Source organism: Hordeum vulgare, chromosome 1H (assembly GCF_904849725.1).
Source record: "Hordeum vulgare subsp. vulgare chromosome 1H, MorexV3_pseudomolecules_assembly, whole genome shotgun sequence".
Classification (NCBI taxonomy): Eukaryota; Viridiplantae; Streptophyta; class Magnoliopsida; order Poales; family Poaceae; genus Hordeum; species Hordeum vulgare.
Window position 1 is genome coordinate 321,559,341 of NC_058518.1, and position 144,179 is coordinate 321,703,519.

The 144,179-nt window shown below is 43.8% G+C and overlaps 1 pseudogene; it reads left to right on the forward strand.

Annotated features, from left to right (window-relative positions):
* Window positions 1–57,607: 57,607 nt before the first annotated feature.
* On the forward strand, window positions 57,608–58,847 carry LOC123398904 (annotated as a pseudogene).
* The last annotated feature ends 85,332 nt before the right edge of the window (window positions 58,848–144,179 follow it).

The window sequence follows — 144,179 nt, forward strand, 5'->3', positions numbered from 1 at the left end:
ACCACTACAACAATCGCGTTCTTTAACGCTTGCGCTTAGCGATCTACAAGGGTATGTAGATACAATCTCTCCTATCGTTGATGGTCATCACCATGGATAGATCTTATGTGCGCGTAGGAATTTTTTTGTTTCCCATGCGATGTTCCCCAACAGTTCATACTAGAAGGAATCCACGGGCCATCCCAAATGTTGATGTGTGAGCCAGAACCCACACGCCTTATGCAACCCCTATTAAAAGTTCGAATCCCAGCTACAATAATCTGCCAAGTGTACGAAGAACCTTTCTTAGGGCGAGATTTCAGAATATCTCCACTGGGATAATATCCCTCAAAACTCGTGCACACAAAGAGTTAGGATACTGGAGTGGGCGCCAACAGTGCTTTGCTAACATAGCAAGAGTAAATATGTGAAGGTCTCTAAACCCCATGCCTCCTTTTTTTTCTTTGGTACATACATTTTCCACCACGCAAACCAATGCATTTTTTTCTTCTCCTCTCTATCACCCCACCAAAACCCGGAAATTTCATCGATGATCGATTTACATATCCCTTTCGTTAACTTGAACACAAACATAGCATATGATGGAATCGCCTATGCTACTAATTTTAGAAGATTTTATTTACCTTGTATTGAGAGAATTATTTTTCTTTCCACCCCTTGAGCCTCTGCATACCCTGTCGGCTAAGTGCTGAAAACAGTCAGTACGGTCAACACCAACCATAGTTGGTAGCCCGAGGTACTTGTCTGACAGGGCCTCTATTAATATATCCAGAATTTCACAGACCATCTCTTTGTCGTTAACTATCATATTTGGACTGGAAAGATACTCGACTTTGGAACACCCACACGCTGTCCTGAGCTAGCACAATACGTGTCAAGAACCCTCTTAAGAGTGTTTGCATTATGGTTAGAGACTTTCATCAAAACCAAGGAATCATCTCCAAATAAAAGATGAGAGATAGACGGGGAATCTCTGCATACCTTTATAACTTCAATTCCTCCCGTTTCCACATTAAAAGATAGCATGCTCGATAAACCCTTAGAACAAATTAAGAACAAATATGGGGACAGAGGGTCCCCCTGTCTCAAGCCCCTGGTCGGTATTAATTCCTCGATTTCAGTGTCATTGAATCTGATTCTATAGCTTACCAAGGAAATACGCTCCATGATAAGGTCAATCAATTGGGTATGGAATCCCAACTTAATCATCATATGTTGTAGAAAACCCCATTCTACCCTGTCATAAGCTTTTAGCATATCCAACTTAAATGCATAGATTCCATTAGTGCCATGGGTTTTATTTTTTATCGAATGGAAACACTCGTACGCTACTAGCACATTATCATTGATTAACCTGCGTGGTACAAAAGCACCATGAGTGGGGGAAATTACCTCAGCCAGGATTTTCTTCAGTCTGTTGGCTAGCATCTTCGGAATTATTTTGTAAACCACGGTACATAAACTGATGGGTCTGAACTGGGTTCTTACCTCTGGGTTGTCCACTTTTGGGATTAGCATCACATTTGTGAAATTCCATCCATCCGGGATCTTCTTATTGTTGATTGCATCAAGTACTTCCTTTGCAAGTTCATCCCCTACAACGAGAAAGTCCTGTATGTTTGGGTGTACCTTTTCCGCCCGAGGTGTTCTATTGTAATTGTTGTAATAAGTGCTCCGTAAATAATATAAAGAAGTCCACATACCCCCTCAGGTTTCAGGAATAGGCCACTTAACCCGCTAAACTACAAAACCGGGTATTTAACCCCTTGATGTTTACAAAACCGGACAAAGAACCCCCACACTCTATTTTAAGAGGTTTTAGTAGGTGCTTCTGCAATGTGGGATAAGTCAACAAGATGAGTTGAACATAGGGCATATATGTCAGACTAAACTCTCTGCCCCCTAGTACGACGCGACTCGTGCTGCATAGCGTTGTTGCTTCTGCCCATGGCGACATCAATGAGCAGGAGTGGTCCAAGGCAACAGTACAGAACCAGGGAGGAGAAGGGGGATGGGGCTCGATCCACGCCGAAGATGTGTGCCGGTGTTCTAGCATGACTGCATCGAGGTATATGGCAACACAATGTCCTTGTCGCAAATTGGCGAGCTCCGCGAGCTCTTCATGTCTATTGAATATATAGTTTGCATGTATATGTGTATAGCCCGGCCCATCTCCTAGCCTTTGTATAGTTGAGGTTGAGGACCATCTTGTACTCTATATATGTGCACATGAACCCAATCAATTCATTGTGTGTTGCATTGCCAAACAAATCTCTTTACATGGTATCATACCTAACGTTCCTACCTTAACCCTACAGCCGTCGTCATCGCCGCCGCCGCCACGCGCCTCTCCTCAGCCTCCGCCACCGCCGCCGCTCCTTACCACAACCACCCCACGTCGCCGCCGCGCCGTTCCTCCCTATCGATGTTGTCGCCTCGTATCTCCATTGCTTCCGCACCGCGACCCTAACCCAAAGCCGCTGTTGCCGCGATCTCTAACCGCCGCTGCCGCCGCTCGACGCCTCTCCCTTGCAGCCGGTCTCATGGACTCGCCGGCTTCCTCTAGCACCAACCCCTTCGCCAGCCATGTGCCCTCTGCCGAAGCCATCCGCGACCTCAACATCGACGCTCGTGTTCCCATCCGCCTCGACTCCTCCACCTCCTCATACTACGCGTGGAAGACCTACTTCAACCTTGTCTTCCGCGAGTACTACCTCACGAACATATTGGTGGCTACATCGATGCCGAGTACATGAAGAGCGACCCGGAGTGGTCCGACATCAAGGCCAGTCTTATCCGGTGGTTCTACTAAATCATCTCGAACCACAGCTTCCACACGGTCGTCACCGGCAACGATGACGCTTGCACCATGTGGACAAAAATCAACACGTTCTTCACCGACAACAAACTCCAGCGCCTTGTTTTCTTGCAACAAGAGTTCTTCGGCTGCCACCAGGACAACTCCACCATCGATGGTTATTGCATGCGGCTCAACATGCTCGTCGACGAGCTTCGCGACATCGGCACCAAAGTCTCTGACGAGCTCATGCTTAACACTCTCGCCGCCAGCCTCAACAAGGACTTCGGCAATGCCGCTTCCAATCTCACGTTGATGACGGAGCCCTCCTTTCAAGCTTTCATCGCCTACTTGCATCTTGAAGAGCGTCGGATGCTGAAGGTGAAATAGCGGGTGCAACACACCACCCTTGTGGCCGGCACCACCCACGCCGGACCCACCCCTCCCGCACCTGGACCCGCTGCACGGCCCCTGCCGCCACCTGGGTTCTACCTGCTGCCCCGCGGCCTGTGACTCCCTCCCTTGAGGTCGAGTCGTCTCAGGACGCAACTCCATCGCCCAACGACCGAGTCGCAAGCATCCCAGCGATGGGCTAGTCGCCCTCCTCGCCCGTCGACACGCCTGGCCCCACCGCTGTTCCGCCCCTCGGCGTGACGACCCGCTGTAATGACCAAGATGCAAAACTTTCCTTATTCGGGGGTGAGGCATCAAAAGGGGAAAGGGTCGCATCTAAGTGTTTAGCAAGTAGGATAACAATGCCATTACATAAATAGAGAGATGAGTATAAGATTCGTCTTACACTCGCCACATGCTAAATTACAATCCACACAAGCATTCATTATTCATACATAAAGCAGTGTCCGACTATGGACAAGACAAATGGCAAAATCATGCTATCCCATCTTGCTAGTCCCACGATCATGACCATGCGCCTCTAGTCCTCGGGATAAGTCACATACACCCTGCCACTGTCTTCGTCGAACTCCCACCTTAGCTGGTTATCATCGGGAACTCCTTCATTTGGGGTACATGTACCTGTGGGTGTTTGTAGTAAACTGTGAGCCACGAAGACTCAGCAATCTCATGACCTTGGTATCAAGTCTAACTAAGTTATATAGGCGATGTAGGTTAAGTGTTTGAGTTTCCAGCATCCTAAGCATATATGGTGGCTATCTTACGATGAACAGCAATTAAATATGATGGTCTACACAAGACGGTCGAAGACTAGATTGATCACTAAGTGATCCTCAACACCTACATACGTCATTCATAACCCCACCGTGTTCTAATCAGAGAAGAGCTCTAAAAGAAACAGTCACGGTTACACACTCAGTTGGCAAGTTTTATTTGAATTACTTTAAGTTATCAAGAACCGCATGTTAACAAAATATCCATGTTTGCCACATAACCGCGGGCACGGCTTTCCGAAAGATTTAACCCTGCAGGGGTGCTCCAACTAGTCCATCACAAATTACCACAGGACGTATAGTAATCCTCTACCACGAAACTCGTGATCTCGTCTGATTCCTTAGTGAAAAACCTCAACTCTGAGAAGACCCAAAGTCTCACCGGAATCCCAATACGTAAGATATATCGCTAAGGTAAGACAAGCCCAGCAAAACCGCCCGACGTGTTGACGACCCTGATAAGAGCCGCGTATCTCAGTCTCAGGACACAGCGGATGAGTCACACTACGAGTTAAACCAACCTTCGAGTTTCCCCGTCGTGGCCCCATAGTCTGCTCATTTTGGACCAACACTCATGAGAAGCACTTGCCCGGGTTGTTGATTAAATCCTTGGGGTAGTTATTCCCTATGCCTTTTATTATTAAGTTATTAGCAAATTAACACCAAAGTTGGGTCCTGCCAGACAAGTTTTAACACTATATGATTTATCGAGGGGGTCTCCATAACAACCCCGAACGTGTTAGGAGCGCTCAGTTATGGAATAAAACACAGGTAGCCGAAACTAAGGTGGCCACAATGGAACAGATCACCCGGCAAAAGGCTAGGCCTTCCGTTATTTACCAAGTATATAGGTGCATTAATTAAATAGCAATTAAAGATGATGATATCAAATGCCCATGTTATCACATGGACCATCTTGCACCTCCATCTAGCAATGCTAACAATTAGTGGTTGAGAAAGCCTAACTTAGCCAAACAATATTTGCTAGGAGGGGAAGGTGTTTGAGGTTTCATGGCAATCTTTGATGGCCTATATATCATGTGGTAGGCAACGGAGATGTAACGAAAGAAGCGTATCACTAAGCATAACAAAGCTAGAAACGGAGTCAAGGGCACGATCATCTTTTGTGTGATTTCTTCAAAGTGGAACTGATCCTAATATTCCTGCACGAACTCACCGGACTCTTCGAACTCGTTTCCGGTCCTAGTAGCTACCCGAAAATAAACAAGCAGGAAATAAATACCGGCAAGAAGATGATGCCACAGACATAATGATGCATGCATGCACTACGTCTAACCATGCACATGAACCACCCTACACGGATGAAACTATTTCCACCTCACCACAAGGGGACTTTCTACAGAAATGCTCAAAATCAGAAACCAGTACCACCATTGGATTCCTTGGGATTTTCTACCCCAAATCCATATATCATATTGCCCATGTGGCATTCAGAAAAACACCACAAACAATGAAAGAAAAACTAGCACAGATCAAACTACAACAATATTCAGAACAGGGTTGTTCTTGAGCCTGCCTAATTTGGCAAGTCCATATTTGGACATTTCCATAAATGGAAATATTCCTATTTAACACAAAAAAATAACACAAACAATAAAAATAACAGGAAAAAAATAATAAGGAGGGGGACCCACCTTGCAGTGGCTAGGGCCCCCTCACTGGATGACATTTGGGCCCGTGTGGCCCACTGTCAGCCACACACTCACACACAACACTCAACAAAAATAAAAAATAGGTGCACGGGGGGATTCGAACCCTACACCTCACACACACGCGCACACACCCACTACCACTAGGCCACTCAGGTCTAGCTGAACTATTTTGGGCTTCAAGTAAGTTGAGCTGCTACTCTACACGCACAAGAATACAACCGAAATAAAAAGGGGCCCAAGGGGGTTGAAACCCACGACGTGCTAGATCTACCACAAGCCCCTGACCACTATGCTATGCTCCGAAGGTTGGCAGACAGGGGTTCTATCTCCTTTTGAGCAGCCCCTCTACCACAATGGTGGCCAGAACAGGGGAAGACGGCGACGAGTCTACAGGTGCTCATCGATGGGGGTGGCTATCGGCGAGGGATGCGGGGCCGTAGGGAACTTGTTCCCGTGGCTAACTCGGTGAGAGGGACGCTGCAACGGTGGCGCAAGGAGCTAATTCTCCTGGCCATGGCAGAGCACGACGGCGGCGACGAGCGGCTCAGCTCCCGCTGCTACGCGCGCTGCGCCGAGGCAGTTTCTGCTCTGCTACGCGCCGAGGCTGCTGCTACGCTACCTGCTGCTACACTAAGCTGCTATTGCAGCGTCGTGCTACTACTTCACTACCTCTACCGAAAGTGATGCTGCTGCCAAACTGTTGTTGTTGCGCCATGCGACCGAGCAAAGCCAACGAACTACCGACGCAAGGGGAGCTGCAGAGGGAAGGGGAAGCGGAGGAGAGGGGGCGCACACTCACCTAGAGGTCTGGAGAATCGCTCGGCTCGAGGGAGAGGAACAACGACGCAGAGGTTCTGTCGATGATCGCCGGAGTGGAGGAAGAAGGGGCCGTTGGGGGGCGTCGACGTTTGTCGTACTCATTGCACGCCCGCCATGGGAATGGATCTCCCATGACCCCCGCGTGCTCCTGGCATTGTAGGAGAGGAAGAAGGCGTCGACTTCATGCTGGCGTCGAGCTCACCTGAGCCCTCCCATGGCGATGGCGTCTCTGGAACCCATCTGACGGCGCGAGGGGAAGAGGAGGAAGGAAATGGAGAGGATAGGGTTGAGAGGAGAAATGGGGCGACTAAATAACCTCTGGGGTCGCGCTTGGAGCCACTGGATCGAGGGGGAGAAGGGATCGGTGGCTCTGGTCTGGTCGTACTGATGCAAAAAGCCGGAGGAAGGAGACGATCGTGCTGCGGGCCTACTTGCTGAGGGAGATGTGCCACAGGAGAGGTAAGTTGTCCCAAGCCCTGTCTCTCTGCTTAAAACCGAAAGGAAAAAACAAATCCTACTCTTTTAATAAAACAAGCCCCACCAAATAATTCCCACATAGATATAAAAGGTTTTTTAATAAGATAAAATACCTTGGCTAAGCAGAAAAATATACCCTATTTAAAGAAATAGGTCTAACTAATTTTGGCCAAGGTAAAAATAAATACTTTTATTAATAAACCTAAGATGTTTTGCAATAAAAAATGCCAAGAGCTTAGAAAAAAATGAGAGAGCTTCACTAATCCACTCACAAAAATTGAGACGAGAAGTAGAACATTTTTTATTGGGGCAAAACAGAAACTTAGAATACGCCTCAAAAGAAAATAAGAGGAGAGAAGGGTTTTTGTACTATGGTGCAACTAGTGGGTTTGAAATGCACTTCTTGCACCCACACATAAACAAACACAAAACATATCACTAAGCACTTGCACAGCACATCAAGGTGCACCCACAACACAAGATCAAACAAGAAGCAAAAGGAATATGACATGCATGATGCATGATGCACATGAAATGACAACATCACCAAGTCTCTCATCCATTCACATTGCATCACAAGGTTGCCAAACATGGAAAGGAGTTACAAAGGGGGAAGGAAAAGCATTGGGGCTGTCACACCCGCGCCCGCATCGGCGTGTCTTGGCCCAGCACTCTCTATCCTTCGGACGAGTATGCGTGTATAACCTCGATGACAGCGCCATCACCCATCCCCTCGTCTGCCCGTGAGGCCCTTCGGGACCCTAACTGGCTCACAGCGATGCACGAGGAGTTCGCTACCTTGCAGCGGAACTACACATGGCACCTTGTTCCGCGACCCCCTAATGTCAATGTCATCACTGGCAAATGGGTGTTCTGTCACAAGACTCGCCCTGACGGTTCTCTCGACGGCTACAAAGATCGATGGATGGTTCGTGGCTTCCGGAAACGTGCCGGTGTGGACTTCACCGACACCTTTTCCCCGGTTGTGAAACCAGGTACGATCCGCACGGTCCTTCAGCTGGCGGTCTCTCGCACGTGGCATGTGCATCAGCTAGATGTCTCCAATGCCTTCCTACACAAACACCTCATCGAGCGGGTCTTCTGTCAGCAGCCTACTGGTTTCGTCGATGCTGATCATCTTGATCACGTGTGTCTGCTCTCTCGATCTCTCTATAGGCTGAAGGAGGCGCCCTATTCTTGGTACCAACGGATTACTGCCTTCTTGCACTCTCTTGGCTTCCGGTCCACGCGCTCCGATGCGTCACCTTTTATGTATCATTAGGGAGCTGCCACTTCATACCTGTTGTTCTACGCCGACGACATCATCCTGACAGCGTCGACCTATGAGCTTCTTCAGCGTGTCACCGCTCGTCTTCGTGATGAGTTCGCGCTTAAGGACTTGGGCCTCTGCATTATTTCCTTGGCATTGAGGTTGTTCGACAGCTGGATCGGTTTTTCTTGCATCGGCAGCGGTATGTGCATGAGCTTCTCGAGCATGTCGGCATGGTGAGAAAAGTCCCATAAGGAAAAGGTGAGAACCCTTCTTCGAATAAGACCGGTAAAAACTCCCAACATCGAAAACATCATAGAAGATGCATATGGACTCCGTTTTTGTTGAACTCGTGCTTGTCATGAAGATGAACATAAGCTCTAAAACTCACAAATAGAAACACCAAACAAGAACCAAGAAGTATGATGCAGGGATGCAAATGGTTTGAGCTCTCAACGAATGATACGATCAAGCTACTCACTTGAGAGCCCCCCTTGAAAGTACGACAATCTACCCTAAAAGGGAAAACCTATCAAGGGCAAACCTATACCTTGCACCTCATCCTCTTGAGCTAGATGACGATGATCTTGGCTTCCTCAAGATGGACCACCTTTCTTGATTGCGTTGGCTTGATGAAGCCTAGTTGATTGCTCCCCCATACACACTATGGATGAGCCGCTCTTCAGCATATCTTCACAAGTCCATTGCCACCACAATGGACGGCAAGCATCAAGCATGATATATTCGTGCTGATCCACTTGAACTTGCACACCACAATCTTGATGACGATCACCACTTGACGTCATTTTTCATGGGTTGTATGAGATCTTCATTTTGACGCAAGCCCATTGAATCACACCTAACCCCCACATAGAACTCTCACAAAGACCATGGGTTAGTATACAAACACGTAATGGACAATGCTTACCATACCATGGGATCACTTGATCCCTCTCGGTACATCTTGTATGCTTTGTGTGTTGATCATCTTGATTTACTCTTTTTCTAAGATCTTGATCAACCTTCTGTCTCTATGAAAATTCTTTGGATAATACCTTGAATACCATCTTGGTCATCATATAAACTCCTTTAACCCAACAGATGGACTTCAAGAAGTGCCTATGGACAAATCCTATAAATATAACTTAAGGCAACCATTAGTCCATAGGAATTGTCATCAATTACCAAAACCACATATGGAGATATATGCTCTAACAACCGGGAATTCCAATTACCGGCCCCTTTCTCGTGAATGATACTGAATAAACACATATCGAGGATAACACGCCTAGCATGAAAGATACCAATAGCCCCCTGTCACCACATGAGCGCTTCGGGCATGCAAAATAGATTATTTCTTGAAGGTTTAGAGAATGGCACATGCAAATTTACTTGGAACGGCGGATAGATACCGCACATATGTAGGTATGGTGGACACATATGGAACAACTTTGGGTTTATGGAGGTGGATGCACAAGCAGTATTCCCGCTTAGTACAAGTGAAGGCTAGCAAAAGGCTGGGAAGCGACCAACTAGAGACCAACAGTCATCAAAATGCATTGAGATTAACTAACATTGAGTGCAAGCATGAGTAGGACATAAATCACCATGAACATGAATATCATAGAGGATATGTTGATTTTGTTTCAACTACATGTGTGAACATGCGCCATGTCAATCCACTTGAATCATTCAAAGGAGGATACCATCCTATCATACTACATCATAGTCATCTCAACATTCATGTGGGCAACCAAGACAGACCATTATAAGCTCCTAGCTAAGTAAGCATGGCATAAGCAACTATGATCTCTAAGTTGTCATTGCAAACATGTTTCTCTCACAACAAAGCTGAATCAGGCATGATGAGCTAGTCATATTTACAAAAACAAAATAGATCGAGTTCATACCAGCTTTTCCAGGCTCATTCACTTCATCATATATCGTCATTATTGCCTTTCACTTGCACGACCGAACGATGTGAACAATAATAAGCGTGCTCGTGCATTGGACTAAAGCTGGAATCTGCAGGCAAACACAAAGGAGAAGACAAAGTAATATGGACCTTTGAAATCTAAACAGGTATGCATGCAAGAGCCACTAAACATTGTAACCATTATCTTCAACCTTGACCCAAAGAAAAAGAAAACTATCTACACGGGAAAGCTCCCAACAAACAAAAGAAGAAAAGAAAATATTTTTGGGTTTTCTCAAACTAGACAAACACACGAAAAGAAAACAAGAAAAAGAAGAAAATAAACTAGCATGGATGATAAAGTGGCAAAGTGTGAACACCGGCTAACAAAGTGAAAGCATAAGCAAGAATGTAAAGTCGGTGCGAACACGTACTCCCCCAAGCTTAGGCTTTTGGCCTAACTTGGTCTACTCCCAAGGAGGGAAATAACCAGCTCTGGGGTACTCCGGAGTGGACTGAGGATGCCAATGCTGTGTGAGCTCCTCCGGCTCCCACTGATAAACTGGCGTCTGGTACTCGACTGGCGGCTCGGGCACGGGCACCTGTGGTTGGGCCAAGCCCCAATATGCGTAGATGTCCGAGGGCATAATAGTGTACCTGCTTGCATGAAGATTGAACAAAGAAGGAGCAGGCAAAGTAATAGTCTCACGAGTACCCTGACTAAAGACCAGGTTATAAATCATCCTTCTCCTTATATCTCTATCAAGAAAGTCATGGCGAACCATGCTATCGTAATCAAGATATCTCTCGGGAAGAACCTCTTCTTCGTCCTCTAGTCTAATGGGTATCTCAAAGTGTCTAGCAAGACGAGTAGCATAGATACCTCCGTAGACAACACCCTTAGAACGGTTCAGGTTCAACCGTTGAGCTACTATACCGCCCAAGCTATAAGTTTTATTGTTATAAAGGGCTTCACGCAAGACCGCAAGATCTGGGGAACTAAGTGTCCCAGCTTTCCCACGGCCAATCAAACATTTTCCCACGAAAAATGAGAAGTACCGAAGCACGGGAAAATGAATGCTAGCAGCTCTAGCGCAAGACACTCCTCTCTCCTCCCCTACGGCAATTGTATCGATGAAAGCTTCCAAGTCCCATGGACGAGGTTCATGAATATCCCCAACGATAGGTAGTTTGCAAACATTGCAAAAATCATGAAGTGACATGCGTTGGGGGATATCATAAAGTTTAAACTCAACCATAGGAGGATTCTTCCTCGAATCGAAGTTAAAGCTTTGTACGAAGACATTCGTGAGGAGGAGGTATTGCGGACACTTATCTTCAACGAAGGCGGTGAGGCATGCGTTCTCCACCAAGTGGTAAAAGTCCTCATAAATTCCAGCGGCGCGTAAGAACACGTCGCTTGGCCACTCGCACGCTCGAACTTCTGCGACTCGAGGGACCGGATACTTGGGCTACTTCTCACTCCCATCATCCTTGGGGTCACGGCTTGACGAGCCTCTCAAGAACCTCCTCATCTTTTCCCTTTTCTATCTCTCAAAATTTCTGAAATTTTTAGTGATTCTAAGGAAAAGTGAATGAGGCTCAACAAAACTTGTAGCAACTATTCCAACAAGTGCCTAGAGGCCATATTACGCATCAAAACTACTTGGGACCAACTAGAATCAGCATACAAAGCTGAGGAACATGGTCACCAAGGCAGCAAATATACGCGGAGTATAAGGCACTAGAGAAAAAACTAATTGGAACAATGGAGGAGTCACTTACCAAGGAGTAATTTCCCCAAAACAGTTCAGAGAACGGTGATTTGAGCAAAGAGATCAAAAATCCCAGCAAGAGGAGCAAGAACACAGGTTTGAGCTGCGAAACAATTTTTTTTGGAGGTAGGAGAAGCGGATGAGAGCAAGAATGAGTGGAGGGGGTGCCTGTGGGCCCCCACAAGCCTGGGTGGCGCGGCCAGGGGGGTGCCCGCGCCCCTAGGGCTTGTGGCCCAGTGGTGTGGACCCGAGACAGACTCTTTGTCCTAGTATTTTTCAAAAATTCCAGAAAAATCATACTTAATTTTCAGGACGTTCGGAGAACTTTTATTTTCGGGATACTTTTCTACCCGATGCTAAAACAAAAACAGGGAAAACCAAACTAAATCTATCATTTTTCTTTTAAGAAACCTAAAGTGATAGCTTGGAACAGAGGTTTGTGACTCCTCGATTTATCCATCTCATGGTCATCGAAACAAATCCGTCTATGGGGTTGATCAAATCCCCTCGACAAACTTTTTTGAATCGCAAAAGAGAATGGAGAATTTTCGAATAGTCACTAGGTTACCTCAATGGGGATGTGTATCTCCCCAACAAGAAAATCATACTTCATCTTGACACGAGGAATAGGGCATTCAAAGCTCCCAATAAGAATCGATGAAGTCTTTTCGATAGCATTGATGCAATGCACTCGATATTGTTTCTTCGGAAAGTGCACCGTATGCTCATTACCGTTGACATGGAAAGTGACATTGCCTTTGTTGCAATCTATAACAGCCCATGCGTTGTTTAAAAAGGGTCTTCCGAGGATGACAACCATGGCATCGTCCTCGGGAATATCCAAGATAACAAAGTATGTTAAGATAGTGGTGTTAGGAACCACACCAGGCACATCCTCGCAAATGCCGATAGGGAAAGCAGTTCAATTGTTAGCCATTTGTAGAGAGATTTCAGTGGGTGTCAACTTATCCAGCTCAAGTCTATGATAAAGAGAGAGAGGCATAACACTAACACCGGCTCCAAGGTCGCATAACGCAGTTTTAACGTAGTTGCCTTTAATGGAGCAAGATATAGTGGGCACTCCGGGATCACCTAGTTTCTTAGGAGTTCCACCCTTGAATGTATAATTAGCTAGCATGGTGGAAATCTCAACCTCAGGTATCCTCCTCTTATTAGTCAAAATATCCTTCATGTTCTTAGCATACGGAGACATTTTGAGCATATCTGTCAAACGCATTTGCACAAAGACGGGCCTAATCATTTCAACAAATCGCTCAAAATCCTGATCATCCTTTTTCTTGGATGGTTTGGGAGGAAAGGGCATGGGTTTCTGAACCCATGGTTCCCTTTCTTTACCATGCTTCCTAGCAGCAAAGTCATTCTTATCGTATCTTCTATTCTTAGGCTGTGGGTTATCAAGATCAATCTCCACATCCTTTTCATTGCTAGGTTGAGCATCTTCATGAACATCATCATTGATATTATCATTAGGCTCATGTTCATCACCAGATTGTGTTTCAGCATCCGAGCGAGAGACATCGTTTAGACTCTCAGGGGCAGCAGCAACAGGGTTGCTAGCGTGCAGGTTCCTATCATCTTTCTTCTTCTTTCTAGGATGACTAGGTGCATCAGTGCTAACTCCTTGAGAATCTGTTCAATTCTCTTCGGATGACCCTCAGGATACAGAGGTTCCTGGGTCGTTCTACCGCCTCTAGTGACGACTCTGACGGAATTGTCATTCAACTCATTGAGCAAGTCATTATGAGCTTTAAGTACTTGTTCTACTTGAGTAGTAACCATGGAAGCATGTTTACTCGGAAGCTTAAGATCATTGACGTTTCTGTCCACACAAGAACTTAAATGACTAAGCATACGAGCATTCTTTTCCAATTGTCTGCTAACATAGTCATTGAAACTCTGTTGTTTGGCAACGAAGTTATCAAATTCATCCATGCATAAGCTAGCAGGTTTATCAAAAGGAATATCACTCTCATCAAACCTACGCAGAGAATTTACTTCTACTACCTGTATCTGGTTATCGAGACCATGGATCTCTTTGATAGGTGGTAGATTTTTGACATCTTCAGATTTAATGCCTTCCTCTCGCATAGATTTCTTGGCTTCTTTCATACCTTCAGGACTGAGGAATAGATTACCTCTTTTCTTCGGAGTTGGCTTAGGAGGTGGTTTGGGAATAGTCCAAGCATTCTCATTGCACAAGATGTTGTTCAACAGAATCTCATCTTGTTCTACAGTTCGTTCCCTAAAAACACTACCGGCACAACTATCTAAGTGGTCTTTGGAAGCATCGGTAAGTCCATTATAAAAGATATCAAGTATTTCATTCTTCTCAAGAGGGTGATCAGGCAAAACATTCAGTACCTGGATAAGCCTCCCCCAAGCTTGTGGGAGACTCTCTTCTTCAGCTTGAGCAAAGTTGTATATTTCCTACAAGGTAGCTTGCTTCTTATGGGCAGGGAAATATTTTTCAGAGAAGTAGTATACCATATCCTGGGGGATACGCACACAACCAGGAGCAAGAGAAGTGAACCAAGCATCATCCTTTAGCGAGAAAGGAAACAGCTTCAGCATGTTGTAGTGGCGGATCTTTTCCTCACAAGTGAATAGGGTGGCTATATCGTGCGGTTTGGTAAGATGGGCTACAACCGTTTCAGACTCGTAACCATGAAAAGGATCAGATTCGACCAGAGTAATTAGCTCAGGGTCAACAGAGAATTCATAATCCTTATCGGTCACAAAGATAGGCGAAGTGGCAAACTTTGGGTCGTATTTCATCCTAGCGTTCGGAGATTTTTCTTTCCACTTGCGCAGAAGTTCCTCAACATCATAGCTATCCTTACACGCAAGAAAATCCTCAGCTATCTCTCCCTCCATAACATAGCGTGTATCCGGCATAACAGGCAATTCAGGCATAGTAGCAGGTTCTACTTCAATAGTATCAGCAGTTTCAGAAGTATCATCACATCTAGCAGCATTCTCGCAAGTTTTTCATCAAGGAATGCACCTAGTGGCAAAGCAGTATCAGGAATAACATCATCAGGCATAGTATCAAGCATAGCATCATCAATCATAGTATCAAGCATAGCATCATCAATCATAGTATCAAGCATAGCATCATCATCATTATCAAGCATAGGCGACATATCAAGATTTCTAGCAGGAGGCGAAGTCGCAAACTTACTCAGAACTAAAGGTGAATCAAGTGCAGAGCTAGATGGAAATTCCTTACCTCTCCTTGTAGTGGAAGGCAGGATTTTAGTTCTTGGATGTTTCGGATTCCTCATAGTGATCAGCAGACGTCAATACCAAGTGACTCAGAGAATATAGATGTGCTTCCCCGGTAACGGCGCCACAAAAAGCCTTGATAACCCACATGCGTATGGGATCGCAGCAGTTTTCGAGGGTAGAGTATTCAACCCAAATTTGTTGGTTCACACAAGGGAAGCGAAAGAATATTCTCTGGTATTAGTAGCTGAGTTCGTGAGATTCAACCACACCTGAAAGATTAGTGTCTGCAAGAAAAGTATCAGTAGCAAAGTAGTATGATAACAACGGTGCCAGAAATGATCTGTTGACGACAGACTATTCCTAACTGTTGTACTAATGGAGCCAGTAAAGAGCACATGGACGGGGAAATATTCTTCCCAGGCAACGGCTCCAGAAAAGTCTTGCAACAAGTAGCAGAAAAGTAGCAAGGAATAGCAGTAGCAACAGAAGTAGCAAAGGGGCCCAATCCATTTTGTAGCAAGGGACAAGCCTAGACAAAGTAACGTAGCGAGGACTAGTAGTAAAAGACCCGTAGGCAATGGATCGGTGATGGATGAGTGTGATGGATATGATTAATCATGTAACAGCTATAACACGGAGAGATATGTAACTAGCTCCCGTTCGTCAATCTAATGTAGGCATGTATTTCGTATGTAGTCATACGTGCTTAGGGAAAAGAACTTGCATGACATCTATTGTCCATCCCTCCCATGGCAGCGGGGTCCTAATGGAAACTACGGGATATTAAGGTTCTCCTTTTAATAAAGAACCGGACCAACGCATTAACACGCGGTGAATACATGAACTCCTCATACTATGGCCATCTCCGGGAGTGGTTCCGGCTATTGTCACTCCGGGGTTGCCGGGTCATAACACATAGTAGGTGACTACAACTTGCAAGATAGGGTCTAAAACACACATATATTGGCAACAACATAATAGGTTCAGATCTGAAATCATGGCACTCGGGCCCTAGTGACAAGCTTTAAGCATAGCCAAGTAGTAGCAACAACAATCTAGAACATAGTGGATACTAGGGATCAATCCCCGTCAAGAACTAACTCGATTACATGAAAGATCTCATCCAACTCATCACCGTCCAGCAAGCCTACGATGAGATTACTCACGAACGATGAAGAGTATCATGGAATTGTCAATGGAGAAAGGTTGATGATGACGATGGCGACGATTTCCCCTTTCCGAAGCCCGAAACGGAATCCAGATCTCCCCTCCAGATGAAGAACAGGATGTGGCGGCGCCTCCGTATCTCAAAACGCGATGAAACCTTCTCTCTGATTTTTTTCCGGGTGAGACGGAAGATATAGAGCTGAGTTTGGGGGCAGTGGAGCCACGTGGGCCCCACAAGCCCTCACGGCGCGACCAGGGGGGGTGGACGCGGCCTGTGGGCTTGTGGCCCACTCGTCCACCTCCTGTGGTGGATCTTTGCGCAGGAATTTTTCTTTTATTCCATAAAAAATCTCCGTAAATTTTCAGGACGTTCCGAGAACTTTTATTTCTGCACAAAAACAACACCATGGCAATTCTGTTGAAAACAGCGTCAGTCCAGGTTAGTTTCATTCAAATCATGCAAATTAGAGTCCAAAACAAGGGCAAAAGAGTTCGGAAAAGTAGATACGACGGAGACGTATCAGGCCCCGTGTGGCTCGTCTGCCCTACTTCTTCTGCCTATAAATCCCCGAAAAATCCAAAACCACGGGAGAGATCCACGAAAATACTTTTCCGCCGCCGCGAGATTCTGTCTCCGCAAGATCCCATCTGGGGCACGTTCTGATGCCGTGCCGGTGGGGGAATTCCGATACGGAGTGCTTCTTCATCAACACCATTGCCTCTCCGATAATGTGTGAGTAGTGCACCATAGTCCTTCGGGTCCATAGCTAGTAGCTAGATGACTTCTTCACTCTCTTGGATCTTCAATACAAAGTTCTCCATGATCTTCATGGAGATCTATCCGATGTAATCTTCTTTTGCGGTGTGTTTGTCGAGATCCAATGAATTGTGGATTTATGATCAGATTATCTATGAATCTTATTTGAGTTTCTTCTGGTCTCTTTTATGCATGATTTCATATCCTTGTAATTCTCTTCGAGTTGTGGGTTTTGTTTGGCCAACTTGATCTATGATTCTTGCAACGGAAGAAGTGCTTGGTTTTGGGTTCATACCATGCGGTGACCTCACCCAGTGACAGAAGGGGTAGCGAGGCACGCATCGTGTTCTTGCCATCAAGGGTAAAAAGATGGGGTTTATATCTATTGCATGAATTTATCCCTCTACATCATGTCATCTTGCTTAAGGCGTTACTCTGTTCGTCATGAACTCAATAGACTAGTTGCATGCTGGATAGCGGTCGATGTGTGGAGTAATAGTAGTAGATGCAGAAAGTATCAGTCTACTTGTCTCGGACGTGATGCCTATATGTATGATCATTGCCTTAGATATCGTCATGACTTTGCGCGGTTCTATCAATTTCTTGACAGTAATTCGTTCACCCACCGTAATATTTGCTATCTTGAGAGAAGCCTCTAGTGAACACTATGGCCCCCTGGTCTACTTCACATCATATTTTCAGCCTTGCACTTTTACTTTGTTGCACTTTCCGCCTTCAGATCTCACTTTGCAATCAATCTTGAAGGGATTGACAACCCCTTTATAGCGTTGGGTGCAAGCTCGTTTGTGTTTGCGCAGGTACAACGGTGCTTCGTCTTGATACTCCTATTGGGTTGATACCTTGGTTCTCAAACTGAGGGAAATACTTACTACTACTGTGTTGCATCACACTTTCCTCTTCAAGGGAAAAAACCAACGCAAGATCAAGAGGTAGCATCCACCACTAGGAACGTGAAGCGTGACAGAGCTGCCGCAACTAAATCGGCAGAAAAAGTCACCACACAACCCAACCTCACGCTCCTAAGCCTCGGAAGGCTCTGTCGCGAATGAGGATTGTTGTGCCAGTCGCTTCAACGTGAGTGTCTATCTCTTTATTTCTTTTGTCATTTTAAATTTTCATGCCTTTGACGGCCGAGTGGAATTTACTTGCCAGAGCTGCTACCTCAATGACGTCACCTGCTGGAGATGAAGAAGATCCCATGGACTTGGATGTCGTGGACATGCCTGATGACGAGATGATGTATATACTTCCCGCTCCTCATTGGTTACCCCAAGTGGGAGGTTGAGATGTAGTCAGCAGCAAGTTTTCCCTCACACGGAAACTGTAAGGTTTATAGAACCAGGAGGACTCCTAGGATCAACAAGTAGGTGTCCGTTGCCCCTGTCTAGCAAGAGACGTGGACCTGCACACACAACAAACAACTTTGCTCCCAACGAGTACAGATAGGTTGTCAATCTCTCCGGCCTTGTAGTTTGCAAAGGATCAAAACACAAGCGGGAATAGTAATAGTGATTGCAACGGAAAAGTAAATGAAAACAGTAAACGATGGAGGAGTAAACAATGGTGGTGATATGGACCGGAGTGACATGATGTTCACTAGTGATGTCTCTCTCCCAAAAGACGATAAACAAATATGCTTGGGTAAACAAATTACAGCTGGGCAATTGACAGAATTATGAATGCACCACAATGCTAATTATGCTACTTGAAAGTTAGAGGCTCAATAGTAATGGGCAGTACGCCAAGACAAGTAGACCGTTTATTCATCAGCATCTACTTACTAATCATCCACATTGAGATATCTATCCAGAACATCTCACTGGTACTAAGTTGGGAGCCCCATCCAAAGTGTAAACTCAAAGCAACGGACAACTGCATTAACGAACTATGCGTAAGGTAAACAATCCTTGCAACCGTGGTCACAAGCACCATTATTTTCTCCCTGGTGGCAACAACACATCCCCTAGTCTCATGTTTCTGTCACTCAAGCTAGACATCGAGGGGCATGAACCCACAATCATGCATAACGCTCCCTCTTGGAGTTATGATTTACTACTCGGCAAAAACAATAAATAGCAACGGAGAACATGCATGAATCACTAAGCAACATAATATAAAAGGATAATCCAATATATAACTCATAACAATCTGAATATAACCTCATAATACATCGGATCCCAACAAACCGAGCATAGCAATAGCAAGAGAATTACATAGATGCCTTGGTCATGTAGGGCAGCTCACAAGGACTAATCATGTAACCACAAGATCGGAGAGGAGACATCACATAGCTACTAGTCATGGACTCATGGTCCAAGGAGGACTACTCACAGCACGTCCGGGAAGCGTCCATGGCAGTGGAGAAGCTCTCGGAGGTCAATCCTCCCTCCGGCAGGGTGCCGGGAAGAGGTCTCCTGACGCTCCCAATCTCGGAAGCGCTGCGGCGGCGGAATGATGGAGAAATTCACAATTCTGGATGTGATGGAAGGGTTTCCTCACGGAGGAGTAAATATAGGCCAAAGGAGGGCACCGGAGGAGGTTGGACCCACCCAGGCCGCCTGTGGGCGCGTCATGGGGGTAGGCCGCACCAGGAGGTCGCCTAGACGGCCCCTGGCCCCCTCTCGCCCATCTTCGGTGATCTGGAAGCTTCCGTTACGCTGATTTTTATATATTTTTCTCGGGATTTTTCGGGCTTCGATCCCTAGGAAATCAACAAGTTTGATTGGCTAGGGAGAGAGATCGGGCACTTATGAGCTTCGGGAGCAACAAATGGAGCTTAGGAGGGTCAAAGGTAGGGTTCTTGAGAAAGAAGAACCCTTTATATAGTGAGGGAACGGATCCAACCGTTATCCTCACTCACAGCACGAGCCCAGCGGTACTACCGCTGGCAGCAACGGTACTACCGCTGACCCTCCAGCGGTATTACCGCTAGCTCCAGCGTAGTAGCACTGGCTCAGCGGTACTACCGCTGGGGCCAGAGCGGTACTACCGCCATGCCCATGGTAGCGCAAAGATACTACCGAGTCAACCACCGCCAAGAATGTCTTTGCAAAAAGTCCGACGTAGTACAACCGCAAGGATGGCGGTACTAAAGTCCTAGAGCGGTACTACCGCTGACCAGGGGCGGTACTACCGCTCGGCCAGCGGTACTACCTCCAGCTCCAGCGGTACTACCGCCAGAGGACATATTGCAAGAAGAGAAAGACCGGAGAGGGGAAAAGCTGCATAGTTGCAAGGAAAATGAGATGAAGAAAAAGTGTGCGCGTGCAAGATTGATTCCACCCAAACCTTTCCAATACGGATTCCCTCGTAATTGTACGGCATTCCTACGACTCAAACCACCAAAGAGAATAGTAGAAGACACCGTGCTTCTATTCCATGGAGGGTGCCGAATCGTGTTGTGCCTTTGTCATGTAGTATCTGAAATGCTCAATGCACACGATTAGTCCACTAAGGTACTATAACGACTAAGATGCGGCCCTTTCCTTATTTGGGGGCGAGGCCTCAAAAGGGGAAAGGGGCGCATCCACGCGTTTCGCAAATGGGATAATCATCACAATACATAATTAAAGATTAACAAGTAGGGCATACACTTGCCATCTGTTAGGAATATATCATATAGCTTACAGACACACATTATTCGGAGTAGCAGCAAGTCCATCTATGGACTTAAACATAAAAAAAGATGATCTAACAAATCCCGTATGCTAGCCCACGATCACGACCACGGCCTCAGTCTTCTGGATAGTTCACATACAGACAGCCAGAGTCCTCATCGAACTCCCACTTCAGATGGTTGTCATCAGGATCTCCCGCGTCGGGCGTACCTGTACCTATTTGGGGTTTGTAGGAATCTGTGAGCCACGGGGACTCAGCAATCTAATGACCTTGTAGAGTAGGTTAGTCGGAGATGAGAGGGAAAACGGCACCTGGCAACGTAATTTTAAAACACCGAAAAACGTCCGACGATACACCGAATACGGTGCCGCTACGATCGATCGTTCTGGTACCAGACGGACTCCGATTGCGACGAAATTTGGCAGGCGGACTACCTGTATTAAATTAAGACCGCACACAAAGTTTCAATCCAATACGAGTAAGTTTTACACACACTTTTAAAAACAAGGTTTTGACGATGCCGCGGGCGCGTGCGTGTGTGGTCGGGCTCAAGATGGTCAACGACGAACACGGAGGGAACCGACAACTAATAACGGATGCAAGTTTGCAAACTGGCGGCAATGGAGATGCCGATGCAATGCGGATGATGCGCATGATGCGATGATGATGCGACAAGTAAAATAATCACACGAAGAAAACGGAATAAATGGGGAATCTTCTGGAACGTTGGTCTGTGGCTGTCACAACTCTCCTACACTACAAGAGGTTCTCAACCCGAGATCCAAGAATGAAAGGGGGGAAGAGGATGAGAAAGCAAGAGGTAAAAACAAAGTCACTTCTTTGACAAAAAAGTGAATTCAACGATCCTTGAAGGTTGCAAAGAGATGGAGAATGACATGAGGAACAAGCAAGAATTCACAGAAAATTTCGGCAGCACTTCGATAGGAAAAGGGGAACCAAAAATTCGATAAGATAGGGGAACTGGACAAGATACACAACAAACAACTAAATTGAACAAGGGAACAACATGATCTTGAAAGAACAACATGATTGACACAAATGAGCAACATCACCACAATTCTGGAACAAGAGAATATTCTGGGTTGGCAAGCGGTGATGGCTTGTAACGCCCAAGATGCGACCCTATCCTTAATTACAATTTTGAGTGCTTGCCAAGCCTCTGATACCAACTTGTAACGACTAAGATGTGGCCCTTTCCTTATTTGGGGGCGAGGCCTCCAAAGGGGAAAGGGGTGCATCTACGTGTTTCGCAAACGGGATAATCATCACAATATATAACTAAAGATTAACAAGTAGGGCATACACTTGCCATCTGTTAAGAATATATCATATAGCTTACAGACACACATTATTCAGAGTAGCAGCAAGTCCAGCTACGGACTTCAACAGAAAAACAGATGATCTAACACATCATGTATGCTAGCCCACGATCACGACCACGGCCTCAGTCTTCGGGATAGTTCACATACAGACGGCGAGAGTCCTCATCGAACTCCCACTTCAGTTGGTTGTCATCAGGATCTCTCGCGTCGGGCGTACCTGTACCTGTTGGGGTTTGTAGTAATCTGTGAGCCACAGGGACTCAGCAATCTAATGACCTTGGTATTGAATCTAGTCAAGTTATTAGGTGAGGAAGGTTTAGTGTATGGGTTTGCAGCAACCTAAGCATATGTGGTAGCTAACTTACAATGATCAGAGTAATCGTATGGTGGTCTACACGAGCGATCGAAGACTAGATGATCACTAAGTGATCCTGAACACCTACTTACGTCAAACATAACCCCAACGTGTTCCTTTAAGTTGTCTAGAACCGGGTGGTTACAGAGTGGTCTTCGAAGGAGACAGTCATGGTTACACACTCAATTGGCAGTTTTATTAGAGTTACTTTAAGTTGTCTAGAACCGGGTGTTAACAAAATATCCTTGTTTGCCACATAACCGCGGGCATGGCTTTCCGAAAGATTAAACCCTGCAGGGGTGCTCCAACTAGTCCATCACAAACTGCCATGGGCCGCAAAGTAATCCTCTATCACGAAACTCGTGATCTCGTTGGATTCCTTAGAGGAAAACCTCAACTTTGAGGACACCCAAAGTTTCACCGGGATTCCTATACGCAAGATATATCGCTAAGGTAAGACAAATCTGGCAGGACCTGCCGACGTGTCGACGACCCCGATAAGAGCCGTGTATCTCAGTTTCACGACACGCCGGATAAGCGAAGTGTACGGTGACCTGATAGAAATCACCCGAGTTGCCCCAGATTGGCCCCGCACGGTGCTCTAGTTTGGACCAACACTCATGAGGAGCAGTGGCCCGGGTTTTTGATTAAATCCTCGGGGTAGCTATTCCCTATGCAAATTATTATTAGGTGATTAGCAGATTAAAACCAATGTTGGGTCCTGCCGAACGAGGCTTAACACTACACAATTTATCAAGGGGTTCCCCATAATAACCCCGAACGTGTTAGGAGCGATCAGTTATGGAAACAAACAACGGTAACCAAAATTAAGGCGGCAACAACGGAACAAATCACCCGACAAAACACTAGGCCTTCCATCATTTACCAAGTATATAGTTGCATTAATTAAATAGCATTTTAAACATAGTGATATCAAAATACTCATGTTAACACATGAGACAGCTGGCACCTACAACTAGCAAAGCTACTCATTAGAAGTTGAGCAAGCCTACTTAGCCAAACAACATTTGCTAGGAGAGGGAGGTGTTTGGGGTTCATGGCAAAGACAGGTGGCATATATTGCAAGTGGTAGGCAGCGAGCATGTATCGAAGGAAACATGATTCTAAGCATAACAAAGCTAGATACGATATCAAGGTCACGGTCATCTTGCCTGTGATGTCTTCAGCTTGGAACTGCTCTTGATCTTCCTGCACGTACTCTCCAGAATCCACGTACTCGCTCTCCGATCCCGATGCTACCCAAGATAATATAACATCCAATGAACACCAACACAACATAATGCAACAAGCAATATGATCCATGAGTGAATAAGGAAGCATGCATCACTATTCTAGTCACTTTCATATGCATTAGTTGACTTAATTGAATTCTGGACAGAACCTCATATTAAGTTATCTTGACATGCATGAAGATGTCATGAACATGTGCATCACGAGAAAACGATGCAAAAGCATATAAAGAACATAGAGAACGGAGCTACAGATCAACCGGACACTACGAAACAAGTTATGGAGACCTACGGTTCAAATCAACCACAAACACACTCCAATGGCACTCTCCTGGTGTTACCAGGTTGCCACATGATCAAGCAACCAAATATAAGTGGGGTGGTGCATGGGAACACACCACACCATCAACAATGCCCACACAAGCTTCAAACCAACAAAAACATGCAATCTGTTTTTCAACAGCATCATAGCAGTTTGTCTACAATATTTAAAGTAGCTACAACCATCTAAATGAGCCAAACAAGATATGAGGCAAAAGCCATCCAAAAGCTCTACAACCCTGAACAAGAAGTTAATACAAAGGAGTCACCCATGAGCAGATCTATGGACACAAACTTGGACAAAATATTACAGATTCTGGGACTTAGTGAAAATCACAGATTTTCACCACCTGCTTATGCTCGGAAGCATTTTGGCAGCCTCCAAAACGATATCTACAGGAAGTGAATAAGCATGAAATTTAATAGGGGCCTAGACAAGCACAAAAGCTCACAAACTTTAGTTTGTTACATGGGTTGATTCCCAACACAGGAGCTAATTCATCCAAGACAACGGGGGAAGACAATAACATCAGGTTCCCAGACTTAGTGAAAATCACAAGGTATCACAATCTGTCAGTTTCAGCCAAGTGTCAACTTTGACAAGGCACAATAGGTGCATACAAATTCCTAAGAACAAAACAAAGACCCCATGCTATAGACGGGTTCACCCACTACCACTACATCAGGGATTTATCCTCAAAGGGTCAAGGCACCATCTCATACAAAGCACTAAACATGGCATCATGACAGAAAATGACAGTTTTATGAAGTTACTCTAAAGTGAAATCGGATTGCACCAATGGCTTTCTAGGATGATTCTACCCCAAAATCATATATAATACATGGGTACTTGCATGTAACATGAAGGCACAAAACTAGCTCGAAAATACCACCTAGAATCACATGAGCTACAATTGCCTATTAGACACATGTAAAAGTTGTCATATGCATCACCTACACATGCACTTGCACTAGGACAAGATCAAACTAGCTAGGCATAGCATCACATACATAAATAACCTCGAGTGTGATGTGTTCATCCACACACACACTCATGTGCTCATACATACACATGCATTTGAGCACACACACTTATGAGCACATCAACCTACTCCTACACACACACACATGAGCACACACACACATAAGTGAAACACCCACTATATGTGGAGATGCACACTCATGTGTTTGTGCATACTTGCACAAGTGTGTGTGTAACACATACACAGATACACACACATCTCCAACCTACACACACAAACTCATGCACACATACACACATACACACATGCACATGCATGGAACAAATCTCCTAAGCATCACTAAAATAGTAAACAACACCCTGGTAGGATTTAAAAGCAAAAAACAAAACAAATCAGCAAAAGGAAAGGAAAAATAAAACAAGGGGAAGATGTTGGGATCGAACCCAGGACCTCCCTGGTACAAAATCACACCCCTGCCACTCTGCTACGCTTACGGTTCTTAACAGAGAGGGGGAGTTGCTCTTTTGAGCATCCCCCTCCGCTCCTACTGCAAACCAGTGGCAGCCGGAGCAGGGGAGTCTCCCCGGCAACGCTACGGCGATGAATCGGCTACATGGCGCTTGCGGGGGGAAGAGGGAACCCCAGGGGTTCCATTCCCGCCTCGAACTCACCGGGAGGTGAACCACGACGGCGGCGCGATGGACATCCTATCTACTGCACTGAAGCTATTGCTGCTCTGCGCGAAAGAGCAACGTTGGTGACGACGCGGCGCGAGCGGGTATAGAGGGAAGGAGAAGGCGGAGGGGAGCGGGGCGCTGCTCACCTAGGGGTCAGAGAGGTAACCCGTCGCTGGAGATGAAGCAGAGCGATGAGTCGGACTGGAGGTGCTCGCCGGAGAGAAGAGGAAGGAGCCGGTCGTCGTGGACATCAGGGAAGGAGGTATCGATGTCGGATCTTCGCAAAAATGGAACGCCTAGACCCTCCGCTACCTCCTGGTCCGATCAGGGAAGAAGGCGAGGCGGCGATCCGCCGGCGACGACCTCAACAGGAGCAACCAATGGCGGTGGAGAGCTCGGGAATGCCTTCTGACGGCGCCAGGGGAGAGAGGAGGAGGGAAGTGGAGCTAGGGTTGCGAGGGGGGCGCCTGGCTGCTTAAATGCTTCAGGATGCGTGCTTCGAGCCGCTGGATCGAAGAGGGAAATGATCGGTGGTGGAGGTGGAGTCGTACAGGGTGACGACAGCGAGGAGCAATAAGGAGAGGCAAGCGGACTTGCGTGGGGGAAAGGAGGAGATTGGCCAGGGAAAGAGAGCTCGCCCACTTGCTATCTAGCGCGTGCCGAAGAAAATAAAACGAGGGGGTGTTCCTTTTCAAAATAACCAACACCCAAACTTAAATGCACAGTGCCACATAGGGGTTTGAAGAAAATAATATAATAATACTTAGGGCATAAGGGAATTATGCCCTATTTAAATAAACTACAAAACTGATTTTTGGAGCAACTAAATTAAAATCAAAACATGATTTAATTAGTTGTTTTGTAAAAAAAGAACCCCATATGACTTAAGTTTTAAAACCCCAAGACAATACCCCTCAATCACAAGATAAAACACTAAATGATCAACATTTTTAGAACAGGTTTAAACAAAGTTGATTCATAAGTTCAAATATTAATAGAGAAGGGGTTTTTGAAACCTTGTTGGAAACCCACTGTTTTTTAAAACACCACAACATCAACACAAGCACACTAGCATTCAAAATCACATGAGACTCATGATGATCAAGCAATATCAACACAATGGGATTGCCATGAATGCAATGAATGCCATGATGCAAGATGAAGACACAAATTAAAGCCACATGAAATGATAACTCTATAACATCACAACATGGTTTTCAAAATAGGAAAGGTTCCCAAAATGGCAAGGGTTACATCTGGGGCATTACAGGTACTGTCATCAATCACCAAAATTACTTAGGCATAAATATGCCCTAACAATCTCCCCCTTTTTGGTGGATTGATGACAATACCGGATTTGCACAGTAGAAAGTACGAGATCATAAAGATAATTTAATAGAGATAAATGAAGAGCATATGACTCACAGCATATGACTAAAATAGCTCTCACAATAAAAACAAGTCTCACATCACGCCTAGTAAAGATAGCAAACACAATCAAACCAAGTTCAAATCAAACACGATAAAGCAAGCAAATCCAACTCCTAGAATCTCTCCCCCTTTGGCACCAAGACACCAAAAAGGGGCACACCTAAGACACAGGTGGTCACTCCTCATCATCAGACTCATACGTGGCATCTGGATCCTGCTCGTCCTGCTCCTCCTCAATATCCTCGTCAGAAACCTCCTCCTCGGCATCAGACCCATTCCACTAGTAACTTTGAGCCCTCAGCCAGTCAGTCTCCGGAGTGATGTCGTCCTCTGAGCCGCTCGAGATCGCCACATCAAGTGTCCTTAAGACACGCTTGTGCCTATGACGGTTCTCCTTCTGGGCCACATGAGACTGATACTGTCCCTTGGCCTGCATACAAAAGAGAGTCTTCATCTGATCCTTGATCTTCAGAGCCCATGATGGCATAGCAGAAGAGCGGGTATGCGAAGCAGGTCCTCCTCCAGCAGTAGTCTCTGTCTCACTCTCCATGGGCTGAGAAGAAGTCGAGGTGTTGGCCCATTTGTCCTTTTGACACAGCTTGATAGGATCATGCACAAAGTAGTCAGATTTAACAGGGAGGACCTCGTCTGCATAGGTATCTTTCCAATTGTTCTGAATAAAAGCGAACAGGTAAGGCCCGTAGATGGGGACCTTACGGTTCATGATGCAGTTCCAGAGCTCACAGAACATCACATCAGATATGTCGAGAGGCACAGTGTCCTTAGTCATTGCCTTGTCACACAGCAGAAGTATCTCAGCCACATATCCATGCACCTCATCCTTGTTGCCAATACGAGGGAACAGGGTGTTGTGGAAGATCCGATGCATGACATGCAGATGCATGGGGAGCACACCCTTTTTTATGTAAAGATGTTGCAGCTTGTCCTTGGGATGGAAGTGGACTTAGTTGGAGCATGAGGACGCAGCCCAAGAACAGTTTCTTGCCCCTGGTAGTCGACCTTCAGGAGTTGCATGAACTCCACTCAGGTACCAATCAATTTCCGAGCACACGTCATCCAGGTCATGGTACGCTCGTCATCTGGGTGAAAGTGAACGGTGACATAAAACTGGGCCACAAGATCTGGATCGAAGTCATTTTTGAAGGTGATGACTTCCTTAATGCCATGTTTCTCAACCAAGGTGAGGGCCTCGCCAAAGTATTCATGATGCCGCTGAAGGTGAGCGATGTCGATCCACTGCACTGGGACATAGATCTTCTTGAAGGGCACGATGATGTCACGAAAGATCATTGCCTATTCCTGTGACCAAACATGATCGCAGCCCTTGCATTGAGCCTTTTCATTAACATAGGGGTCACGGCTACGGAGTGCTAGGAAGTCCTTAGGAGTCATAGTGCGGACGTTGGGCCCTTTGGACTTTGTGGCAACCTTCTTGAATGACTTCTTTGTAGGGTTCAGACTGGAAGTAGCGGAACCTTCTGGAGCATCTGGATTGTGGTACTTCTTTGATTGAGTGTCTTGTACAGGATTCGAGCGACGAGAACCACCTGTGACACACAAGACACACACGAAAAAAGAGCGACAAAAGGAGTCATGGCAATGTTCAAAAAATCATAAGAAGTAACACACATTGCCAAGGGAAATCAAAAAATAAATTGGCGAGTGGCGGTAGTACCGCTCGCCCTAGCGGTAGTACCGCTGGAGTCATAGTGGTAGTATCGCGGGGCTAGCGGTAGTACCGCTGCCCCTCAGCGGTAGTACCGCGAGGATGGCGGTAGTACCGCTGCCTCCTTAGCGGTATTACCGCCCGAGTGGACCAGTAGTACCGCTAGGGGTTGACTTTCAAATATAGTTAGATTTGAAGCAACTAAAAATACTAGATTCATATCAAGAGAGCCACGACTAATAGATAAACTTATCATAAGAACCACCATAGGTCTAAAACATTTGGAACTCTATATCATCTAGATGGAGACAAGCCTAGTCAATGGGATCCAAGTCTAGATCAAATCCATGAGATGTATGATAAGAGCTACCAGATCTAAAACATGGAGAACTAGGGCATGTCAAAATATTCGCAATGAAGAACATTAGACCAAAAATCTCCTAAGATTTCTCCCCCGTTCCATCCAAAAACTAAGCATAAAGCATATCCATGGATCCAATGCAACAAGCTCCTAACCCTAGAAACAAACACACCAACCAAGAGAGGAAGAGGAGGAGTTGTACCGGACTCCATGGCACTTGAAGGAGGAAGGGGGAGGGGAGCAAGCCCTCCAACTGGAAACAGAGGGGAGGCTCCGCGGAAGGAGATCCAAGCAAGGAGATTTCAGGTACAGGGAGAGAGCACCACGAAGAAGATGAAATAGGGGCAAGAAAAACGGCCCCCTCTCCCTTTATATAGCCCTCAAGACACGGGCGGAGCGGTAGTACCGCTCCCCTGGCGGTAGTACCGCTGGGGTCATAGCGGTAGTACCGCCCCCCTGGCGGTAGTACCGCTCCCCCTTGAGACAGCCCTAAAAATCCCTAACAAGCCAAGATAGGCTGGGATCCTGGCGGTAGTACCGCTGGGGTCCTGGCGGTAGTACCGCTCCCCCTGGCGGTAGTACCATTGGGGTCCTGGCGGTAGTACTGCTCCCCCTGGTGGTAGTACCGCTGGAGTCCTGGCGGTAGTACCGCTCTACAAAATCACAAAGAGACTTAGGACTTCGTGGAAATGATGTGGGCAACGACTAGTTAGTGTAGAGAAAAGAGTAACACCAGCAAGATATACTGACTAGTCATTTTGTATCCTTTCTACAACAAGAGAGAAAGGTGGGCAGTGGCCGGAGCCACCTATGTTTGAGACAAAGGTATGACACCGCAAGGAATTATCCTTGGGTTCATGACCAACGCTCGTCTTTGAAGCACAAGTGCCATTTAATAATGGCCAAAGTGAAAGACTTGATCGATTTATGCATAATGGGGGGAGGGAAAGTTCATTGAGAGAACAACACTCCCCCTATGTCCATGCCTACACCTAGAACAAGATATAATGCAGAGTGAGGTGCAAAGTGCCTAGTTTCAATCCACATTACTTGAATTAATGATATTTAGCTCATGCCTTAACTCCCGGAACCTTGCTTCATCTAGGGGCTTAGTGAAAATATCTGCAAGTTGCTCTTCAGTGTTGATGAAGTGAACCTCAATATCACCTCGCTTGATACGTTCACGAATGAAGTGATGGCGAATATCAATGTGCTTGATCTTGCTATGTTGCACCGTATTGAGGGAAATCTTGATAGCACTTTGATTGTCACATAGAAGAGGCACTTTCTCACAAGTGACACCGTAATCCTTTAAAGTTTGCCTCATCCATAGCAACTGTGCACAACAACTCGCAACTGCCACATACTCAGCTTTGGTGGAAGATAGTGAGACACAATTCTGCTTCTTTGAAGACCACCTTAGCAGTGAACTACCAAGGAATTGACATCCTCCAGAAGTTCACTTCCTCTCCACACAGTCTCCCGCCCAATCTGAGTCAGAATAGCCCACTAGGTTGAAGTTTGCTCCTTTGGGATACCATAGGCTAAAGTTTGGGGCATGAGCCAAATATCGAAAGATTCGCTTAACAGCCATATAATGGCTTTCTTTTGGTGCAGATTGAAACCGTGCAACAGATCCCTACACTCAACATGATATCCGGTCTAGATGCACAAAGGTAAAGAAGGGATCCAATCATGGAGCGATATACCTTTTGATCCACTACTTTACCATTGGCATCACTGTCAAGCTTGCATCTGGTTGGCATGGGAAACTTGACCGGCTTGACATCCTCTAGCTCGAATCTCTTGAGCATGTCTTGAGTGTACTTGGATTGTTTGATGAAGGTCCATTCTAAGCCTTGTTTAATCTCAAACCCGAGGAAGAACTTAAACTCACCCATCATTGACATCTCAAATTTCTCGGTCATTAGTGCAGCAAATTCTTTATTGAAAGATTCGTTAGGGGAACCAAAAATGATATCATCAACATATAGTTGGCATATGAACAAATCCCCTTTGACCTTCTTGGTAAAAAGACTGGGATCTATCTTCCCAATTTCAAACCCACGATCTTGTAACAACTCAGTAAGGTACTCATACCACGCACGTGGGGCTTGTTTAAGGCCATAGAGTGCCTTATTAAGTTTGTACACATGATTGGGGAGCTTGGGATGTTCGAACCCCGGGGGTTGTTGGACATAGACCAATCCATTTGTTGTAATTTTAAATTATGATGAGAAGCAAATGCAAGCAGCATGCGAATAGATTCTAGACGAGCAACAGGGGCAAAGGTTTCACCGTAGTCGATACCCTCGACTTGGGAGTAGCCTTGAGCCACCAATATTGCCTTGTTTCGAACCACAATCCCATTAGCATCTTGCTTGTTTTTGAAGATCCATTTGGTCCGGATTACATTATGTTCCGCCTTTGGTCTTGGCACTAATTTCCAGACTTGATTACATTCGAAGTTGTTGAGTTCTTCATGCATGGCCATAAGCCAATCCTCATCATTGAGTGCTTCCTGTACCTCTTGAGGTTCACAATATGAAACAAACGCGTGATGCTCAGAATAATTCGAAATTTGTTGTCGAGTGGATAATCCCCTTTTCAAACTACTAAGCACGTTCTTCATAAGATGTGACTTGACTCTCAGCTTGTTTGCAATCTAGGTTGCGCAACGCTCCAAGAGTTCTGCATTTGATAACTGGGGAGCATCGACTTGATTTCTTTGCTTGGCCTTGCTTTTTGATCCTCCCGTGGCACCAGTATCCCTCTTAGGTGCTGCAGAAGTAAATTGAGAGACAACATCTTGATCAACTTGATTTTCTACTTGGGCAGGCTCACTGGTTTGTTCTTGATCTTGTGGTTGCTCTTGATCTTGATCTTGTGCCTCCATTTGGTCTCGATCTTGTAGTTGCACTTGATCTTGATCTTGAGCAGATTCAGAACCTTGTGTAAGCACTTGGACATCATGGGGCACATCACCATCTTTGAGCAATTGATGTTGTCCTTGAACTTGTTCAACTGGTTGAGGGTTTTCTCTTTGTTCTTCGGAATCGTGTGGGGCTTGTGAGGATGATGGCTCCACTTGAGTAGAGCATTGTCCTTCTCCTTCAGACACTAGGGGTTCCTCAATGGGGAGTATTTGACCAATCGCCATTCTTCTTATGGCTTGGAGAGGAATTTCATCACCTACATCACAGAGACCACTTTGCTCCACTTGGGAGCCATTATTTTCATCAAATTCCACGTTACATGTTTCCTCAATGAGCCCGATGGACTTGTTGAGGACACGGTAAGCATGAGAGTTTGTAGCATAACCAACAAAGATGCCCGCTTGAGCTCTAGAATCAAATTTAGCTAAACGTGCACCTTTCTTGAGAATGAAACACTTACAACCAAATACCCGAAAGTACTTGAGATTGGGTTTGTTTCTGGTGAGAATCTCATATGGGGTCTTGATCAAGCCTTTGTGGATATAAAGCCGATTGGATGCATGACATGGTGTGTTGATGGCTTCGGCCCAAAAGTTATACGGAGATTTGAATTCCGCCATCATTGTTCTTGTCGCGTCCATCAACGTCCGGTTCTTCCTTTCCGCCACACCATTTTGTTGAGGGGTGTATGGTGCTGAATATTGATGTTTGATTCCCTCATCACCTAGAAACTTATCCAAGGTGTAGTTCTTGAACTCGGTGCCGCTCTCACTTCTAATCATCAAAATCTTTGATTCATGTTGTCGTTGAGCTTCATTAGCAAAGTTGATGACGGTTTGTTGAGTCTCACTCTTCCTCTTGAAGAAATATACCCATGTGTATCTTGAGTAGTCATCAACAATCACCAAGCAGTACTTTCTGCCCCCAAGACTATCAAATGATGGAGGACCGAAGAGATCCATATGAGGGAGCTCCAACGGCCTCTTAGTGTAAATGAGAGTCGTTGGACGATGAGCAGTTCCATGAATCTTCCCTTCAATGCAGGCACTGCAAGCATGATCTTTGGCAAAACTCACATTTGTTAGTCCACGAACCTGGTCCCCTTTGAGGAGACTTTGCAAAGATCTCATATTAACATGAGCTAGTCGGCAATGCCAAAGCCAGCCCACATCAACTTTAGCCATTAGAAAAGTCGCAATCTTAGTGGGTCGCTTTGAAAAGTTCACCACATAGAGACCATTTTCGACATATCCCAACATAGGCTACTTTAAGAGTCTTGCTCCACAAAAGGACCACAATATCAAGATTAAAGAATGTGGAAAATCCCATAATTGCAAGTTGACAAACCAAAAGTAAATTGTAAGCAAGGGACTCAACAAGCATGACCTTCTCAATAGATAACTCTTGAGAGATGACCACCTTACCAAATTCCAATACCTTTGACGTTGATGCATCGGTGAATTGGACATGGCTGGGCATAGATGGGGAAGGATGCACATCCACCACTAAGTCCTTGCTTCCGGTCATATGATTTGTTGCTCCACTATCGAGCAACCATGACACCCCACCGGAAGCAAATTCCTGCAATAGATCAAGGCTTGGTTTTAGGTACCCATTTTTGAATGGGTCCTTTAATGTTAGAGACAAGGGTGTTAGGAACCCAAATAGCCCATTCAATGGACTCATAGTAAGAACCAACAAATCTGGCATAAACATGCCCATCACCAACATGACATAAAACATAGGATGGATTGAGTTTGCCGGCTGTGTTGGTAGGAATGGTTTTGCCCTTCTTGATGATACCATTCTCCACCTTGTACCTGTTCTCCTTCTGAGTCCCTTCGCCCTATTTGACAAAGATGTCCATGAGGATAGGTGATTGTTTGTTCCTGTTCTTCCTTTTTTCGACTTGGATGTAAGTCCAAGTCCCTCCTTTCCTACAACACCCTTTTGATTGCTCAAGAGGTCGTTTAGGTTCTTCTCGCCTTGGATGCATGACACAAGGCCCTTCTCAAGTTGATCCTTCAACTTGGCATTTTCCTCCACAAGATGTTCATGCTCACAACAAGGGTTAGTTGTACAAGCATTATCAATTATAACGAAAGGAGGACAAGTAGAGATCTCCTTGGTAAGCATTGCTTGGAGTTGATCATGAGACTCTTTCAGGGAGAAATGAGCACTTTTCAAGACCTTGTGAGCCTTGTCAAGTGTGTCAAACTCCACTTTGAGTCTGTCATGGCCAATCCCAAGTGTAGCCTTTTCAGACTTAAGCACACGAGTAAGAACAATAGCATGATCTAGTTCCATTTGCAATTTAGCGCAGTCATCGTTGTATGACTCCTAAAGAGCCAAACAAAGAGTGCGCTCCTTTTCTAGTGCAATAGATAATTCAGCAATCTCATCGGCATAGTCAAAACTATCTCCTTGCAGCTCGGAGATACTCTCCTCATGAGACTCAATGAGGTCATTAGCCTCCCCAGTTGTTCCAAAAGAGCAACAAAGTGCTTCTTGGGTTCTCCTTTGATCGTACACAGAAATTTGTCAAGATCATGCTCATTAAGTTCCACAACATCACTACCATCAGCACAATTCAACAACGAAGGAGCAGTAGTGATGGTGGTCTTAATGATGGGTGTTATCTGATCAATACCTTTGGACATGAGGCACTTGGCGATGTGGTTATCGTTGGGGGCGTTGAAGAGAGATATATTGGGAGAAGGGGTGGCAATGGCTACAGTCGCACTTGCCACCATATCGTCATCGTCAGCATCATCGGAGGGGTACTCTTCAAGTGCCACCATACCCTTTCGGTGAGGTTTTTTGACAAAGTTGTTCTTGTTTGGGAAAGACTTGGTTTTGTCTTTGCGAATGAGCTTGCCCCCGTTGTCTTCCCTCTTCTCATAGGGACATTCTGCCACGAAGTGACTAACATTGCCGCAGTTATAGCATGTCCTCACACGTTGCTTGGACTTGAACCCACTTGAGTTATTCTTGGAGAAGTTGGGCCTTGAGTTCGTCTTGTTGCCCCAGAATTTCCTTGACGCAAGAGCCATGTGCTCGTGATAAGCATACTTAGTGTCTTCAAGGCAACTCTCCTCTTCCTCATCCTCTTCTTCTTCTTCTTCAGAAGCAGCCTTTGCCTTTAAAGAAAGGTTGGGTGAAGCTGTCTTTGACCGAACGCGAGCAAGTGCATTATTAGCGGTCTTGTTCATGATTGACATTGCAATGAATTCATCCAACACCTCACTGGAGGACAAAGAGTGGAAATCTGGTCGTTGGCGAATAACGGATGACATGGCTTTGCTAAATGGCATGATGGCCTTGAGAAACTTGCGCTTGATCCATGTGTCATCCACATCCTTGCTCCCATGATCCTTGAGAGCAACAGCAATAGCAGTCACCCTTCGATAGAGATCACGAGGGTCCTCGTATTCCTTCATCACAAACTCATCGGCCTCATCAACCACCACTTCATAGTTGGACCATTGATTGTTGAGCTTCCCTTGTACAGCACCATAATGTGCTCCCAACAGTCCTTAGCCAGAGTGAAGGGGCGCAAGTGAGGAAGATCTTCAGGAGGCAATGTAGACTGGAGAATAAACAATACAGAGTGATTATATTGATTGTCCGCTTCTTCTCTTGGAGTGAGGTTGCTTGGATCATGTGGATAGTAGCCTTGCTCAATGATTCTCCCTAAATTTGTTGAGTTGTGATTCAAGTGAGACTTAATGGAAAATACCCAGTTAGCAAAATCACCCTTAACAAGCTTAGGAAGAGGACCTACAGGATTAATACGCAGAGTAGGAACCGGCCCTCCATAGACCATGGGAGGTGGAACTGATGTATAGGTTCCAGTCCCATTAATATTGTGAGGGGAAGAATACGCATTCAAGTCGTCCCTGGTGATCGAAGTCAAGGCCATGGCCTCGGGTTACCCATGGGGTCCTCCCTCATCATCATCCATACTCTTCGGGCTATGAAACCCTTAATAAAGAGACGTGGCTCTGATACCAATTGAAAGGATCGACATCGTTGACTAGAGGGTGGTGAATAGGCAACTACCACTTTTTAACTATTCTTAACAAGTTATGGTTAGCAACACGAAGGTACTCTAAAATGACAACTAGGTGATCAACCTATATGATGCTACCAACTATAATCACTAAGGCAAGTAAGAAATAGTTTACAACAATAATATACACAATGTAAAGATTAGAGATAACCACAAGTGGAACCGATGAAGACGAGGATGTGTTACTGAAGTTCCTTCCCTTTGATAGGAAGTACGTCTCCGTTGGAGCAGTGTGGAGGCACAATGCTCCCCAATAAGCCACTAGGGCCACCGTTTTCTCCTCAAGCCCTCGCACAATGCAAGGTGCCGTGATTCCACTATGGGTGCTCTTGAAGGCGCCGACCGAACCTTTACAAACAAGGTTGGGGCTAACTCCACACAAAGCTTGGAGGCTCCCAACAAGACCACGGAGCTTCACCACAATGGAATGTGGCTCCGAGGTGACCTCAACCGTCTAGGGTGCTCAAACACCCAAGAGTAAGAAGATCCGCAAGGGATTAGTGGGGGAAATCAATTATCTCTAGGTGGAAGTGTAGATCTTGGCCTTCTCAACCAATCCCTAGGAAATCAACAAGTTTGATTGGCTAGGGAGAGAGATCGGGCACTTATGAGCTTAGGGAGCAACAATGGAGCTTAGGAGGGTCAAAGGTAGGGTTCTTAAGAAAGAAGAACCCTTTATATAGTGAGGGAACGGATCCAACCGTTATCCTCACTCACAGCACGGGCCCAGCAGTACTACCGCTGGCAGCAGCGGTACTACCGCTAGCTCAGCGGTACTATCGCTGGGGCTAGAGCGGTACTACCGCCGTGCCCATCGTAGAGCAATGATACTACCGGGTCAACCACCGCCAAGAAAGTCTTCACAAAAAGTCCAACATAGTACAGCCGCAAGGATGGCGGTACTAAAGTCCTGGAGCGGTACTACCGCTGACCAGGGGCGGTACTACCGCTAGCTCCAGCGGTACTACCGTCAGAGGACATTTTGCAAGAAGAGAAAGACCAGAGAGGGGAAAAGCTCCATAGTTGCAAGGAAAAGGAGATGGAGAAAAAGTGTGTGCGTGCAAGACTGATTCCACCCAAACCTTCCCAATAGGGATTCCCTCTTAATAATACGGTGTTCCTATGACTCAAAACCACCAAAGAGAATTGTAGAAAACACCGTGCTTCTATTCCATGGAGGGTGCCGAATCGTCTTGTGTCGTTGTCATGTATTATCTGAAATGCTCAATGCACACGATTAGTCCAGTAAGGAACTGTCATCAATCAGCAAAATTACTTAGGCATAAGTATGCCCTCACAACAGGCAAGAACCCTTTTTTAGATTGTTCCATTTTGAACTTCTTCAAAACTTTTTCAAGGTATGTTCTTTGTGAAAGTCCAATCAGGGGTCTTGATTTATCTCTATAGATCTTAATACCTAATATGTAAGCAACTTCTCCTAGGTCTTTCATTGAAAAACATTTGTTAAAGTAATCCTTCACGCTCTCCAAAAACTCCACATTGTTTCCAATCAGCAATATGCCATCCACATGTAATATTCGAAATGCTACAGAGCTCCCACTCACTTTCTTGTATATACAAGATTCTCCAACAACTTGTATAAACCCAAACACATTGATCACCACTTCAAAGCGCTTATTCCAACTCCAAGATGCTTGCACCAGTCCATAAATGGATCGCTGGAGCTTGCATACTTTGTTATCATTCTTTGGATCGACAAAACCTTCGGGTTGCATCAAATACAACTCTTCCTTTAGAAAACCATTAAGGAACGCCGTTTTGATATCCATCTGCCATATTTCATAATCGAAAAATGCAGCTATGGCTAACATGATTCAGACGGACTTAAGCATCGCTACCGATGAGAATGTCTCATTGTAGTCAACTCCTTGAACTTGTGAAAACCCCTTTGCCACAAGTCGAGCTTTATAAACGGTCACATTACCATATGCGTTTGTCCTCTTCTTAAAGATCCATTTGTTCTGAATAGCCTTGCGACCTTCAGGTAATACTTCCAAAGTCCATAGTTTGTTTTCATACATAGATCCTATCTCGGATTTCATGGCCTCTAACCATTTGTTGGAATCTGGACCCACCATTGCTTCTTCATAATTCACAGGCTCATTGTTGTCTAACAACATGATAGATAAGACAAGATTCCCGTACCACTGAGGAGCAGTACGTAATCTTGTCGACTTGTGAGGTACGACATCAACTTGATCTGAAGCTTCATGATCATCATCATTAGCTTCCTCCTTAATTGGTGTTGCCTCGACAAAGATTTCCCTCTGCCCTGCACCACCATCCTGTTGGAGCACAGGTTCCACAACCTCATCAAGTTCTATCTTCCTCCCACTCAACTCTTTCAAGAGAAACTCTTTCTCAAGAAAAGCTCCATTCTTAGCAACAAACACTTTACCCTCGGATGAGACAGAAGGTGTACCCAACTGTCTCTTTTGGGTAACCTATGAAGACGCACTTTTCCGCTTTGGGTTCCAGCTTTTCAGGCTGAAGCTTTTTGACATAAGCATCCATCCCCAAACTTGAAGAAACGACAACTTTTGCCTCTTGCCATGCCATAGCTCAGATGGTGTCGTCTTGATACGTCCATTTTGCATCATGCTTTCTTGTTGATATTTATCGCTTTTTGGGCTGTTATTACACTTCACGGTACAATACGTATGCCTTTTCTCTCTTATTTTGCAAGGTTTACATGAAGAGGGAGAATGCCGGCAGCTGGAATTCTTGCCTAAAAAAGGAGCAAGTTTGAGATGCCTATTCTGCGCAACTCCAAAAGTCGTGAAAATCAACGTGGATTTTTTTGGGATTTATAAAAAATACTAGGACGAAGAAGTGCGGGAGGGGCGCCAACAGGAGGCCACAAGCCTGCTAGGCGCGGGCCCCCCTGGCCGTGCCTAGGGGGCTCGTGAGCTCCGTGCTGGCCCACTGGCTCCCCCCTTTTGCTACAAGAAGGGTTTCGGTTTGGAAAAAATTAGGAGGAGGCTTTTCAGATGATTCGCTGCCGCCACGAGGCGGAACTTGAGCAGAACCAATCTAGAGCTCCGGCAGGACGATCCTGCCGGGGAAACTTCCCTCCCGGAGGGGGAAATCATCGCCATCGTCATCACCAATACTCCTCTCATCGGGGAGGACTCATCACCATCAACATCTTCATCAGCACCATCTCATCTTCAAACCCTAGTTCATCACAGGTAACCAATCTCCGTCTCGCGACTCCGATTGGTACTTGTAAGGTTGCTAGTAGTGTTAATTACTCTTTGTAGTTGATGCTAGTTGGATTACTTGGTGGAAGAGTTTATGTTCAGATCCTTGATGCTACTCATTACCTCTCTGGTCATGAATATGATTGTTCTTTGTGAGTAGTTACTTTTTTTACTGAGGACATGGGATAAGTCTTGCTATAAGTAGTCATGTGAATTTTGTATTCGTTCGATATTTTGATGTGTTGTATGTTGTTTTTCCTCTAATGGTGTTATGTGAAGATCGACTACATAACACTTCACCATTATTTGGGTCTATAGGAAGGCATTGGGAAGTAGTAAGTAGATGATGGGTTGCTAGAGTGATAGAAGCTTAAACCCTAGTTTATGCGTTGCTTCGTAAGGGGCTGATTTGGATCCACTAGTTTAATGCTATGGTTAGAATTTTTCTTAATTCTTCTTTCATAGTTTCGGATGCTTGCGAGAGGGGTTAATCATAAGTGGGATGCTTGTCCAAGTAAGGGCAGTACCCAAGCGCCAGTCCACCCACATATCAAACTATCAAAGTAACGAACGTGAATCATATGAACATGATGAAAACTAGCTTGACAGAAATTCCCATGTGTCCTCGGGAGCGTTTTACCTCCTATAATACATTGTCCAGGCTTGTCCCTTGCTACAAAAGGGATTGGGCCACTTTTCTGCACCGTTGTTACTTTTGTTACTTGCTACTTGCTATGAATCATCTTGTCACACAACTACTTGTTACAGATAATTTTAGTGCTAGCAGATATTACCTTGCTGAAAACCACTTGTCAGATCCTTGTGCTCCTCGTTGGGTTCGACACTCTTACTTATCGAAAAGACTATGATAGATCCCCTATACTTGTGGGTCATCAAGACTCTTTTCTAGCGCCGTTGCCGGGGAGTGAAACGCCTTTGGTAAGTGGAACTTGGTAAGGAAACATTTATATAGTGTGCTGAAATTTATTGTCACTTGTCACTATGGAAACTAATCCTTTGAGGGGCTTGTTCGGGGTATCTTCACCTCGAACGGAAGCAAAAAGAGTTTCTCCTCAACCTGCTGCACCTACTAAAAATATTTGCTATGAATTTCCTTCGGGTATGCTTGAGAAACTGTTGGCTAATCCTTTTACAAGAGATGGAACATCACATCCAGACTTGCATCTAATCTATGTAGATGAAGTTTGTGGTTTATTTAAGCTTGCAGGTTTGCCCAAGGATGAGGTCAAGAAGAAGGTCTTTCCCTTATCTTTGAGGTAAAAGGCGTTGACATGGTATAGGCTATGTGATGATACTGGATCATGGAACTACAATCGGTTGAAATTGGAATTTCATCAAAAGTTTTATCCTATGCATCTAGTACATCGTGATCGGAATTATATTTATAATTTTTGGCCTCGTGACAGAGAAAGCATCTCTCAAGCATGGGGGAGGCTTAAATCAATGTTACATTCATGCCCCAACCATGAGCTCTCGAGAGAAATTATCATTCAGAACTTCTATGCTCGGCTTTCTCATGATGATCGCACCATGCTTGACACTTCTTATACCGGTTCTTTTTTGAAGAGAGATATTGACTTCAAATGGAATTTATTGGAGATAGTTAAACGCAACTCTGAAGATTGGGAGCTTGATGAAGGTAAGGAGTCAGGTATGAATTTCAAGTTTGATTGTGTTAAATCCTTTGTTGAAACAAATACTTTTTGTGATTTTAGCACTAAGTATGGACTTGACTCTGAGATAGTAGCTTCATTGTGTGAATCATTTGCTGCTCATATTGATCTCCCCAAAGAGAAGTCGTTTAAATATCATCCTCCCTTAGAAGTCAATGTAGTTAAAGTCAATCCATTTGAAGAGAAAGTCATTGCCTATAATGATCCTATTGTTCCCAGTGCTTACATTGAGAAACCACCTTTCCCTGTTAGGATAAAGGATCATTCTAAAGCTTCAACTGTGATACGTAGAGGCTACATTAGAACACCTACACCCCCTGAGAAAATTAGAGTTGAACCTAGCATTGCTATTATCAAAGATCTTTTGTTTGACAATGTTGATGGCCATGATATTCACTTCTGTGAAGATGCTGCTAGAATTGCTAAACCACACGCTAGAGACAAACATAGGCCTGTTGTTGGCACGCCTGTTGTTTCTATTAAGATAGGAGAGCATTGTTATCATGGTTTATGTGATGTGGGTGCTAGTGTTGGTGCAATACCTCAGTCCTTATATGATGAAATTAAAGACGAGATTGCACCTATTGAGATAGAATCCATTGATGTCACTATTCAGCTTGCCAATAGAGATACTATCTGCCCTATGGGAATTGTTAGGGATGTTGAAGTCTTGTGTGGTAATATGAAGTATCCTGCTGATTTCCTCGTTCTTGCTACCACCCAAGATAGCTTTTGTCCCATCATATTTGGTAGATCTTTTCTCAATACTGTCAATGCTCATATTGACTATGACAAGGAAACTGTCACTGTTGGCTTTGAAGGTGTGTCACACGAGTTCAATTTCTCCAAGTTTGGTAGACAACCTCATGAAAAAGAGTTGCCTAGTAAGGATGAAACTATTGCCTTAGCTTCTATTGTCGTTCCTCCTACTGATCCTTTAGAGCAATACTTGCTTGAGCATGAAAATGATATGCATATGGATGAAAGGGATGAGATAGATAGAGTTGTCTTAGACCAATATCCTATCCTTAAGAATAACTTGCATGTTGAACTGCTTGGGGATCCACCCCCACCAAAGGGTGATCCTGTATTCGAGCTTAACAGTTGGCCGATACTCTTAAGTATGCTTATCTTGATGAAAAAGAGATATATCCTATTATAATTAGTGCTAGCCTCTCAGAGCATGAAGAAAAGAAGTTATTAAAAACTCTAAGGAAGCACCGTGCTGCTATTAGATATACTCTTGATGGTCTTAAGGGCATTAGTCCTACTCTATACCAGCACAAGATTATAACTGATCCTGATTCCAAACCAGTTGCTGATCATCAACGGAGATTAAATCCTAAGATGTAAGAAGTAGTGAGAAAAGAAATACTAAAGCTCCTGGAAGCGGGAATTATCTATCATGTTGCTCATAGTGATTGGGTGAGTCCGGTGCATTGTGTCCCTAAGAAGGGAGGCATTACCGTTGTCCCTAATGATAAGGATGAATTGATCCCACAGAGGATTATTACTGGCTACAGGATGGTGATCGACTTTAGGAAATTGAATAAAGCCACTAGGAAAGATCATTACCCTTTGCCTTTTATCGACCAAATGCTAGAAAGACTGTCTAAACACACACACTTCTGCTTTCTAGACGGTTATTCAGGTTTCTCCCAAATACCAGTTGCACAATCTGATCAGGAGAAACTCACTTTCACCTGCCCTTTCGGTACCTTTGCTTATAGACGTATGCCTTTTGGCTTATGTAATGCACCTGCCACCTTTCAAAGATGAATGATGGCTATATTCTCTGACTTTTGTGAAAAGATTGTTGAGGTTTTCATGGATGACTTCTCCGTTTACGAGTCTTCCTTTGATGATTGCCTCAACAACCTTGATTGAGTCTTGAAGAGATGTAAAGACACCAATCTTGTCTTGAATTGGGAGAAGTGCCACTTTATGGTTAATGAAGGCATCGTCTTAGGACATAAATTTTTCGAAAGACGTATTGAAGTCGATAAGGCTAAGATTGATGCAATCGAGAAAATGACATACCCCACAAATATCAAAGGTATAAGAAGTTTCCTTGGTCATGCTGGTTTCTATAGAAGGTTCATTAAAGACTTCTCTAAGATTTCTAGGCCTCTTACCAATCTCTTGCAAAAGGATATTCCTTTTGTCTTTGATGATGATTGTGAGGAAGCCTTCGAAATACTTAAGAGGGCTTTGATAACCGCACCTATTGTTCAACCACCTGATTGGAACTTGTCGTTTGAAATCATGTGTGATGCTAGCAATTATGTTGTTGGTGCTATTTTAGGGAAAAGAGGTTATAATAAGTTGAATGTTATTCACTATGCTAGTAAAACTCTAGACAGTGCCCAAAGAAACTATGCTACTACGAAAAATGAGTTTTCAGCAGTCGTGTTTGCATGTGAAAAGTTCACATCTTACATAGCTTATTCCAAAGTCACTATTCACACTGATCACGCTGCTATTAAGTACCTCATGAAGAAGAAGGACGCTAAACCTAGACTTATCAGATGGGTTCTCTTGCCACAAGAATTTGATTTGCACGTTGTCGACAGGAAGGGTGCTGATAACCCCATAGCAGATAACTTGTCTAGGTTATAGAACGTTCTTGATGACCCACAACCTATTGATGATAGCTTTGCCGATGAGCAATTGAATGTCATCAATACTTCACGTAGTGCACCGTGGTATGTTGATTATGCAAACTATATCGTTGCCAAATATATACCACCTAGTTTCACATACCAGCAAAAGAAGAAATTCTTCTTTGACTTGAGACATTACTCTTGGGATGATCCTCACCTTTATAAGGAAGGAGTAGATGGTGTTATTAGACGTTGTGTACCTGAACATGAACAGGGACAGATCCTACAGAAGTGTCACTCCGAGGCCTACGGAGAACACCATGCGGGAGATAGAACTGCACACAAGGTATTGCAATCAGGTTTCTATTGGCCCACTCTCTTCAAGGATGCTCGTAAGTTTGTCTTGTCTTGTGACGAATGTCAAAGAGTAGGTAATATTGGTAAACGTCAGGAAATGCCTATGAACGATTCACGTGTCATTGAACCATTTGATGTCTGGGGCTTTGATTATATGGGACCTTTCCCAAAATCCAACGGGTAATCTCATATTCTAGTTGCTCTTGATTACGTCACTAAGTGGGTAGAAGCTATCCCCACTAGTAGTGCTGATCACAACACATCTATTAGGATGCTTAAAAAAGTTCTCTTCCCTAGATTTGGAGTCCCTAGATATATAATGACTGACGGTGGTTCACACTTCATCCATGGTGCTTTCCGTAAAACGCTTGCTAAGTACGATGTCAACCATAGAATTGCATCTCCCTATCACCCCCAGTCCAGAGCTCAAGTAGAGCTAAGCAATAGAGAGATTAAACTAGTTCTTCAAAAGACTGTCAATAGGTCTAGAAAGAATTGGTCTAAGAAGCTCGATGATGCACTGTGGGCTTATAGAGCTGCCTATAAGAATCCCATGGGCATGTCTCCGTACAAAATGGTGTACGGTAAAGCATGTCATTTACCTCTTGAGCTAGAGCATAAAGCTTATTGGGCAATCAAAGAGCTCAACTTTGATTTCAAACTTGCTGGTGACAAGAGGTTATTTGATATTAGCTCGCTTGATGAGTGGAGAACTCAGGCATATGAGAATGCCAAGTTATTCAAAGAGAAGGTTAAGAGGTGGCATGATAAGAGGATACAAAAGCGTGAGTTCAATGTAGGTGATTATGTCTTGCTATATAATTCTCGTTTAAGATTTTTTGCAGGCAAGCTTCTCTCTAAATGGGAAGGTCCCTATATTGTTGAGGAAGTATATCGTTCCGGTGCTATCAAGATCAACAACATGGAAGGTAATTGTCCGAGAGTTGTAAATGGGCAGAGAATCAAGCATTATATCTCAGGTACTCCCATAAATGTTGAAAGCAATATCATCAATACCATAACTCCGGAAGAATACCTAAGGGATATTTATCAGCCTGTTTCAGACTCTGAAAACGAAGAGGTATGTGATTCGGTAAGGAAACAGATTCTAAAACTTTTCAAGTAGGAATTTTTCTCCGTTTTGGAATATTTGAAAAAATAGAAAAATTGGAAGTAGTCTAGAAAGCGCGCGAGGAGGCGACAAGCGTGCGAGGCGCGGGCCCACCCCCTGGCCGCGCCTGGGGGTCTTGTGGCCACCTCGTGTGCCTCCCAGACTCCATTTTTGTGCGGAGTACTCCTTCTGGTCTGAAAAAAATCATTATATATTCTCCTGAAAGGTCTGACCCTCGTATCACGCAGATTTCCTGTGTTTTTGTTTCGAGCCTGTTTCTGTTGAAGATCTAGATCGCTATGACGTCCCCAAAAGCTCCGAAGGACAAGATATTCGAGAAGGTCATCAATCCCTACCTCACGGGAGTGCTGCAACACCCTCACTCTATCGAGATGCGTGAGGGTATGTTGCACATCTGTTATGTTGAGGGGCCTAAGAAGACCGGGAGCGTGGACTCAACACCAACCACATGATGATCACGGAGTTCACCAGCAAGCACAAGATCGATGCCAATGACATTGGGAAGCACCTCTCCAGGCTCTATGACAGGATTGATCAACTCCAGGCCCAGATCTATGACGTGCAGAACCAAAACTGTGAGTATGAGTATAGATTTAAATCAATACGGTTGGCTGCAGATTTGAGGATTCAGGAGACTCGTTCATCTTTCCATGATGGAGCACCTATGCCTTGGAAGACGGAGGATCAGACCCATGTTGCAACAACTCCACCATCATCACCTCCAAAGGAAGACACCTAAGCATGGTTATGGGCAATCCCCTTAGCTTTTGCCAAGCTTGGGGGAGTTGCCCCGGTATCGTATCAGATCACATCTTTTGCCTTTACTTTTGTTTTAGTTTGTTCATTTTCAGTTTTCTTTTTCTCTAGTAGAATAAAAGTCTTAGTGTTTTAGTCTTGAGTTTTGTTTTGTGTCACCCCCGATGTATTCGAGCTCGTGAGCCATATAATGAAGAGTGTCTCAGCTGAAGGGCTTTGCCTCTTGCCATGATCAAAAGAGTGAGAAAAGAACAAAAGCATGAAAGATCATGTAATGATCTTATGGGAAGTGATGGCTTCACATATAAAAGAAGGTTGATTGAAACTTGTTGAGGGTAGACAAACGTAGACCTTGGTCATTCTTGCAATTAATAGGAAGTGATCAGGTAGGAGAGGTTCACATATAAATATATCATCTTTGACACCATCTATGATTGTGAACACTCACTAAACTATTGCATGCCTAGAAGTAAATGTTGGACAAGGAAGACAACATAATGAATTGTGTTTGCCTGGCTCCGAACAATGTTATATGATTAGAGATCCCTTAGCATGTGACGATTGCTTCCACCTCATATTAGCCAAAACTCCCGCACCAAGTAGATATACTACTTGTGCATCCACAAACCTTCAACCCAGTTTTGTCATGAGAGTCCACCATACCTACATATGGATTGAATAAGATCCCTCAAGTAAGTTGTCATCGGTGCAAGCAATAAAAATTTCTCTCTAATATGTATGATCTATTAGTGTGTGTAAAATAGGCTTTGTACGAACCTGTGATGAGGAAGACATAAAAGCGGCAGACTGCATAATATAGTTCTTTATCACAGGAGGCAATATAAAGTGACGTTCCTCCACACTAAGAGGACACGCATCCAAACCTCAACAGTGCATGACAACCTCTGCTTCCCTCTGCGAAGGGCCTATCTTGTACCTTTACTTTTTGCCCTTGAAAGAGTCATGGTGATCTTCACCAATTCCTTGTTTTGCCTTTATCTTGGATAACGTCATATGCTAGGGAAAGATCTATATTCATATGTCAACTTGGAGGTAAGCATTCATGAATTATTGTTGTTGACATTACCCTTGAGGTAAGTAGTTGGGAGGCCAAACTATAAGCCCCTATCTTTCTCCGTGTCCAGCTGAAACTTTGACCTCATGAGTACCACGTGAGTTGTAGCAATTGTAGAGAATGAAAAGATGATTGAGTATGTGGATTTGCTTTACAAGCTCTTATTTGAATCTTTCTGATATTGTGATAAATTGCAATTGCTTCAATGACTAAAGGCTATCGGTTGTTACTTCTCGATAAGGTTCTTGATCCATACATTACTTTGTGAAGGAGTTGTCACTTTAGCATGAGAGATTATATGTTGGTATTGCTGTTCTGATCATGATCATGATGCATGCATGTTCGTATCATGTTTTGTCGACACCTCTCTCCCTAAACATGTGGACATAATTATTGAGCTGGGCTTTTGCTTGAGGACAAGCGAGGTCTGAGCTTGGGGGACTTGATACGTCCATCTTGCATCATGCTTTATTGTTGATATTTATCGCTTTTTGGGCTGTTATTTCACTTCACATACAATACTTATGCCTTTTCTCTCTTATTCTGCAAGGTTTACTTGAAGAGGGAGAATGCCGGCAGCTGGAATTCTGGCCTAAAAAAGGAGCAAAGTTGAGATACCTATTCTGCGCAACTCCAAACGCCGTAAAAATCAACGAGGATTTTTTTCGGATTTATAAAAAATATTGGGCCGAAGAAGTGCCAGAGGGGCGCAAGCAGGTGGCCACAAGCTTGCTAGGCGCGGCCACCCCCCTGGCCGCGCCTAAGGAGCTTGTGGGCACCCGGCTGGCCCTCTGGCCCCCCTCTTCTGCTATATGAAGGATTTCGTCCGGACAAAAATCAGGAGGACGCTTTTTCGAGGATGCGCCGCCGCCACGAGGCGGAACTTGAGCAGAACCAATCTAGAGCGGAAACATCCCTCCTGGAGGGGGAAATCGTCGTCATCGTCATCACCAACACTCCTCTCATCGGAGGGGACTCATCACCATCAACATCTTCATCAGCACCATCTCATCTCCAAACCCTAGTTCATCTCTTTTAACAAATCTCCATCTCCCGACTCCGATTGGTACTTGTAAGGTTGCTAGTAGTGTTAATTACTCTTTGTAGTTGATGCTAGTTGGATTACTTGGTGGAAGAGTTTATGTTCAGATCATTGATGCGACTCATTACCTCTCTGGTCATGAATATGATTATGCTTTGTGAGTAGTTACTTTTGTTCTTGAGGACATGGGATAAGTCATGCTAATAGTAGTCATGTGAATTTGGTATTCGTTCGATACTTTGATGTGTTGTATGTTGTTTTTCCTCTAGTGGTGTTATGTGAACGTCGACTACATAACACTTCACCATTATTTGGGCCTAGAGGAAGGCATTGGGAAGTAGTAAGTAGATGATGGGTTGCTAGAGTGACAGAAGCTTAAACCCTAGTTTATGCGTTGCTTCGTAAGGGGCTGATTTGGATCCACTAGTTTAATGCTACTTTGCTGCACCGTTGCTACTTTTGTTACTTGTTGCTTTCTAAGAATCATCTCACCACACAACCACTTGTTATCGATAATTTCAGTTCTTGCAGATAATTCCTTGCTGAAAACGACTTGTCAGATCCTTCTACTCCTCGTTGAGTTTGACACTCTTACTTATCGAAAGGACTACGATAGATCCCCTATGCTTGTGGGTCATCAGGGCCCAGCGCTAGCGTTAGCAACAAAATCAGACACACCATCTTGCTACCTCCTCTTTCCTTGACCTCCCTGGTTACTGTTGCGCCCATGAGTCTGAAAGTCACCCTTAGCTCCATCTGCCCGTTTAACTTCAACGACCTTATCATCATCAGACCGTGCATCCTTCGTGCCATATGACTCAGCGTACCTGGTGAGGGTGTCCATCAACTCACCCATATCCTGCACCTTTCGTTTAAGACGGCCAAGCTTCAACACCAGAGGCTGAAAATGGCAGTTCTTATCCAAGATCAGCACGGACTAGGCCGCCGTGATGTCATCCGAAGAATGGATGATCTCCGCGACCCGCCTCATCTAGTGATGGGCTGATTCATCCGCATGTTGTCCACAATGTTGAAGATCTACAATCATCAATGGATGCTTTCAAGTCCCTCGAAAGTTCTTAACGAAACACTCCTTGAGTTCCGTCCAAGTGTTCATGGAATTGGGTGGTAAATTTTTCAACCACGTGCGAGTCGGCCCCTCTAACATTATGGTGAAATACTTGGCACATACGGCATCACTGGCATCAAGCATGTCCATAGACAGCTCGTACCTCTCAACCCATGCCCCCGGCACAAGATCCGCTGTATAATTGGGCACCTTACGAGGGCCATTGAAGTCCTTGGGCATGCGCTCGTTGTGCAGAGAAAATGATAGGCAGGGGACACCTACGTTCCTTCCTCCCGATCCACTGTACCCGGGAGCCAGCTGGGCATAATGTGACATTCGCGGATTAGGCTACAGGAACCCTTGTGATCAAGCTACGGTGATCCCACACTAATGCTGCCACATCACCATGTTTTCCTATCGTTAATCTCGCATTAGTTCAAAACCGTTCGAATTTAGATATAAAATTGAAGTCAAGCGATAAAAGTTTTCGAATGTCGGAATAATAATGTTCGGGTGGGTCGGATATTACCTAGGGGAATTATCCTTTAAGAATTATTAATTTTGAGAGGGTTTATTACGCTAAAATAAAATAAAACTAAAACAAAATTAAAAAAAATAAATTAAAAAAGCGAAAACAAACAAACCCCCTGGGCCAAACTGGGCCAAAATGACCCAGCCAGCCCACCTAAATTGGGGAGGTATAACCCCCACCCCCCTAATCACAAACCCTAGCACCCTCAGAACCCCTCCCCATCCCACGTGGTGCCGCCACACCCTCTCCATGATCCCCACCAACCCTCCTCGCGCCAACCCCATCACCTCATCCCACCCCATGGCCCCACTCCCCAGGCCCTCGTGGCGGGATCAGGCCCTCCCCCGTCGCCCCTGCTCTATCCCTCTCCTCGCTAGCACCTCCTACCGAGCGAGCCAGATCCTCTCACCCCACCTTTTCCTAGCGCACCACCGCGCTCGCCAGGGCCCCTACCCCTTGTTCCCCACTCAAGCCAGGCGCCCTCGCCCCGTACCCCCACGCGATTCCCTCCCCTCGTGGCTACTCCAGCCAAAGCCCCGCACATCGACGAGCCCCTCCCCGCGCCCGCATCTAACCCCTCACTGCCGGCGCTCTTCGCGTCGCCCCGACGGGCTGCCCTCAATGCCATCCCCTGGCGACTCCACTCTCCGCCCCTCGATCTGGATCAGGGCCGACCCCAGCACCGCCCCGTGCTGCTCCACTTGTAGGACAACCCCACGCCGGATCTACTCCCGGCCTCCTTCACCGGAGCCATCCCGCCGACCTCAGCGGCCTCCTCACCTCTTCCCCACCATCTCCACCGAGCCTCGCCGCCCCGATCCTTGACAATGCCGGTAAGCTCCGGGCACCGGCCACCCTCTCCTCCTTTCCCACTTGTTCCGGTTCCGTTCCGGCATTCACCGCCTCGTCCCGGCGCCGTCCATCTCCTATATGAGGAGGTGGAGGTTGCCTCCTCTCTCTCTGTTGAGAGAGATGCCAGTGAGTTGGAGAGAGATGTGCAGAGAGAAATAGTAGGAAAGAGATGTTAGAAAAGAAAATAAATTAAACAGATGTACGTATATGTGTACGTATGCAAATATATGTATATGTGTGTGTATGCATATATATGTATGGATGTATGTATGAAATATGTGTGTATGTATATGGAATATGTGTATATGTGGTATGTACGAAATTAGTGGTATGGATGTGTGTGCGTGTAGCGTATGTGTGGGCTCGCTGTCCCAATGATAGTAGGGCCCCACCACTCCCACCAAATGACACGCGAGGTCCCTCCTAGAAACATGAAAATAAAAAAAATGTTTTTATTAATCAAATAATAATAATATAAAAATAATATATTTAATAAATAGTTTAATTAAATAAATAATTAATTAGTGAATTAATTAGATAATTATAATGATTATGAGTAATTAGCCTAATTAAGTAAATCTGTTAATATAGATAAGCATTTATCCAAACTCAGTATGACACGTGGGTCCCCCACTCAATTAATCTGATTAATTAATGATTAACACTAATGAAAAATTGTGTCTATGACACATGGGACCCACTTGTGAGTTTGATAGTCAATTGTTGTTGTCAGCATGACATCATGCTGATGTCATAATAGCATTTAGTAATTAATTAACTCTGTTTTCAATTCCTAAATATTAAAAAAACTTTAAAATTTTATATAAAATAAACCGTATATCAAATATTTTCAACATGAAAGTTGATTAGCAAAATGAGACGAACCCGAATACACCATCCGTTCGTTTGTCACGCGTCCCGAGCATTGCAAACATGGAACTTTTCCATCGTTTTTCGTCTGACCGGTAGTAGCCAAAGACCCGGAAAATATCGTCAGATATTCTTCCGACCCGTCTGCAACATGTGTTGCTGCGTTAGCTCATGCCTAGCCTGCCTATTGCCATGTCATGCTTAGTGTTGCACTTGTTACTGTTATTTATTGTTTCCCCCCCCCCCTCTTCTTATCGGTAGACCCCGAGACTGACGCTGTTGCCATGTACATCTACGCCCATGTCGACCAACCTTCTGTCACAGAGCAACAATGCAAGCAAACCCTTCCTGATCATCCCTATATCGCGTATGTCTTTCTTCATCCTGCTTGCATTAGAATTTTGCTAATGTTGTAGTTAGCTCCTATATCTGATGGATAGCCTAATTTTGATGAACTACTACTTTCAGTACCGCACTTTAAATCGTTTAGTATAGGTGGAGCAGTCATCCCCTCTGACCCCTTAATCCAGTTGCCCCGCTTTGTCTTCAAGTCTTGATCCCTGATCGACGAGCCAGAACCGACAAAGCACTTACACCCCCTTATTTGTAAGACGCTACAGAGATACTATCGGGTATCGAGGATGACACCTCGCGAAGTACTCCTGATGATATCTCTGTAGTATAGCTAGTCGGTCGTGGTTATCGAGGGTGATTCCTCTTTCACCATTCCCGACGATGCCTCTATCGTGCAACCCCTCAAGTGTGGGACCCTCGAGGGTGATTCCTCTAGGTCCACCTTGACGGATACATCGTTCGGGATCCAACGAGGGTGATACCTCGGATTCAACCCGATGTTACAACCACACAGCTACTTGACCATGTTACTGGGATCGTTGATGAATAGATTTTAGGCGGGTGGATTCCCGCGTGGTTGTGTCAATGACTTGATTCAAATGATAATGGATTTGGGTATTTGATCTGGGTTGGTCAGAGACTTTTTCGCACTAACCAGCTTCGCGGGAAGAATTATGGGTACTCGACGTCGCGGTATCATCCGAAGCTCTTCAGACGTCAGCGATGGAGCGGCGCGCGCCCGACTAGTCCCGAGATGCATCGCCCTTGTATTAAGGGGTGCTAGAACTGACATCGGCCACCCACGCATCATGCAGGAGCGCGAAGGGCAAGTGGGCCCACCAACCCTTTGTGCTTAGGAGTTAGACCGGCGGGCTGGCCTCTCTGCTGAGTTTAGGTGGGGCTGCGACGTGTCGATATTCCGAGGCCAGGCATGACCCAGAATAGTGCGTCCGGCCAGAGTGTTATCAAGCGTGATAGGAAACCTGGTGCACCCCTGCAGGGATGAAAATTAACTATTCTGATAGCTCTGTCCATAGTTACAGGACGACTTGGTGTTGTGCCCTGATCTTATACAACTACAATGGTTACTTAACTGGATTTGTTGCTCCAAGATTGCTTCCTCGCAGGGAGTCAAGGGAGCATCTCTGGGCGTGACCTCATATTAATATTGCTGCAACAATATGACTATATTTTTTTGTGTTACCTTGCTCTACTCTCGTCTATTGCTGCAAGACCCTTGAAGATGCTAGTCTTCGATAGGACTAGGCCTTCTCTCTCTCTTTCTCGCATTGCTCCAGGCAGTCCACATACAATCCCCTTTCTTTGATACTGATGCATACTTAGCATAGTTCTAATATAAGTCTTGCGAGTACTTTGGATGAGTACTCACCGTTGCTTTGCTCCCCCTTTGCCCCCTTGATCCGTTGCTGCGACCAGATGATGGAGCCGAGGCGATGGAGTTTCCTGCCGACGCCTGCCACCCTGTTGGTGACTTTCTCGTGAAGGCCGCTGAAGACCAGGAGTAGTTTCGGAGGTTCCCAGGCAGGAGGCCTCGCCTCGTTCGATCGTTGTATCTTTTGTGCTAGCCTTCTCTAAGGCACCCCATGTTTAGTGTCTGTACTCTGATATTGTTGCTTCCACTAACTCGTGTGTTTATCGAGCTTCTGTATTCTAGCCCTCGAGGCCATGGCTTGTAATATGAAGCTTGTATTGTTTTATTTGTGTCTAGAGTCGGGTTGTGATATCTTCCCGTGAGTCCTTGAGTTCGATCATACGCATTTGCGTGTATGGTTAGCATATGATTAAATCGAGAGCGTCACACATAAGGTGGAACTCCCTGACCCACCAATGCCCTCGCCGCCTCTGCTTCTGCCTGTCGGGTGGCTCATGTAGCGTTGACAATTTCCTGAGCATTTGATCCTGGCGGCTCGGGTGGGTTGACTTGAGGTTGGTGCCGATGGCCGTTGTGGAAACCGCTAGGGGATCATCTGGGCGACTCTTTGTGTGGCTTGCTTATGGCGTGGAGTGCAATTGATCACGACTATATGAAAATTGCGCTTGTTGGACCACCGCCGTCTTTAGCATCTCAATGGCGTTCCTTGCTTCTATCTCAAGCATGGTGTTTCCACGTATAGGAAGAGATTCCAAGTGGTGGGTCGCAGCCAGCACGTTATCCACCGGGTTGGAGAAGTGACCTTGGGGTGTTTGGAAGTATTGACCCGCTTGCGAGATCAGTGGGGGTTGCATCGGTTGTTGAACGATCTCGACCTGCGGATTAGTCTGGTTAGGCGGGTTATGCTCCGCGCGAGGCGTATGTGGGCTACCGCATAGACGATTAGGGTTAAGGTCTGCCGGGATATGACTCTGATGGCTCCTCTCATGGACGGCATGAGACGCGACTTGCTGACACTCAAGTCGCCACACCTCCATCTTCAAACAACCTACCTCTTCGTCAAACCGAGCCTGCTGATCCGCCATCCAGGTCTTCTCAGCATCGATCTCACGTTGTATCTGAGCCATCTCCCCCCGAAGTTTTTCCAGTTCTGCATTGACTTCGTCCTCATTTCAGCCGTGACGATGATTGCCATGAGTTAAGACATCTCAACCATCACATCTGCCATCGCCTAGGCTGGCATTTTTCGAGACCCGCTCGTTTCGTTAGAGGTTGCCGTGTTTGGCTGATTTTGAGCCACCTTTGCCCCCGCCATGTAGATGGAAACTTGGCGTGGTGGTTCTCATGGCCCTTCAGAGATTGCCGCCTCAGGAAAGCCCCCAAGCCTTCCTTCGTAGAGAGGACAAATTGAATCAGTATCCCCGATTGATGAATCGCCGTCTGAGTTGACGGGGGTATCTCCACCAGCTTTCGATTCGTCCTAGAGGCAAACCCCGTGTGTAAAGCCGACGAAGACGTGACGCCACCCGATCCGAGGCTTGGCGGGTTGGGCGAGCCAAGCCGGCTCGACGATGTCGGTGCAGATGTCTGGCTCATGGACCGATGTTCCGATCTTGCTGATGAAGACGTGAATCTTGCCAAAGGGGACCCGCTAACCTGATTCGATTGAGCCGGCCTCGGGTCCCGAACTTGAATTGTCAATATAGTATCTTCCGTGACCGCTCTTATTCATGAGGCCGACCGCATATCTCCCGAACCCTGGAAGGCCTCCCTTTGAGAACTCAACTCCACCGTGCGCAAGCCCCATAGTGGGCGCCAACTGTCATGGTTTTGTCACGGCAGATGTCCTTCTAGAAGGATTTAGTGATGGGGGCATCGCGTCCATGTAGCGACTCAAAGGGGTTAATGGGGACAAAAGGCAATTTTACCCAGGTTCGGCCCCTCTGAACAAGGTACAAGCCTACGTCCTGCTGTGTGTATATTGATGTGGAAATCGATTACAAGGGTGTGGTTTCGCCTGACCTAGCTCTCAATTGCTGATAACTTAAGTCTGTCAGCCCTAGAGACTCGCCTTTATATATAGGTCGAGGCCCTAGGGTTACAAGAGTCCGGGTCACGTATGATTCGTGACTTGACATATCTCTAACTCGCCTTACTTCTATAGCAAGGAAACTTCTTGAGGCCCTTCTTCTATATGGGCAATAATTCACCATCTTCGTGTCTTGGGCTAGGACCGGCTCTTCTGGCTCCGCCTTGTGTCTTCTGCTTCTTAAGTCATGGCCCATCTTGAACATGAATGTTGAGCCGCCATCATCTTGACCCGCCTCTTGTGTCTCATGGCGGGATAATATCCCTAACACGGAGGGAGCGAGCAGCTCGCTCGCGCCAGCGGACCGCCACCACCGCATGTGCCAACCGACCAGCCCAGCCGAGCGTGTCCCTGGCCCATCTTTGCCTTGCCTTGGCCCACCTTCAGATCGCGCCTCTGGCCCAATGTAAGAAACCGACCCCTCTTCATCTGCCCTATTTGTCGCCTAGGCACTGCTTAATTATGATGTGCTTGGTTGTACTGCTTGGCCCGTTAAATAGATTCATCTCGATTATGTCTTTTTCAGTTCTCCGATTTTCATATTAACTAGGGAATTTCTATTTTTAGAAAAATACAACAATTTGAAAATGCTATAATTAATTAAACGTGCTTTGGATGAAAATATTCTAAACATGTAACATGTTCAGAATTTTGTGTAGATTCATAATATCCCACTTTAACATATGTTAAAAATAGTTGAACTTATTATTTGCATTGTTTTGCGTGATGCCATATTAAAAATGATTTGGATTTAAAAACTTTATACATGAAAAATGCTTAGAATTTTGTGTACTTTTACAATATCCAACTTGCAACCATGTTAAAAATATTTAACTTGTTGTTTTCATTTAACTTGCATAAATGCCACATTAAAATGATTTATTGCTGAACTAATTAACCGTACCTCTGATTAAAATGTTTGATATATGTAACTCGACTAGAAAAAATGTGTATAATAACATGGTAGCATTTATTTTGCTGTTTAACAAATCTAAAATTGTGTTATAGGCAGAAGAGTACCGAAATCTTAATTTGCTTATGGGTACTTAGCAGAATTGTTGTTCGTTGTTCCGGCCTATTTTAAACTTGTCAATAATTTCATATAGTTCCATAATATCGTGTGGCATCCATGATTTAACATGTTCTGGATGTCATTTGCATACATTCTCCATCCATGGCATATCATCTTGTGTTGCTCATATCTTTTAGACTATATCTCCATTTTAAATGATCTACATATGTAAATCAACTGGAATGACGTGTAGAATCACATGAACCACTTTATTTTTTTAGTTAATAAATATAAAATATGTTAGTTCAGATCTGAACCAAAGTCGAAATTAACATATGGGGTCATTTCGGAAATACTATATGATGTTTCCGACCTCATTTAAAATGCCTAGATACCGTAGTTTATTAATGCTTCACCTCTTGACATGTTTAACAACATTTAACATTGTCGTGTGCCTAAACGGGAGTGAACTAAGTAACTGAAATGTGGAGTTTCGTAATATGCAATTCGTTGCATATTGAGCTTTACTTAATCTGTAAAGTTTGATTGTTGTGGTTGTCATGCCTTGCATAGTTAAACCGGACATGCATCATATTTGATTGTGCATCATGTCGTGCGTAAGTTGTGGTGTTTATTGTGTGTCGATTGTTGTTCCCGATTGTTTCTTCTTGATAGAGTTCTGAACCGCTTCGAAGTGTGAGGATTCGATCGACTATGTCGGTTTGTCTACTTCATAGATTCGTTCTTATTTCAAGCGGGATAACATGCAAGATGATCATTTCCCTAGAGACCATTACTATCATTGCCATGCTAGTTGTCTCGTTTCTATCGCTATGTCTCGTTGCCTACCACCTGTTATGATAAGCCTCCCAATATTGCCATGAAATCCTCTAACCCCCTCCACATCCCGGCAAACCTTGTTTGGCTATGTTACTGCTTGCTCGACCTTCTCATAGTGTTGCTAGTTGCATGTGTCGTTGCTTCCATGTGACAACATGGATTCCTTGTTATATCACCATATTATTGCTATTTAATTTAAGTGCACCTATATCTCTACTATTAAAGCAGGATGTGCCGTCGTGATAGTTCAACCTCGCTTATGGTTCGACCTCGCAGCTCGATCCCCACCCCTCGTACGACATGGGCCACATCGTTCCACCCCCACCCCCACGGTGCGACATGACCTAGAAAATAGCCCACAATTCCATCCCCCATGCACGTCTCCCTCTTCCCCAACTCCCAACTCGCTTTCGCTCTCCATCTCGTCCCCCCCGCCCACCATCGGTTCCCCCTCCAACACCGTCTCCCTCGTCTCCGGCGACCACATTGGCCCCCTCCCCGACGGATAAGCCCAACCCCAAGGCCCCCACACCTCCACCACATCGACTTCCCCGGAGCCACAAGGAGCAGCGATGCGCAGCGAGGGCGGCGGTGGGCCACAAGGAGCGGCGATGCGCTGCGGGGGCGACGATGGGCTGCGGAACCCGTGCCTGCCGATGCACCAGCCGTGGGCGTCGCTGCTGGTGCACAGCATCAAGCGTATGGAGGGCCGCTCCTGGCCGTCACCGGTCACAGGCCGCTTATGGATCCACGCCGCATCCAAGGTGCCCGACCCCGACACCGTCGCCACCATGGAGGACTTTTACCAGGAGATCTACGCCGTGGACGGCGTCCACCACATCGACTTCCCCCGCCACTACCCCGTATCCCGCCTCCTCGGTCCGTCCCATCCCAATCACATCCATCATCTTCCTCCTAAATCCTATTCTTGCTAACGCCATTGCCGATTATATATATTCTCAGGGTGCGTTGATGTGGTCAGCTGCGTCAGGTCCGAGGAGCTCGTCTGCTGGGAGGATGTGCCTCAATCAGTAAGACAGCTTCATTCCCTTTCCTCTCCTCCTATCCATGGCCTGGATTTGTGCAGCTTGACTGATTTGTACAACCGACTCAAACCATCACTAAAATGGTGCTTCTTGAATTGATTGATTGCAGGTCAGGCTTGAAGGCTTGAATGACTTTTGCTGGCTGTGCGAGTATCGGCAGGTAAAACACCCCCCAAAACCATCGATGTATCAGTCAGTGGCAATTACTATGCTGTCATTGGCTAGATTCACATCCCACCTTGCTGTTGATCGTTGCACCCACCTTATATAACCGAGACTGAGATGCCTGTTTTCTTCTTCCTATTTTTTACAATTTTCCATGCACTTCGAATTCTGCAGAAGCTCGTGGTTCCCTTTGAGATGCGCGGTTACCAGGGTGTGTATAATTTGGAGAGAAGGGTTAGTTACCAATGGTTGCTGCTAATATATTTAAGCAATGTTTTGCATCCTTCTTTTCTCACTGTATGAATATCTTGAGCTTATTATGTATCGTCCTGTGTTACATTGCAGGTCTATGAGGGAGCAGCCAGGGGCCCTCCGCCTGTTCAAGGTCCACTGCCGGTCAAGTTCCCGCTTCCAAATCCTAGAAACCCCTTGTCTCTCAAGCCGGGATCTCTCAATTTCGACTCTTCAAAGTCCGCCCTGGTCAAGACTTGAGAGTGTTTCTGCAGCGATAGCCGGGGCTAGAGCTGCCGCGACTCAGTATTCGAGGAAGGGTAGTAGTGCTGCCAGGATCTCGTCGTATGCGAGCTTGTGCTCATGGTGAGGCTAAGTATGGCGCTGCTGCGAGGTCAAGTGCGTGGAGGAGCACCTCCATCCCCCAAGTACGACTTCCCATCTGACGCCCATGAAGCGAGTACTCTGCTTCTCTCTATTGCCTACATGGACAGATTTACATGGACTAGAAATTATAGGATTATAAGGTTGAATATAGGGAGGAACAGAACATATGGCTAGCTAGATATTTGTTCGGGAATATTTTTATGTCAACCCATGAGAGCCCCTTTTCTGCCATGGATTTGGATTCTTTGCAGATGGCGTAGAAGAGAGATGAGAAAGATATGCAGACAACAAAGTCTCTCAAATGGATATGAACAATTTAGTTCCTCCCTCTGTTATGGTTCCATAACCTGAGATTTCCAACTCCAAACTTGACCGCCCTACTGTACCTTTGTTTCCATTTCTTGTTTCCATTTCCTTAACTGTACCTTTGTTTATAGTGTGAATGATATCTGTAGACTTCAATGATCAAACAAACTTACCCATATTTTCTTTAGACCATAATTAGCAAGATTTTGTTCTATAGTAGTGTGTACAGTTACATTTTTGAAGTGGCTACCATTGTATCTAAGAAACTTCAACATATTGGCATATATATATTGCTGGTTTACTACCTCAAACACATTAATTTATTGGTGTTATTCGTTCTTTTCTTCATGCAGTTCTTATTTCTAACTTTTCTGTGGAGTTTGGTTAAACTTCAAGACTGACATAGTGATAGCGAAAGCTAACTGCTTTTAAGAGAAAAATGAAAATGACAGCAGCATTCCCATCTCCTTTATATGTAGAGTGCTGCAATTTTTGTTAATGGATGCTACTGAATGTTTGCTACTCCAGTTTTTTTAATGTCTGCTATTGAATAGCTCAGTTTTCCAGTTTATGATATGTTGTCCATTCTCCACCAAACCTATCTGGAAATAACTCATGATGCCGACGATCTTAAATCATTGTTATCTCTGAGTTATAGCTACTACAATCACGTACTTCAGGCGTGACAAGGTATGATTGTCTATTAAATTCTATAGCAAACGATACTGCTAGATCGTACCAATAGACTCCAAATATTATACGCAGAGAACAGGAGTAATCTTGGAATAAAATAGTTGCTAGCTATAGAATTGTAAGCTTAATTATAATTTGCCATAATAATGATGGCTTAATGACGTTATTACTTAGGCACATGGCATGTCTGCAATAAGAGGACATGCATGAGCAAAAAGAAGGGTGTGATGATTTACTTATGGGTTGTCATGCAGAACCACCCATCAGTGTCTCCTTTGCTGCATCAAGGTAATGACCTGCAGTTCCATTGCTTGTTTTCTCTTCTTTTCTGTCCTTTATTCTTTGGGCACAGACGAATTGCTGCTGTAGGAGGCTAGGAGCAAGGTTCTTAATCATGGATGTCGGGTTGGTAGCTTATTGTCTTCAGTATATTACATATAATCAATATATTAGATGATACGCTCCAGTATCGCAGTTCAGAAGTTATTTATAATTTCGAGTTAAGCATATGCAAGTGTGCCATGACTTGCAAGTGTCTCACTGATAATGAAACATGCATACAACATGCAATTTGTGATATCCTATTCTCATGGGGACTATAAAATACTCCTAGCATATGCAATCTGTAGTACTAGCATATGCCCGCGCTGTCGTTGGCGGAAGAGGGACTTCTTCGTCCCACCATTGAGGAGTTTCTCTCCATCGGCTGCACGAATGCGCCATGATGGCCCAAGAAGTTGTCGCGTTATCTACAGAAGAAGATTGATATAAGCACAACTGCACGGAGCCTCGCATGTGTTGGCTGAGATTTTTGGTCGTGGTCTTTAATTTTGCTTGTTTGTTTCGAACTACAGGTGTTGTGTCAGGGATCACATCTTTTCCTTTGTTCATTGATTTAACCGAGTTGATTCTACACATGGATAATATGAGGTTAGCCCACCCTCCCTGTGAATCTATTCTAATCTTTCTCAAGTCTGCGTTGTTAATAGATCCATTGGAGGATTAACCTATACAGTCACGCATGGGAGGTTTCTGGACTTGTTAGGTTGAAGCTGAAGCAAGCCTACCATGACCAATACAATACATCACAGGGGAGGAAGTAAAGACGGCAGAGAAGCAAACACATGGCCGATGCTGCTGCATGTGAAGCTCGACAGAGGAGATGGAAGAGGGGAGAGTGCCAAAACGATTTTTTTGCACACATGGATGGCTTGAATTTTGATTGCTTGGATCTTGAGATATGGGAGGAGGTTTAGGGATTGAGACATTCGCCGGGATTGACTGGATGATAGGTGATGACTGGGATAGTCTCCGTCATGATGCTCTAGACAGTTGCCTGAAATAGTCTCCGTTAGTATATCATGATACATAAAAAATATTTGCACAAGTAATGGCATATTTTAGTGAAGGCGGTTGACAATTTGGCTTTTATTCCATTGGTTGTGCAAGGCTAGGTCACCTGAGTGTCCTTCTGTAGTTTAGCATGTCTCATGAGGTTTCAGAAAGCTCATGCTAGGAATAGAATGTGAGTATGCACACAGAAGTTTTGGTTTCAATCCAAGCCGATACTTGTCAACTTAATAACCTCAAATAATTTGATTGTAACTCAACCAAACATGACATGGCAACCACCTGTACATACAGAATCAGTACCTTAGATTGTTTTTTTTTTCTAAATCTTTTCTGCAACCTATAGTGTTAGTATCAAGATACTAAAATGAAAGACCAGCCATTAGGAGTGCTAACCTGTCATAATACAAAGCGCTAGGTAAAAGGTTGCTATGATACTCACCCCATCGACTCATTTGATTAACTTAACCACGAGAGTTCTGTTCTAAAAAAATACACCTGTTACAGTGAAATTAGTAATTATTAATATACATATAGTTTGATAGTTGTTTGAAGTAATAACGGCTTTTAGGTTTTTGTATGATTGATCAGAACATGGAGCAGCAAAAGGTAGGAGAGGGAGGAGCTACAACGGTAGGCAGGCAAGTCGAAGATTTAGAATGAGGTAAAATAAGTCTGGACTCAACAAGGTTATCACGCCATGCCATTAGTCACATAGCATAATTAGGAAATGAGGTACAATAAAATATTTGAGGGATTGCAAGGTGCTTTAGGACTCAAACATCAATGGCGCTGATCATTTCAAATTTAGGCTTTATGATCAAATGGTAAGCCCGGGGAGGAAACATGTGATATCTCAAGCGGTTTCAGGCGGTGTGTTTTACTCTCTCGATCTGATAGCTGATTTGGTGGCTCTAACGGTGTTTGTTACATCGCTAGAGAATATTCATATAAGGGAGGAATCACTAAAGAATGTTGAGCTACTCTTTCGCTACTGGTGTCAATGATGTCCATTTTTTTAGTTATGATTCCTCTCTACAAAACAAAGAAATGCAGATGAGTAGTGAATTCATTGCACACAGTTTGGAAGAACACATCAGTATACATTTAATGAAATGGTTGTCTGCCCTTGTGCATATGGCGTGCATGTAAAGTTTATATTACTCTATTTTTCTGCTCTCATTTATCTTATGTCGTTTTAGACTGGACATTTTTCTTACTCATACCCAAGGCACCAATAGAAGGAAGTTCCAGCAATGTAGAAATCACAACAATTGTCCGGTTTGAACTAATGCTAGCTATTTTGATATGTTCTTCTGGTTAAATAACCAGATATGTTCCTATTAGATTCTCCCCTTTTTATGTGAAAAATACTAATTAAATATTATTATTTGTAGGCTTAGAAGCATTATTAATGTGTCAATTTGACTTTGATTGTGATTGTTCTGAATGGATAATGCCCTTCTTGTAGTTTCCATTAGGAAATAAGAACCGCAGTCGTAATGAGAAGCAACCAACAAATATTTACAGTCCGTAAATTAAAGAAAAGTAAAAAAATGCACTTGCTGATAAAAAAATTATTTTGTAGCAGTTTGCAACTCACTGAAGACTTGGCAATAAAGATAGAGGGGCAAACCTTATTGATCCGTGCCTTTATTTTATGTTTCCGTGGCAACGCACGGGTATTGTTCTAGTACTTGGTAAAGGGTGGAATGCTTGACCTTCTAGCTCGGTGTTTTGTTCCATCTTTGCCGCCCTAGGTACTTGTGTACCGATGTTATGTTCCATAATTGAACGCTCCTAACATGGTTGGGGTTGTTATGGAGACCCCCTTGATAATTTGTCTTATTTTAAAAGTCGTCTGGCAAGGCCCAAATTTGGTACTACATTTGCCTAATAACTAAAAAATGCATAGGGACCCGCCGGCACCCGCGGAGTAATTAATCAACCCCCAGGCCAATGCTCCTCATGAGTCTTTTTCCAACCCATAGCAGCTTATTAACGCTCCTCGGGGCAACTCGGTGTTTCAGTGTGGTAACCATCGCTCATCCAGTCTGCCCTGAGAACGACATACGCGGCTTCCCTCGGGATAGTTGGCACGTCGGGTGGCCTTGCTAGATTTGTTTTATCTTTTTACGAAATACCGTGTGCGAGTGATTTCGATGATACTTTGGGCTATCTTGAGGTTGAGGTTTTTCACCAGGAATCCAAGGAGATCACGGGTTTTCTGTAGTTGAGGTTTCCGACGCAGCTTGTGGTATTTTGTGATAGACTAGGTTGAGCACCCCTGCAGGGTTAAATCTTTTGGAAAGTCGTGTCCGCAATTATGTGGCAACTTGGAAACTTTGTTTAACACCCGGTCATAGCAAACTTGAAGTAAACGTAATTAAAACTTGCCAACTGTGTGTGTTACCGTGATTGTCTCTTCTCGTGAGCTCTGCATCTGGAAGAGGACATGGTGGGGTTATGTTTGACGTAAGTAGGTGTTTTGGATCAGTTCGTGATCATGATTAGTTCACGTACGCTATGCATAGAGCACCCCCCCTTTTGTTCTTGTACTCGTAAGTTAGCCAGTCAAATAAAATGCTTAGTTGCTTGCTGCAACCTCACCACTTAACAATACCTCACCCACTAAGTTTTGCTAGTCTTGATACCTTTGGAAATGAAAATGTTATGTCTTTGTGGCTCACGGATTACTATAAGAACAGTTGCATGTACACATAAAGTGATACTTTGACGTGAGCCTGATGATTGTTCTATTTGGAGTTTCTTCTTCTTCATCATCTCTCACAGGTTGGGTTCCAGGCCTACAGCCTGAGATAGCAAGGATGGATGTCGTTCTTTTATCGTTTGATTTCGTCCGTAGTCGGACTCTTCTCTTCTACATGGTGATTGAATGTATTGTTGTATTGAGATGTTCATACTCTAGCTTGTGGCGAGTGTAAGCGAATTCCATATACTCACCTCTTCTGTGAATGTACTTGTAACGATATTCATTCTTGCAAAACGACGAGATGTGCTTCTATCCCTGTCAAGGCCCTCGAGCCAAAGTAAGTATAGGATCACATCTTGGGCGTTACACACGTCGTCCACACCTCTTCTCTGTCTGAGGGCTGGTGCCTGGCCGACTGACTGGAAGATGTCCGAGTGAGTCCATGGGTTTGAGTGGATTCGTTGTATGCATCCGGATGCATCTTTAGTCCCGAGACTTTAATGGCTATGTGGAGTCCTAGGTGGGTCCTAGATGTGTGGTCCATGACCCTGCCACTAGTAGACGACCCCTTCATTAGCTCCCGAATTGGTTGATGTTTAATTCGTCGAGTGAAAGAGACTTTGTGTCAAACCCTTTGTTTTTCCAAACTTTGCTAAGTTAATATAGACCAAAAATTAATACCAATTAAAACTTTTTCTGTGTGATGTGGTGGTTGAATTGGTTGTTTTTTTCTTGTGTTTTAAATCACAAAACGCCCTTCTACTCTTTGGACTCGCCTCCTATCCCAAATAGTTTCCCAATGACCATACCATATCTATAGGACCTACAACTATTTTTACCAAATATTATTTTGACTAAAAAACATTTATTTAATTTAGCTTTTCAAAAATTCGTGAATTGAGGTTTTTACTACAAGTCGTCAAATTAGGGAAGACTAGTCGTGAAACCGTGCATTCGCATGGGCTAGTTTAACACTTCTTTTGTTTTGTCAAATTAGCTATGGTGCAACACACATATTAGTCCTTTCTATAAAATCATGCTTGCACATAACATTTGAAACATATATAAATATATTAGAACATGCTATAGAGGCCATGAAAGTAACTTGGGTCATTGTTAAAGCACCAATACATGCGAATGTCTAAGAGAATCAATGTAATTTCAGTCCCAAATATGTTTTGTTACCAAGATGGCTAAATATTTATTTGGAATATCACCAAGAAGAAACATTATTAAGTGATTATAGACAATGACATCAAGATGAGGTGGTAATCCAACTTAAAATTTTCAACATATTTTGCATGTGTAGAACACCCGTGCATCCACACGGGTTGTTAATATATTATTATACTTGCACCATTACACGTCATACTCGGAAAACATTCGCAAATATGGGCAAAGGCTTACATATATCTTGAATTTACTTGAAAGGTTACCATATTAGGCAAGGTACATAGGTACATAACTCAATGCTTCATCACTTAGATAACTAGCATAGTGTAATCTTAGGCAGTGTATTACTGTTAGAAATCAATAATATCCATCAACGGGATACCATGTTAGGTTGTTTTTTATATGTATTAAACCACTATGCAAGTCGCATGTAAATACATGGGTTTTAATTTGGATTGGCTAATATACAAATCCTTTACGTATATAGAAAGATGTAGAACAATACACTTTTCTTGGACACTCATGTACAACTTCAAGAACATGCAATGATTTTAAATAGGACGTCTAATATAAAAAGTAAGAGTCGGTTAGGAATGGACCATCTTACAAACATGTGCCATGCATGTCAAAATTAACTTTTCCCTAAATTTTGACCAAATCGTGTCGTGATATATTACTTGTTGCTAGAAGTCATAGACACCCACTAACGAATACAATTGTCCTTTTTCTCTACGACCCCGTCTTTTGAAGCTAGACATGCACATGCATCCTAATATAGATGACATTTTAGAATGGGTGACATTATATACTTCTCGATCTTTCACGCGTAATTACTAACAGTTAGACATTGATTGCCTAAGTAAAAAACTATTTAATAAAGTTGAAAATAATAATTATTCAAAATACAAAATTTTCCAAGTTACATGTTTGCACTTTCATATAATGAGTGTTGAATCACTTCATGTATCCGGGAACATAAAATGCTAGAAGTTCATCTATTCTTTGGATGCAAACATCAAGTGCATTTTCTTAACATTACCCATTCGTCCTACTCTCAACTTTCTTGTACCATCTCTTTTTACCGTCGAGTCCTATTGAGTATTACTTCTTCATATTTTCCATTTTATAGTAGAATTGAGCTCCAGTCTTGACTATGGTTGGGCATTGTGAGAAGGATCAACGTCGTGAGCAGGATCAACGTCATGAGCAGGATCAACGTTGTGAGCAGGATCACGCTATGTCGAATTTGCACCCGTTGCTTGTACAGAGGCGTAGCATGTAGAGCCATTGGCATATAAACAACCCATTTATGCAGTACATAGAATAGCTCTGATGATATCGGTGTGCATATCACCAGTTGTTTAATTGCCTTGACTGGCTTGTACCATGGTGCATACCATTTGATTACATACCTCAAATAGGACCTTGTATGTGGACATGTTATGTGTGCCAGCTGGGTTTCAAGTGCCATGGCTATGCAGTGCTGGTGGTATTGTTTTTCTGGCTTTGCCTCCGTTGTCCGACGGGTCCGTGTGCTTGAAGGCCGGCCATACAACCGAGTCCTCTAGCCACCACAACTACATTCTGTGTTAGTCATGCTACAAAACGTGAAACTTTATTATGTAAATTCTGGTATCTTTAACCTTTTATATCTTGATTTTTTATTGTCTGCATGAAATTAAATCTCTTATCACCTTTAAGTGGATGGAAATTCAACGCAGGTGTAACCTTAAAATTTGCTATCATGCATGTCTTCTAAACCTTTTCGAATCAATCCCATGTATCATACTGTCATATAATGTAGTGAGAATATGCCTCAATATCTATAATAATTATACATCAATTTGAGCGACATTTATGGGATGGAGAGTATAACTCATAGTATCATGTTTCTGTGGGTAAATCATTGACCTCTTCATCTAGTATCATGTCAAGTCTTATAATTTCATTAATTTCAGGGTTAATGGCATGCTAAAGCCTAATTACCTTTCCAGGAATCCTTCACATGATTATCCGCATTGAGTATATTGCATATCATTGTTTTCAACCTTATACTACAAAAAAGAAACAATGTAGAACTTGAATCCCGTCAACATTATATATATAACAAATTAAAGGAATATAGAACTTGAATCCCGTGTCATGCCTATCCTACATGGATGGATATGCCCGGTTTGGATTAAGTCAAGTCTAGTAATATATATATACATATATAAGTATGTAACACCGGGAGAGACGTTTTGGCTCCCGAACTCATCTGCACCCGCTCCGACGAAAAAAATTAAAACAAATATTAATAAATTCATAAATTTTAAAAAAAATTGTGTGGTAGATAATTTGGTGCGTGAGGTCCGTTTTAAATTTAAACTCATTTGTACATATGAGGCGCTCTCAGCAAAAAAAGATAAATCTGGGTCTGTAAAAGAGGTCTACTATTTAAAAAAAATCTAACTCGGTTTGTCTTTTTGCCAAGAGCTACTCAGATGTTCAAAAAAGATGAAATTTGAAACGAACCTCACTCATGAATGTTCCACACAAAAAATGGATTTTTTGAAATTTTCTAATATTTATTTTTTGAGCCGAAGCAGATGAGCATGGAGCAGAATCGAATTATCGTTGTAACACCCCATATATAAACGAAAGTGAGATCAATAGAAAGATATCAAAAAGGACTGACATGGTCATGTGGCCACCAAATCGTTGTGTGCTCCTGTGTCGTGTGCGTCCGTGTTTTTCTAGACGAAATTATCATGTTCGTCCGACCGTATTGTCGTACACGCATCAGTCCAGCGGCTCTATGTGTGTGCGCTAACTTCATACGTGTGCCTTCGTAATCCATCCACCTACCTATCTGCTAGCTTCTATAACTAGCTTTGCACGTCATCCATCCACCTGCCTGTTTGTTAGCTTCTGAAGCTAGCTTTGTACGTACGCGCCCTGCTCTCTGGTGAATTGATTTAGCGTTCTAAAACTAATTTAGAAAAGATGCTACCGAATTTAAAGATTTAACTGAGAAAAGGAGAGTAACACTATGGTCAAGTCAGCTCTTTGTGTAGTATGTAAACAACATGTTTCATCTAATAATTTCTTCAAACAATTTGGGTGGAGGATGGTTCGCTAACCTGTGCAATGACAACAACCGATCAAAGGCAACCTTGGCGCAGAGTGGAAGAATCTTAAGCAGCAACGATGGGCATAGTTCGTGTGCTGCGACCTGATCTTCATGAAGCATCCAAAATTTATACGTGAGAAGATTCAGGATCCAATCCATAGAGACGTCAAAAATTAAATCCAAATCCAAAGAAAAACCATGGTTGATTCCATTATAAACCTGCAAGAAAAAAAATTAGAATAAATAGTGTGAAAAAATATGGATCTAATACATTTGAAAACTCCTTCAGGACATGAAACCCATCCTATGATTTTGTTCTCGTGTGAGGGCGAGGGAGATAATGGAGAGGGAGAGATCGTGGATGGATTTGAGAGAGAGATAATGAAGAAGAAGAATAGATCGTGGAGGAGAAGATTCAGGATCCAATCCATAGAGACGCCAGAAATTAGATCCAAATCCAAAGAAAAACCATGGTTGATTCCATTATAAACCTGCAAGAAAACAAATTTAGAATAAATAATGTTAAAAAATATGGATCTAATACATTTGGAAACTCCTTGAGGACATGAAACCCATCGTATGTTTTTGTTCTCCTGTGAGGGCGAGGGAGATAATGGAGAGGGAGAGATCGTGGATGGATTTGAGAGAGAGATAATGAAGAAGAATAATAGATCGTGGAGGGGAGAGGAAGAGATGCCTCGTGCTTATCTAGATTAGAGGAGGAAAAGACGAGAGGAGTGATCGTTGAATTTTTTGATTGGGGAGGAAGAAACCGTGGCTACTTCTTTTCTGAGAGCAATCACCACCACTATTTTTTTAGTCCATAATTAGATTTTGGTTGATCTGCACTGTTATAACTCGGTCCTACCAGATAAACGGCTCGTAATTTCTGATTAACGTGGTAATTTCTTAGAAGTGCCTAGTTAGTACAAGTATAGACAAGTATAGATGTTTTGCCCCAATATTTTATTTAAATCCTATTATCAAAAATACTTCCCAAAACCACAAAGTTATTATTTTAAAAGTTATTTCCCTACTTTATTTAAATACCATTTTCTCAGGCCAGAAATGGTCTTTTATGAAGAAAAAATATTTTCTTGCTTCCAAAATATTTGAGAAAATTGAGGGAGACTCATTGGATATTTATTTTTCATACATAAGAGTTTCAACACATGGTCATGTTCAAAATATTGGACAAAACCCTCGAAAACCCCTCTGCTTATTTCAGGCTTTTGAAATATTTCTATAAGACATATTCTCAATAAAGTCCAAGAAAGTTCTATCAAGTCACACTTGATATATGTGATGATCTTGCCAAGTTTCATATGAATCCAAGCTGACTTGAGTCACCAAAATATTCTAAAACACTATCTATCCAGAACCATATTTGAGCAACTATACATTACCAAGTTCCTCCTTTTGCTCTCAAATTTCGTGGACATGTTCTAATGCTCTAATATTGCATCCACACCAATTGGTGGATCAAGGAGAACAAATGAACTTGTTCTAAGCCCCACAAAACCACTTCTGTCGTTTCTAGAATTGGGAATCTTACCATTGCCAAATTTACCCAATTTCTCTCAAACTTTCCAGGAGTGATCTAGCCCCTAAATAAGGATGCTACACCAAGTTGTGCATTTGTGGGAATTGATTTTCCCAGCTAGGTCTACATAAACCTGATTTTGTTGATTTCTATGGTTTATCAAGTTTACATTGTCAACGTCCACCATATAATCTCAAAATCGGTGATTAGGGTCAAATGATCTTAACATTTACCCGTGTTAAATCTCACACGCATTGGATACCCCTAGGTGCCCCTGGACAACATGAGACACCTTCAACCACAAGCTTGTGGACAAGCAAAGTTGACCCCAAAATGATTCCCGTTGCATCTAACTTTTTGCCACAGGGTGCCATGACCCCATTTTGTACCCAGAAACTTTGCTATGGCCTCTGCTCAATTATTGGATGGTAACTCCCTCTCTTTCCCTCTCCTTTTCACCATGGCAGCACCTCTTTTACCCCTCTTCCATTATTTTTGTTCATGGGAATGCCCCCAAATCTTTCCACAACACCTCTAGTGTGCTAGTGCATCTTGGTCCACCCAAAAATGGCAGGCTCATGTGGAAAATATGAGCATCCCTTCTAAAACTAGATTTTTGGCAGAATATAGCCTTGTACTACAAGTGCTAGCTACACTCCTCTCCCTGAGCTGAACTTGGTGGTCATGTAGTCCTTGTATAGCTAGGGCTACTAGACAAGGTTTCATCCCAAGTGCCCCCCCCAAGTAAACCCCCTTTTTAACAAGCTCAAGTTTGTTGCTGCAAACGTACCCCAGGTAGAAACCCCACCTGCGCTGCCCCATATAAGACCAAAACTTACGAGTGAACTCAACCATGCATGCCTCACATGGTAGAAATCATTTGGTCGACAAAACAAAGCCCTCGACACAAGTGGTCATGGTGACCACACTTCTGACCTGCAAAAGTGGTGCTCTATGGCGTGCCCATAACCTGTAGCTCAATACGGGCCACGGCAGGGCGCCCACTCGTGCTAGGAGACCCCTCTCACCACCCCTCACCTTCCCTCGTACCAGTCTAGGCTTAAAGAAGCTCGGGCACGCGTGCTTCCCACGTTAGAGAGCATCCAAGGTCACCCGAGCTCCCCTCGTTGCCCTCTCTGCTATACCTCTCCCCCAAGCCCCCCTTAACCCCTCTTGCTCTCTCTCCCTCCAATAGACCTCCCGGGCCTCCCCATTAAGCTTCATGTGCGCTCTCCCTCCTCCTGCGGCCTCCATGGCTCCGCCTCGACCTCGCTTAAGTGCGAACTCTCCCGAGCCACTCCTCTCCTTTGGCCTTCACCAGGGCACCACCAGCACCCCTTTGACCCCTTCCCCCGTGCTCTTTTTCCTCTTCCAGTTGCCGGAGCATCGTCCCACGACCACCGTCATCGGCCTCCGCCACGGCCTCGGGCTTGCGCTCCCCAATGCCTTCGAGCAGGGGCATAACACCCAGGCAGGTGCGTGTCATCTCCTTGCACTCATCGGTGGTTGTAGCGCCACAAGAGGTGGCTGGTGCCGCCGGTGGGAACGCCGGCGCCGCTCGGCTCCGCATTCCCCCGCTCCCTCTGTGTTCGGGCGGGAGGTAAGGGAAGAACCCTCCACGCAGGCCCCACATATCGGCCGCTCAATGAGGCCAGACTACTGACGGGTGGGCCTCCCTTTAAGTGGAGACGGGAGTCGCCGGAAGCCGTCATCGCCAAGGGTAGGTGTAATACGCCGGGGTGTCTTTGGCGTCACCCCTGCCTCCCAAGCGGTTGAGCCGATGGGCCGACCCAGTCGCTTTCCCGCGCCAGTGCGCTGTGCTGCTTAGTGGGACTTGCCAATCTAGGTATAATATCCCTTTCTTTTCACAAGAGAGATTAGAAAATCCATAGTAAATTCATCCTAGCTCCAAATTTGATGACTCAAATTCGTACACATTCCTAAAAACATGTGCTATCCATATATGTGAATTGCACATTTTCCTGAGACATTTTCTATATATTAATATTCAAATTCAAATTTAAATCATTCAAACCCCACTCTACAAAATTCCTAGAGAGCTCAAATCAAGTCCAAATGGAGTGATTCAAATTTCCAGGGACTGCAAAAATCATGCACTATTTTTCTAACCTTAGTCAACATTTTGCCATGCATTATTTCTGTTGCACCAAATAAATAACCCCTTTTTACCATTTATTCTATATTAGAAAATACCTAGAATATTCATGCCAACTTCAAATCTAGTGAAACCACTTCCTAAATTCTTATAAAATCATCCCCCAATTGATAGGAACATCCACTCATTTTTACAAAAATGTTTTCTATGGACTTCTTATAGGATCACCAATTCCTTCTTTTCCACCCTTCGAAATTCTTCGGTGGTCCAAATCCATTAGAACAACTTTAGATATTTTTATTATGAATAGAGATGTCCAAGAAAAATAGAACTCCTATTTATAGAGCACTTTTGTTTTTTTCTTGTTGTGTGTCTTATCGTGGTTGTTTCTGGCGATAGTTGACGAAGTAGACGAAGTGCTCGGAGTTATACGAGAAGCTTGAGAAGATCCTCGAAGACTTTGCGGAACAATGAAAGCAACCCTTTGACCATGTCTATGAAACCATTTTAATGCATGCCATATAGCATTCTACCTTGTTGCACTTGAATCATGTTGAATCGGTGACCACCTTGGTGGGTTGTCTCCTAAAAACTCCGTGTTGATACTTGCACTTGAGCATGACCCTATTTCCTATGAGGGTTATGTGGGTGGGAAGTAGTTAGGTTGCTAGTAGTTGCTACGCAAATGGGATGTGTTTATGCATGGTGACGATGAAGTAAATGATTTCAAAGACTTTTCGAAAATGTCGTCGGGTGCCACTAATGCCCGAGGGAGATGGTGTTGAGATAGGTAACCACTTGAGGAAGAATTGGTGTACTGAGGCATGTTGAGTGTGTGATTTCGAAAAAAGGATTAGATTTAAGATTTGCTGACCGTCCCAACCTTACATGTGTGACCACGATACCCCAATAAGGGAAGGGGCTTTGTTGATTACCTTGGTCGATGCTAGCACAGAGGGCTGAGTCATCCTCTCGAGATGGGGTCGTGCCAGGTAGGGTGACCATGGGCTGTTTTCACAAACACCGGGCACACCGTTGTGTCCTCTTAGGGATGGTACAATATTGAGCGAGGCTCGTATGATGTAAATCATGAGAACATGGGCCAATGAGTGGACTTTTTGTTTAGTGTCGCCAGGGAAAAGGCATTGTTCGGATGCTTACCTCGGGTAAATAATATACCGCTAGTCGTGGATGACATGGAAGTTCCCCGAGTTTGTGGGTAAAGCGCACAACCCGTGTAGAGTGTAAAACTATTTGAATAGTCGTGTCCATGGTAAAGGACAGTTGGGTGGACCGGCTTAGACTACATCCAGATGTTTTTGTATAAACCAAGTGTGTGAGAGAGAGATATAAAAACATGGTTGTGTGTGAAAGATGATACTTGAGCTAAGTCATACGACTTGGCATGACAGATGAATGTGGGACGTTCAACCCCTGCTAATGATGATATATATAACTTGTTCATATGGATATCTTCAAGATGTTGATGCATGCTTTTACACTATTGATCATGCAACTGCACTCAAAATTAGTTTTCTACAAAGTTACCTACCTAGAGCTATATCATGAATTGTTATTGCCTTGTTCCAAACATGGGTTGCTTGAAAGTACATTCAAAGTACTCATTGGCTTGCCACTAATAATTTTATTGACAAAGCATGAGAGAAACAAGATATGATGAAGTTTACCACGGTGACGAACGTGCGAGCTATGACGCTTCCCAGTCAGAATGCCTGTACGGTTGAGGCAGATGGCATGGGTCACGCTATTAATGAAGATTTTTTGCAGCAAATATATGAAGACTTGGCTCTGAAGGCCATATCCGAGCTAAATGATACGTAATGCCCAATGACCATACCATATGTATGGAACCTAAAACTATTTTTAACAAATACTATTCTGACCAAAAAGCTTTATTTAATTTAAGCTTCCAAAAACCCCTGAGTTCGGATTTGTACTACAAGTCCTAAAATTAGGGAAGATGTTTTGCCCCAAATAATTTATTTAAATCCTCTTATCAAATAGACTACCAAAAAACACAAAATTATTATTTTAAAATATATTTTCCTAATTTATTTAAATACCTTTTTCCAAGGCCAGAAATGGTCCCTTATGAAGGAAAGTTATTTTAATTCCTTCTAAAATATTTGAGAAAATTTAGAGAAACCAAGTGGAAATATATATAAAAGAGTTTTAACACATGTTCATGTTCAAAATATTGTAAAAAAACCTCCAAAAACCCTTTCTGCCGACTTCAAGCTTTTGAAATATTTCTATAAGAAATATTCTCAAGAAGCTCTGATAAAATTATAGCAGGTCATACGTGATATATGTGATGATCTTTCCAAGTTTCATCTCAATCCAAGTTGATTTGATTCGCCTAAATATTCCAAAACCCTATTTGTCTAGGTTTAGACATGAGCAACTCTAGATTGCCAAGTGTCTCTAGTTGTGCTCACATTTTGTGGACATGTTCTAGTGCTCCAATAATGCATCCACACCAAGTGGTGCGTCAAGAAGATCGAATGAACTTGTCCAAAACCCCTCAATACCCCTTCTACTGATTTCTATAATTGGGAAATTTTACATTGTGAAGGTTCTCCAATTGATCCCAAACTTATTGGGCATGATCTAATACTCAAATAATGTCACAACACCAAGTGGTGCATTAGTGGGAATTAATTTCCATGGCTTTATCTTCAGAAAGCCATTTCTACCCATTTCTAGGGTTTTTCAAGTCTACATTGGAAACTTTCTCCAACAAATCCCAAATTTGGTTTCCCACCTTGTTTATCACCACCATTTTATCATGTTAATTTTAAAAATAAATGGAGCACCAGAGGTAGCCCAACCAGTGATCAAACACCTTCTGGTAGAATCCAAAGTCCAATAATTGAGCCCCCAAATGACTTCCCCATGAGCCCAAATTTTTACCACATGCTCTTATAGTCACCATGCACTTCGTGTAAGCTTTGCATGGCCCTGGTTCAATTATTGAGGGGGAGGGGAGAAACCCAAGATTCCCTCTTTGGGATAGCATTGACAAGACTCTCTTCCTCTCTCCTATCATTCTGCTCATGCAACTGCCCCCAAAGTTTTCCACTGCATCTATTGCATCCTAAGTCATCAAACCAAACCCAAAGATGGCATGCTCATGTGGAAAATATGATAAACTATCTAAATCTAGCATATGGAAGCAAATATTCCTTTGTACTGCAAGTACCCTAAAAACTTATCCCCTCACGTGCAAATTGGTGGGCATGTAGTCCTTGCCTATCTAAGGCCACTAGGCAAGGTTTTATCCCAAATGCTCTTTAGTAAGAACCACTAAGATAGCTCCCCAGTTTGCTGCTGCAAACTTGCCTGCAGTAAAAACCCAACCTAACCAGTTTCACATGGGTCCAAACTCCTCCATCACCCTTTGGCATGCATGCCTTGCATGCTAGACAACTTGGCCTAGCCAAAAGGTGGGCCTGTACAAGCCTTGCCATGGTGACCAAACTACTGTCATGCAGAAACGGCGCTCTGCTGCTTGTGCTTGTCTTGTAGCTCCTTGGCGGCCGTGGCAGAGTGCCCCTCACGCCAGGGGACCCTCCTTGATCTCGCACGCTCCTCCCCAATGCCAGGATGCAGCCAAAGGAGCCCACGTACACGCGTGCTCACCGCACCCAGAGCATCCGAGGCCACCTGAGCTCCTCCTCGTCGCCCTCTTCCTTAAAGCCTTGCTCGACCCCTATGAACCACCCTGAAAGCAACCTCTCACCCCCCATGGAACTCCTGAACCGAGCCATTGGATCTCCCGTGCTCTCCTCCCCCTCCCGCGGCCACCATTGACATCGTTCGGCTCTGCTCAAATTCGAGCGAGCTAGCCATCTCGCGCCTCATCTCTCATCTCCAAAAGGACTCTTGCGGTGGTTCCATCTTCCCCGTCGACTCCTCGCTCTCGATCGCCCCTTAGCCCAGCAAGTCCATCCCCGAGTACGACATGTGGCAGGGCACCCACCCAGGCCCCTAGCTTGGCCTCCGGTGCGACATGGTAGCCAGGCCACGGTGGCCCGCGCTCCCCCTCGGCCTCCTGTCGGGAGGTAGGATACATGGGAAGAGAGGGAGTTTAACATCCAAGATGCGTCACTTTCCATATTTGGGGACGAGGCCTTAATATGGAAAGAGGTGCATCTTAGCATTTCACAAGAACAGAAATCATCGCAATACATACAAGAAGAGATGAGTATATGGATTAGCTTAAACTCGCCACAAATTAAGTTACAATTCACTCAACAATTAATTTCAAATCAACCATAAGGTAGTGTTCGAAATTGGACAAGATAAATGATAAATTGCAATGATATGTCTTGCGAGGCTCAAGATACGACCAAGGCCCTCTAATCACTGGGGTACGTCACATATATGCGGCTACTGCCTTCGTCGAACTCCCACTGCAGTTCTGTAGTGTCGAACACCTCTGGATCTGTGGTACGTGAACCTGTGTTGTTGTAGTAATCTGTAAGCCACGAGGACTCAGCAATCTTGCGACCATGATAGCGGGACTAATTAAGTTACTGGGTGTGGAATGTTGAGTGTTTGAGGATGCAACAACACTAAGCATACATGGTGGCTAACTTATGAGAACGTGAAGTAAAGTGAGTGGTCTACGCATGACGGTCGTGCGCTACTAATGATTAATAAGTGATCCTGAACACCTACTTATGTCAGTCATAACCCCATGGTGTTCTCGATCAGAGAAGGAACTCACGAAAGAGACAATCATGATTACGCACACAGTTGGCATGTTTCAATTAAGTTTATTCCAAGTTATCTAGAACTGGGTGTTAAACGAAGTTTCCATGTTGCCACATGATACGTCCAAAATGCATCACTATTTTGTATCATATTTTGTCTCTATTCATTGATATATTTCACTTTATTATGATGTACTTATAGTGTTTTAGCTTATTTTACACAGTTTACAACTTTTCGGTGCCAAAATAGCACACGCAGGATTCAGCGGAGGAAATAGCATGAAGAGTTGCAATATCAGAACATCTCCAACTACGCTGAAATTTTGAGGGAAGAAGTTTCCGAATAGGTCCAGAAGATAGGCCAAAGAAGAATGGGAGGGGGCCACAGGTCACCCAGGCGACCTGGTCACGCCCCCCTAGGTCAAGCCAGGAGGCCGCCTGGGTGATGGGCCCAGCCCCCAGTGCTCTCCTTTGTCCTATATGTCCCTCTTGACCTAAAAATTCTGGGGGACAGAAGAGTTTTCGCGATTCCGCCGCTGCTCCGCGGCGGAAACCTACAAAGAACAAAAGACCTTTCCAGCGGGTAGATTCCGCCGGGGAGAACTCCTCCCGGAAGGGGAGATCGTCCTCATCGTCATCACCATAGGCACGGGCATCATCGATATCATCATCACCATCATCACCAACACTAGCACCATCTCCACCTTCATCCCATCTACTTCACCATTGCAATCGGAGTTGTACCTTGCACTATTCATCCCCTCTACTCTATTTACTACTTGTAGTTATTCCTTGCTCAAGATCACTTGTCAGTACCTTCTGCTCCTCGTTGGGTTTGACATTATTACTTATCGAAAAGGCTACGATCTATCCCCTACATTTGTGGGTCATAAAGACCATTTTTTGGCGCCGTTGCCGGGGAGTGTAGTGCTATTGGTAAGTGAAATTCTTAAGGAAATCTCTACACTGCATGTGCTGTTTTTGTTTTACTGTTCCCGTTTTTTGTCTCTATGGACCACTCTGCTCTTGGTTTGTTGCTTGTGGGGAACCACCCCGACGCTATTGTGGTGGAGAAGCCTCCCCCACCTACTAAAATTGTGCCCTTTAAAATACCAACTGGTGTTATTGATTGTGTTTTGGCTAATCGATATGCAGGAGATAGATATCAAGGTGAACACTTGCTATATCTTTCACAATTATGCTCCTTATTTAAGCTTGCAGGTATATCGATGGATTTTATTATGAGAAAGTTATTCTCTCTATCATTAAAAGATATGGCTTTGGATTGGTATAGGCTTCTTGATGACTCTCATTTACTAAGTTGGCAAGATCTTATGCCTCTCTTCTATGCAAAGTTTTATCCTCTTCATGAAATACATTGAGACAAGAATTATATTTATAACTTTTTGTCTCGTGATAGAGAAAGCATCGCTCAAGCTTGGGGGAGATTGAAATCCTTAATGCTCAAATGTCCCAATCATGAGCTCTCCGAAGAAATTATTCTCACAAATTTTTAGGCAAGGCTTTCTCGTCAAGATAAAGAGATGCTTGATGCTTCCTCTACTGGGGCATTCACAACGAAAGCACTGAAGCTGAGTGGGATCTTATTGAAAGGATCCAGAAGAACACGAAAGACTAGGAGATTGATATAGGTATTGAACCCGTTATAAATTATGAGCGTGATTATATTGAGAGCTATGTGAAAACCGATTACTTCAATATCTTTTGTGCTAAGATTGGTCTTGATTCCCAGCTTCTAATTGATTTTTGCAAAGACTTTGCCTCTCATATTGACTCTTCTGAGAATAAGGAGGATCGACATCATAAACCTTTTAAGGAATTACCTGTTGATATTACTGTTGTTGAACATATCTTGCCTGCAGTTGAATTTGAAAAGCCCCCTTTTTCCGCAAGGATGCGGGAGCATTCTTTTTTCACACGCATCCTGAATAAAAGTGAAAGAATTAATGATGAGCATGAGGACCTAATTAAAGTTGACCCTCAAGTTGCATTAGTCAAGGATCTTGTTACTAGTAATATTGAGGACTCTAATATTTTTTTTTTGCTGTTTCCACTAACCTTGTTACAGCCAAGAATAAAGACCCAATTTCAGGTACTCCGGTTGTATCTGTTAAAATAGGAGATCGTAATTATTATGGGCTATGTGATTTGGTATCCAGTGCTAGTGCTATTCCTTTTTCACTTTATCAAGAGAGCATGAATGACATTCTACCATGTGAAATTGAAGAATTCGATGTTACTATTCATCTTGCAAACAAAGAAACTATCTCTCCTATTGGAATTGTGTGAGATGTTGAAGTTTCATGTGGAAAGGTAAAATATCCTACCGACATTCTAGTACTTGGTTCAGTACAAGATAGTTTTTGCCCTATTATTTTTGGTAGGCCTTTTCTCAAAACTTGTGGAGATATTATAGATTGCAGGAAAGGAAAAGTATCTGTTGAATTTAATGGTGAGCCATATGAATTTAACTTTTCTAAATTCTCGAAGAAAACTCGGGGTAGTGATCTTCCTAGTAACGATAAAATTATTGAAGAGATTGCATCTATTTCTATTCCTCCTAATGATGCTTTGCAGCAATTTATGCAAAACCACGAGAATGATATGCATATGCAGGAAAGGAATGAGCTAGATTACATATTCTTGAGACAACCTGCTATCCTCAAGCACAACCTTCCGGTTGAACCTTTGGGAATTTTATCAAAACCAAAAGAAGACTCGGTGTTTGATCTTAAACCTCTTCCCAGTACGCTCAAGTATGCTTATTTAGATGAAAAGAAAGTATATCCTGTTATTATCAATTCTAACCTTTCAGGATATGAGGAAGAGCTATTATTGGAAGTCCTTCATAAACACCGAGGCACTATTGGCTATACCCTTGATGATCTTAAGGGGATTAGTCCATCTATTTGTCAGCATACTATCAATCTTGAGCCTGATGCTAAACCGGTGGTAGATCATCAATGATGGTTAAACCCAAAGATGAAGGATGTTATGAGGAGCGAAATCATCAAGCTTCTAGCCACATGTATTATCTACCCTATAGCTGATAGTACGTGGGTAAGTCCAGTACATTGTGTTCCCAAGAAAGGAGGTACGACTGTGGTTCCTAATGATAAGAATGAACTAATACCTCAAAGAATTATTATTGGATATAGAATGTGTATTGATTACAGGAAGCTGAACAAGGCAACCAGGAAGGACCACTACCCGCTGCCGTTCATCGACCAAATGCTTGAAAGGTTATCCAAAAGCACTCACTTTTGCTATCTTGATGGGTACTCTAGCTTCTCTCAAATTCATGTTAACACTATCAATCAAGAGAAGACCACTTTTACTTGTCCTTTTGGTACTTATGCTTATAGGCGTATGCCTTTTGGTTTATGCAATGCTCCCGCTACTTTTCAAAGGTGTATGTCCGCTATCTTTCATGGTTTTTGTGAGGAAATTGTGGAGGTCTTCATGGATGATTTCTCCATCTATGGAACCTCTTTTGACCATTATCTCCAAAACCTTAATAAAGTTTTGTCGAGATGTGAGGAGACGAACTTAGTACTCAACTGGGAGAAGTGCCACTTCATTGTCAATGAGGGAATTGCTCTTGGCCACAAGATTTCTGAAAGAGGAATCGAGGTGGACAGGGCAAAGGTTGAAGCAATCGAGAGAATGCCTTATCTAAAAGACAACAGAGGTATTCGTAGTTTCCTTTGTCATGCTAGTTTCTATAGGAGATTTATTAAAGACTTTTCTAAAACTTCGAAACCCCTTACTAATCTTCTCCAGAAGGATATTCCTTTTGTGTTTGATGAAGATTGTAAGGAAGCCTTTGAAGTTCTTAATAAAGCCTTGGTAACCGCCCCTATAGTCCAACCACCTGATTGGAATTTGCCTTTTGAAATCATGTTTGATGCTAGTGATTTTGCTGTTGGAGCTGTGTTAGGACAAAGTGTTGATAAGAAATTGAATGTTATCCATTATGCTAGAAAAACCCTTGACACTGCTCAAAAGAATTACGCTACTACTAAGAAAGTATTTTTAGCGATAGTGTTTGGTTCGGATAAGTTTACGCCTTACATTGTTGATTCTAAAGTTATCATTCACACAGATCATGCTGCTATTAAGTATCTTAAGGAAAAGAAGGATGCCAAACCAAGGCTTATCCGATGGGTCCTTCTTCTTCAAGAATTTGATTTGCAGATTGTTGATAGGAAAGGAGCAGTCAACCCTGTAGCAGACAACCTTTCCATGATGAAGCACATACCACATGATCCCATTCCAGTCAACGATAGTTTTCCTGACGAACAGTTAGCTGTTTTACAGGTGAAATCTAATTCAGATCCATGGTATGCAGATTATGCTAACTTTATTACTACAAAGTTTTAACATTCCAACAGTGGAAGAAGTTCTTCCACGACTTGAGGTATTACTTTTGGGATGACCCACATCTTTTTAGAGAAGGTGCAGATGGGATTGTGAGGATATGCATACTGGAGCATGAGCAGAAGGATATCTTGAGACAATGTCATAGCAGTCCTTATGGAGGACATCATGCCGGTGAGAGGACCGCACACAAGGTTCTCCAATCAGGTTTTTAGTGGCCTACTCTCCTTAAAGATGCTAGAAATTACGTTTTATCCTGTGATAAGTGCTAGAGAGTTGGTAATATTAGTAGGAGGAATGAGATGCCTATGAATTATTCGCTAGTCATTAAGCCTTTTAATTAATGGGGTTTTGATTTTATGGGTCCTTTCCCTCCTTCACACAAATACACTCACATCTTAGTTGCTGTAGATTATGTGACGAAGTGGGTTGAAGCAATCCCCACTGAAAGTGCTGTTCATAAGACATATTTGAAAATGCTCAAGGATGTAATCATCCCCAGGTTTGGTGTACCTAGGTACCTCATGACCGATAAGGATCTCATTTTACACACGGTGCTTTTAGAAAAACTCTAGCAAAATATGATGTTAATCATAGAATTGCTTCACCTTACCACCCTCAAACAAGTGGGAAAATTGAGCTCACAAATAGAGAGATCAAGTTGATCTTGCAAAAGACAGTGAACAGTTCTAGAAAGGACTGGTCACAAAAGCTAGGAGATGCCTTGTGGCCATATAGAACTGCTTAGAAAAATCCCATGGGGATGTCTCCGTATAATATGGTTTATGGCAAGGCATGCCATCTACCTCTAGAGTTAGAACACAAAGCTTTCTGAGCTGTTAGAGAGCTTAATGTTGATCCAAAGCTTGCTAGTGAAAAGCGTCTCATGAACTTGACTTCTCTAGATGAGTGGAGAAGTGAAGCTTATGAGAGCGCAAAAATGTTCAAATAAAAGGTAAAGAAGTGGCATGACAAGAGAATTTTGAAACGTGAATTTAATGTTGGTGACAAAGTTTTGTTGTATAGATCTCGTTTCAGGTTTTCTCCAGGTAAATTACTTTCCAAATGGGAAGGACCGTACCATATCAAAGAAGTCTACCGCTCCGGTGCAATCAAGATTAATAATTTTGAAGGCAAAAAACCACATGTTGTGAATGGGAAAAGACTCAAGCATTACATGGATGGAGACCCCATCAATGTATAGGTGGATGTGATACAAGTAGCCACTCACGAAGAACATATTGCAACACTGTATCGGACACCGGCAGAAGCAGAATAAGAAAAGGTATGAAATATGGTAAGGAAACTTCGGGAACATCAATAAAAGTTCCGTTTTATGCATGTTTCCAAAATTAGGGAAATTCCGAGCCAAAGCGGAGCCGGAGAGGATCTCCAGGTCACCCAGGCAACCTGATGGCGTGGGTTAGGCCCTGGCCGCACCAGGAGGCTGCCTGGACTTCCCGGAGCTCGTCTCCGACTCCACTTTGGCTTGTTACCTTCCTTTTGGTGCAGAAAGTTTTCCAATATATTTTCCCGGATCGTCCCGGCTTTGTATCTTGCGATTCCGTACGTGTTCTCTTTCGGTCTTTTTCTACCAGGCTAAGAAGCTATTGTTCAAGATGTCTTTTTGCAACTCAAGCAGGGAAGACTACACAGGTCGTCGTCTCCGCCGTGTCCAGCAAGATATCAACCAAGGGAAGGTCACCGGATGGGCTACCAATGAAGAGATAGTCGCAAGACAAGCGGAGATGGAGTGCTTCGTGAGAGAGGAAGTCAAGATGGTCACCACCCAGCAAGAAGGAGATCCTTCATCACGAGGATCCAGCTCCAACAACCCCATCCTCGTAGGGTTTATTAACCCTCAACATGATCTTTCTCTGAACCTTCCAGAAACATCCCCTCTGCCAGGAGCTCCACCTGTGTCATCTACTTTATCCGAAGCTTACAGGATCACTAACCAATTTTGTGAAGACTTCCTTGTGCTTAAAGTACAATGTCCATATTGGAAGCTGAAAACAAAACCCTTCGGCGCATAATAGCGGACTTGAAGAACAAAAATAACAAGGATGAAGAGTGAAATCTTCATGGGTAATGGCATTCCCTTAGCTTGTTCCAAGCTTGGGGGAGTTCCCGGTATCTTTATTTTTATCCTTTATCTTTCTTGGTCAAGTTTAGTGTTGTATCATGTCTAGGGAAGTTATCTTATGAAATAGGTGTTTGCATTGAGGTTTATCACTCCTTTGTGGAGAATTGTATCTGTGAGCGTGCAGTGTCTATGATGTAATATTAATGAGAAGTCTATTGGTTTATTTGATGCACTTGGTATTCTCTTCACGCAATCGATCTCATATGCCAATTCTTATGGGAGTATTGATCTTACACATCAGGTATGGCTTTGAAAACTTTATTTAATCTTGGCAAACATAACATTGGTCATAACAACAAGTATGATTTTTTCTAGTAGCGACATAGCCAAAACCTTTATGTTCTTACGCTTGAAGTGTTATGCTCACAAGGAAGAAAACTTGATGTTTTATGCCAATTCTTTATGTTAAACTTTATATTGTTTTGTATCCAAGTCAACATTATTTGTCTGCTCTTAAAAGCCTTTTCTAGCCAACCCTTGCACTAAGCGGGAATACTGCTTGTGCATCCATACCCTGAAACCTAAACCTTCCCAAGAGTCCACCATATCTTCCTGATACGTCTCCATCGTATCTACTTTTCCAAACTCTTTTGCCCTTGTTTTGGACTCTAATTTGCATGATTTGAATGTAACTAAGCCGGACTAACGCTGTTTTCAGCAGAATTGCCATGGTGTTGTTTTTGCACAGAAATAAAAGTTCTCGGAGTGACTTGGAAATTTACGAGGATTTTTTGTGCAATATATAAAAAATACTGGCGCAAGAATCAACCGGAGGAGTGGAGCGAGGAGCCCACAAGCCCACCAGGCGCGGGCCCCCCCTGATCGCGCCTAGCAGGCTTGTGGGGCCCACGGAGCTCCACCGCCTCCAACTCCAGCTCTATTTAGTCCCTTTTGTCCGGGAAAAAATCAAGAAGGAGAGTTCATCGCGTTTTACGATACGGAGGCACCACCACCACCTGTTCTTCCTCTAGAGGGAAGATCTGGAGTCCGTTCTGGGCTCCGGAGAGGGGAGATCGTCGCCATCATCATCACCAACCTTCCTTCATCGCGAATTCCATGATGCTCTTCATCATCCGTGAGTAATCGCATCGTAGTCTTGCTGGACGGTGATGGGTTGGATGACTTCTATCATGTAATCGAGTTAGTTTTGATGGGGATTGATCCCTAGTATCCACTATGTTCTGAGATCAATGTTGCTACTACTTTGCCATGCTTAATTCTTGTCACTAGGGCCCGAGTGCCATGATTTCAGATCTGAACCTATTATGTTCTCGTAAATATATGTGTGTTCTTGATCCTATCTTACAAGTTGTAGTCATCTACTATGTGTTATGACCTGGCAACCCCGGAGTGACAATAGACGGAACCACTCCCGGAGATAACCATAGTATGAGGAGTTCACGTATTCACTAAGTGCTAATGTCTTGTTCCGGTTCTCTATTAAAAGGAGAACCTTAATATCACGTAGTTTCCATTAGGACCCCGCTGCCACGGGAGGGATGGACAATAGATGTCATGCAAGTTCTTTTCCATAAGCACGTATGACTACATACGGAATACATGCCTACATTACATTGACGAACTGGAGCTAGTTACATATCTCTCCCTGTTACAACTGTTGCATGATGAATGTCATCCGGCATAATTATCCATCACCGATCCAATGCCTATGAGTTTTTCCTACTGGTCCTTGCTACGTTACTCTCCTGCTACAGTTACTGCTACTGCTGTCACTACTGCTACTGTTACTCTGTCGCTCTTGCTATCACACTACTTTGCTATTGATACTTTCCTGCAGATACTAACTCTTTCAGGTGTGGCTGAATTGACAAATCAACTGCTAATACTCGAGAATATTCTTTGGCTTCCCCTTGTGTCGAATCAACAAATTTGGGTTGAATACTCTATCCTCGAAAACTGTTGCGATCCCCTATACTTGTGGGTTATCAAGACTATTTTCTGGCGCCGTTGTCGGGGAGACATAGCTCTATTCTCTGAGTCACTTGGGATTTACATCTTCTGATCACTATGAGGAATCCGAGAGATCCAAAAACTAAAGTCTTGCCCTCAACTACGAGGACAGGTAAGGAACTGCCATCTAGCTCTGCACTTGATTCACCTTCAGTTTTGAGTAAGTTTGCGACACCACCTGCTGCTAGAAATTTTGATATGTCGCCTGTGCTTGATGATGCTACTTCTGCTATCCATGATGCTTGTGATGATGCTTTTCTTGATACTGCTTTGCCACTAGGTGCATTCCTAGATGCACAAATTGCTAGATTTTCTGCTGAATGTGATGATACTTCTGAGACTGCTGAGATTATTGAAGTAGAACCTGCTATTTCACCTGTTAGAACTAGCTCTCCTAGATATGAATTGCCTGATATACTTGAAGGTTATGTTATGGAGGGAGAGATAGCTGAGGACTTTCTTGCTTGTAAGGATAGCTAATATGTTGAGAATTTACTGCGCAAGTGGAAAGAAAAATCTTTGAAGGCTAGGATGAAATACGGCCCGAAGTTTGCTACTTCCCCTATCTTTGTGACCGATAAGGATTATGAATTCTCTGTCGACCCCGAGTTAATCAGTTTTGTTGAATCTGGTCCTTTTCATGGTATGAGTCTGAAATGGTTGTAGCAAATCTTACCAAACTGCACGATATAGCCACCCTATTCACGAGTGAGGAAAAGATCCACCACTACTATATCCTTAAGCTGTTTCCTTTCTTGCTAAAGGATGATGCTAAGACTTGGTTCACTTCTCTTGCTCTTGGTTGTGTGCGTAGTCCCCAGGATATGATCTACTACTTCCTTCAAAAATATTTTCCTGCCGATAAGAAGGAAGCTTCCTTGCAGGAAATATATAACTTTGCGCAAGTTGAAGAAGAGAGTCTCCCACAAGCTTGGAGGAGGCTTCTCCAGCTACTAAATGCTTTGCCTGGTCACCCTCTTGAGAAGAATGAAATACTTGATATCTTCTATAATGGACTAACCGATGCTTCTAAGGACCACCTAGATAGTTGTGCTGGTTGTGTTTTTAGGGAATGAACTGTAGAACAAGCTGAGATCCTATGGAATAATATCTTGTGCAATGAGAATGCTTGTACTATTCCCGAACCACCTCCTAAGCCAACTCCAAACAAAAGTGGTATCCTATTCCTCAGTCCTGAAGATATGGAAGAAGCTAAGAAATCTATGAAAGAGAAAGGCATTAAATCTGAAGATGTCAAAAATCTACCACCTATCAAGGAGATCCATGGTTTTGATAACCCGACACAGGTAGTAGAGGTAAATTATCTTTGTAGATTCAATGAGAGTGATATTCCTTTTGATAAACCTGCTAGCTTATGCATGGATGAATTTGATAACTTTGTTGTGAAACAACAAAGTTTCAATGATTATGTTAGCAGACAATTGGAACAGAATGCTCGTATGCTTAGTCATTTAAGTGCTTGTGTGGATAGAAATGTCAATGATCTTATGCTTTTGAGTAAACATGCCTCTATGGTCACCACTCAGGTAGAACAAGTACTTAAGGCTCAAAATGACTTGCTCAATGAGTTGAATGACAATTCCGTTAGAGTCGTCACTAGAGGCGGTAGAATGACCCAGGAACCTTTGTATCCTGAGGGTCATCCTAAGAGAATTGAACAAGATTCTCAAGGAGTTAGCACTGATGCGCCTAGTCATCCTAGAAAGAAAAAGAAAGATGATAGGAACTTGCACGCTAGCAACCCTGTTGCTGTTACACCTGAGAGTCCAAACGATGTCTCTGTTTCTGATGCCGAAACACAATCTGGTGATGAACATGAGCCTAGTGATAATATCGATAGTGGTGTTCATGTTGATGCTCAACTTAGAAATGATAAGGATGTGGAGATTGATCATGTTGATCTTCATAACCCACAACCTAAGAATATGAGATACGATAAGAAAGATTTGATTGCTAGGAAGCATGGTAAAGAAAGGGAACCATGGGTTCAGAAACCCATGCCCTTTCCTCCCAAACCATCCAAGAAAAAGGATGATGAGGATTTTGAGCGATTTGTTGAAATGATTAGACCTGTATTTCTGCAAATGTGTTTCACAGATATGCTCAAAATGTCTCTGTATGCTAAGTACATGAAGGATATTGTGACTAATAAGAGGAGTATACCTGAGGTTAAGATTTCCACCATGCTTTCCAACTACACCTTCAAGGGTGGAACTCCTAAGAAACTAGGTGATCCCGGAGTGCCCACTATACCTTACTCCATTAAAGGAAACTACGTTACCACTGCTTTATGCGATCTTGGAGCCGGTGTTAGTGTTATGCATATCTCTCTTTATCGTAGACTTGAATTGGATAAGTTGACACTGCTATGGCGACAGAAATCTTCTGTCGTCTCTTGAGCTTGCGTTGGTTTTTCCCTTGAAGAGGAAAGGGCAATGCGGCACAGGAGTAGTAAGTATTTCCCTCGGTTTAAGAACCAAGGTATCAATCCAGTAGGAGAATCTCGTCAAGTCCAGAGTACCTGCACAAACACAAAAGAGCTTGCACCCAACGCTATAAAAGGGTTGTCAATCCCTTCAAGATTGATTGCAAAGTGAGATCTGAAGGCGGAAAGTGCAACAAAGAAAAACTGTAAGGTTGAAAATATGGTGTGAAGTAGACCCGCGGGCCATAGTGTTCACTAGAGGCTTCTCTCAAAATAGAAAATATTACGGTGTGTGAACAAATTACTGTCGAGCAATTGATAGAACCGCGCAAAGTCATGACGATATCTAAGGGAATGATCATACATACAGGCATCACGTCCGAGACAAGTAGACCGATACTTTCTGCATCTACTACTATTACTCCACACATCGACCACTATCCAGCATGCATCTAGTGTATTGAGTTCATGACGAACAAATTAACGCCTTAAGCAAGATGACATGATGTAGAGGGATAAACTCAAACCAATGATGAAAACCCCATATTTTTACCCTTGATGGCAACAACATGATGCGTGCCTCGCTACCCCTTCTGTCACTGGGTGAGGTCACCGCACGGTATGAACCCAAAACCAAGCACTTCTCCCATTGCAAGAATCATAGATCAAGCTGGCCAAACAAAACCCACAACTCGAAGAGAATTACAAGGATATGAAATCATGCATAAGAGAGATCAGAAGAAACTCAAATAAGGTTCATAGATAATCTGATCATAAATCCACAATTCATCGGATCTCGACAAACACACCGCAAAAGAAGATTACATCGGATAGATCTCCATGAAGATCATGGAGAACTTTGTATTGAAGATCCAAGAGAGAGAAGAAGCCATCTAGCTACTAGCTATCGACCCGTAGGTCTATGGTGAACTACTCACGCATCATCGGAGAGGTCATGGTGTTGATGAAGAAGCCCTCTGTATCTGAATCCCCCTCCGGCACGGCACCAGAACGTGCCCTAGATGGGATCTTGCGGAGACAGAAGCTTGCGGCGGCGTAAAAGTACTTTCGATGATCTCCTGATTTTTTCTAGAATTATTGGGAATATATAGGCGAAAGAACTAGGGTAGAGATGGCCCAGGGAGCCCACAAGCCTGGGAGGCGCGGGCTCCCCTGGCCGCGGCTAGGGGGCTTGTGGGGTCCCTGGTGGTCCCCTTCCTTGGTTCTCAAGTTTCCCGATCTTCTTCTGTTTTAGAAAAAATCTTTTTGGAAATTTCGTTCCGTTTGGACTCCGTTTAAAATCCTCCTCTGAAAGGGGTCCAAAACATAGAAAAAACAAGAACTGGCAATTGGCACTGAGTTAATAAGTTAGTCCCAAAAAGATATAAAAGGCATAAAAAACATCCAAAGTTTGACAAGATAATAGCATGAAACCATAAAAAATTATAGATACGTTGGAGACGTATCAAGCATCCCCAAGCTTAACTCCTGCTCGTCCTCGAGTAGGGAAGTGATAAAGACTGAATTTTTGATGTGGAATGATACCTAGCATAGTTGTCCTTTGCAACTTCGTTCGTGTGACATGAATGTTCAGATCCGTAATATTCAAAACAATAGTTTGCTATTTACATGAAAACAATAATACTTCAAGCAAACTAGCAAGGTAATCATGAACTTTCGAAATAACAAGGCCAAAGAAAGTTATCCCTACAAAATCATATAGTCTGGCTATGCTCCATCATCCCCACACAACTAATTTAAATCATGCACAACCCCGGTATTGGCCAAGTAATTGTTTTCGCACTCTTACTTTCTCAAACCTTTTATAACTATCACGCAATACATGAGCGTGAGCCATGGATATATCACTATAAGTGGAATCGAGAGCAGTGGTGGTTGTGAGACAAAAAGGGAGGAGACGGTCACATTGACTCAGCGTATCAGAGGGCTATGGAGATGCCCATCAATAGATATCAATGTGAATGAGTAGGGATTGCCATACAAAGGATGCACTAGAGCTATAAGTATGTGAAAGCTCAAAAGAAGAACTAGTGGGTGTGCATCCAACTTGCTTGCTCACGAAGACCTAGGGCAATTTTGAGGAAGCCCATCATTGGAATATACAAGCCAAGTTATATAATGAAGATTCCCACTAGCATATGGTGGTGGCGAAACAAGAGGCTCTCAATCATGAAGAACATGGTGCTATTGTGAAGCACAAGTGTGGAAAAAGATAGTAGCATTGTCCCTTCTCTCTTTTTCTCTTTTTTTATTTGGGCACTTGGGCCTCTTTTCTTCTCTCTTTTTTTATTTGGGCTCTTTGGGATTTTTTTCTCACATGGGACAATGCTCTAATAATGATGATCACCACACTTTTATTTACTCACAGCTCAACGCTCAGAATAATGATGACTCTATAGGAAATGCCTCCGGTAGTGTACCGGGATGTGCAACGATCTAGCTTGGCGTATGACATTGAAACATCTCGCTAGCTATATTACGATCATGCAATGGCAATATGAGAGTGACGACACAAGTCATGATATGGAACGGTGGGTGTTGCATGGCAATATATCTCGGAATGGCTATGAAAATGCCATAGTAGTTAGGTATGGTGGCTGTTTTGAGGAAGACATATGGTGGGTTTGTGCACCGGCGAGAATTGCATGGCACTAGAGAGGCTAGCAATGGTGGAAGGTGAAAGTGCATATATACCATGGACTCACATTACACATGAACAACTCACATACTTGTTGTGAAAGTTTTTATTAGTAATCGGAACAAAGTGCTAAACGCATACTCCTAGGGGAAGGGTTGGTAGGTGTTAACCATCGCGCGATCCCAACCGCAACACAAAGGATTACAATCAATAGATCAATTATGCTCTGACTTCCTAACATAGCGGTTCACCATACGTGCATGCTACGGGAATCACTAACTTCAACACAAGTATTTCTAGATTCACAACACCCTACTAACATAACTCTTAATATTACCAAATCCACGTCTCAAAACTAATTGAGAGGAATCAAACTTCTCTTTCTACTCAATGCACATGAAGATGGAGGTTTTTGTATCCTCTTTGGGTACCTATCACCTTTGGGGACTACTTTCATAGCACAAGCCAACTACCAAGTCACGCACCGCCGTGCTCTAAAAGATCTAAGTGAAGCACATAGAGCAAAACTATCTACATAAAAAGATATAAGTGAAGCACTATGAGCATTCTAGCAAAATCAAGATGAGTGCATGTCTCTCTCAAAGGGTGTGCAGCAAGTATTATTGTGACACAACAAAAAGAAAAGACTCCTACGATACAAGACGCTCCAAGCAAAACACATATCATGTGGTGAATAAAAATATAGCTCCAAGTAATGTTACTGATGGATTGAAGACGAAAGAGGGGATGCCTTCCCGGGGCAACCCCCAAGCTTAGGCTTTTTGGTGTCCTTGAATTTGGCTTGGGATGCCGTGGGCATCACCAAGCTTGAGATCTTTCCACTCCTTATCTCTTTGTCCATGAGAACATCACCCAAAACTTGAAAACTTCACAACACAAAACTTAAACAGAAACTCGTCATAACATTAGCACAAGAAAACAAACTACCACCTCTTTAGGTACTGTAGCAATCTTGATTTCTATTTATATTGGTGTTAGATTACTTTATTCTCACTTTTCCATGGCTAGTACCCCCCGATACTATCCATAGTTTCATCAAAACAAGCAACCAACTCAACAAAAACAGAATGTGTCAAAAACAGACCAGTCTGTAGCAATCTGTATACTTCGTATACTTATGGTACCTCAAAAATTCTGAAAACTTACGAATGCGTGGGCAAAAGGCTTATCAACCAGCAGAAAAAAGAATCAACTCAAAAGCTATTTATAAAAAAATGAAAAATAATCTCGTGAGCAAAAAGTTTCTGTCTTTTTCCAGCAGGACCAAACAACCATCACCAAGACTAGTCATAAAGGTTTTGCTTGGCTAAAACACAAAAAGAAACACAAAAGACACAATCACAACAGAATTATGATGGTGTGGACGCAACAAAACAGAAAGAAAAAGATAAATTCATTTGGTTGCCTCCCAACAAGCGCTATTGTTTAACGCCCTTAGCTAGGCATAAGGTGATGGAATCACATATCGTCGTCTTTGGTGCTCAAACCATAAGTAGCCATCATCATGGATTCATAAGGCAATCTTATTTTATTTCTAGGAAAGTGCTCCATGCCCTTCTTTAAAGGAAATTGAAATCTAATATTCTGTTCTTTCATATTGATGATAGCACCGATAGTCCTTAAGAAAGGTCTACCAAGAATAATAGGGCATGTAGGATTGCAATCAATGTCAAGCACAATGAAATCCACGGGTACATAGTTCCTATTTGCAATAATAAGAACATCATTGATCCTTCCCATGGGTTTCTTGACAGTAGAGTCCGCAAGATGCAAATTAAGAGAACACTCCTCAATCTCATTAAAACCTAGAACATCACATAAAGACTTTGGAATCGCGGAAACACTAGCACCCAAATCACACAAAGCATTGCATTCATAGTTTTTGATTTTGATTTTGCTAGTAGGTACCCACTCATCATGAAGCTTTCTAGGGATAGAGACTTCCAATTCAAGTTTCTCTTCAAGAGATTTTATCATAACTTCGACGATATGGTCGGTAAAGGCCTTGGTTTGGCTATAAGCGTGTGGAGATTTTAGCATGGATTGCATCAAGGAAATGCATTCAATCAAGGAGCAACTATCATGATTGAATTCCTTGAAATCCAAAGTAGTAATTTCATTACTACTCAAAGTTTTAATATCTTCTACTCCACTTTCAATGCTTTTATCATCAAGATAGATGGACTCCGAATCATTGGGGCGTTTTTCAACCAAGGTGGATTCATATCCAGCCCCATCATCATCAGGTTTGACACAAGAAAACAAAGATTCAATGGGAGTCACACCAAGAACTTTAAGATCTTCGTGATTCTTATCACGAGAACACGCCTTTTTAAGCCATTCATGTCTAGCACGAATTTGGGCGGTTCTTTCTTTGCTCTCACTCATGGAAACATGCATAGCTTTCAAAGTTTCATACATATTGATCTTGGGAGGAGCACATCTAACTTTTGAAGCATCAATATCACTAGACACTCTATCAACGCTCCTAGCTAAATCGTCAATTTTGAGTAGTTTTTCCTCTATGGACGCATTGAAAATCTTTTGTGAGTTGATAAACTCTTTGATGTTCTTCTCTAGATCAGAGGGTAATCTATTGTAATTTCCATGAGTATTGTTGTAGGCGTTGCCAAAGTTATTAGAGGAGTTACTAGTAAAAGGTCTAGGAACATAGTTTCCTCTAAAAGCATTGTTGTTGCCAAAATTATTCGTACCAACAAAATTAACGTCCAAGCTAGCATTGCTACTCTCAATCAAGGAAGACAAGGGCATATCATTAGGATCTAAAGGAGAACTTCTACTAGCAACCAAATTCATTAACTCATCCATCTTAGCACTTAACGAGTTAATTTTTTCTATAGCGTGTACCTTCTTACTAGTAGGTGACCTTTCAGTGTGCCATTGAGAGTAGTTCGTCATGATATTGTCTAGGAGTTTTGTAGCTTCTCCTAACATGATTTCCATGAACGTTCCACCGGAGGCGGAGTCCAAGATGTTTCTAGAAGCGAAATTCAAGCCAGCGTAAAAGATTTGTATAATCATCCAAAGACTCAAGCCATGAGCGGGACAATTTCTAATCATCAATCTCGTCCTCTCCCAAGATTGTGCAACATGTTCATGATCAAGTTGCTTAAAATTCATGATATCATTACGGAGAGAGATAATCTTATCCGGTGGAAAATACTTGGATATCTAAGCATCTTTGCACTTATTCCAAGAATCAATACTATTTTTGGGCAAAGACGAAAACCAAGTTTTTGCTCGATCTCGCAACGAGAAAGGAAAAAGCATCAATTTAATCACATCATTATCCACATCTTTCTTCTTTTGCATATCGCAAAGCTCAATGAAGGTATTAAGATGGGATGCGGCATCTTCACTGGGTAGGCCGGAGAATAACAAGATTCAGCAAAGCGGCATTGATTTCGTATGACTCCGCACTAGTGGCGGGAGCAATCGGAGTACTAATAAAATCATTATTATTAGTATTCAAGAAGTCACAAAGTTTGGTGTTTTCAGTCATGGTGACTTCAGCAAGCAAGCAAGTACAGAAGCGAACAAAGAGCAAGCGAGAGAAAATGGCAAACGAAAAAGGCAAATGAAAAAGGAAAATATTTTTTTTTGTAAATTTTTGTTTTTCAGAAGTGGGGGAGAGGAAAACGAGAGGCAAAAATGGAAAATGCAAGAGATGAGTTTGCGACACTTACTTGGATGAGTTCTTGACTTAATCCTCCCCGGCAACAGCGCTAGAAATTCTACTGCTACAACGACATAAATCTTCTGTCGTCTCTTGAGCTTGCGTTGGTTTTTCCATTGAAGAGGAAAGGGCGATGCAGCACAGGAGCAGTAAGTATTTCCCTGTGTTTGAGAACCAAGGTATCAATCAAGTAGGAGAATCTCGTCAAGTCCAAAGTACCTGCACAAACACAAAAGAGCTTGCACCCAACGTTATAAAGGGGTTGTCAATCCCTTCAAGATTGATTGCAAAGTGAGATTTGAAGGCGGAAACTGCAACGAAGAAAAAGTGTAAGGCTGAAAATATGGTGTGAAGTAGACCCAGGGGCCATAGTGTTCACTAGAGGCTTGTCTCAAAATAGCAAATATTACGGTGGGTGAACAAATTACTATCGAGCAATTGATAGAACCGCGCAAAGTCATGACGATATCTAAGGCAATGATCATACATATAGGCATCACGTCCGAGACAAGTAGACCGATACTTTCTGCATCTACTACTATTACTCCACACATCGACCGCTATCCACCATGCATCTAGTGTATTGAGTTCATGACGAATAGAGTAATGCCTTAAGCAAGATGACATGATGTAGAGGGATAAACTCAAACCAATGATGAAAACCCCATATTTTTACCCTTGATGGCAACAACATGATGCGTGCCTCGCTACCCCTTCTGTCACTGGGTGAGGTCACCGCACGGTATGAACCCAAAACCAAGCACTTCTCCCATTGCAAGAATCATAGATCAAGATGGCCAAACAAAACCCACTAGTCGAAGAGAATTACAAGGATATGAAATCATGCATAACACAAATTACAAGAAACTCAAATAAGATTCACAGATAATCTGATCATAAATCCACAATTCATCGGATCTCGACAAACACACCCCAAAAGAAGATTACATCGAATAGATCTCCATGAAGATCATGGAGAACTTTGTATTGAAGATCCAAGAGAGAGAAGGAGCCATCTAGCTACTAGCTATGGACCCGTAGGTCTATGGTGAACTACCCACGCATCATCGGAGAGGTCATGGTGTTGATGAAGAAGCCTTTCGTATCCGAATCCCCCGTCCGGCAGGGCACCAGAACGTGCCCCAGATGGGATCTTGCGGAGACAGAAGCTTGCGGCGGCGGAAAAGTACTTTCGATGATCTCCTGTTTTTTTCTAGAATTATTGGGAATATATAGGCAAAAGACCTAGGGCAGAGGTGGCCCAGGGAGCCCACAAGCCTGGAAGGTGTGGCCCCCCTGGCCGCGGCTAGGGGGCTTGTGGGATCCCTGGTGGTCCCCTGCCTTGGTTCTCAAGTTTCCCGATTTTCTTCTATTTGGGAAAATTCTTTTTCGAAGTTTCATTCTGTTTGGACTCCGTTTAAAATCCTTCTATTAAAGGGGTCAAAAACACAGAAAAAACAGGAACTTGCACTTGGCACTGAGTTCATAAGTTAGTCCCAAAAAGATATAAAAGGCATACAAAACATCCAAAGTTTGACAGGATAATAGCATGAAACCATCAAAAATTATAGATACGTTGGAGACGTATCAGACACCCACTGAAATATCCTTGCGAATGGTCGACAAATCAACTACTTTCCCTATCGTCATTTGCGAGGATGTGCCTGTTGTGGTTGCTAACGTCACTATCTTAAGAGACTTTGTTATTCTGGATACTCCCGAGGATGATGCCATGGCGGTCATCCTTGGAAGACCCTTTTTAAACACTGCAGGGGCTGTTATTGAGTGCAACAAAGGAATCTCACTTTCCACGTCAATGGTATTGAGCATACAGTGCACTTCCCGAAGAAACAATATCGAGTACATTGCATCAATGCTATTGAAAAAACTTCATCGATTCTTATTGGGAGCTTTGAATGCCCTATACCAACTGTTAAGATGAAGTATGATTTTCTTGTTGGGGATATGCACATCCCCATTAAGGTAACTTAGGGACAATTCGAAAATTCTCTGTTTTTGCACGATTCAAAAAAAGTTTGTCAAGGAGACTTGATCAACCTCATTGTCGGATTTCTTGTGATGACCATGAGATGGATGAATCTAAGAGTGTAGTGCCCCAAGTGTAAAGATTTCCCTTTTTGTAAACTTCCATGTGGGACCACCTAGGCATTGTCATGAGAGCTATCTATGCATGTATGATTTCATGTGTCACCTTGTATTCTTATTTTGCATGCATGCATCCATGCCATACCATCCTTGCCATACCTTTTGTTTACTTGTGAAGTTGAGATTGGATACTTTGTGGTTTCATGTGGTGATGCTCATGAGGTGATGGAGTGTGTAGTAGTTGTGGTGGTTCTCACCTTCAAACCACTTTGGGTTGCAAAACCCTTTTCCTTTCCTTTTATCTCATGTTCAAAATTCCATCTTCCCAAAAGTTGTTTTAAAATGTCTTGTGTTTAGAGTATATTGTGGAGATGATGATGTGATGATTTGGAGTTTTATTCGTGGACTTGAGGGTGCATATAAATCACAAAACCGAATAAATAAATGATGTTTTGGATTTATGAAAGTAGCCCCATAAATGTTGGAAGTATTTTATTTAATTAGTTGGTTCATTTTCAGGTCCCGGGCAATTTTCCATTTGATTTTATCCCTTTTATTTTGCCCTGTGCCTATCTTTCTTTCACCGTTTTATTTTTAAATAGAAATAGACAGGGGCTCTCTTTCTCTATCTGGCGCACTAAGTGGGCTCCCTCCCACTTAGCGGCCCATGGCTCCTTCCCCCCTCGCAGCCCGTCGCACGCACAGAGCCCGCGCGGCGTCTGTCTCCCTTACTAACGTCGTCTTCCTCCCCTCTCTGCTTTCCCGTCAGACGCCAGAGAGAGCACGCGCGACGCCATGAGGCACTAACGTCGAGGGGACCCCTACATAACCTCGGCGTCCGTGCCTCCCTCTCCTAGGGTTTCCTTCTTCCTCAGCCGCCGCCGCCACCTCCATTGCATCTCCATCTCCCTCTATCTCCTCCTTCTCCCTCGTAAGTACTCTGTAGTTCAATCCAACAGAGAGAGAGGGAAGTGCTACGCCATCGTCCTCCGCGTGTTCGTCGTCTCCGGTGTCGGCCACCATGTTCGGGGCCTCGTGAGAGGCGCCCGCGCTCCATTCCCTTCCTCGGTGAGGCCGGGGAGCGACCTCATCCACGGGCAGCTCCACGTCAACGACGCGCTCTCGGTGGACTCCCTCCCTGTTCCTCTACTTCGGTTCAACGACAGTACGCCTTCGGATCTTCTTAGGCCTTCTCCAGTCTGCCTCCTCCGATCGGATCCGTCCTCTTCTTCTCCAGGGTGAGCTTGCTATCTTCTCTCCCTTCCCCCTCGACTAGATCCGGCGAGCGAGTCGTTGCGTATCCCTGTCCCGTACAGCAGATGTTGGTGCAGTGGGTGTCGACCCTGTGATGTGCAGTAGGAGTGGCTATTGTAGCAGCGTGTAGATGTAGCTCACCAGGCGCAACAGTAGCAGGGGATGGATCTCCTGCCGTGGCGCAGCAGCAGCAGCAGCAGACTTGCCCGGTGGCCTCCCTGTCGCGGGCAGCCTATGTAGGCAGAGCAGGGTCCATGTTAGTTCACCTTGTTTCAAGGATGCATGTGTAGATGAAATGTTGCGCTATTCAATTTGTAGGAATCTATGTAGTTTTTCCTTCCTAGTTTGTGGCCACTCGCTCCAAACAAGTGTATGCATATTCTATATGTTTTTGGGGTAGAATCTCCCAAAGAAGCCATTTGTGAACTCAGTTTTGCCATTGGAACATTTTCCGGAGATGACATATTTTCATTTTCTTCTATGTTTAGAGCTTGGTTCCATGAGTAGTAATGTGCTCATGTATTTGTTTCAAGGTTGTGGTAGTAGAGGGTGACCCCCTCTACCTCATGTTGGTTTCATCTCATGATTAGGATTCCATATGGGCAAGTTATGCCCACTCAAAGTAGGCATGTGGCTGAAATTCCAGATTAGTGAAAATCTGAGATTTTCACTAAGTCTGAGAATCTGTTTATATTTTCTTCTCCTGTTGATGAGGTTGTGCTGGTCAATGTGGTGTGATCTAGCCTTAGCTTTCAACTATAAAGTTGTACCTGATATGTTTTTCTAGCTCCCTGTAAAATTTCATGTCATTTGGAGTCCTGTAGGTATTTTTTTGGCTGCTTTCCAAATGCTTCAGAGCATAGACAAAAAGTGAGAATCTGGAATTTTCAGTAAGTCCCTGAAAACTAATGTTTTTGTGGAAGTTTGCAGCCTTGTAACTTTCTGTGTTTAATTCCTTTTTGTGTGATTCTTGCTTGTGCTTGTAGTATTCTTGGGTAACTACAGCCACATATATTATTTGTCATAGTTGGGTGGCTGTAGGTGCTTTGCATGCAGCTCACAAAGTGCTATGATGCAGTTTATGGCAGATTGTGTAGTTTTGTCATTTTGATGTTTGTGAGTGCTTAGTTGATGTTGTGGTGTTCTTCTTTGCTCCACCAAATCCATGATGGTTTGTTTTTTGTCTTGGCAACCTGGAAATACCGGAGTTGTGCCATTTGAGTGTGTGGTGATGATTTTGACACGTAGGGCTTCATATCTTGTTTCGTTGATAACCGTTGATCCGTAGCTCCGATTGTAATGTTCTTTATATGGTTTTGCATCGTTTTCTCGAGACGCGTCTGATCATGTCATCCTCATGCATGTCAAAATAGCTTAGGATACAGTTCTGTCCAGGAACATGTATTTACTCCTTATGCTTGTGTTAGTGATAGAAATAGTGATGCATGTTCATATTCATCTCATGCATCATGTGCTTGTTGCATCTTGAGGTGCTGTTGTTCATTGGATGTTATTCTTATGTTGGGTAGCACCGGTATCAGGGAACGAATACATGGAGTCAGGAGAGTACGTGCAGGACGATCAAGAACCATTCCAAGCTGAGGATATCACAGGCAAGATGATATGACCTTGATTCCATCTCTAGACTTGTTATGCTTGATTATGTTTCCTTGTCATATGCTCGCTGCCTATCACTGAAATATTTGCCTCTTGATATGCCATGAACCCAAACACTGATCCCTTCCTAGCAAACTTCAATGGCTAAGTAGGCTTTGCTCAGCTACTAATGTTAGCGTTGCTAGATGCAGGTGCTTTGTCTCATGTGTTAACATGAGCTTGATATCATTATCGTAAATTTTGTTATTAAATAAATGCACCTATATACTTGGTAAATAACAGAAGGCCTAGCCTTTTGCCGGGTGCTTTGTTCCGTTATTGCCGCCATAGTTACCGGCTACCGGTGTTTGATTCCATATTGATCGCTCCTAACACGTTCGGGGTTGTTATGGGGACCCCCTTGATAAATCGCGTTGTGTTAAGACTTGTCCGACAGGACCCAATGTTGGTTTTAATCTGCTAATCACCTAATAATAATCTGCGTAGGGAATAGCTACCCCGAGGAATTTAATCAACAACCCGGGCCAGTGCTCCTCATAAGTGTTAGTCCCACCTGAGCGATGTCCGGGGCCCCACTGGTCACCCAGAGGTTTAGCCATCCCGACGTCTAGCTCATCCATCGTGTCCTGAGACTGAGATACGCGGCTCTTATCAGGGTCGTCGACACGACGAGAGGTCGTGCTAGTCTTGTCTTACCTTAGCGATATATCTTGTGTATAGGAATCCCAGTGAAGCTTTGGTTCTCCCAGAGTTGAGGTTTTCCTCTAAGGAATCCGACAAGATCACGAGATTCGTGATAGAGGATTACTTTGCGGCCTGTGTACGTTTGTGATGGACTAGTTGGAGCACCCCTGCAGGGTTTAATCTTTCGGAAAGCCATGCCCATGGTTATGTGGAAACTTGGAATATTTTTTTAACATCCGGTATTAGATAACTTAAACAAAATCTAATAAAATTGCCAAACGTGTGCGTAACCGTGACTGTCCCCTCGAAGATCTCTCTTCGATCGGGAACACGGTGGGGTTATGATTGATGTAGGTAGGTGTTCAGGATCACTTAGTGATTAAGTATTCTCGATCGCTAGAATAGACCACCTTCATAAATGATCTACGTAAGATAGCCACCATATCAAGCTTAGGATGATGCAACCTTAAACACTCCACCTACCCTACCTAATAACTTTACTAGTTCTGGCACCGAGGTCATAGATTGCTGAGTCCCCGTGGCTCACAGATTCCTTCACAACCCCCAACAGGTTTAGGTACCCCAGAGACAGGTGATCCCGACGGCACGCAGCTGGCGTGGCAGTATGACGAGGAGTCCGACCGCTTGTACGTGAACTATCTAGAAGATTGAGGCATGGTCGTGATCGTAGGCCAGCAGGCAGGGTAGCATAGCCATTTCCCTTGTTTTGTAGTCCGTAGCGAAACTACTTTGATTGTATGCATGATGTACTCCTATATATTTATGAGAAGGCAACTGAACCCCTGATTGTCTATCTGTATTATTATGTATGTGCTGTGATACCTTGCTTGCGAGACACTTAGATGCGCTCCTTTCCAATTCGGGGCCTCGATCCCCAGATCGGAAAGGACCGCATCTTGGACGTTACAAAGAGTCACAACCCTCTGTGCCAAACATTTACCTTCGGTTGCTTAGAAGAAAAATGATAGATTTAGCTTTATTTTTCCTGTTTTCTGCTTCTTGCATCCCATAGAAAAGTGTCCCAAAAATAAAAGTTCTCTGAATGCCGTGAAAATCAAGTATGATTTTTTCGGGAATTTTTGAAAAATTCTTAGACGGAGAGCTAGTTAGGGGGATGCACCAGTGGGCCACAAGCCCAGGAGGCGCGGGCACCCCCCTGGCCATTCCTACCAGGCTTGTGGGGCCCACATGTCCGCCTCCACTTATTGCAGCTCACATCTCCTTCTCCTACCTCCAAAAAAATTCATTCTATAGCTCTAACCCGTGTTCTTGCTCTTCTTGCTACAATTTTCAATCTCCTTGTGCAAAGCCCCATTCACCAAACTGTTTTGGGGGAATTGTTCTTTGGTATGTGACTCCTCCATTGGTCCAATTAGTTTTTGCTCTAGTGCCTTATTCGTTGCGTATTTTTGCTGCCTTGGTGACCCTGTTCTTGAGCTTTGCATGCTAATTTTAGCTGGTCCCAAGTAGTTTTGATGCGTGATATGGCCTCTAGGCACTTGTAGGAGTAGTTGCTACGAGTTTCGTTGGGCCTTGTTCACTTTTCCTTAGAGTCACTAAAAATTTCAGAAATTTTCAGAGAAAGAAAAAGGAAAAGATGAGGAGGGTCCTAAGAGGCTCTTCAAGCAGTGACCCCAAGGATGATGAAAATGAGAAGAAGAAACCCAAGTATCCGGTCCCCCGAGTTGTAGAAGTTCGAGCGTGCGAGTGGCCAAGCGATGTGTTCTTACATGCCGCCGAACTTTATGAGGACTTTTACTACTTGGTGGAGAATGCAGGCCTTACCGCCTTCGTTGAAGATAAGTGTCCGCAATACCTCCTCCTCACTAATATTTTCGTGCAAAGCTTTAATATCTATCCAAGGAAGAGTCCTCCTATGGTTGAGTTCAAGTTATATGATATCCCCCAGCGCATGTCACTTCGGGATTTTTGCAATGTTTGCAAATTACCTTATGTTGGGGATATTCATGAACCTCGTCCACGGAACTTGGAGGCTTTCATAGATACTATTGTTGTAGGAGAGGAGAGAGGAGTGTCTTGCGCTAGAGCTGCCAGCATACATTTTCCTGTGCTTCGGTACTTCTCCTTATTCGTGGGAAAATATTTGATTGGCCGTTGGAAAGTTGGGGCCCTTAGCTCCCCAGATCTTGCGGTTTTGCGCGAACCCCTTTATAATGATAAAACTTATAGCTTGGGCGCTATAGTGGCTCAACGGTTGAACACGAACCGTTCTAAAGGCGTTGTTTATGGAGGTATTTATGCTACCCGTCTTTCTAGACATTTTGAGATACCTATTAGACAGCATGAGGAAGAAAAGATTCTTCTTCCCGAGAGATATCTAGATTATGATAGCATGGTTCGCCATGACTTTCTTGATAAAGATATAAATAATAGGATGATTTATAACCTGCTATTTAGTCAGGGTACTCGTGAGACTATTACTTTGCCAGCTCCTTCTTTGTTCAATCTTCATCTAGGCAGGTACATTATTCTTCCCTCAGACATCTACGCATATTGGGGCATAACACCACCATAGGCGCCCGTGCCCGAGCTACCAGTCGAGTACCAGACGCTAGTTTATCAGTGGGAGCCAGAGGAGCTCACACAGCAGTGGCACCCTTAGTACACTCCGGAGTACCCCGGAGACGGTTATTTCCCTCCATGGGAGTAGACCAACTTATGCCAAAAGCCTAAGCTTGGGGGAGTACGTGTTTCTCACCGACTTTATATTCATGCTCACACTTTCACTTTGATAGTCGGTGTTCACACTTTGCCACTGTATCATCCATGCTAGTTTATTTCTTTTCTCGCTTTTCTTCTCGTGTGTTTGTCTAGTTTGAGAAAACCCAAAAAGATTTCATGTTCTTCTTTTGCTTGTTGGGAGCTTTCCTGTGTAAATAGTTTTTTTCTTTGGGTCAAGGTAGAAGACCATGGTTACAATGTTTAGTGGCTCTCGCATGCATATGTGTTTATCTGTCAAAGAGTCATACTACTTTGTCTTCTCCTTTGTGTTTGCTTGCAGATTCCAGCTTAGTCCAATGCACTAGCACTCTTATTATTGTCCACATCATTTAGTCGTGCAAGTGAAAAGCAATAATGACGATATATGATGAAGTGACTGAGCCTGGAAAAGCTGGTATGAACTTGATCTAATTTGTTTTTGTAAATATGACTAGCTCATCGTTTCTCGTTCAGCTTTGTTATGAGAGAAACATGTTTGCAATGACAACTTAGAGATCATAGTTTCTAATGCCATGCTTAATTAGCTAGGAGCTTATAATGGTTTATCTTGAATGCCAACAAGAATTTCAAGATGATTATGATGTAGTATGATAGGATGGTATCCTCCTTTGAATGATTCAAGTGGCTTGAATTGGCACATGTTCACGCATGTAGTTGAAACAAAATCAACATAGCCTCTATGATATTCATGTTCATGGTGATTTATGTCCTACTCATGCTTGCACTCAATGTTGGTTAATTTCAATGCATATTGTTGACTGTTGTCGCTCTCTAGTTGGTCGTTTCCCAGTCTTTTGCTAGCCTTCACTTGTACTAAGTGGGAATACTGCTTGTGCATCCACTTCCATAAACCCAAAGTTGTTCCATATGAGTCCACCATACCTACCTATATGTGGTATCTATCTGCCGTTCCAAGTAAATTTTCATGTGCCACTCTCTAAACCTTCAAGAAATAATTTGTTTTGCATGCCCGAACCGCTCATGTGGTGACAAGGGGCGATCAGCATCTTCCATGCTAGGTGTGTTATCCTCGATACGTGTTTATTCACTATCACTCACGAGAAAGGGGCCGGTAATTGGAATGCCCAGTTCCATGCTCAAATCGAAAAGCTAATTGCAAACAAAACTCCCCCTGGATTGATGTTGGTATGTACGGCACCCGAGTATTCGGCTAGTCATGGAGTGTGATTGATCGGTGGTGGGGGAGTCAAAACTTTACTTTTCTGTTTGGGAGCCGCCTATAGTATGTGTTGCATGGAAGATGGTGAAAACTCTTGGTCATTGTGTTGACAATGAAAGCATGCCACCCAAAATTATTTATCTCTGTCTTCAAAGCTTGAGTTCTGGCACCTCTGCAAATCAATTCTTCCCTCTACAAAGGGCCTATCTATTTATAGTTCTATTGAGTCATCCTCTTCTTCCAAAAAGCACCAATTAGGGAGCACCTCTGTCATTTTTATGCTTTGCTTTTAATTGATATTGAGTATGACTGTGACTGGATCTTCTTTGGCATGAATTACAATGTTCAGTTAGCCCTTTGGTCTTTGCAGGTGCTCTGCATTTATGTTTTGCGGTCTCAGAAAGAGCTAGTGAGATACCATCTCTTCATATTGCTTCATGATTGTCTTGATTGAAGTGTTGACATTTGAAACTTATTATTATTGCTCGCTAGTTGATTATGCCATTGATATGAGTTTTCCATGAGACCTAAATGTCATTGCTTATGTGGTTAGCTTATGATCTTGCTGAAAATATGAATATGAGTTAGACATAATTGCAACAACAAGATCAAACAGAGTTCGTAAAAGTTTTTATTTTCTCCCTTTCAGTTTGTCAACCGAATTTCTTGAGGACAAGCAAGGCTTTAAGCTTGGGGGAGTTCATACGTCTCCATCGTATCTACTTTTCCAAACTCTTTGGCCATTGTTTTGTACTCTAATTTGCATGATTTGAATGGAACTAACCTGGACTAACGCTGTTTTCAGCAGAATTGCCATGGTGTTGTTTTTGCGTAGAAATAAAAGTTCTTGGAATGACCTGGAAATTTACGAGGATGTTTTGTGGAATATATAAAAAATACTGGAGCAAGAATCAACCGGAGGAGTGGAGCGAGGAGCCCACAAACCCACTAGGCGCGGCCCCCCTGGTCGCGCCTAGCAGGCTTGTGGGGCCCACGGAGCTACACCGCCAACAACTCCAGCTCTATTTAGTCCCTTTCGTCCGAAAAAAATCAATGAGGAGAGTTCATCACGTTTTACAATACGGAGGCGTCGCCACCAAATGTTCTTCCTCTGGAGGGCAGATCTGGAGTCCGTTCTAGGTTCCGGAGAGGGGAGATCGTCGCCATCGTCATCACCAACCTTCCTTCATCGCCAATTCCATGATGTTCTTCATCGTTTGTGCGTAATCTCATCGTAGGCTTGTGGACTATGATGGGTTGGATGAGAACTATCATGTAATCGAGTTAGTTTTGATGCGGATTGATCCCTAGTATCCACTATGTTCTGAGATTGATGTTGCTACTACTTTGCCATGCTTAATGCTTGTCACTTGGGCCCGAGTGCCATGATTTCAGATCTGAACCTATTATGTTCTCGTCAATATATGTCTGTTCTTGATCCTATCTTGCAATTTGTAGTCACCTACTATGTGTTATGACCCGGCAACCCCGGAGTGACAATGGCCGGAACCACTCCCGAAGATGACCATAGTATGAGGAGTTCATGTATTCACTAAGTGCTAATGCTTTGTTTCGGTTCTCTATTAAAAGGAGAACCTTAATATCCCATAGTTTCCATTAGGACCCTGCAGCCACGAGAGGGATGGACAATAGATGTCATGCAAGTTCTTTTCCCTGAGCATGTATGACTACATACGGAATACATGCCTACATTACGTTGACGAACTGGAGCTAGTTACAAATCTCTCTCCGTGTTACAACTGTTGCATGATGAATGTCATCCGGCATAATTATCCATCACCGATCCAATGCCTACGAGTTTTTCCTACTGGTCCTTGCTATGTTACTCTGCTGCTACTGTTACTGCTACTGTTGTCACTACTACTATTGTTACTCTATCGATGTTGCTATCACACTACTTTGCTACTGATACTTTGTTGCACATACTAAGTCTTTCAGGTGTGGTTGAATTGATAACTCAACTGCTAATACTCAAGAATATTCTTTGGCTTCCCCTTGTGTCGAATCAACAAATTTGGGTTGAATACTCTACCCTCGAAAACTGTTGCGATCCCCTATACTTGTGGGTTATCACTTCCATGCGTGGTATTTCACCGCCACTCCTAAAGTATATTACTCATGTGCTATCTTTAAAACTTCAAATATTACTCCCTGATTTGTGGCTCTGTTTTAGCTCATGAGGAAGTAGTAGATAATTCATGATCTTCTCATACTGGACAAGTTTTATCTTGGGTTTGCATGTGATCTGCGAAGCCCAAATACGAGGAGGGACTGGCATGAGCGCACCCAGCTTGTAAAAGATAATAACAACAAACAAAACCTCCTTCACGCTTCGGTGATGAGGAATCAGAAAACTGTGGTAGTGATAAACAAAGGAGACTAAGGGGATGTGATCGTCCACACTTTGGGAGCCGTTCCTCAAAACTTGTCCAGCATGAGAAGTACTGGGCTATCTACTAGCATTCGTTGACAAATCATGCACCTCGCAAAAGCTTGTTTTACAATCTTGGTGATCTCTAAAAATCTCTAGCACATGAGTTTTCTCTACTTCCCTCTACGAAGGGCCAAACTTTTACTTTTATGTTGAGTCAACAAACCCACTTCTTTCTATCTTAAAAAGAGCAGACACCTTATGTTGACAAAGATGCATACATTTATATTCTTTCATTGAGAGTTGTGATACCACACCATTGTTGACATTATCATTAAGATAAGTGAGTTGTTTGTTAAGCCTAGCTAAAGCAAACATCTTCCTTTGTGTTAGCATTTTCACTTCTTGACTAATAACATGTTATTTCAAAAAGCTTCAATTGATCTCATCAAAATATAAGAGGAAGAGTAGAAGTTAAAATTTATGAGTAGTTCTTTGACCAAGGACATGTTTGCCATGGTTTGATGAGTTTTCTTAGCTCTACTTTTGATTTTAGTGGATATTACTCTTTCACAAGGGCCTTGCGAGTTGAGAATGATGTTGAGGATGGTTGAGTTTAGTAGAGAAATTATGATGCTTCTTGTCCGTATTCTTATTTATCGACACTTCACTCTCTAAACTTGTGGACGGGTTTACCGAGCTCAGTATTCGCTTGGGGACAATCAAAGAATTAGCTTGGGGGACTTGATACGTCAAAAATGCATCACTATTTTGTATCATAATTTGTCTCTATTCATTGATATATTTCACATTATAATGATGTACTTATAGTGTTTTGGCTTATTTCACATTATGATGATGTACATATAATGTTTTGGCATATATGGTGGCTAACTTATGAGAACGTGAAGTAAAGTGAGTGGTCTACGCATGACGGTCGTGAGCTAGTAATGATCACTAAGTGATCCTGAACACATACTTATGTCAGTCATAACCCCACCGTGTTCTCGGTCGGAGAAGGAGCTCACGAGATAGTCACAATTACGCACACAGTTGGCACGTTTTAATTAAGTTTATTCCAAGTTATCTAGTACCAGGTGTTAAACAAAGTTTCCATGTTGCCACATGATACGTCCAAATGTACCACTATTTTGTATCATAATTTGTCTCTATTCATTGATATATTTCACTTTATGATGATGTACTTATAGTGTTTTGGCTTATTTTACATAGTTTACAACTTTCCAGTGCCAAAACAACAGACGCGGGATTTAGCGGAGAAAATAGCGTGAGGAGTTGCAATATCAGAACATCTCCAATTATGCTAAAATTTTGATGGAAGAAGTTTCCGAATAGGTCCCGAAGATAGGCCAATGAAAAGCCGGAGGGGGCCACATGTCACCCACGTGACCTCCTGGCGCCCCATCCCCCCTAGTTCGCGCCAGGAGGCCGCCTGGGTGATGGGCCCAGCCCCGATGCTCTCCTTTGGCCTATATGTCCCTCTTGACCTAGAAATTCTAGGGTACAGAAGAGTTTTCACGATTCCGCCGCCACTCCATGGTGGAAACCTACAGAGAAGAAAAGACCTTTAGAGCGGGCAGATTCCGGAGGGAACAACTCCTCCCGGAAGGGGAGATCGTCCTCATTGTCATCACCATCATCACGGGAATCATCGAGGTCATCATCACCATCATCACCAACACCAGCACCATCTCCACCTTCATCCCATCTACTTCACCATTGCAATGGAGTTGTACCTTGCACTATTCATCCCCTCTAGTCTACCAGTGTTGATTACTCTTTTGTGGTGAATGCTATTAAATTTTGTTGGATAACTATTTTTATGACCAGATTGTTGGACATATTTTCATCACCTCTGATCATGATCTCTTTTATGTCTTGTGAGTATTTTCGTTAGTTCTTGAGGACATGGGAAAAGTCTAGATGCTAGTAGTCATATGATCTTGAAGTAATATGTGTTAATTGATATTTAAGTTATGGTGTTATTCTTCTAGTCATGTTATGTGAATGTCGACTACATAACACATCTCCTTTTTAAGGACCTAGGGGAATGCATCGTGTATAAAGAATGCTTATGGTGGGTTGTCGGAGTGACAGAAACCTGAACCCCAGTTCGCATACTTTTGCATGAGGGAGTATCAGATCCTAAAGCTTATTGCTATGGTTAGGCTTTGCCTTAATTTTTCTCTTGTATTTGCGGATGATTTCAAGAGGGAGTAATCATAAGATTGTACTTGTCTTAGCCTAGACGGTGCACTGGTTAAGATCCACCCACGTAACACTTATCAATACAAAACATAGTACTAGACGGAGTATGGCGAAAGCACTTGACCATCTCTCCCGTGTGTCCTCGGGAAAGCCTTAGTCTTTATAAGTTTAGTCCCACGGCTTATCCTTTTTGTTCAAAAGGATTGGGCCACTTGCTGCACCCCGGCAAAATTTACTTTCCTTTCATTTATTTCCTTGTTTCTATTACTAGAAAACCCATAAAAATTTCCCTTTCAGTACTTGCAGTTATTCCTTGCTCAAGATCACTTGTTAGTACCTTCTGCTCCTCATTGGGTTTGACACTCTTACTTATCGAAAAGGCTACAATAGATCCCCTATACTTGTGGGTCATCACCACATAACCGCGGGCACGGCTTTCCAAATGATTTAACCCTGCACGGGTGCTCCAACTAGTCCATCACAAACTACGACAAGCTGCATAGGGATCCTCGACCACAACACTCGTGATCTGCTCACATACCTTAGTGGAAAAGCTCAACTCTGTGATAGCCCAAAGTATCAGAGGAATCTTGATGCACAAGATATATCGAGAAGGTAAAAACAAATCTAGCAGGGCCACCCAACGTGGCAACGACCCCGATAAGAGCAATGTATCTCAGTCTCAGGACGCGCTGGATAAGCTATTGTACATGGCATGATAGAGATCTCCCAAGTTGACCTGGGTTCGCCCCGCATAGTGCTCTAGTTTGGACCAACACTCATGGGGAGCACTGGCCCTCGGGTTGATTAAATTATCCTCGGGGTAGCTATTCCCTATGCTTTTTAATTTTTAAGTTATTAGCAAATGGAGTACCAAAGGTGGGTCTTGCCAGACAAGTCTTAAGCCAAAACGATTTATGAAGGGTGTCCCACAACAACCCCAAGCGTGTTAGGAGCGCTCAATTATGGGATATAACACCGGTAACCAAAACTAGGGCGGCAAAAGTGGAACAAAAAACCAAGAAAAAGGCCAAGCCTTCCGCCTTTTACCAAGTATATAGGTGCATTAAATTAAATAACATAATTAATACGATATTCAAAATGCCCATGTTATCACATGGACCAGCGTGGACCTGCAACTAGCAATGCTATAACATACTTGAGCAAGCGCTAACTTAGCCAATCAATGTTTTGCTAGGAGGTGAAGGGTTAGAGGTTTTTCATGGAAGTCTTTGGAGGCTTGATATTTAGGTGGTAGGCCGTAGGCAGAGATAAAATAGCGATGGAATCAAGACATCTAAGCATAACAAAATTGGGAATGATACCAAGGTCACAATCATCTTGTTTGTTGCTTCTTCTGACTTGTACAACTCTTGCTCTTCAGGAACATACTCAACGGATTCCTCGCACTCGTTCTCAACACCCAATGCTACCCAAAAGAAAGTACACATCCAATGAACACACAACAAGTGACAATGCTCCAAGCAACATGATGCATGAGTTTGGTATGAAAGAAGTGTTGGAAATATGCCCTAGAGGCAATGATAAAATAGTTATTATTATATTTCCTGTTTCAGGATAATCATTTATTATCCATGCTATAATTGTATTGAATGAAAGCAAAGATACATGTCTGGACATATAGATAAAACAATGTCCCTAGTAAGCCTCTAGTTGACTAGCCAGTTGATCAAGGATGGTTAAGGTTTTTTGACCATATGCAAGTGTTGTCACTTGATAACTGGATCACATCATTAGGAGAATGATGTGATGGACAAAACCCAAACTATGAACGTAGCATCTGATCGTGTCATTTTGTTGCTATTGTTTTCTGCGTGTCAAGTATTCATTTCTAGGACCATGAGATCATGTAACTCACTGACACCGGAGGAATACCTTGAGTGTATCAAACGTCACAACGTTACTGGGTGACTATAAAGGTGATCTACAGGTATCTCCGAAGGTGTCCGTTGAGTTAGCATAGATCAATATTGGGATTTGTCACTCCGTGTGATGGAGAGGTATCTCGGGGCCCACTCCATAATACAACATCACAAATAAGCCTTGCAAGCAATGTGACTCAAGTGTTATTCACGGGATCTTGTATTACGGAACGAGTAAAAAGACTTTCTGGTAACGAGATTGAAATAGGTATAGGGATACCGACGATCAAACCTCTGGCAAGTAACATATCGAAGGACAAAGGGAATGTTATAAAAGATTATATGAATCCTTGACACAGAGGTTGAACCGATAAGATCTTCGTAGAATATGTAGGATCCAATATGGACATCCAGGTCCCACTATTGGATGTTGACCGGGGAGTGTCTCAGGTCAGGTCTACATAGTTCTCGCACCCGCAGGGTCTGCACACTTAAGGTTCGGTGACGTTTTTGGTATAGTTGAGTTATAGGTGTTGGTGACCAAAGGTTGTTAGGAGTCCTGGTTGAGATCACAGACGTCACGAGGGTTTCTAGAATGGTCCGGAAACGAAGATTGATATATAGGATGGTTTCATTTGGTCTTCGGAAAGATTTCGGGCATTACCGGCAGTGTACCGGGAGTGACGAATGGGTTTCGGGTTTTCACCGGGAGGGGCCCACCCACTCAGGAGAGAGCCTAATAGCCCAAGGGTGGCGCACCAGCCCTTAGTTGGATGGTGAGGCCAGCCCAAGTGGGCTATGGTGGCTAAGGAGAAAAAACCAAAGAGAAAGAAAAAAAGAGGGAGGTGGGAAGGAAGAGGAGGACTCCTCCTTCCCCAAACCGAATTGGAGTTGGAGTCCTCCTCTCCTCTCTCGGCCGGCGCCCTTGGCGCTCTCTTGAGCCCCAAGGCTAGCCCCTCCCCTCCTCCTATATATACTAGAGGTTTTAGGGTTTTTGAGACACAACTTTTGCCACGTGCAACTCAAACCTCTACTTCGTAGTTCTTCCTCTAGATCAGTTTTTTGTGGAGCTCGGGCGGAGCCCTGCAGGAATAAATCATCATCATCACCGGCGCGCCATCATGCTGCCGGTAAAACATCTACTTCCCCGTCTCTCTTGCTTGATCAAGAAGGCGGATATTGTCATCGAGCTATACGTGTGCTGAACACGGAGGTGTCGTCCGTTCGGCGCTAGATCGGAACGGATCGTGGGACGACGGTGATTTGAATCACGAAGTTGTAACACTACATCAACCGCGTTTCTTTATGCTTCTCGCTTAGCGATCTACAAGGGTATGTGGATCCGATCTCCCTCTCGTAGATGAACATCACCATGATAGGTCTTTGTGTGCGTAGGAAATTTTTTGTTTCCCATGCAACGTTCCCCAACAGTGGTATGAGAGATAGGTTCATGCGTAGATGTAATCTCGAGTAGAACAAAAAAGGTTTTGTGGGCGTTGATCTTCGATTTTCCGCCCTCCTTAGTCTTTTCTCGATTCGGAAGTATTTTTGGATTGAAGCGGCCTGGACCAACATTACTCGTACGCTTACGAGAGACCGGTTTCATCGACCAACATGCAACTCGTTGCATAAAGATGACTGCCGGGTGTCAGTTTCTTCAACTTTAGTTGAATTGGATTTGACCGAGGCGGTCCTTGGAGAGAGGTTAAATAGCAATTTGCAAATCTCCGTTGTGGTATTTGCGTAAGTAAGATGCGATCATACTAGATACCCATAGCAGCCACGTAAAACACGCAACAACAAATGAGAGGACGTCTAACTTGTCTTTGCAGGGTATGCTTGTGATGTGATATGGCCAAAGACATGATATGATATATTGGATGTATGAGATGATCATGTTTTAATAGTTAATATCGACTTGCACGTCGATGCTACGGCAACCGACAGGAGCCATAGGGTTGTCTTTAAACTAACGTTTGTGTTTGCAGATGCGTTTTACTATATTGCTAGGTAGAAGTTTAGTAGTAATAGCATAGATACCATGACAACCTCGATGGTGGCACGATGATGGAGATAATGGTGTGGCGCCGGTGACGATGAAGGTCATGCCGGTGCTTTGGTGATGGAGATCAAGAAGCACAAGATCATGGCCATATCATGTCACTTATGAATTGCATGTGATGTTAATCCTTTTATGCACCTTATCTTGCTTAGAACGACGATATCATTATAAGGTGATCCCTCACTAAAATTTCAAGATAAAATTGTGCTCTCCCCGACTGTGCACCGTTGCGACAATTTGTCGTTTCGAGACATGCTACTGCGCCAGAAGTCCTCGGCAACGGCGCCAGAAGTCCTTCTGCTGCCTCTTGAGCTTGCGTTGGTTTTTCCCTTGAACAGGAAAGGGTGATGCAACACAGGAGCAGTAAGTATTTCCCTCAGTTTGAGAACCAAGGTATCAATCGAGTAGGAGGATCGCGCCAAGACGAGAGTACCTCCGCAAACACAAAAGAGCTTGCACCCAACGCTATAAAGGGGTTGTGAATCCCTTCAAGATTGATTGCAAAGTGAGATCTGAAGGCGGAAAGTGCAACGAAGTAAAATTGTAAGGCTGAAAATATGGTGTGAAGTAGACCCCGGGGCCATAGTGTTCACTAGAGTCTTCTCTAAAAATAGAAAATAATACGATGGGTGAACAAATTACTGTCGAGCAATTGACAGAACCGTGCAAAGTCATGACAATATCTAAGGCAATGATCATACATATAGGCATGACATCCGAGACAAGTAGACCGATACTTTCTGCATCTACTACTATTACTCCACACAACAACCGCTATCCAGCATGCATCTAGTGTATTGAGTTCATGACGAACAGAGTAACGCCTTAAGCAAGATGACATGATGTAGAGGAATAAACACAACCAATGATGAAAACCCCATATTTCTACCCTTCATGGCAAAAACACGATGCGTGCCTCGCTACCCCTTCTGTCATTGGGAGAGGTCACCGCATGGTATGAACCCAAAACCAAGCACTTCTCCCAATGCAAGAATCATAGATCAAGTTGGCCAAACAAAACCCACAACTCCAAGAGAATTACAAGGATATGAAATCATGCATATAAGAGATCAGAAGAAACTCAAATAAGATTCATAGATAATCTTATAATAAATCCACAATTCATCGGATCTCGACAAACACACCGCAAAGAAGATTACATCGGATAGATGTCCATGAAGATCATGGAGAACTTGGTATTGAAGATCCAAGAGAGAGAAGAAGCCATCTAGCTACTAGCTATGGACCAGAAGGTCTATGGTGAACTACTCACGCGTCATCGGAGAGGTCATGGTGTTGATGAAGAAGCCCTCCGTATCCGAATCCCGCTCCGGCAGGGCACCAGAACGTGCACCATATGGGATCTTGCGGAGAAAGAAGCTTCCGGCGGAGGAAAAGTATTTTCGTGGATCTCTCTTGCACATTTGGAATTTTTCTGAATTTATAGGCAGAAGAGGTAGGGCAGACGAGCCACAGGGGGCCCACAAGCCTGCTAGGCGCGGCCCCCCTGGCCGCACATAGGGGGCTTGTGGGGTCCCCTGGTGGCCCCTGCCTTGGTTCTTAAGGCTCGTGCGTATCTTCTGTTCCGGAAAAAATCTTTTCGGAAGTTTTATTCCGTTTGGACACCGCTTAAAATCCTCCTCTAAAAAGGGTCAAAAACACGGAAAAAACAGGAATTGGCACTTGGCACTGAGTTAATATGTTAGTCCCAAAAGATATATAAAAGGAATACAAAACATCCCAAGTTTGACAAGATAATAGCATGGAACCATCAAAAATTATAGATACGTTGGAGACGTATCAACAGTCCCCAAGCTTAACTCCTGCTTGTCCTCGAGTAGGGAAGTGATAAAGACTGAATTTTTGATGTGGAATGCTACCTAGCATAGTTGTTCTTTGTAACTTCTTTCATGTGACATGAATGTTCGGATCTGTAAGATTCAAAACAATAGTTTTCTATTGACATGAAAACAATAATACTTCAAGCAAACTAGCAAGGTAATCATGAACTTTCGAAATAACAAGGCCAAAGAAAGTTATCCCTAAAATATTATAGAGTCTGGCTATGCTCCGTCATCCTCACACAACTAATTTAAATCATGCACAACCCCGGTATTGGCCAACTAAATGTTTTCGCACTCTTACTTTCTCAAACTTTTTTCAACTCTCACGCAATACATGAGCGTGAGCCATGGATATAGCACTATGGTGGAATAGAGTGTGGTGGTGGTTGTGAGACAAAAAAGGAGGATATGTTCACATTGACTCGGTGTATCAAAGGGCTATGGAGATGCCCATTAATAGATATCAATGTGAATGAGTAGGGATTGCCATACAAAGTATGCACTAGAGCTATAAGTATGTGAAAGCTCAAAAGGAGAACTAGTGGGTGTGCATCCAACTTGCTTGCTCACGAAGACCTAGGGCCATTTTGAGGAAGCCCATCATTGGAATATACAAGCCAAGTTATATAATAAAGATTCCCACTAGTATATGGTGGTGACAAAACAAGAGGCTCTCAATCATGAAGAACATGGTGCTATTATGAAGCACAAGTGTGGAAAAGATAGTAGCATTGTCCCTTCTCTCTTTTTCTCTCTTCTTTTGTTTGGGCTCTTGGGCCTCTTTTTCTCTCTTTTTTTATTGTGGGCAACTTTGGCCTCTTTTTTTTATTTCCTCACATCAGACAATGCTCTAATAATGATGATCATCACACTTTTATTTACTCACAGCTCAAAGCTCAGAACGATGATGACTCTACAAGAAATGCCTCCGGCAGTGTACCGGGATGTGCAACGATCTAGCTAGGCGTATGATGTTAAACATCTCGCTAGCTATCTTACGATCAGGCAATGGCAATATGAGAGTGACGACACAAGTCATGAGACGTAATCGTGGGAGCTGCATGGCAATATATCTCGGAATGGCTATGAAAATGCCATAGTAGGTAGGTATGGTGGTTGTTTTGAGGAAGGCACATGGTGGGTTTGTGCACCGGCGAAAATTGCGCGGTACTAGAGAGTCTAGGAATGGTGGAAGGTGAAAGTGCATCTATACCATGGACTCACATTAGTCATGAAGAACTCACATACTTACTCCGAAAGTTTTTATTAGTAATCGAAACAAAGTGCTAAAAGCATACTCCTATGGGAAGGGTTGGTAGGTGTTAACCATCGCGCGATCCCGACCGCAACACAAAGGATGACAATCAATAGATCAATTATGCTCCGACTTCCTAACATAGCGGTTCACCATACGTGCATGTTAAGGGAATCACTAACTTCAACACAAGTATTTCTAGATTCACAACACCCTACTAACATAACTCTTAATATTACCGAATCCACGTCTCAAAACTAATTGAGAGGAATCAAATTTCTCTTTCTACTCAATGCACATGAAGATGGAAGTTTTTGTATCCTCTTTGGGTACCTATCACCTTTGGGACTACTTTCATAGCATAAGCCAACTACCAAGTTACGCACCACCGTGCTCTAAAAGATCTAAGTGAAGCATATAGAGCAAAATGGTCTAGCTCCAAAGATATAAGTGAAGCACAATGAGCATTCTAGCAAATTCACGATGAGTGCATGTCTATCTCAAAAGGTGTGAAGCAAGGATGATTGTGACACAAAAAAAGACACCTATGATACAAGACGCTCCAAGAAAAACACATATCATGTGGTGAATAAAAATATAGCTCCAAGTAATGTTACCGATGGATTGAAGACGAAACAGGGGATGCCTTCCCGGGGCATCCCCTAGCTTAGGCTTTTTGGTGTCCTTGAATTTGTCTTGGGATTCCTTGGGAATCCCCAAGCTTGAGCTCTTTCCACTCTTTATCACATCGTCCATGAGAACATCACGCAAAACTTGAAAACTTAAACAGAAACTCATGATATCATTAGCACAAGAAAACAAACTAGCACCTCTTTAGGTACTGTAGCAAACTTGATCTCTATTTATATTGGTGTTAGATTACTGTATTATCACTTTTCCATGGCTAGTACCCCCCTATACTATCCATTGTTTCATCAAAACAAGCAACCAACTCAACAAAAACAGAATCTGTCAAAAACAGACCAATCTGTAGCAATCTGTATACTTCGTATACTTCTGGTACCTGAAAAATTCTGAAAAATTACGACAGCCTGGGCAAAAGGTATATCAACCAGAAGCAAAAAGAATAAATTCAAAATCTCTTTCTGAATAGAAATGAAAAATGTTATCGTGAGCGAAGAGTTTCTGTCTTTTTCCAGCAGGATCAAACAACCATCACCAAGACTAGTCATAAAGGTTTTGCTTGGCTCAAACACAAAAAGAAACACAAAAGACACAATATTAACATAATTATGATAGTGTAAATGCAACAAAACAGAAAGAAAAAGATAAATTCATTGTGTTGCCTCCCAACAAGCGCTATTTTTTAACGCCCTTAGCTAGGCATAAGGCGATAGAATCACGTATCGTCGTCTTTGGTGCTCAAACCATAAGTAGCCCTCATCGTGGATTCATAAGGCAATCTTATTTTATTTCTAGGAAAATGCACCATGCCCTTCTTTAAAGTAAATTTAAATCTAATATTCCCTTCCTTCATATCGATGATAGCACCGATAGTCCTTAGGAAAGGTCTACCAAGAATGATAGGGCATGTAGGATTGCAATCAATGTCAAGCACAATGAAATCCACGGGTACATAGTTCCTATTTGCAACAATAAGAACATCATTGATCCTTCCCATGGGTTTCTTGACAGTAGAATCCGCAAGATGCAAATTAATAGAACACTCCTCAATCTCATTAAAACCCAGAACATCACATAAAGACTTTGGAATCGCATAAACACTAGCACCCAAATCACACAAAGCATTGCGTTCATAGTTTTTGATTTTGATTTTGATAGTAGGTTCCCACGCATCATGAAGCTTTCTAGGGATAGAAACTTCCAATTCAAGTTTCTCTTCAAGAGATTTTATCATAGCATCAACGATATGATCGGTAAATTCCTTGTTTTGCCTATAAGCGTGTGGAGAGTTTAGCAATGATTGCATCAAGGAAATGCATTCAATCAAGGAGAAACTATGATAATTGAATTCCTTGAAAGCCAAAGTAGTAATTTCATTACTACTCAAGGTTTTAATATCTTCTACTCCACTTTCAATGCTTTTAGCATCAAGATAGATGGACTCCGAATCATTGGGGAGTTTTTCAACCAAAGTGGATTCATATCCAGCCCCATCATCATTAGGTTTGACACAAGAAAAAAGATTCAATGGGATTCACACCAAGCACTTTAAGATCTTCGTGATTCTCATCACAAATTTCAGGTTTAGCAGCCATTTTATTGACTAAAGTAGCGTGTTTATCAGAAATCTGGCCTACCAATTTTTCAAGACGAGTAAATTGAGAATTTAGCGCAATGAATTCTTTGTACATATCATCAACTTCTTTATTCATAAAATCCAAAAAAGAATTTTGCTCCTTGTTCCCTACGAAAGTAACTGTTGTAATCAAACTGTGTAGACTTGAAGCCTTTGCCACTAGTTTCAATCTCTTCCAACCTCGCATAGTAAGAATCAAAATCCCTTGGTTGGGCCATAAAGGTCTTAGCAAGCAGACAAGCGGACAGAAAGAAAGCTAGAGAAAAGGGCGAATGACAAAGGCAAATGAAAAAAGGCAAATATTTTTGTAAATTTTTGTTTTTCAGAAGTGGGGGAGAGGAAAACGGGTGGCAAAAAAATGGAAGAGATGAGTTTGCGGCACTTACTTGGATGAGTTATTGACTTGATCCTCCCTGGCAACGGCGCCAGAAATCCTTCTGCTACGGTGCCAGAAGTCCCCGGCAACGGTGCCAGAAATCCTTCTGCTGCCTCTTGAGCTTGCGTTGGTTATTCCCTTGAAGAGGAAAGGGTGATGCAGCACAGGAGCAGTAGGTATTTCCCTCAGTTTGAGAACCAAGGTATCAATCGAGTAGGAGGATCGCGCCAAGTCGAGAGTACCTGCGCAAACACAAAAGAGCTTGCACCCAACGCTATAAAGGGGTTGTGAATCCCTTCAAGATTGATTGCAAAGTGAGATCTGAAGGCGGAAAGTGCAACGAAGTAAAATTGTAAGGCTGAAAATATGGTGTGAAGTAGACCCGGGGGCCATAGTGTTCACTAGAGTCTTCTCTCAAAATAGAAAATAATACGGTGGGTGAACAAATTACTGTCGAGAAATTGATAGAACCGCGCAAAGTCATGACGATATCTAAGGCAATGATCATACATATAGGCATGACATCCGAGACAAGTAGACCGATACTTTCTGCGTCTACTACTATTACTCCACACATCAACCGCTATCCAGCATGCATCTAGTGTATTGAGTTCATGACGAACAGAGTAACGCCTTAAGCAAGATGACATGATGTAGAGGGATAAACACAACCAATGATGAAAACCCCATCTTTTTACCCTTGATGGCAACAACATGATGCGTGCCTCGCTACCCCTTCTATCACTGGGAGAGGTCACCGCATGGTATGAACCCAAAACCAAGCACTTCTCCCACTGCAAGAATCATAGATCAAGTTGGCCAAACAAAACCCACAACTCCAAGAGAATTACAAGGATATGAAATCATGCATATAAGAGATCAGAAGAAACTCAAATAAGATTCATAGATAATCTTATAATAAATCCACAATTCATCGGATCTCGACAAACACACCGCAAAGAAGATTACATCGGATAGATCTCCATGAAGATCATGGAGAACTTTGTATTGAAGATCCAAGAGAGAGAAGAAGCCATCTAGCTACTAGCTATGGACCCGAAGGTCTATGGTGAACTACTCACGCATTATCGGAGAGGTCATGGTGTTGATGAAGAAGCCCTCCGTATCCGAATCCCCCTCCGGCAGGGCACCAGAACGTGCCCCAGATGGGATCTTGCGGAGACAGAAGCTTGCGGCGGCGGAAAAGTATTTTCGTGGATCTCTCTTGCTGATTTGGAATTTTTCTGAATTTATAGGGGGAAGAGGTAGGGCAGACGAGCCACAGGGGGCCCACAAGCCTGCTAGGCGCGGCCCCCTGGCCGCGCCTAGGGGGCTTGTGGGGTCCCCTGGTGGCCTGTGCCTTGGTTCTCTAGTCTCGTGCGTATCTTCTATTCTGGAAAAAATCTTTTCGGAAGTTTTATTCCGTTGGACACCGTTTAAAATCCTCCTCTCAAAAGGGTCAAAAACACGGAAAAAACAGGAACTGGCACTTGGCACTGAGTTAATAAGTTAGTCCCAAAAAAGATATAAAAGGCATACAAAACATCCAAAGTTTGACAAGATAATAGCATGGAACCATAGAAAATTATAAATACGTTGGAGACGTATCAAGACACCACGTGATGATGGGGTGTGATAGACTCAACGTTCACATACAACGGGTGCAAAACAGTTGCACACGCGAAACACTCGGGTTAAACTTGACGAGCCTAGCATGAGTAGACATGGCCTCGGAACACGAGAGACCGAAAGGTCGAGCATGAATCGTATAGTTGATTTGATTAGCATAGAGATGTTTACCACTGAAACTACACTGAACTCACGTGATGATCGGATTTGAGTTAGTGAATTTGGATCATGCCACACTCAAGTAACTACAGGGGTGTCTATTTGAGTGGGAGTTTGTTAGTAATTTGATTAGTTAAACTCTAATTATCTTGAACATGGTCTAAATCCACTTTGCAATATTTTATGTTGTAGATCAATGGCTCACGCAGTAGCGACCCTGAATTTCAATATGTTCCTAGAGAAAGCTAAGCTAAAAGATGATGGTAGAAACTTTGTAGACTGGGCTCCTAATCTTAGGCTCATCCTACAAGCTCAGAAAAAGAATTATGTCTTCAATGCTATGCTAGGAGATGAACCACCCGCACGTCTGACCAAGATGTTCTGAACGCTTGACAATCACGTAAGGAGGACTACTCAGTAGTTCAATGTGCAGTCTTGTATGTCTTGGAACCGGGACTTCAACGACGCTTTGAAAGTCATGGAGCATATGAGATGTTCGAGGAGTTGAGGTTTATCGTTAAGAAGAACGCCCGGATCGAGAGGTATGAGACCTCCGATAAATTATATGCTTGCAAGATGGAGGAGAATTCGTCTGTCAGTGAACATGTGCTCAAAATGTCTCGGTACTCAAACCATCTAGCTGAGCTCGGGATTGACCTCCCGCAAGAGGCTATCACTGACAGAATTCTTCAATCATTTCCACCTAGATACAAGAGCTTCGTGTTCCACTAGTTTCAAGAGAAACGGCAAAGGCAAGAAGGGTAACTCCAAGAAGAGCAGCAAAACTGTTGCCAATCCGATGAAGAAACCCAAGGCTGGACCTAAGCCAGAAACAGAGTGCTATTATTGCAAGGGGATGGGTCACTGGAAGCACAATTGTCCCAAGTATTTGGCTGATAAGAAGGCGGCCAACGCCAAACCAGGTATATGTGATATACATGTTATTGATGTGTACCTAACCAACTCTCGTAGTAGTGCCTGGGTATTTGATACCGGTTCTATTGCTCATATTTGCAACTCGAAGCAGGGACTGCGGAATAAATGAAGGCTGGCAAAGGATGAAGTGATGATGCGCGTGGGAAATGGTTCCAAGGTTGATGCAATCGCCGTCGGCACTTTCTCACTTCCGTTACCATCAGGATTAGTTATGAACTTAAATAATTGTTATTTAGTGCATGCGTTAAGCATGAACATTATATGTGGATCTTGTTTATTGCGAGACGGTTACTCATTTAAGTTAGAGAATAATGGTTGTTCTATTTTTTATGAGTAATATCTTTTATGGTCATGCACCCAATGTGAGGGGTTTGTCCATATTGAATCTTGATTGTGATGACATACATATACATAACATTGAGACCAAAAGATGTAGTGTTAACAATGATAGCGCCACCTTTTCGTGGCACTGCCGCTTAGGTCATATTGGTGTAAATTGCATGAAGAAACTCCATACTGATGGGCTTTTGGAGTCACTTGATTTTGAATCACTTGACACATGCGAACCATGCCTCATGGGCAAGATGACTAAGACTCCGTTCTCCGGAACAACGGAGCGTGCAAGTGACTTGTTGGAGATCATACATACTAATGTGTGCGGTCCAATGGGTGTGGAGGCGCGCGGCAAATATCATTATTTTCTCACCTTCACTTATGATTTGAGTAGGTATGGATATATCTACTTGATGAAGCACATGTCTGAAACGTTTGAAAAATTCAAGCAATTTCAGAGTGAAGTTGAAAATCATCGTAACAAGAAGATCAAGTTCCTAAAGTTGTCGTTTCTTAAAGTTTGGGGATGCGATGCTTATGTAAAAAAGCTTCAGCCTGAAAGGCTACAACCCAAAGCAGAAAAGTGTGTCTTCATAGGTTACCCAAAAGAGACAGTTGGGTACACCATCTATCTCAGATCCAAGGGCAGAGTGTTTGTTGCTAAGAATGGAGCTTTTCTTGAGAAGGAGTTTCTCTCGAAAGAATTGAGTGGGAGGAAGATAGAACTTGATGTTGTTGTGGAACCTCTGCTCCCTCTAGATAGTGGCGCAGGGCAGAGGAAATCTCCTTCGAGGCAACACCGGTTAAGGAGGAAGCTAATGATGATGATCATGAAGCTTCAGATCAAGTTACTATCGGACCTCGCAGGTCGACTAGAGCACGTACTGCTCCTAAGTGGTATGATAATCATGTCTTATCTATCATGTTGTTAGACAACAATGAGCCTGCAAATTATGAAGAAGAAACGGTGGGCCTGGATTCCAACAAATGGTTAGAGGCCATGAAGTCCGAGATAGGATCTATGTATGAAAACAAAGTGTGGACTTTAGAAATATTACCTGAAGGTCGCAAGGCTATTCAGAACAAATGGATCTTTAAGGAGAAGACGGACGCGGACGGTAATGTGACAATTCATAAAGCTTGACTTGTGGCAAAGGGTTTTTCACAAGTTCAAGGAGTTGACTACGATGAGACTGTCTCACCGGTAGCGATGCTTAAGTCCGTCTGAATCATGTTAGCAATAGCTGCATTTTTCGAATATGAAATCTGGCAGATGGATGTCAAAACGGTGTTCCTTAATGGTTTTCTTATGGAAGAGTTGTATATGATGCAACCCGAAGGTTTTGTTGATCCGAAGAATGCTAACAAAGTATGCAAGCTCCAGCGATCCATTTATGGACTGGTGCAAGCATCTCGGAGTTGGAATAAGCATCTCGGAGTTGGAGAATCTTGTATTTACAAGAAAGTGAGTGGGAGCTCTGTAGCGTTTGTAATATTATACGTGGATGACATATTGCTGGTTGGAAACACTGTGGAGTTGTTAGAGAGCGTAAAAGATTACTTGAACAAATGTTTTTCAATGAAAGACCTAGGAGAAGCTTCTTACATATTAGGCATTAAGATCTATAGGGATAGATCAAGGCGCCTAATAGGACTTTCACAAAGCACATACCTTGATAAAGTTTTGAAGAAGTTCAAAAGGGAGCAGTCCAAGAAGGGGTTCTTGCCAGTGTTACAAGGTATAAAGTTGAGTAAGACTCTGTGTCCAATAACTGCGGAAGATAGAGAGAAGATGAGTATCGTCCCCTATGCTTCTGCCATAGGGTCCATCATGTATGCAATGATGTGCACAAGACCGGACGTCAGCCTGGCCATAAGTATGGCAGGCGGGTTTCAAAGTAATCCAGGAGTGGATTACTGGACGGCAGTCAAGAATATTCTGAAGTACCTGAAAAGGATTAAGGAAATGTTTCTCGTTTATGGAGGTGACGAAGAGCTCGTCGTAAAGGGTTACATTGATGCAAGCTTTGACACTGATCCGGATGACTATAAGTCTCAAACCGGATACGTATTTATTCTTAATGCTGGTGCGGTTAGCTGGTGCAGTTCCAAGCAAAGCGTCGTAGCAGATTCTACATTGAAGCGGAGTACATGGCTGCCTCGGAGGTAGCTAAGGAGGATGTTTTGATGAAGCAGTTCATGACGGATCTTGGAGTTGTGCCGAGCGCACTAAATCCAATAACTCTGTTTTGTGACAACACTGGTGCCATTGCTTTAGCAAAGGAACCAAGGTTTCACAAGAAGACCAGACACATAAAATGATGCTTCAACATCATTCGTGACTATGTTGAAGGAGAGGACGTAAATATTTGCAAAGTGCACACGGATCTGAATGTTGCAGATCCGTTGACTAAACCTCTTCCACGAGCAATGCATGATCAACACCAAAACTGTATGGGTGTTAGATACATTCCAATGTAAATCGCATAGCGATGTGAGACTAGATTATTTACTCTAGTGCAAGTGGGTGACTGTTGGAAATATGCCCTAGAGGCAATGATAAAATAGCTATTATTATATTTCCTGTTTCAAGATAATTGTTTATTATCCATGCTATAATTGTATTGAATGAAAGCTTAGATACATGTGTGGATATATAGACAAAACAATGTCCCTAGTAAGCCTCTAGTTGACTAGCCAGTTGATCAAGGATGGTTAATGTTTTCTGACCATATGCAGGTGTTGTCACTTGATAACTAGATCACATCATTAGGAGAATGATTTCATGGACAAGACCCAAACTATGAACGTAGCATGTGATCGTGTCATTTTGTTGCTATTGTTTTCTGCGTTTCAAGTATTCGCTTATATGACCATGAGATCATGTAACTCACTAACACCGGAGGAATACCTTGGGTATATCAAACGTCACAACGTTACTGGGTGACTATAAAGGTGCTCTACAGGTATCTCCGAAGGTGTCCGTTGAGTTAGCATGGATCAAGACTGGGATTTGTCACTCTGTGTGAGGGAGAGGTATCTCGGGGCCCACTCGGTAATACAACATCACAAATAATCCTTGCAAGCAATGTGACTCAAGTGTTAGTCACGGGATCTTGTATTACGGAATGAGTAAAGAGACTTGCCGGTAACGAGGTTGAAATAGGTATAGGGATACCGACGATCAAACCTCGGGCAAGTAACATACCGAAGGACAAAGGGAATGTTATACGGCATTATATGAATCCTTGGCATAGAGATTCAACCGATAAAATCTTCGTAGAATATGTAGGATCCAATATGGACATCCAGGTCCCGCTATTGGATATTGACCGGGGAGTGTCTCAAGTCATGTCTGCATAGTTCTCCAACCCGCAGGGTCTGCACACTTTAGGTTCAGTGACGTTTTCGGTATAGTTGAGTTATAGGTGTTGGTGACCCAAGGTTGTTCGGAGTCCGGGATGAGATCACCGACGTCGCGAGGGTTTCCGGAATGGTTCGGGAACAAAGTTTGATATATAGGATGGTTTCATTTGGTCTCCGGAAAGATTTTGGGCATTACCGACAGTGTACCGGGAGTGACGAATGGGTTCTGGGTTTTCACCGGGAGGGGCTCACCTACCCGGGAGAGAGCCTAGTAGCCCAAGGGTGGCGCACCAGCCCTTATTGGGCTACCCAAGTGGGCTACGCTGGCTAAGGAGAAAATAACAAAGAGAAAGAAAAAAAGAGGGAGGTGGGAAGGAAGAGGAGGACTCCTCCTTCCCCAAACCGAATTGGAGTTGGAGTCCTCCTCTCCTATCTCGGTCGGCGCCCTTGGGGATCTCTTGAGCCCCAAGGCTAGCCCCTCCCCTCCTCCTATATATACTAGAAGTTTTAGGGTTTTTGAGACACAACTTTTGCCACGTACAACTCAAACCTCTACTTCGTAGTTCTTCCTCTAGATCAGTTTTCTGTGGAGCTCGGGCGGAGCCCTGCAGGAATAGATCATCACCATCACCGGCGCGCCGTCACGCTGCCGGAGAACTCATCTACTTACCCGTCTCTCTTGCTTCATCAAGAAGGCGGAGATCGTCATCGAGCTGTATGTGTGCTGAACGCGGAGGTGTCGTCCGTTCGGGGGTAGATCGGAACGGATCGTGGGACGACGGTGATTTGAATCACGAAGCTATACCACTACATCAACCGCGCTTCTTAATGCTTCCGGCTTAGCGATCTACAAGGCTATGTGGATCCGATCTACCTCTCGTAGATGAACATCACCATGATAGGTCTTCGTGTGCGTAAGAAATTTTTTGTTTCCCATGCAACGTTCCCCAAGAAGAAGCATGGCATTGCTACACCGGTCATCTTTCTCATGCATTTATTAAGTTGTTAGTCCATTAGGTCGGCCTCTAAGATATGGGACGACCGTCCAAGGACCTCTTAGTCCTGGACTCCCTCAATGGTATTTAAGAAGATCCAGTAACCATGAAGAAAGCAAAAGTGTGTGTGCTTAGATAATATTTCTAACATTTGACCAATAGAAGGCAAAGGGTAGTGATCTTTCCTAGTAGCTTTATTTAATTTCCTAAAATCATTCACCATCCTATAACGAGTTACTATCCTTTGTGGAATGAGTTCATTTTTATCGTTCGGAATAACACTTATACACCTTTCTTAGGAACACAATGAATAGGACTTACCCATATACTATCACCAATAGGGTAAATTATACCCGCTTCCAGAAATTCAAGTATTTCAGTCCTTACCACCTCTTTCATTTTAGTATTGAAGCGGCATTGATGATCAACGACTGTTTGGCATCCGGTTCCATATTGATCTTGTGCTGAGAGAGGGTAGGCTTATGCCTTTAAGATCATCAAGAGTATACCCAATAGCAGCCCTACGCATCTTTAATGTTTTGAGTAATCTCTTTTCTTCATTGTCTGAAAGGTTAGCAATAATAATAATAGGATATATCTTCTTGTCATCAAGATAAGCATATTTCAAAGTATCAGGTAAAGCTTTGAGCTCATACACGGGGTCTCCTTTGGGTGGAGGAGGACCACCTAAAATTTCAACTGGTAAATTTTGCTTAAGAATATGTTGCTGATCACGAAATATCATATCTAATTCATTTCTTTCATTTAAGTGCATAGCATTCTCATGGTCTAGCAGATAGTATTCTAATGGGTCTGTAGGAGGCACAACCATAGAGGCAAGACCAATTATTTCATCGTTATTAGGAAATTCTTTTTCATGCGATTGTTCACCAAACTTTGAAAAATTGAACTCATGTGACATATCATCGAAGGTAACTTTAACCTTCTCGCTAGTGCAATTAATTTTAGCATTAACGGTATTCAAGAAAGGTCTACCTAATATTATGGGGCAAAAGTTATTTTATTCTGAACCAAGTACTAAAAAATCAGTGGGATATTTGACCTTTCCACACAATACTTAAACATCACTAACAATCCCAAGTGGTGATATAGTATCTCGATTTCCAAGTTCAATACTAACATCTATGTCTTCAATCGAAACGGGAGTTATACCATGCATAATTTTGTTATATAATGTGAAAGGTATAGCATTAATGCTAGCATCTAGATCACAGAGGCCATGGTAACAATGTTCTCCAGTCTTAACTGAGATAACAGGTGTGCCTACCACTTGTTTATTTTTATCAAGTTCGTCCTGTTTATTTCTAACAGGCTTTGCAACCCTAGCAGCTTCATCACAGAGGTAAATAACTTGCCTTTCAATATTATCAGCTAAGAGATCTTTAAGCATGGAAACCTTAGGCTCAACATTTATTTTCTCAGAAGGTTTAGGTGTCCTAACATCACTTTTATTAACCACTGTTGCAGCCCTAGCATGCTCTCTAATCTTAACAGGAAAAGGGGGTTTCTCAATGTAAGCGGTAGGAACAACTCGATCTACATGGTTAACAATTATTTCTTACTTGTTTATTTCAACAAGTTCATCTTGTAATTTTTCAGTAGGAGGATGGAACTTAAACCACTACTCCTTAGGGAGATCAACGTAAGTGGCAAAAGTTTCACAGAAGGTAACTACTATCTCTGGATCAAGGCCATATTTGTTGCTAAACTCATGAAAAGGAGAAGTCTCCATGAAAGATTTGACGCAATTAAATTAAATTTTATACCTGATGCCTTACCTCTATCGAGTTCCCAATATTCATAATTGCGTTTATTTTTTCTAGAAGATTCCATCTGAATACAATAGTCTCCTTCATATGAGATCCAACCACACAAGCCTCGAGCAATGTTTCATCATCATGATAATATCGAGCATAAAATTTTTGTATGATCAATTCCCTTGAGAGCTCATGATTGGGGAAAGTGTGCACCATATATTTAAGCCTCCCCCAATCTTGAGCGACATTTTCTCCTTCACAAGGCCAACAATTGTAAATGAAATTCAGATCATGATGAATCAAATGCATAGGATAGAACTTCTGATGAAATTCCAATTTCAAGTGATTGCAATTCCATGATCCAATATCATCTAATAGCATGTAACCCAATAATGCTTTTACCTCCAAAGATAAAGGGAAAACTTTCTTCTTGACCTTGTCACCAGGTAGACCTGAAAGCTTGAATCCACAAATCCCATCGACATATATTAGATGATAATCAGGATGAGTTGAATCGTTATAAGGATTAGCCAACAGTTTCTCTACCATACCCTAAGGAATCTCGTAATAAATATTCCAGTAGGTTCAGCAGGTTGAGGGATAATTTCCTCAACTTCTTCTCTAGGTGAAGATGCCTCGAACGAGCCACAGAAAGGGTGACCGTTCATAGTGACAAGCAACAGTAAATCTCCGCATGTACCGAAATTGTTTACTTACAATTTCCCACTTACCAAAGGTGCTTCACTCCCTGACAACGGCGCCAAAAAAGAGTCTTGATGACCTAAAAGTATAGGGGATCACCGAAGTCCTTTCAATAAGTAAGAGTGTAAAACCCAACGAGGAGCGGAAGGAAATGATAAGCAGTTTTCAGCAAGGTATTATCTGCAGGTGTTGTAAGTAACAGTAATAGATAGTTTTCTAGCAAGGTAATTCGTAACAAGTGACAAGTAACAATAGTAGAAAAGGTGCAGAAAGGTAGCCCAATCCTTTTTATAGCAAAGCACTAGCTTGAAAGTGCTCTTGTATAAAGCAAGTGCTCCTTAGGACACATGGTAATTTTGTCTAGTCATGTTCATCATATTTAGTTGATTCACGTTCGCTACTTTGATAATTTGATATGTGGGTGGACGAGTGCTAAGGTGTTGTTCTTACTAAAACTAACAACCTACTTATGATTAACCCCTCTCACAAGCATCCTCAAGTATGAAATAAGAATTAAGATAAATCTAACCATAGCATGAAACATGTGGATCCAAATCAGCCCCTTATGAAGCAACGCATAAACTGGGGTTCAAGCTTCTGTTACTCTCACAACCCATCTTCTACTTGTTTGTCCACAATTAATTCCCTTAGGCCCATAACATGGTGAAGTGTCATGTAGTCGATGTTCACATGACACCACTAAACGAAGTAACAACAACATACACATCATCAAAATATCGAACGAATACCAACTTTATATGATTACTTATAACCAGACCCCTCCCATGTCCTCGGGAACAATAGTAATTATTCGCACCTCATCAAGATGTTCAACATGAGAGGTATAACAAATATTATTAAGGATCTGAACATTATGGCTTCCACCAAGTAATACAACTAGCATCAACTACAAGATGTAATTAAAACAACTAGCAACCCATAGGTACCAATCTGAGGTTTTGAGACAAATATTGATGACGGGATACTACCCCTAGGTATACCAAGAGCGGAGTTTCGCCATCTCCAAGACATTTGGGGGATGCCTGCCCCCCCCCCCCCCCCCCGCGGGGCCGGCTGGCAATAGCCAGCCCATTCGGACAACACGTGCCTGGCTGGCTACCGGTAGCCGGCCCACTCAGCCAATGCGAGCCTGGCCGGCTGGCAACAACCGGTTCGCTTGGCCGACCTATTCCTAGCCGTGTGGCGGGGTTCGGTCCGCCGGCTGGCCCGCCGCCAGCCGGACGGCCGGCTCCCGTCCCATCCGGTCGTACCTCTATACGAAGACAAGACGGGACAAATGATGTTGAGGCCATTCCGGCAGCAGTACGCGCTGAGATGCTTGGCACGGCCACAACGTGATGATGGAGGGGTTAGCGGGGCTACAGGACCCGTGTCATCATCGTCGTTGACCGGGCGCACGGCCCTATAGCCACAATCCCTCCATACGCACATGCCCCGGCGACTCGGCACGTCGGTCGGTGATGCACATGGCCGACAGGCCCCGTGACAAAACTCGACAGCAGACGGGCCCCGCAAATAGCCCGAGAGGCTGGGAGCCACCCCCACCTCCTGTCCTACCCTCACCCCTGCCCACCGAGAGAGGCACAGAGGCGGTGACTCGTCCAGACAGATAGAGATTCAAACGAGAGACACACTCACACTACTGATGCAGCGAGACTGGTAGCCAGAGCTTCGTCTCCCTCCTCCCAACACAAGTCAGGGAGCACCCTTTGTATTGCGATTCTCATATAGTCACACAGCCAGAACTGGGGGTTTTACCTCACCGGAGGGCCCTGAATGTGGGTAGATCGGCGTCATGTGTGTTGAGCCTACACCTGTTCCCAGACATCGCCGGCGCCCATTGGCCCCAAACCACGAGTTAAGCCACCCCATGGCATCTGTCCCGGAAATACCACGACAGTTGGCACCCATCATGGGGTCAGCAGTGATGCCGACCGAAGTGACGTTTTGAGCGGGGCCCTTCACCCCTTCTAGAGAGCGCATGGCGCACGACTTGGTCGTGTGCTACGACGCGCTCGACTGCATCAATGACAAAGCCCGCCATCTCGAGGATGAGGACTTCCCCGTAGATGGCTCCATCATTTCCTTCAGCTCGCACCGCGTCTATGTTGCGGTCGTCACTGATAACCCAGAAGTATAGGGGATCGCAACAGTTTTCGAGGGTAAAGTATTCAACCCAAATATATGGATTCGACTCAAGGGGAAGCCAAAGAATATTCTCAAGTATCAACAGTTGAGTTGTCAATTCAATCACACCTGAAAGATTTAGTATCTGCATCAAAGTATCAGTAGCAAAGTAGGGTCATAGCAGCAGTAGCAACAGTAACCAGTAGCAGCAAAGTAACAGCAGTAGCAGTGACAATAGTAGCAGCAAAGTAACGTAGCAAGGACCAGTAGTAAAAGACTCGTAGGAATTGCATCGGTGATGGATGATTATGTAGGATGTTATTCATCATGTAACAGTTATAACACAGAGAGATATATAACTAGCTCTAGTCCGTCAATCTAATGTAGGCATGTATTCCGTATGTAGTCATACGTGCTTAGGGAAAAGAACTTGCATGACATCTATTGTCCATCCCCCGTGTGGCAGCAGGGTCCTAATGGAAACTACGGGATATTAAGGTTCTCCTTTTAATAAAGAACCGGACCAACGCATTAACACTTGGTGAATAAATGAACTCCTCATACTATGGTCATCTTCGGGAGTGGTTCCGGCTATTGTCACTCCGGGGTTGCCGGGTCATAACACATAGTAGGTGACTACAACTTGCAAGATAGGATCAAAAACACACATATATTGGCGACAACATAATAGGTTCAGATGTGAAATCATGGCACTCGGGCCCTAGTGACAAGCATTAAGCATGGCAAAGTAGTAGCAACATCAATCTCAGAACATAGTGGATACTAGGGATCAATCCCCGTGAAAACCAACTCGATTACATGATAGATCTCATCCAACCCATCACCGTCTAACAAGCCTACGATGAGATTAATCACGAACGGTGAAGCGCATCATGGAATTGGCGATGAAGGAAGGTTGATGATGACGATGGCGACGATCTCCCCTCTCTGGAGCCCAAAACGGACTCCAGATCTGCTCTCCAGACGAAGAACAGGAGGTGGCGGCACCTCTGTATCGTAAAACGCGATGAACTCCTCTCCTTGATTTTTTTCGGATGAAACGGACTAAATAGAGCTGGATTTGGAGGCGGTGGAGCTTTGTAGGCCCCACAAGCCTGCCAGGCGCGGCTAGGGGGGCCCGCGCTTGGTGGGCTTATGGGCTCACGGCTCCACTTCCTCCGCTGATTCTTGCGCCAGTATTTTTCATAAATTCCAGAAAAATTCTCCGTAAATTTTCAGGTCATTCCGAGAACTTTTATTTCTGCGCAAAAACAACACCATGGCAATTCTACTGAAAACAGCGTTAGTCCGGGTTAGTTCCATTCAAATCATGCAAATTAGAGTCCAAAACAAGGGCAAAAGAGTTCGGAAAAGTAGATACGACGAAGACGTATCAGTCACCGACAGCTATCCCATTGTGGTGCTCAGTTGTGACGAGTCGCCACCAGCCGGCGACAGCCACCTCTCCAGCAGCATCGCTGATCTGTGCGACCGTGTGGAGGTGCTCACCGTCACCTCACATGGCGGCTCGTCTGGGTACCGAACCCCGATTCGAGCAGCGGTCGACATGCTCCGCACCCCCATCAATCAGGTGGTCGACCCTATGGTCACCACCCTAGAGCTCGATGCCCACTGCGTGCAACTCCTCCGTGAGGCGGAGGTGCTGGAGGCTACTCATCGCGAGTTCGAGGCCACTCGGCACGAGTTCAACGTGGCACATGGTCTCACGCCGTCTGCCCCTCGGCCTAGCCGACTAGCGCACGTGCGGCGCCGAGGAGGTGCAGTCGGACAGGAGCTGGTCAGCGACCACCCCATTTACGATACCCCAGTGAAAAACATGTGAGTTGTGTAGGCCACCATCAGCGAGCTCAAAGGGCTCGATGGCCCGGCCCACGACGCGCAGTAGGAGCGCATCCGCGTCCTCAGAGATGCCGCCAATGCACATCAGGCCCAGTCGTCCCATGACCCGGTCGGCTCCCACTCAAGGACCTATAACGATGTTGGCTAGCCCATAACCAACCGGAGGGAGATAAATCAGGCGTCTTCGCCTGCCGACACCCACCACCCTCGCGGCAGCCGACAGGCGGGTAGCCACGGTCGACGAAACCGTAGCCCGTCTGTTGTCCATAGTCGTGTGCGAGTGCCGGCTGGCCAGGGCGACCGCCAATCGGCACGGAGAGGCCGACGTGAGGAGCGTGATCGGTCGAAGGCACTAAGAAGGTCCCTCTAGACCCGGCTGAACCCACCGGCAAGTGCGTCCTGGTGGGGGTCGGCCTCAGCAGCAAATAGGAAAGAAAGCTTGTCGACTTCCTCCATGAGAATTGGCATATCTTTGCATGGTCCCCAAAGGACATGTCGGGAGTCCCGAGAAAGTTCACTGAGCACTTCCTCCATGTCCGGCCGGATGCAAAGCCGGTCAGGCAACCCCTGCGCCGCTTCTCAAAGGATAAGCGGAAAACCATTGGTGAAGAAGTTGCCCGGCTGCTAGCAGCTGTCTTCATCATGGAAGTCTTCCACCCGAACACGTTGTCGAACCCCTTCCTGGTGTTGAAGAAAAATAAAACTTGGCGCATGTGTATCAACTACACGAGCCTAAACAAGGCATGCGCCAAGGATCCATTTGCTCTACCCCGTATCGATCAAGTGATCGACTCGGCGACCGGCTGCGAGTTGTTGTCGTTCCTGGATGCCTATTCAGGCTACCACCGGATCAATCTAAATCCAGCTGATCGGCTCAGAACAGCTTTATCACATCCTTCAGGGCATTCTGCTACATTACGATGACGTTCGAGCTGAAAAATGTCGGCACCACATTCTAGCACTCCATGCAACGATGCCTCTATAGGCAGCTTGGCTGCAACATACACGTCTATGTAGACGATGTTGTGGTCAAGACAAATGAAATCCGCACCCTCCTGGATGATCTCAAAGAGACATTCACGAGTCTGCGCGAGTTCGAGATCCGACTAAACTTGGAGAAGTGCGTGTTCGACGTACCATCCGGCCAGCTCCTCGGTTTCCTCGTTTCCAAACGAGGGATCGAGGGAAACCCGGAGAAGATTTGGGCCATCGAGCGAATGGCCCGACCAACTGACCTATCCGGCGTCCAGAAGGTCACCGGCTGTGTCGCCTCACTTATCCGATTCATCAGTCGGCTCGAAGAGAAATCCCTCCCACTCTACCGACTACTCAAGATAGCATACAACTTCGTCTAGTGTGACGAAGCCAACGATGCCCTACGCTACCTCAAGCACGCGCTAACCACAACGCCGGTGCTGGCCACACGAGCGTGTTGGAAATATGCCCTAGAGGCAATAATAAAATAGTTATTATTATATTTCCCGTTTCAAGATAAGTGTTTATTATCCATGCTATAATTGTATTAAATGGAAACGTAAATGCATGTATGGATATATAGACAAAACAATGTCCCTAGTGAGTCTCTAGTTGACTAGCATGTTGGTCAAGGATGGTTAAGGTTTCCTAGCCATAGACAAGTGTTGTCACTTGATGACGGGATCACATCATTAGGAGAATGATGTGATGGACAAGACCCAAACTACAAATGTAGCATATGATCATGTCATTTTGTTGCTATTGTTTTCTGCATGTCAAGTATACATTCCTATGACCATGAGATCATGTAACTCACTAACACTGGAGGAATGCCTTGTGTGTATCAAGCATCGCAACATTACTGGGTGACTATAAAGGTGCTCTATAGGTATCTTCGAGGGTGTCCGTTGAGTAAGCATGGATCAAGACTGGGATTTGTCACTCCGTGTGACGGAGAGGTATCTCGGGGTCCACTCGGTAATACAACATCACAAACAAGCCTTGCAAGCAATGTGACCAAAGAGTTAGCCACGGGATCTTGTATTACGAAACGAGTAAAGAGACTTGCCGGTAACGAGATTGAAATAGGTATGGCGATACCGACGATCGAATCTCGGGAAAGTTACATACTGAAGGACAAAGGGAATGATATACGGGATTGTGTGAATCCTTGACATAGAGGTTCAACCGATAAGATCTTTGTAGAATATGTAGGATCCAATATGGACGTCCAGGTCCCACTATTGGATATTGGTCGGAGAGTGTCTCGGTCATGTCTACATAGTTCTCGAGTCCGTAGGCTGTGCACACTTAAGGTTCAATGACGTTTTCGGTATAGTTAAATTATTGATGTTGGTAACCGAATATTGTTCAGAGTCTCGGATGAAACCCCGAACGTCATGAGTCTCTCCAGAATGGTCCGAAAATGAAAATTGATATATAGGATTGTTGCATTTGGCTTCCAGAATGATTTTGGGCATTACCGTTAAAGTACCGGGAGTGACAAAAGGGTTCCGGGGTTTTACCGGGAGGGGCCACTCACCCGGGAGAGGACCTAATAGGCCCATGGGTGGTGCACCAGCCCTTAGTGGGCTGGTGAGCTAGCCTACTAGGGCTATTTTGCCTGGAGAAAAAAAAGGAAAGAAAAAAAGGAGAGGAGGTGGACAAGAAGGAAAGGACTCCTCCACCAAACCGAATTGGAGGAGGAGACCTTCCTCCTTGGCTCGCCCGAACCCTCCTACTTGTTGTAGGAGGAAAGGCAGCCTCCCTCTTGTTCCTCCTATATATAGTGGAGTTTTGAGAGGGTTTTTGTACCTAAAGCCTTTGTGCAAACCTCTCTCCCTCCACTACTTCGTGACACATCGTAGCTAGATTGGTACGTCACCGCGAAGCCCTGTCAGAGTAGCTCCACCATCATCACAGCCACGCCGTCGTGCTGCCGGAGAATTCAGCTACCTCTTCGTCTCTCCTGCTGGATCAAGAAGGCAAAGATCGTCATCGAGCTGTATGTGTGCTGAATGTAGAGGTGACGTCCGTTCAGTGCTAGATCGGGAAGGATCGTGGGACGGCGGCGATTTGGATCACGAAGAAGTTCCACTACATCAACCGTGTTTCATAACGCTTCCCGCTTAGCGATCTACCAGGGTATGTGGATCCGTTGTCCGTCTCATAGATGATCATCACCATGATAGGTCTTCGTGTGCGTAGGAATTTTTTTGCTTCCCATGCAACGTTCCCCAACAGTGGCATCATGAGCTAGGTTCATCCATAGATGATATCTCGAGTAGAACACAAAAGAGTTTGTGGGCATTGATGTTCAATTTTTTGCCCTCCTTAGTATTTTCTTGATTGGATGGTATTGTTGGATTGAAGCGGCTCAGACCAACCTTACTCGTACGCTTACGACAGACCGGTTTCATCAATAGACATGCAACTTGTTGCATAAAGATGACTGGCGGGTGTCTGTTTCTTCAACTTTAGTTGAATCAGATTTGACCGAGGCGGTCGTTGGAGAAGGTTAAATAGAAATTTGCATATCACTGTTGTGTCTTTGCATAAGTAAGATGCGATCATACTAGATACCGATACGTCTCCAACGAATCTATAATTTTTTATGGTTTCATGCTATTATCTTGTCAAACTTTGGATGTTTCGTATGCCTTATATATATATTTTGGGACTAACTTATTAACTCAGTGCTAAGTGCCAGTTCCTGTATTTTCCATGTTTTTGACCCCTTTTAGAGGAGATTTTGAAACGGAGTCCAAACGGAAGAAAATCCCCGAAAAGATTTTTTCTCGAACGGAAGAAGATCGGGAAGCTTGGGAGCCAAGGCAGGGGATCCCCAGGGGCCCCACAAGCCCCCAACCCACGGCCAGGGGGGAGGTCGCGCCATCCAGGCTTGTGGGCCCCCTGGATGCCCTTTGCCCTAGGTCTTTGACCTATATATTCCCATAAATTCCAGAAAAAATCAGGAGATCATCGAAAGTACTTTTCCGCCGCCGCAAGTTCTGTCTCCGCAAGATCCCATCTAGGGCACGTCCTGGTGCCCTGCCGGAGGGGGGATTCGGACACGGCGGGCTTCTTCATCAACACCATGACCTCTCTGATGATGCGTGAGTAGTTCAGCATAGACCTACGGGTCCATAGCTAGTAACTAGATGACTTCTTCTCTCTCTTGGATCTTCAATACAAAGTTCTCCATGAACTTCATGGAGATCTATCCGATGTAATCTTGTTTTGCAGTGTGTTTGTCGAGATCCGATGAATTGTGGATTCATGATCAGATTATCTATGAATCTTATTTGAGTTTCTTCTGATCTCTCTTATGCATGATTTCATATCCTTGTAATTCTCTTCGAGTTGTGGGTTTTGTTTGGCCAACTAGATCTATGATTCTTGCAATGGGAGAAGTGCTTGGTTTTGGGTTCATACCGTGCGGTGACCTCACCCAGTGACAGAATGAGTAGCGAGGCACGCATCATGTTGTTGCCATCAAGGGTAAAAAGATGGGGTTTTCATCATTGGTTTGAGATTATCCCTCTACATCATGTCATCTTGCTTAAAGCGTTACTCTATTCGTCATGAACTCAATACACTAGATGCATGCTGGATAGCGGTCGATGTGTGGAGTAATAGTAGTAGATGCAAAAAGTCGGTCTACTTTTCTCGGACGTGATGCCTATATGTATGATCATTGCCTTAGATATCGTCATGACTTTGCGCGGTTCTATCAATTGCTCGACAGTAATTTGGTCACCCATCGTACTACTTAGTATTTTGAGAGAAGCCTCTAGTGAACACTATGGCCCCCAGGCTCTACTCCACACCATATTTTCAGCCTTACATTTTTTACTTCGTTGCACTTTCCGCCTTCAGATCTCACTTTGCAAACAATCTTGAAGGGATTGACAACCCCTTTGAAGCGTTGGGTGCAAGCTTGTTTGTGTTTGCGCAGGTACTCTGGACTTGACAAGACCCTCCTTCTGGATCGATACCTTGGTTCTCAAACTGAGGGAAATACTTACTGCTCCTGTGCTGCATCACCCTTTCCTCTTCAATGGAAAAACCAATGCAAGCCCAGCCTCTATCAACGTGTCAATTTCTGGCGTTGTTGTCTGTGGGATAGCAGATACCTATAGCAGCCACGTAAAACATGCAACAAAAATTTGAGGACGACTAACTTGTTTTTGTAGGGTATGCATGTGATGTGATATGGCCAAAGACATGATATGATATATTTGATGTATGGGATGATCATGTTGTAATTGTTAAATATTGACTTGCACGTCGATGCTACGGCAACCAGCAGGAGCCATAGGGTTGTCTTTAAACTAACGTTTGTGCTTGCATATGTGTTTACTATATTTCTAGGTAGTAGCTTTAGTAGTAATAGCATAGATAGCACGACAACCTCGATGGCGGCACAAAGATGGAGATCACTATGATGGAGATCATGGTGCGACGCCGGTGACGGTGGAGATCATGCCGGTGCTTTGGTGATGGAGATCAAGAAGCATAAGATCATGGCCATATCATGTCACTTATGATTTGCATGTGATGTTAATACTTTTATGCACCTTATTTTTCTTAGGACGAGGTAGCATTATAAGGTGATCCCTCACTATAATTTCAAGATAAAATTGTGTTCTCCCCGACTGTGCACCGTTGCGACAGTTCGTCATTTCGAGGCACCACGTGATGATCGAGTGTGATAGACTCAACGTTCACATACAACGGGTGCAAAAACATTGGACACCCTGAACACTCGGGTTAAACTTGACGAGCCTAGCATGTACAGACATGGCCTCAGAACACAAGAGACCGAAAGGTCAAGCATGAATCATATAGTTGATATGATCAACATGGAGATGTTCAGCACTGAAACTATACTCAACTCACGTGATGATCGGACTTGAGTTAGTGAATTTGGATCATGTGACAATCGAATGACTAGAGGGATGTCTATTTGAGTGGGAGTTTATTAGTAGTATGATTAGCTAAATTCAATTGTCTTGAACATAGTCTAAGTAATCTTTGCAAAATTTTATGTTGTAGATCAATGGCTCGCGCAGTAGCAACCCTGAATTTTAATACGTTCCTAGAGAAAGCTAAGCTGAAAGATGATGGAAGCAACTTTGTTTATTGGGCTCGCAATCTGAGCCTTGTCCTCCAAGCTGGCCAAAAGCACTATGTGCTTGGTGCAGTGCTAGGCAATGCACGACCCGGTACGGTGGACCAAGATGTTTTGAACGTTTGGCAAGCACGTAAGGATGAGTACTCACTAGTTCAATGTGCTGTTTTGTATGGGTTAGAACCGGGACTTCAAAGACATTTTGAACGTCATGGAGCATATGAGATGTTCCAGGAGTTGAAGTTTATCTTTCAGAAGAATGCCCGGATCGAGAGGTATGAGACCTCCAATAAGTTCTATGCTTGCAAAATGGAGGAGAATTCGTTTGTCACTGAACATGTGCTCATAATGTCTGGGTACTCTAACCGTCTAGCTGAGTTGGGGATCGAACTCCCGCAAGAAGCTATCGCTGATAGAATTCTTCAGTTACTGCCACCTAGCTATAAGAGGTTCGTGTTTAACTATAACATGCAAGGGATGAAAAGTCACCTGGCGAGTTATTTGCGATGCTGAAAGTCGCTGAGTCAGAAATCCGGAAAGAACATTAAGTGTTGATGGTCAATAAAACCACTACTTTCAAGAAAAACGGCAATGGCAAGAAGGGTAACTCCAAGAAGAGTGGCAAGGCCGTTGCCCCTCCGATGAAGAAACCCAAGGCTGGACCTAAGCCGGAAACTGAGTGCTATTATTGCAAGGGGACTGGTCATTGGAAGCGCAACTTCACCAAGTATCTGGCCGATAAGAAGGCGTCCAACGCCAAACAAGGTATATACGATATACATCTTATTGATGCAAACCTCACCAGCTCTCATAGTAGTGCATGGGTATTTGATATTTGTTCCGTTGCTCACATTTGCAACTCGAAACAGGAACTACGGAATAAACGAAGGCTGGCGAAGTATGAAGTGACGATGTGCGTGGGAAATGGTTCCAAGGTTGATGCAATCCTCGTCGGCGCGGTCTCACTTCAGTTACCATCGGGATGAGTGATGAACTTAAATAGTTGTTATTTAGTTCCTACGTTGAGCATGAACATTATATCTGGATCTTGTTTATTGCGAGATGATTACTCATTTAAGTCGGAGAATAATGGTTGTTCTATTTATATGAGTAATATCTTTTGTGGTCATGCACCCAATGTGAGGGGTTTGTTCATATTGAATCCCGATTGTGATGACACTCATATCCATAACATTAATACCAAAAGATGTAGAGTTAACAATGATAGTGCCACTTTCTTGTGGCACTGCTGCTTAGGTCATATTGGTGTTAAGCGCATGAAGAAACTCCATGCTGATGGACTTTTGGAGTCACTTGATTTTGAATCAATTGACACATGCGAACCATGTCTCATGGGCAAGATGACTAAGACTTCGTTCTCCGAAACAATGGAGCGTGCAAGTGACTTGCTGGAGATCATACGTACTGATGTGTGCGGACCAATGAGCATAGAGGCGCGCGGTGGATATCGTTATTTTCTCACCTTCGCTGACGATTTGAGTAGGTATGTCTATATCTACTTGATGAAGCACAAGTATGAAACGTTTTAAAAGTTCAAACAATTTCAGAGTGAAGTTGAAAATCATCGTAGTAAGAAGATCAAGTTCCTACGATCTGATCGAGGAGGTGAATATCTGAGTTACGAGTTTGGTGCTCACTTAAGACAATGTGGAATTGTTTCATAGTTGACACCGCGTGGAACACCATAGCGTAATGGTGTGTCCGAACGTCTTAATCGTACTTTATTAGATATGGTGCATTATATGATGTCTCTTACCGATTTTCCATTATCATTTTGGGGCTATGCATTGGAGACAGCTGCATTCACTTTAAATAGGGCACCATCGTAATCTGTTGAGTCGACACCATATGAGCTATGGTATGGAAAGAAGCAAAGTTGTCGTTTCTTAAAGTTTGGGGATGTGATGCTTATGTCAAAAAGCTTCAGCCTGAAAAGTTGGAACCCAAAGCAGAAAAGTGTGTCTTCATAGGTTACCCAAAAGAGACAGTTGGGTATACCTTCTATCCCATATCCGAGGGAAAAGTGTTTGTCGCTGAGAACGGAGCTTTCCTTGAGAAAGAATTTCTCTTGAAAGAATTGAGTGGGAGGAAGATAGAACTTGATGAGGTTGCGGAACCTCTGCTTCAACAAGATGGTGGCGCAGGGTAGAAAGAAATTTCTGTCGAGGCAACACCAGTTGAATAGGAAGCTAATGATGATGATCATGAAGCTTCATATCAAGTTACTGTCGGATGTCGCAAGTGGACAAGAGCACGTACTGCTCCTGAGTTGTACGGGAATCATGTCTTGTAAATCAAGTTGTTGGACAACAATGAGCCTGCGAATTATGGAGAAGCAATGGTGGGGCCAGATTCCAACACATGTTTAGAAGCCATGAAATCCGAGATAGGATCTATGTATGAAAACAAAGTATGGACTTTGGAAGTATTACCTGAAGGTCGCAAGGCTATTCAGAACAAATGGATATTTAAGAAGAAGACGGACGCAGACGACAATGTGACCGTTTATAAAGCTTGACTTGTGGCAAAGGGTTTTTCACAAGTTAAAGGAGTTGACTATGATGAGACATTCTCACCCGTAGCGATGCTTAAGTCCAACTGAATTATGTTAGCAATAGCTGCATTTTTCGATTATGAAACCTGGCAGATGGATGTCAAAACGGCGTTCCTTAACGGGTTTCTTAAGGAAGAATTGTATATGATGCAACCGAAGGTTTTGTCGATCTAGAGAATGCTGACAAGGTGTGCAAGCTCCAGCGATCCATTTATGGAGTGGTGCAAGCATCTCGGAGTTGGAATCGGCTCTTTGATTAGGTGATCAAGGCGTTTGGGTTTATACAGGTTTTTAGAGAAGCTTGTATTTACAAGAAAGTGAGTGAGAGCTCTATAGAGTTTCTAATATTATATGTGGATGACATATTGTTGATTGGAAACAATGTGGAGTTTTTTGAAAGCATAAAGGACTACTTGAATAAAAGTTTTTCAATAAAGGACCTAGGAGAAGCTGCTTACATATTGGGCATACAGATCTATAGAGATAGGTCAAGGCGCCTAATAGCTCTTTCACAAAGCACATACCTTGATAAAGTTTTAAATAAGTTCAAAATGGAACAATCCAAGAAGGGGTTCCTGCTTGTGTTACAAGGTATAAAGTTGAGTAAGTCTCAATGTCCAGTAAGTGCAGAAGATAGAGAAAAGATGAGTGTTGTCCCCTATGCTTCAGCCATAGGATCTATCATGTATGCAATGTTGTGCACAAGACCGGATGTCAGCCTGGCCATAAGTATGGCAGGAAGGTTCCAAAGTTATCGAGGAAGTGGAACACTGGGCGGCGGTCAAGAATATTCTGAAGTACCTGAAAAGGACTAAGGAAATGTTTCTTGTTTATGGAGGTGAGGAAGAGCTCATCGTAAAGGGTTACGTCGATGCAAGCTTTGACACTGATCCGGATGACTCTAAGTGTCAAACCGGATACGTATTTATTCTTAACGGGGGTGCCGTAAGCTGGTACAGTTCCAAGCAAAGCGTCATAACTGATTCTACATGTGAAGCGGAGTACATAGCTGCCTCCGAGTCAGCTAAGGAGGGTGTCTGGATGAAGCAGTTCATGTCAGATCTTGACGTAGTGCCAAGTGCATTGTATCCAATCAATTTGTTCTGGGACAACACTGGTGCCATTGCTCTAGCCAAGGAACCAAGGTTTCACAAGAGGACCAGACACATAATGCGACGCTTCAATGCCATCCACGATTACATCAAGCAGGAGGACATAAATATTTGCAAAGTGCACACGGATCTAAATGTTGCAGATCTGCTGACTAAACCTCTTCCACGAGCAAAGCATGATCAACTCCAAAAATGTATGGGTGTTAGATTCATTACATTGTAAATCACATAGAGATGTGAGGCTAGATTGTTGACTCTCGTGCAAGTGGGAGACTGTTGGAAATATGCCCTAGAGGCAATAATAAAATAGTTATTATTATATTTCTTGTTTCAAGATAATCGTTCATTATCCATGCTATAATTGTATTGAATGGAAACGTAAATGCATGTGTGGATATATAGACAAAACAATGTCCCTAGTGAGTCTCTAGTTGACTAGCCTGTTGGTCAAGGATGGTTAAGGTTTCCTAGCCATAGACAAGTGTTGTAACTTCATGAAGGGATCACATCATTAGGAGAATCATGTGATGCACAAGACCCAAACTATAAACGTAGCATATGACCATGTCATTTTGTTGCTATTGTTTTCTGCATGTCATGTATACATTCCTATGACCATGAGATTATGTAACTCACTGACACCGGAGGAATGCCTTGTGTGTATCAAACATCGCAACGTTACTGGGTGACTATAAATGTGCTCTACAGGTATCTCCGAAGGTGTCCGTTGAGTTAGCATGGATCAAGACTCGGATTTGCCACTCCGTGTGACGGAGAGGTATCTCGGCGCCCACTCAATAATACAACATCACAAACAAGCCTTGCAAGAAATGTGACTAAAGTGTTAGCCACGGTATCTTGTATTATGGAACGAGTAAAGAGACTTGCCGGTAACGAGATTGAAATAGGTATGGCGATATCGACGATCGTAACTCGGGCAAGTAACATACCGAAGGACAAAGGGAATGATATACGGGATTGTGTGAATCCTTGACATAGAGGTTCAACCGCTAATATCTTCGTAGAATATGTAGGATCCAGTATGGACGTCTAGGTCCGTGTATTGGATATTGGCTGGAGAGTGTCTCGGTCATGTTTACATAGTTCTCAAACTCGCAGGGTCTGCACACTTAAGGTTCCGTGACGTTTTCGGTATAGTTGAATTATTGATGTTGGCAACTGAATGTTGTTTGGAGTCCCGGATAAGATCCTGGACACCACGAGTGTCTCCGAAATGGTCTGGAAACAAAAATTGATATATAGGATTGTTGCATTTGGCTTCCGGGAAGATTTCGGGCATTACCGGTAAAGTACCGGGAGTGACAAATGGGTTCCAGGGTTTTACTAGGAGGGACCACACACCTGGGAGAGGACTAATAGGCCCATGGGTCGCACACCAGCCCTGCCCAGTAGGGATATTTTGGCTGACGCATAAATAAAGGAAAGAAAAGAAAAAGAGGAGAGGAGGTGGACAAGAAGGAAAGGACTCCTCCACCAAACCGAATTGGAGGAGGAGACCTTCCTCCTTGGCTCGACCGAGCCCTCCTACTTGTAGTAGGAGGCAAGGCAACCTCCCTTTTGTTCCTCTTATATATAGTGGAGGTTTGAGAGGGTTTTTTTACCTAAAGCCTTTGCGCAAACCTCTCTCCCTCTACTACTTTACGAAGCCCTGCCGGAGTAGCTCTACCATCATCACCACCATGCTGTCGTGCTGCTGGAGAATTCAGCTACCCCTTCTTCTCTCTTGCTGGATCAAGAAGGCAGAGATCATCATCTAGCTGTACGTGTGCTGCATGCGGAGGTGTCGTCCATTCGGTGCTAGATCGAGATGGATCGTGGGACGGCGGCGATTTGGATCGTGAAGACGTTCCACTACATCAACCGCGTTTCTTAACGCTTCCCGCTTAGCGATCTACAAGGGTATGTGGATCTGATCTCCCTCTCGTAGATGATCGTCACCATGATAGGTCTTCGTGTGCGTAGGAAATTTTTGTTTCCCATGCAACGTTCCCCAACACAGTGGACAAGGAGCCGATGTTGCTCTCCATTGCGGCGACCAGCCATGTCGTCAACATCGTCATGGCCGTCGAGCGATCGGAGCCGGGCCGAGCCGAGCTGATCGAGCGACCGGTCTATTACTTGAGCGAGGTATTGTCCTCCTCCAAGCAAAACTACCCGCACTACCAAAAGATGTGCTACGATGTGTTCCTGGCGGCCCAGAAGCTCAAGCCCTACTTCCAGGAGCACCCGGTCACGGTGGTGAACACCGCTCCCCTTGGGGAAATCATGGGCAATAGGGACGCGGCCGACCACATCGCCAAGTGGGCTCTCCAGCTAGCCGACCACGACATCAAGTACGAGTCCCGCATTGCGGACTTCCTCGTCGACTGGGCAGAAATGGAGTACGTGCTGCCGCCTTCCGACTCCACCCATTGGCGCATGCACTTCGATGGCTCGAAGATGCGCACCGGCCTCGGAGCCAGCATCGTTCTCTCCTCCTCCAAGGGGGACCGACTACAATATGTCCAGCAGTTCCTCTCTGTTGCGTCAAACAACGTGGCAGAGTATGAAGCACTCACCAACGTCCTCCGGGTGTCCAGG